This window comes from Pinus tabuliformis, chromosome Q, assembly GCF_031772625.1.
Source record: "Pinus tabuliformis cultivar Carrire ecotype Pingquan chromosome Q, CPIR1, whole genome shotgun sequence".
In the NCBI taxonomy this organism is placed as follows: Eukaryota; Viridiplantae; Streptophyta; class Pinopsida; order Pinales; family Pinaceae; genus Pinus; species Pinus tabuliformis.
In genome coordinates, this window is record NC_142296.1 from 326060266 (window position 1) to 326204444 (window position 144179).

The 144179-nt window shown below is 36.8% G+C and overlaps 2 protein-coding genes across 2 annotated transcripts; both read right to left on the reverse strand.

Moving 5' to 3' along the window:
* Positions 1-71027: 71027 nt before the first annotated feature.
* LOC149219493 (WAT1-related protein At5g07050-like) lies at positions 71028-88728 on the reverse strand. The gene is made up of 8 exons (XM_089386834.1): positions 88577-88728; positions 88385-88447; positions 88081-88197; positions 87788-87991; positions 73529-73722; positions 73059-73163; positions 71602-71789; positions 71028-71111 (listed from the first exon to the last, which is right to left on the reverse strand). Exons 1-8 carry the CDS (start codon positions 88726-88728, stop codon positions 71028-71030), a joined length of 1107 nt encoding a protein of 368 aa, XP_089242960.1.
* A 7056-nt stretch (positions 88729-95784) lies between these two features.
* Positions 95785-96708, reverse strand: LOC149219494 (uncharacterized). The gene has a single exon (XM_089386835.1). It carries the CDS (start codon positions 96706-96708, stop codon positions 95785-95787), a length of 924 nt encoding a protein of 307 aa, XP_089242961.1.
* Positions 96709-144179: the final 47471 nt, after the last annotated feature.

Sequence of the window (144179 nt, forward strand, 5' to 3'; positions counted from 1 at the left end):
AACCCTCTATTCAAAACCCTCATAGATCTGGGCCCTCTTGCTCTTAGATCTGAAGCCTCACTAGATATTCCTCTCTGGCTTTGATACCATATTAGAAAAAACATAGAGATGCACAAGAATGAAACCAAATCTCATTGATCAAACTGCTTGGACAACCAATACATTATATAGGCATACATTGACAACCTCTAGGACAATCCAAATCCAAATAATTCAGATCACCAACTCACAACACAAGCTACAAAGACATAACTCATGACAAATAGATTCAAACACTAACTACGAGAACACAACTCATCAACTCTATCTGGACATATCATTTCTACATTATTCCAACATCATGCTCTAGTAGTGGCTAGGTGTTGGGTGTTCTCTCTCCCCGAGTGCTCTGTCCTAACACAATTTCTGGTGCATGTTTTCTGTTTTTGAACTCTATTGGTGGCAAGGTTTTCTTTCTCCTGGATGCTTCCCTTCGTTTGTCGGTTGTCTCCTCGCCCTCTTCTCGACGAGTCTTGGTTTGTACCTCTTTGTTTGTGTGTAAGCTTGGTAGTTCCTTTTTCTATTAATATTTCCTGAAAATAAGTATATCTTTAACAAAAATTGCAGGTGGCCTCAACCTGCCCGCAGGAAACCAGGTCTATTGGCCACCTGTCTGCACCGAATGCTGTCCAAAATTTAAAAAGAGTTTTCATTACCATCCAAGCTAAATTGACAACTTTATCTACTATAAAATCCATATTAAAACAATAAATTCTAACCGTCATATAAACAAAATTCTACTTAAAGACCTGCTTCATTCATCTGATGAGTCCATTGGGGCTGGGGCTTTCACGCTGGAGCTCGGGATTTCACTTCTCTTCATATCCTGTATGCTCTATTCAATCCTGTTTACCGTGAGGTTGTTTCGGTACAGTTTCATTTGGACATATTGTATCTCCCTTTGCAGATCCTTCATGCTTGGCTCAGCTGGTCTGGCATCCTCTGGTTCCTCTCTTTCCTTCTATGTTGTCATTTCTCGGGCCAGGATATTCTTCATGACCCAGTATAGTTAAATTGTTTAACGGAACAACGTTTGACATCCTCTGGTATTCCCGAGGTCTTTAACCATTGTTTCCCATTCCTCTGCCTCGATCTCTTGATTTTATATATTGTCATTTAGCTCTCTCTCCCATTCAAAAATTATTGCTTTCACCTCCGGCGGTGTTCCTACCATGTATGCATTGATCAGGTTCTCCATACTCTCCTTCCCGGTCTTCCTTCCTCTTTTACTTGGTCCTCTGCTGGAAGTTGCTTCCAATCCTTTTATATTTCTTCCGACCTTGCCCATTCCTATGTTTCCTCTCTTTCCCACTTCATGACCTTCCTTTGCCATCCCACTCTCCTTTCGGCTTACTTCCTCCTTTTCTGGACGACACACCTATTCTTGGGCTGGAGCACGGGATGAGGTCTGAGACTCTGGAATTCTCTGCAGTCTGCTTGTTATATTACCAGTTCTTACAGATGAAAATTTGTTGCATCTCGACGTCCTCCAGCCCACCACTTCCACCACCTTTAGCAGCATGTCCTGACTTCTTACTCTGCATGCAAATGCCTCCTAGCCTAACTATCTTACCTTTTAGTTTCCTTGGCCAGCTATCTCACCTACCGTCTAAAGGACTCTCCACGTGCCTTCATCCTCCTTCTGCCGCCCATTCCCTCGTTTGATTTTCTCAAGATGGTGTTTCCCTAACATCTCCATAATTTCCCTTCATAACTCCTCTCTTACCGCCGGCTGCTCCTGCCGTGAGCTTGCTCCGTCCACATTTACACTTGCCAATTTCCATTGCCTGCCCTCTATCACACTTGACATCTAGTCTCCTTCTCTTCCCTCGGCCCTCATCCACATCTGCCTCTGACCTGTACTTCCTGCTACCCCACTGCCCTTCACCTGCTCTCGTGGCCTCATGTTGTCCGCTTCTCCCTCTGCCCTTTGAGCCAGTTGGGTGACTGATCCCCTCTTGGCCCCCCATGTCCTTTGTTCCAACTCACCTTCCTTTACTGCATCGTACCTTTCGCACCCTGATTGGGGGTTTTCTCCCTTCTCCTTGTCAGTTCTTAGGATTTCCTCTAAAATTCCCATGCCTTCCATTTGGCTTAACTCCTCCTCCCTTATATCAAGGCTGTTGCCTTCCTGCCCGCATCCCCAGTTGGCTAGGTTGTCTGTTGCCATGTTACCTAATCTACAGACATGCATCGGAACAATGTAGTCTATCCTTCGAATTAGATTTCCTATTTCTTGGACTAGCCATGCCATCCTCCAACTTTGGCTTATCTTCTCCCATGTAGTTCCTTGCTGAAGTTTTTTCACCACTTCTATTACCAGCTTTGAGTCTTCCTCCACCTCAAGTCTTTGAAAGCTTTCCCTCTTTGCGATTTCCAATCCTCGCTTCAGCGCATAAAGCTCAGCTTCGTTATTGCTCGTAGTGCCACAATCCATAGCAAACTGACGGATAATGTTGCCTTTGTCATCTCTGAACACGCCTCCAGATCCTGCCGCCCCTAGGTTCCCTTTCGTAGCTCCTTCAAAGTTGAGTTTAATGAAGTATTTCTGAGGCTGCATGAAAATTATTGGAGACTCACAGTGAGGGGATTTCTGTTTCCACGAGTTAGGATTCAACATGCTGGGTTTTAGGCTTAGTCCACCATTATTCGTCCTTCCTGGGGATTGATTTCCTAGTCCTCTATGTACCAGTTCTCGGCTAAGATCGTTTCTCTTATGTTCTGGACTATCTTTCCCCATAATTCTACTACTATTCTCTTTTCCCCTTTGAAGATTCTTTTTTTTTCTTTCCTTCCAGACTGCCCAGAGTAAGAATCCTAATGATAGCTGCCAAGTGCGATTCAGAATGGGGTTCTGATAAGGCTTTCTTCTCCATTTGTCCATTGTTGCTTTCATGCTTGTTTGATCCCTGTCACTAACATTGAAGATTTGTTCATGGTTTTTCTAGAGGATTTCACTGTAGCTACAGGCACTTGTTAGATGTTCCATTGATTCTGAGTGTCCTCCACAGGTACTATAGGCCGATGGTCCCTGCACACCTTTTATCTGGAGTTGATCCTAAGTCAGTGCTCTACCATGCTGAGTTATACACAGGAAGAAAGCAATTTTCATCCATGATTTATCTTGCAAGATTCTAGCCCATATAGGTGGCCCTTGTTGCGGGTGGTGCGCTACTTGTAGGTGGTAGCCTTCTTGAATGGTGAACATCCCTTTGATTTTGTACCCCACCTTATTATATCTAGACCTTCCGAGACAACAATTTTCTAGGTTTCCATCTCTTTCACATATGTTTCCCACTGGGTGGATTTAGGAGCACCCAACCAGTCTTGTTTCTGCTTCCATTTTCTCCAATGTTCCCTCATGATTGGGCTCTGAAATTTTTTCATTGTCTGTTTTGCAGGGTTATTGGTGAATTGACATATTGCCCCCAGATCAGGTCTATTGTGTAGTTTTTCTCTCTGATGCCATGCCTCATTCCAGAAATTTGCTTTCTCTCCTTCCCTTATTTCCAAGAAGCTATGAGTTCTTATAATTTCTCTATTTTATGATGCTAAATTCCATATGGCCGAACCCTTGATGTTTTCCTGGACTCTTAGCTTCCTTCAATCGATCTTGGCATTCCATATTTCCTCCCCCATATTTCCTTCCATAGACATGTTCCTCCATGAACCCATCACCACCATAGCTTGGCCCCCATGACCTGGTTGAGAATATAGGGGTCTCTAAGGCCCAACCCTCCTTCTTTTAATGGCTTGCTGAGCCAGTTCCATGAAAGCAGGGCCCATTTTTTTCTCTGTTTTTGGCCCTTGCCATAAAAATTTCTTAAAGATGTCGATCATCCCTTGACACACCGTTTTGGGGACAGCTTGACTAGATAGTTGGCAGATCAGAATTGATTGAAGCACAACTTTCAACAATATAACACGGCTTGGCATATTCAATGATCTGAAGGTCTAGTTCTGCATTCTCCCTTGAATTTTTGCCGACAGAGTCTTCTAGTTCACCACTCTAGTTTGGTGGACACTTAGCAGAATTCCTAAATATTTTGAAGAAAGATTTCCAATGCGGAATCCCATAATTCTTGCTAGGAAGGCTTGAGATGGGGTTGTAGTATTAAATAAAAAGATGTCCGACTTATCCTTATTGATCTCCGCCCTAGAGGCGCTCGTGAAGTTTTTCAGGATTTCCATCAGGCCTCTGTCTTCCTTGAGGGTTACTTGCCCAAACATCATTATGTCATCAACAAAATTTTGATGTGTTAATGGAAAATCATTGCCCCACATTCTGAGACCTATAAATTGATCACCTTGCACTTTTTCTTTTACATACCTTCCTAATCCTTCAAAAACCAATATAAACAGAAATGGGGACATTGGATCACCTTGTCTAAGTCCCCTGGTTGGATTGAATGCCTCAGTAGGAGACTTGTTAAGGAGGATTGAGAATAACGGGGTCAAGGTCATCGACGTTATCCAAATTATTCATCTTGAATCAAAGCCAAACACCTTTAGGATACCTTGTAAGTACTTCCAGCTCAGACGGTCATAAGATTTCGATAAGTCTAGTTTTACCAACATCCCTTTAGTTTTTTGGCTCTTCAGGGAGTGTATTTCCTCTTGAGCTGTAATAATTCCATCCACTATTTGTCTCCCTTTGACAAAGCCTGTCTGTTCTTGAGAGATTAAGCCAGGTAGGATAGGTTTGAGGCATTTCACCATGATTGTGGAAATGATTTTATATATTACATTACAGAGAGCTATTGGTCTAAAACCTTGCGGTTCTTCCGAGTGGTTGGTTTTGGGGATGAGGGAAAGGAAGGTGGAATTCAGGGCCGGATGCATTCTTTTATTGCGTCGGGACTCCTCCATGATTTCCACAATATTGTCTCCCATGAACAGCCATGTAGCCTGAAAGAACTCGACTGTGAACCCACTGGGCCTAGTGCTTTATTTTTCGTAAGGCCTTTGATTACTTCTTCCACCTCGGATTTGGGGATTTCCCTTAGGAGGGCCAGGTTATGATCCCTGCTCACTAATTGGGGAATATGTTGAGTTAGTCTAGATATATTCTCCATCCTATCTATGTTGGGTTATGTCAGCAAGTTTTGAAAATGGTGAACTAGCAAGTTCTCCATATATTCCTTTTGGATAAGGAAATTTCCTTCTTGGTCAACTAGCGAGAAGATCCTGTTATGCTTCCTGTACTAAATCATTGCTTTGTGAAAAAATCTAGAATTCTTTTCACCTTCCTTCAACCATTGGATTCTTGATTTCTGTTTCCACAAGATCTCTTCTTGTTGCCTCCTTTCCTCTAATTTATTTAGCAGATGTCCTTTTTCCTCTACTAGGGTTTCATATCTTCCCTCATTAATTATCTATTGTTGCACTTTCCTCATCTTAGCTTGAATCAATTCCTGTTCCTATCGTATGTTACCAAACTCTTCCCTATTCCATTCTTTTATTTCACCTTTAAGATCTTTGAGCCGGAGTTGGAAAGTATGCATTAGTTTTCTACCTTCTTTCTAACTTTCTGTCCACCATTCCTTCAGTTTTGAAAGGAAGTTCGGGTATCTTAACCAAAAGGCTTCAAACCTAAAGGGTCTCTTTGTTTTCCCTCATTCCATATCCACTTCTAATCTAATTGGCCAGTGATCCGAGCCCAAGCATGGTAGGATGGATGCCTCATAGTAAATATCTTTGCTGACGAGGTTTTCTATTGCAAAAAATATGTCTAGGCGAGACGCAATTTTCCTATTTCCTCCTCATCTATTGTTCAACGTATGCCTTCCATTAATTGTTGGGATGTCCACCAGGTGAAGCTCTTCTTGGATATCCCTAAATTGTTCCATTTCTGGATCCTCCCTTCTAATTCCTTTTTTTTTCTCCTATAATGATGTTATTAGGTTTAAGTCACCTGCTATCAGCCATAACTTTTCGTCATGCATTTGGTTTATGGGCTTTATACTTTGTAGGAAGTTTTCCTTTTCAATTGGGATGTGTAGGCCCTAAACTGCTGAGAGCATGAACCAATCTTTGGTTCCTATGAGGTGGAACCGACCTGTAAGGATGCATTGCATGCCTATTCAATAGTCTGCTTTTACTTTTGTTGGGTTCTACAAAATTGCTATCCCTCCTACACTTCCTTTTGCATCTATTGCCACTACCTCATACCTTGGTTTCATGTTGCTCACGATCTCTTCTAGTTTTTCTCTTGTGATCTTAGTTTCTTGGACAAACATGATTTGTGGCTTTTCTTTTTTCAATCACTCCATTAAGTATCTCTGTTTTCCTCGGCTGTTTAGGCCTCTTATGTTCCAAGATATTACTATCATTGGGAAACTTTATTAAGCTGTTGGTATACCGCTGATAGCGGTACCACCTTGATGAGCACCAGTATTGTAGCAAGAATGCTTCAACTCCTGGAGCTACTAGCTTTACTTTATCAACCCGAGGTTCGTACAAACTTGGAGGTGACAATGTTGTATACACAAGTAAAAGTGATGGTTCTACCTTTTGTCACTGTTCATCTGGCGAGAGACCACTAGGGTTTTCAAGATAGACCTCTATGGATTCAGAAGAAGCTTGATTGCTGATGAAAGAAAGAGAAATCTACTCTAGGAGAAAGCTTGTCTACTGCAATAAGGAAAATGACTGAAATCCTATGCTAAAAACACACCATTCTCTAACTAACTGCTGAGAAACTATGCTTTACAAGAATGCCAAGCTAACATGTATGAAATGCTACTGTCTAAAGCATGGAAGTTCAAGACATCAAACATCACTACTGTGCATGTAAAGGATTGAAATAAATCTGTTTTGTTCTTTTTATTCTTTTTATGGAAAATCAAGTGTAAACCCTAATCTCTTTTGGTGATGTGGTAGGTGGCTTAGTGATGCTAGTGGATGGTTGGGAGGTTTAGGAGATGGTTGGAAGGTTTGGGAGACCCTTGGGTGACCTGGTGTGGCTTCTTAGAGGTTTTCCCTCAATTCGGCCTCAAAATAGGCCACTACAAGAAAACCTACAGGATGTAGTAGAAACCTACAAGATTCCCTATATTTCTACAGGATACAGCTGAGAGAAAAACGATGGTTTTTGGAGGTGATGGAAGGCTTAGGGAAGGTGGTGGATGGGTGGAATGGAGTGAGAAAATTCCTAGGATCACTCAGAACTCAAAACCAAGGTTAGGAGATGGTTGGATTTGCTCAACATGCTTGGAGGAATTTCTATGTAAAATGATGAGATTGATGAAGGTCTTGGTGAAAGCAAGGAATGATTATAGATGAATGAAGTTGGAAGGTGGTTTCTTGCTATGAGATCTTGTTATACTTCTGAATCACCTACTCTGCATCAAACATTTATAATTTCCAAAAAGTCATGTAGACAAGAAGAATTCTAACAAGCTAGAAAAGCAGAATTTAATGAGCTAGTTGTCTACTTCATGCATGAGGGAAATTGCTGAATAAAATGGAATCATGGATGAGATCTACTATAAGATTGAATATGGAAAATATGGTAATTAAATCCTACACTTGCAAAACTAATCAAATGCTAGTTCAGGTACAGTAAACTCTAAATCTTATGAGAAAATGGAAATATGTCTTTTTGGGGCTGCATAAGGGTCTTTTCCTCAAATCATGGTCCTTGAGGGAAGAGGTGAGGCCAAGACACCTAATGAAAGCTTTGTGGTGCTCCTTTTATCCCTTATAACCTGCTACTGAAGTAAAGCACAAATGGAAGCAAACTAATAAACAACTAATCAAATCTAGATTACTTGCAATGAAATAATTCTAAAGAAAATTTAACCATGAATCTATGAAACTAAGCCAAGAATACAGATACAAGAAAAGGAGCCTTTGCTGCTAGGGTTGGTCCCTAAGCTAAGAGCTTTAACCCTCTGAGTTAAATTAGTACTGGATCAAGATAAAGCTCATTTTCATTATCAAAACAAAAAATTACATCAATGTCTTCCACAAGTCTGGAGCTCGAAAATAACTAGATTTTTTACAACACAAATTTGAATCCTAATGAGGCATTAGGCCTCTCTACTTATGTAACTGAAGTCCCCAACAACTTCCTTAAATCTAGGGAGGCTCGGCTCCCAAAATCAAGTTGAAATAACTCTTTTTCTATCACTTACTCGGTTTCCTTTTCATCTTTATGACGTGGCTGATTGCACTCTGAGATGGTGTGATTAATGGAGGAATATTTGAATGGGGGAGGAGTAAATGAGGAGGATTTACCTCCTACAACCTCTCTCCCTTGTCCCATTCGAGTTTCAAACCCTAGTCTTGCCAAAATTCCTTGATTTTCTCTTCCAAACCTGCATTCAATGCATATTAGTCCACTAGGCATAATATCTCACTTTAACTCATCTCATTAAACAAAATATAATCAAAACATGTAATAAATTGTGAGAAGAGTTGATTTGACTAGCTAGGAGGTGAATTAAGGCCCATATAATTACCCAATGATGAGGCTCATCATCACCCCCCTACTGAAAGTGTTGCTCATCCTCTGAGCAACTTAATCAATATCCATGTCTTTCATAGCTCTAGTGGCCTCTCTGACATCCCATGCTTCTGCTATGGTTTCCTCTTCTTGTGCATAGAATCCTGCCTTCTTTTCTACCTCCTCCCACTGCTTCCTTTCTTCTAACATCCCCAAGAGAAGTGGTGGACTGAGTCTCAAGCCAATCCAATTGAATTTGAGCCTTTGGATGGATTACTTGTACATGGGTGTCCTGTTCAGTGCTTCTCTCATCCTTTAAGGAGAGTGGTACTCTCTGATCTTCAAACTGTATGGCAAAGTATTCCATCTCCTTAGGAAATATTGCATTCTCTCATCCCCTAACAACCTGAACATGTCCTAAAAATGTGTAATTTCTTGCTCTTGGGCAGCAAGATACCTGGGTTCAAGTTGAGGATCATTTGTAATTAAATTATGTGTAATGATGAGAGCCATTGGACTGGACTGCTAAGATCTAATCATAAGAGGCTCTATTTGTTCCCTTGCCAATATCCTCTTCATTTCTACAACCCTTTCTTCCTCATGGTTCATCCATGATGCCAAAACCATCAGCTGTAAATCCCCTAGCTTTGCATTAGGGTCCCATAAATTCATATCTGTCAAAGCCATGTTATGCAAGTAGAACTCAGACATCTTAGCCCTATCCTCTATTGTACTTTAATCACATAGATCAATGAACTATCTATAATACTGGAATGGCATGGTGCCTCTCTGTGCTAGGGTCTTGATTTGGAACTGCAACCATTGTTCCTTAAGGTATAGTGCATAGGACTTAGCTGGCATCCTGCACTAGATTACTTCCAAAGATAGACTGGCCATGGATTCCAATTGATTCTCTATTTCTTGTAGTTGTCCTTTCAACCATGCATTTTCTGCCTCCAACTGATTTTTCATTATGGCCTCTCTGTCCCTCAAGCTACTTAGCTTTCTTCCCATCTCTTTGAGCTTCTCCTCCATGTGACTAATGTCATCCACTCCCTTGGACTTGGCAATCTGCATCCATCTATGATTTTTGGATCTTTCTTTCTCAAGCTCAGAGAATAATGGAATGGCAATTTTTTGTGGAATGACCCTGCCCCCCTCAATAAATCTGTAGTAGGAGTCAAGGTTAGGTTGAGGACTAGGTTCCCTTAGCTCTGGATCTTCTCTTTTTGTTTCTGGCTACTTACTTCCTTCCTCATCAAATTTTTGAGTTTTCTGTAGGTTTAGCAGAGTTTCCTGTAGGACTTCCTCTACTTCCTGTAGGTCCTGCTGTGTATCCTGTAGGATGTCTTTTCCTTTGGACGAGGTAGATCTGGTTACAGGCCTTCTCACATAGGTGATAGGAGACTTAGGGGAGGTTTGTGTTGAGGATCCTTCTTCTTGAGTTTTTATAAGAGAAGCCATCTTCTCCTACTATTTAGGTGAGTCCTCAATAATAATGGGAAACTTGGTTGGAGTTTCGGGTTTTCCCTGCCTTATCCTTGTACTTTTCCTTGTTTTGAAGTATAAGGGGGTTTGCCTCTATCTTTTTCCTTTTTGTTTGATAGGGGTGCTAAGGGTAGTGAGGGAAGTTGTTGCCTCTCTCTCAGTGGGTTCTGGAGACACCCTAGGTAACTACTCCTTGTTTTCTGCCTCTTCTTTTCCATTTCCCTTTTCACCTTTGTCTTTCCCCTCTTCTTCTCCCTCTAGATCCTCATTTTGTTTACGAGTGTCCTCCTTGATATCTTCCTCTGTTTCTTCATCACCTTCTTTCTCTTTCTCTTCCTCTTCATCCTCATCTATCTCCTCTTCATCCCTCTCTTCTTCTTCTCCATCCATTTCAGTCTCTTCTTCATCTTTTTCACTGAAGTAGGGCTAATATCATATGTGAGGGCTTTGACATCCTCATCTGTCTACATGTCTCTGAAAATTTCCCATTGGATAGAAATTCTGAGGTTTTGGAGGGCATCTTCTATGATGATTCTAATTAACCCATGGTGGGCTAACTGTTGGTAGTTTCCTTCCTGCACCTTGATGCTTGTATCTATCAGTGATTGCAGAAGGAAGTATGGTAAGCTGAGCCTATGGTGAGGAGGTGTTTTTGCTCCAAACCTCAATTCTTCAAGGAGCCTAAAGTGATAACCATAAACCACACTATACATGACATGTATTTTATAAGGTGGTAGCTTACCTCATTCCAAGGGTATGGTAGGATTGTTCTCCTTAATCCATTCTTGTCCTCAATGGGCTCCTCTCCATCTAAAAAGAATTTCTTCTTGGCAGTCTCGCTATCTCCCTTGTATTCCTTTCTCTAAGGCACTCCTAGGGGAAGTGTGGTAATTCTGCTTATGAGTTCAGGGGTGAGCTCTATGGGGAGGCCTCTCACCACAACAGTGGCATGGGTTTTGGTTAGTGGAATGAGGGAGAGAGAAAAATCTTAGGCCACTTCATCATCATACCCCCTCAATTTCTCAAAATACCCCATCCAATTATGCCTTGTGAAGATTTGTAACACAAGAGGGTGTTGGTGAATCCTCACAGTGTTAATGGGCTCCCTTCTATTAAATCCCCTTGTCATTTTTCTGGTGAATTTTTGAGGAGCAGAGATGGTTGATACAAATTTTAATGCAGGAGGAAATGGGATTGAAATACTTGAGGAGACAATTCCCTTACACATCTATCAAATTCACTCAAAATAGGATATTTTTCTGTTCTATTCACTTGGAAAAATGGAAGGAAATACAGAGCCTACCTGCTCATGGTGTTTGTTGTAGCCAACCCTTGTGTTTCCTTCTTTGAAATTTCTCTCTGCCAATATTGCAGACTGCCTAACTGTATCCTGTAGGTTTCCTGTGTGATCCTGTAGGTTTCCTGTGTGATCCTGTAGGTTTCCCTGTGTGATCCTGTAGGAAGTCCCGCGCAGGAGAAATATGTAATTTTTATCTTTTGTAGGTTTCTTGGGTACGAGAGCGATTTTGCTAGAGTGAGCCTCGAGGAGATGAATGCATGAGTGCATGGGGATCGACGTTTATTTCCTCTTATGGTCGAGTTGAGTGAGGTGGTGTGCTAGCAGCCGAGGTACGATTTTTCTATTTTTGGACCATTGGTCCCCACTACCACCTCATCATTCCCCTCTCCTCGTAATAAACTCCCACTTTGGGCATCCGTAGTCTCAACTGCTTCTGATCTCATTCTCATTTTCTTTGACTTGACTGCTGCCATGTGTGTGGGGACTAACTGTTTTATCCTCGCTGACTGAATGAAGGTGGCCAAGTTAACTGGCCACCTTTCGCTTATAAACCAACTAGCTCAAAGCCTTTACATATTTTGAATGCATTATGAAAATGAGAGAGTGAAGCGAGATACTTACCTATGGTGATAATACCTTGTTGCAGTTTGTTGAAGACATGAGGTGCTTGTTGTGTGTTGGCTGCATGTTATTTTTCCTTCCTTTTTTATTGCCCTCTGATGATTCCCTTGATGTGCAGGTACCTGGTGTTGAAGATGATGGTGCTACTGCTACTCTGGAGCTTCTTCTGCCCTTGGATCTTCATGCTGGAAGCTTGCTGCAACTCATGATTTTTATTCTGTGGGATAGGCTACTACAGGATTTCCTACAGGATGTCCTGTAGCTGCTTCTCCCTCAGAATTTTTAATCATTTCTTCTGCTGGGACTTTGAGGATGATGACATGGATAGAGAGGAGGTCTAGGAGTGTGAATAATGAGAAGTACACTCAAGTGTTGTTCCCTTCTGCTCTCTGTTTCATCTTTTCTTTGTGTTTTCTCTTGAAGACTGCGAATTTTTTGAAATTTTTTTTTGTTTTTTTTTTTGTTTTGTTTTGTTTTGTTTTGTTTTTTTATATGATGGATGTAGTGGTGATCATGGTGGAGAGAGGTATGGTAATGAAGTTGTGATGTAGGGTTTTTTATTTTTTTGACATGGGCATGTCATTTCCTTGCCCTAGGGTTACTCACTTTAGGATTCCGAAGTCACTGTAATTCCTACAAGATCATCCTGTAGGTTTTCAAGGGATCTTGTAGGTTTACAGGGAATCCTGTAGAAAACATAGTACCCTTGCAAACTAAGGACAATGAGTGAAAAAAATGAAAGAAATGGTGGAGTGATGAATGATAATGGATGGGGAGATAAAAATATGCGTGGAATAGGTCCCTTTTTGATTCTCCTTTTCTCTTTGATCGTCCTCCTGTTGACCTGCAAACAATTTTTCATGATTTTTCTTTTCTCTTTTTTTTTTCTTGAAAACAACTAGCCTGCCTCCAAGAGGTTTTCATTCTAGCTACTTGCCCTGGGCGCCTCAAGAGAGGTTTTCACCCAGAGATCTTTTTATTTCTCTTTTTTCTTTTTTTTGACACCATTGGGCCACCCCAAGAGGTTTTCATCCCAATAGTGGGACTCAGGCGCCTCATGGAGGTTTTCACCTGAGTCCTTATTTTTTTTATTTTCTCAGTGACTTGATGAGGTATGAGCTGAAAATTGCTCCACCACCATCACTGTTTTATTGATACCATCAATGAACTCTTGCTTCAACGATCGTCTTTTGTAAACTTTCGGTCTATGCCTATTAACAAGTAAAGGAATGGCCTTTGCATATATGGTTTTGATCTACACTGAACCATTATCATGACATCTTTCTATAACATAAGGCCCTAACCATCTTGTCCTTAAATTTCCCTTAAAGTCTTTATATTTGGAATCATATAACAAGGCCCAATCACCTTCTTGAAATTGCTTATCCTTGATGTTCTTATCATACCAGATCTTCCTCTGAATTTGAGTTACCTCTGTGTGTAGGAGGGCCTACCTTTTGAACTCATCTAAACCATTCAATTGGAGCCTTTCTCTCTTTGTGCACTGCTGAGATCTAGATCTATTTGGGCTACCATCCTCAATGTATTATACTCAAATTTAGTGGACAATAGGGCCTTTTTCCCATAGACCAGCTCATAGGTGTGAATCTAGTGGTGGTCTTCTAGGTGTTATTATAGGCCCAGGTGGCTTCAACTAGTCTATTTTCCCAATCTTTCCTACTGCTGCTAACCAATTTGGTTAGGATGCCCTCCAATGCTCCATTGGTCACCTCCACTTGCCCATTAGCTTATGGGTGATAGGGAGTGGAGGTCCTATGCTTGATCTTATGTTGGCTGAGAAAGTCTTCAATCATGTTGGAGGTAAACTGGCTGCCTTGATCAGTGACCAGTTCTCTAGGGTACCCAAATTTGTAAAATACATTCTCCCTTAAGAACTCAACCACCTTCTCCTCTGTTGCTGCCTTAATTGCTTTGGTTTCAGCCCACTTACTCAGATAGTCACTGCACAATGATATACTACTTTTTCTTGGAAGGAGGGTCAATAGGTCCAATGAAGTCCATGCCCCACTTGTCAAATGGCTCAAAACTCACTTGAGGCTGTAGAGGCATTTCATCTCTTGGAGTAGGCTTTCCCATCCTTTGGAACTGATCACATTGACTAGTATATCTTTTCACATCTTCATGAAGAGTGGGCCAATAATACCCAACGTGTAACACTTTAAATGTTGTCCTCCTTGCTACAAAGTGACCTCCACAAGGCCCATCATGATAGGTCAGAAGGATGTCAAAGAATTCCTCCTACTTGACACACCTTCTCAGAATTTGATCTTGGCCTAGTTTGAAGAGGTTGCCCCTAATCCAAGTGAAGGGGGCACTCTTCCTCACAATCTTTCTTTTCTCCTTGGAGGACAAATTCGGTGGGAACTGTGCAGATACTAAATAGTTTTCTATGTCAGCAAACCATGGAGAGAGAACTGAAATGGCGAATAAGTGCTCATCTGGTAACTGATCATCAACCATTCCCTCTCCACCTATAGGCAAAGTTAATCTGGACAAAAACACTGCAACAACATTTTCCTTACCAATCTTATCAACACTAGTTAGATCAAACTATTATAGTAAAAGTAACCATCTAATTATCCGGGCATTCACGTCAGGTTTATTAATTATATATTTAATTGCAGCATGGTCAGTATGTACAAATGTTTGTTAGCTTGTAATGTAATGCATAAATTTTTTCAATGAATGCACAACAACCTGGAGCTCCTTTTCGATCACTTTGTAGTTCAGTTCGGCCTTTGACAGATTCTTACTGATAAAGTAAATGGCATAAGGCAATTTTTCATCTATTTGGCCTAGGGCTACTCCTATGGATTTGTGTGAGGCATCAGCATGAATATGAAAAGGAAGGGCCCAATTTGGGCCCCGTAGAATTGGTGCAATGGTTAACTTGTTCTTTAGGGTGTCTAGGGCCTCTTGACAACTTTTTGACCATAAAAACTTAGAGTCTTTGGCCAACAACCTAAATAAAGGAGAAGCCAACTTGATGAAGTCTTGTATAAACCTTCAGTAGTATCTAGCTAACCCTAGAAAACTTCTGACATCTCTTTGCTTTTGTGGAGGTGGGACCCTTTGGACGACAACTATTTTGTTTGGGTCCAGCTGCAGTCCCTGCTTAGATATTGAATGACCTAGCACAGTCCCTGTAGTCATCAAGAATTCACATTTTTCAAGACTGAGAGACAGGTTCATTTCAATTCATTTGTGCAAAACCTTACCTAAGTTGGACAAAGCCTCCTCGAAATCACCTCCATAAGGTGTAAAATCATCCATATAAATTTCTACCGCATCATGGACTAACTCGACAAAGATACTCAAGGCTGCTCTCTGAAAAGTGGCAGGAGCATTGCATAGGCCAAAAGGAAGGACCCTATAGGCAAAATTACCCCAAGGAAAAGTGAAGGTGGTTTTATCCTGGTCTTCGAGGCTGATTTGGATTTGATTTTACCCATTGAATCCATCCAGGAAAGAGAAAAACTTTTTCCCTGCCAGGCCATCTAGCACTTGGTCGATGAAAGGTAGAGGGAAATGGTCCTTCTTTGTGGCTTTGTTCAACTCCCTGTAATCGACACAAATACTCCACTTACCATTTTTCTTTGGAACCAACACCAAAGGAGAGACCCACTCACTATCTGAGATAGGGCAAATGAATCTTGCATCTAGCAGTTTTTGCAGTTCTTCTTTGACTATATCTTTAAGAGTTGGATTCATCCTCCTTTGGGGTTGCCGGAATGGCTTGCAACCTTCTTTGATATAAATGTGGTGAGTACACACCAAGGGGTGCACTCCCTTCATTTCTTTGTAACTCCAAGTGAAGGCATCCAAATGTTCCTTTAGCATGGTGCACAAATTTTCTTCTTGGAGAACAAAAAGAGATGGATTGATTTTCAAGGCTCTCTCAGGGCCAAATTCTATGGTTTTGACACAAATAGGGTTGGAATCGGCTAAGCATAGATCAATTTGATGGTTGTTTTGGGTTTCCTTTACTACTTCCTCTAAGGACAATGTACTGGGAGTTGGACTTTGGAGTATGTGCTCGATCAAGTCATCTTCATCCTGTTGTCCCCCTCCCATGGTTGTTTCTAAAGGATAGAGTTGGGCAGAATAAACTTCATCTTCCTCCTGCTCTTCCAGCCACAAAGGTAAGTCATGTTCTAGAGATGGCTGAGTAGTAGGGTATAGGACTAACTTCTTGGACATATGCCCATTTTTGATGGTCATATTTCTAGCTCTGCAGCTAATGTGAGCATCGACAGTGTCTAATCGAGGCTTCCCAAGGATGAGAGGGTAACCAATAAGCTTAGCCTTAGGCTGTAGAACTAGGAAATCTATAGGGTATTCCCAAGAATCAATGCAGACCATCGCATCCTCCACAATCCCCTCAGGGGTCACTGTGGAGTGGTCTACAAGTTGCAGGACTGTTTTGGTCTTCTCAATGAACCTTGGAGGTTGAGCTTGAGCATGGTGTCCTTGGTCATCATATTAATGGTAGCCCTAAGATCGATCAAAGTGTGTGGGATGATGGTGCCATTGATGTGCACATCTACTACAGGGCTTCCAGGGTCCAAATACTTTGGACAGATTACCTACCCCAACATTAAGTCGGACAGCTGTCTAATGACATTAATGGTAGGGGCATCTCTTCTTCGCCTCCCTGGATTCTTGAAGAACTTCTCCTTAATCAACTTGTTGTAAATAGGTACATCTTTAATAGCTTGGATAACTGGAATTTTGACACATAGATTTTTCAATTCTCCTAGAAGTTTAGTCTCTTCTGGGGTAGGCTAGAGTGGTTGGGTTAATCTCTCATGAAAGGGTGGTGGATTTACTTTAAGCATGCTTTCCTCTCTTTCTTCCTCAACCTCCCAATGTGGAGGTAGAGGTTGGTTTTCTGGGAGTACTCTCCCAAATCTCAGGTTGATTTCTTGAATCTCCACAACATAAGATGGATATGATGTCTCTCCACTGTATACTTGTTGTGCCTGTCTGTTCTTCGAGTTCGGATTTGGCTGGGCAGACATCTGGGGTTTTTTAGGTGGAGTAGAGTGTAAAAGTTGTGGTTGGGTAGGTGGTGAAGGCAATAAAGCTGGAAAATTGTTGTATGGGGGCCTCCACCCCTGGGGCAATGCATTCCACTGAGGTTGTGGCAGAGCATATGGTTGAAATGGCTGGCTGGGAATGATATTGAGGTGCAAAGAACCAAGGAGGAGGTGTAGACCAGGAAGGATGAGAAGGGACCCCACAAGAAGGTATGGATGTGGTTTGGTTGGGGCTATAATATGCATGGGATGACCCTTGCATGCCCTGCTGGTATGGCCTAGGCCCATGAGGTCTTCTTTGGTTTATGTTGCAAAGCTGCTCAATGACCCCTTTGACTCCTTGATATACAACTTTGAGTCCAGGTAAAGAGGCCCACTTGTCTGTGGAGTGGTTTTCTTCATAGACTGAGCAAATTTTAATAGAATTCAATGGAGATTCATTCCTAGGGTGACTCCTGGTGCATTTAGGACATAAAATGGCCAAGGATCTCTATGTTTCCTCCTTCTTTCTCTTAATGTGCATAGTGTCCATCTGTATAGCAAGGGTTTGCAGCATCTCACTTTTGAAATCCTCCAGCATATTTCCAATTTCACCCTTGATGGATGAATTGGAAGAGGATGGACTGACCATAGGTTGACTACTCCTACCCTTTTTCCTAGCTGCCCTAGAATGGTTTCTAAAGATAGTCTTGATATCCTCATAGGGTAACTGGTAGATATCCCCTCCTACTAACAAGTGTAGGGTATCCAAAAGATCTTCCCTTACTCCTCTAAGCAGGACCAGCTTCAGTGACTCAGGGTCAAGTGTGCACCTAGCCCTTTTGTAGCTAAGCTGGAATCTTTCTTCATAATCCTCTAGGGATTCATCATTGCCTAAGGTCATCCTAAAAATCTCCTCTTTAGTGTCTCTAGACCTACATTAGTCTCGATACTTGTTGTTGAAGGCTTGTTGCATCTGAGCCCATGTTGTGATGCTATCTCCAGGTAAACCCATGAACCAGCGCAAAGATGGATCCCTGAGAGTGGATGGAAATAGTTTCAACTTCTACTCATCATTTGTATAGTCATAGGTTTGACATATGAAAACAAACTCAAATAAGAAAGTGTCTAGGTCTTCTGTGGTTAGGCCATGGAAATGAGGAAGGGCAGAAGGGATTATATTTTTCATCTTAGTATCCCCATTGGTTTCCCTGATGGGGAAGGCACCCTCAACTCTTTCTTTATTTCCTCTGTCATTTATATTTTCAGCCATAGGTTCAGTAGGAATGGGTTCTCCTTCTTCTTCTTCCCCTGTAGGTTCTTCAAATATGTCTAGTTTCTCACCTAAGGGTTCCTCCAGTTCACAGCCATCGAAGAAGAGGGAAGGTTGGTTGTTTGATGCAATGGGGGTATTTGGCAAAAATTTCCCTAAGTTATCCCTATTCCTATGAGGCATGAAAAGAAATTTTTTTGTTTTGTTTTGTTTTTTTTCAAACTGGGAAAGTATTTGTAGAATTGAAATTGCAGACTGAATGAAAACTACTGACTGAATGAAAAACTAATTACTTGATTGAAATCCTACTTGCAGAATGGAAAGGAAAGCAAAGAATGCAAAATGAAAAAGGAAGCAAACTAAATTACTTTTGCAGAAATGAAACTAAGAGCAGAATATTAGAAATAAGAAATAGAAGAAAGAAAGTAGTAATCACATATTACTCAGACACCTCCCCGACAATGGCACCAAAATGTGATGAGCACCAGTATTGCAGCAAGAATGCTGCAACTCCTGGAGCTACTAGCTTTACTTTATCAACCCGGGGTTTGTACAAACTTGGAGGTGACAGTGTTGTATACACAAGTAAAAGTGATGGTTCTACCTTTTGTCACTGTTCAGCTAGCGAGAGACCACTAGGGTTTTCAAGCTAGATCTCTATGGATTCAGAAGAAGCTTGATTGCTGATGAAAGAAAGAGAAATCTACTCTAGGAGAAAGCTTGTCTACTGCAATAAGGAAAATGATTGAAATCCTATGCTAAAAACACACCATTCTCTAACTAACTACTGAGAAACTATGCTTTACAAGAATTCCAAGCTAACATGTATGAAATGCTACTGCCTAAAGCATGGAAGTTCAAGACATCAAACATCACTACTATGCATGTAAAGGACTGAAATAAATCTGTTTTGTTCTTTTTATTATTTTTATGGAAAATCAAGTGTAAACCCTAATCTCTTTTGGTGATGTGGCAGGTGGCTTAGTGATGTTGGTGGATGGTTGGGAGGTTTAGGAGATGGTTGGAAGGTTTGGGAGACCCTTGGGTGACTTGGTGTGGCTTCCTAGAGGTTTTCCCTCAATTCAGCCTCAAAACAGGCCACTACAGGAAAACCTACAGGATGTACTAGAAACCTATAGGATTCCCTATATTTCTATAGGATACAACCGAGAGAAAAACGATGGTTTTTGGAGGTGATGGAAGGCTTAGGGAAGGTGGATGGGTGGAATGGAGTGAGAAAATACCTAGGATCACTCAGAACTCAAAACCAAGGTTAGGAGATGGTTGGATTTTCTCAACATGCTTGGAGGAATTTCTATGCAAAATGATGAGATTGGTGAAGGTCTTGGTGAAAGCAAGGAATGATTATGGATGGATGAATTTGGAAGGTGGTTGCCTGCTATGAGATCTCTTTATACTTCTGAAGCACCTACTTTACATCAAACATTTATAATTGCCAAAAAGTCATGTAAACAAGAAGAATTCTAACAAGCTAGAAAAATAGAATTTAATGAGCTAGCTGTCTACTTCATGCACGAGGGAAATTGTTGAATAAAATGGAATCATGGATGAGATCTACTGTAAGAATGAAGATGGAAAAGATGGTAATTAAATCCTACACTTGCAAAGCTGATCAAATGCTGGTTCAGGTACAGTAAACTCTAAATCTTTTGAGAAAATGGAAATCTGTCTTTTTGGGGCTGCATAAGGGTGTTTTCCTCAAATCATGATCCCTGAGGGAAGAGGTGAGGCCAAGACACCTACTGGCAGCTTTGTGATTCTCCTTTTATCCCTTCTAACCTGCTACTGAAGTAAAGCACAAATGGAAGCAAACTAATAAACAACTAATCAAATCTACATTACTTGCAATGAAATACTTCTAAAGACAATTTAACCATGAATCTATGAAGCTAAGCCAAGCATACATACAAGAAGATGAGCCTTTGCTGCTAGGGTTGGGCCCTAACCCAAGAGCTTCAGCCCTCTGAGTTAACTTAGTACTGGGTCAAGAAAAAGCTCATTTTCATTATCAAAACAAAAAATTACATCAATGTCTTCCACAAGTCTGGAGCTCGAAAATAACTAGAGTTTTTACAACAAAAATTTGAATCCTAATGAGGCTCTAGGCCTCTCTACTTATACAAATGAAGTCCCCAACGACTTCCTTAAATATAGGGAGGCTCAGCTCCCAAACTCGAGATGAACTAACTCTTTGTCCATCACTTGCTCGACTGCCTTTTGATCTTCATGACTTGGCTGATTGCACTCCGAGCTGGTGTGATTAATGGCAGAACATTTGAATGGGGGAGGAGTAAATGAGGAGGATTTACCTCCTACAATCTCTCTCCCTTTTCCCATTTGAGTTTCAAACCTTAGTCTTGCCAAAATTCCTTGATTTTCTCTTCTAAAACTGCTTTCAATGCATATTTGTCCACTGGGCGTAATATCTCACTTTAACTCATCTCATTAAAGAAAATATAATCAAAACATGTAATAAATTGTGACAAGAGTTGATTTGACTAGCTAGGAGATGAATTAAGGCCCATATAATTACCCAATGATGAGGCTCATTACACCCTACTTGTGTTCACCAACATTTCCCCCATTATCTGTATTGATTCCTGTAAGTTTCTCCTGCCTCTTTTCTTCCCACATTTTGCTTTGTTTTGGTACTCTTGGGGGTTTTCCTGGTGCATTCCTAGTTTTTCTGTGATCTCGACCTGTCCCTATCCTTGCTTAGCTTGATATTGTTGAAAAGTCTCTTTGTATAGTTTCTTTTTGTCTTTCGGAATGAATCTTTCATCTAAGTGTCTCCATTCATTCAGCAATTTCTTAAGGACTTCTTCTTCAATACTGAGCTCCTCCCCCTTACTTGGGTTGATTTCCATTATAGTGGTTTCCATCCCTACCTGTTCATCTTTTATGTGAGGTCTCTTTGAGTTTTCCACTTAGGTGTTGTTTTTGCTTGACTGGAACTACTCTCTTTTCCTTTTTCCTGGCAATCCATGGGTTGGATCTCATTTTCTGCTTGTTCTTCCACTTGTAGTACTTTATATTTGTTTTTACTAGTTGACTGAGCTTGGTTTTCTTTTTATGGGTTATGGAGTCCCTTTGGTGGCCTCCTCTTGTTTTTAACTTCTTGGAACCTTTCATTTCCATCCTGTGGGGTCTTCAGCTGTTTATCATTGTTCTCCATCTCTTCCTGGTTTAGTGGGAATTCCTTGAATAAATGGCCATATTCATGACACCTTCAGCATCTGAATAGAATATGCTCATAGTCTAGGGTTTGCTTCCATACATCCTCACGGTATTTTAGCTCTACTAATTCGGGTATGGGTTCTGCTATGTTCATATACACACAAATTCTTGCATAGGATGTATAACGACCTCTTTTTGTGGTTTCTGCTATTTTGACAAATTTTCCTATCATGTTCCCGATTCCCTCTAATATTTTTGGATCCCAGAAGTCCATTGGGAGTCCAAATAGTCTTACCCATACCGAGGCTACCAGGAATTTCTCTTTGTCGGGGTCATAGCATTCCTCCCAATATTGCATGAACAGACCAGGATTATAATGGAAATAGCAGCCATTTTCAAATACTCTTTCTTTATCGTACAGGTTTGAGAAGATTACTGTAAAGAAGCCTCTGGCTCCCAGCTTGAGTTTGATATGGCCTTTAGGTTTCCATTTCTGTTGTATACACTTGATGAGATATTTCTCCATCGGCCACACTCCTATGAACTTGTAGATCATCATGTGGTCCTTCATGAAGCTTCTATATCTTTCCAATTTGTTCATCGGGATAACAAATCTTAGTTTCTCTGCTACACATGGGAGGCATTTTTCCCTACTACGAGTTTGCCAACGCGCCCCGAGGATAGGGCCATTTGTCTGGTTCGTTTCTTGGGCTTGTTGTTGAGTGTTTGATTTGTGGTGTGAGTCTCCTGCCGCAACATCCCGGTAGGAGGGAATCTCTCCCCCCTGACTTCTTCTGTCATCCCAGCCTGTCTAATGACCCACAGGCTGGCAGAGATACTAGAGTAGTCAGGAAATCAGGTTCCCGGCTTAGGTTTAGGGCATGGTAGAGGCTTAGGTCTGTTAAGGTTGCAGAGCACTCCAGACTCCAGTTAGAGTAACAAATAACTTTCCTTGGTTTGTACCTCTTTAATGGGGTTTCTCTTCTGAATTCTCTGCCACTTTTTCTTTCATGCTCACTTGTATTTTCTATTATGTTTCGAATAAATTTTTAATTATTATTGTGAGGGAAGTTGGTATATCAAACACTCAGGTTTGTGAGACAAAAGATCCAATTATTTAATTAAGTGTATGGATATGTTCTATCTTTTTAAATTTAACTCGATTTTTCTTCTTCTTATTAATTAAAAAATTGAAAATATATAAATTAATTTCAATTTTCATTATAATTGTAATTTTAATAATCTATTAAGCATTTTAAGTGGGTAAAATTGCTCGGCTGAAAAATTATTTATGAGATAGGACAAACAATCCCTTTATCCGAAGTTTAAAAATTGAAAATATTTGATAGATTTTTATTTTTAAAGCTGATATAAAATGCTTTCAATTAAATATAAAAGGGTTTTACATTGAGAGCATATGATAATAAAAAAGACTAATTTAAGAGTATGAACTATCAACTAGATTTTCACATAAAACATCAAGTGATCAAAATCAAAACCTAAATTTATCAGTTTTTTCAAGTCATCAAAATCAAAACCTTAATTTATCATCTTTTCATTATTATTTTAGACGAATATTAATATGTTGTAAAATCACAGAACTAAAAACTTCAGTAGCAAAAACAACATAACAAAAAGAGTGATTAACAACATGAGTGGTTTCCTTTTTTCTATTGGCATCCAATTGCACTGAGAACCATCCACATACTTTGAGAGGTAAAGCCACCAATGTTATGCATTTATTGAGAACCATTGCATGCCAGAGGAAAATCGTTATGCATTTACTAAGAACCATTGCATACTGGAGGAAAAGTAGCTAAAAAGGTCATTGCGAGTGACTACCTACAATGACCTTTAAATTTTAATATTTTAAATAAACAACTTTATAAAATATATAAAATAATGCTTTTATAAAATTAAATTTTATTTAAAAAATTAAAAGTTATTATTTAATGAATCTTGGTTTTGTAAACTTGATTTTGATAAGTCTCTCACAACTCCTATGTGCTCAATATTGAATAAGTCAATAAATAGATAGCCTAATGAATGTGGTAAACTTTCGCTTATCAAAGTGTGAGAAATAAAAATGTTTTAAAGCCTGACAAATTTTCCAATTTCAAGAGATGCTAATCTAATTCATAATTTCCATTAACATGCATCCCAAAACATTCATTACAAAACTCTAAGAAAGTTGGTAAATTACTCGGAAAACTTAAAACAAATTGTGGAATATTTTGCCAAAAAATGTTACAACACATTGTAATAAGAAATATTTGGTGCGAGTACATGTCCAATAGGGATGGATCAGAGGCAATGTTGCTCCGAGGAGTCTATTCTACATCACTGTTGCCATCACACTCAAATTTATCATTGTTAGAGAAACCATAATTGTCTTTGGTCGTGCTTTGGTACGAGGTTTGGTCTTCTCCGGTGAAGGCTCGAGTGACAATTATAAGTCCATGAAGACCTCCTTTATACGGGTGTTCTTGCGCCTATTATGCCAGGTCCTTGAAATATTTCTTTCAATCTATTTTTCCTTCACTTTACATTGTGAATTATGCTTAGGCTAATTGACTTGTTCTTGTTTTGCAGGTTTGAACAAGGGTTAAATTCCAAGGGTTTTAACTCCTCTTTCTCTCTAAATTCAAGTTTCAATTCCTCATAATGGAGTTTGAAATTTTTAGCCATGCTCTTGGTGACGTAGAATGGTGTAATTTCAAGATTTACAACATCATTATTTTCAGAATAATTTAATCGCTCTGCATGAAATGACTCATTGAGATCATTCTCAACATGAGAATAAGAAAAAACTGGGTTTGTAGGAGGAGGACTAGACGAAATCCTAGCTGTAAGACCTGGCTACTTAGCACATTCGGGTTTCTCAAACCCGTTTTGACTGAGGCACATATTCTAGACATGACCATTTTTAGTCAAATAATGCTTCACCAAAATACAAATAAAGTTGTGATGAAATAAGGACCTGTCAGGGCTTTTATTCTAGACCTGATAAGATTTGGTCATTTTGGCCAAACCTTTATATAGAAAATATGGCAGATTCAGTTTATACCTTAGAAAAACCATGAGGAGACATATAAGATAAATAAATAATAAGAAAAAACACCCCTCACATGTTATATAATGGTGGAGGAAAAACATGAGATCTTTCCACTTAGGTTTTAAGAAAGTGGCATGCATACCTTTGGCATCATATGAGCAATTATTGTCTGTGAGGAACTTTTACCTTGGAATTTGAGGTACTGGGAAATTCTTCAACCATTTTTCTCCCTTTGTGGGAAGGTTTGTCACTTCGGTGATAAAACTAACATCCATAGGAATCTCCAGGTTGTCCACTTTTATTCTTTTACGATAAAAGGCAGAAGCAAAGGATCTAAACACTCCTTCATTGAAACCTTGAAATTTTTGAATGAAATTTCACCATGAAATTTCACCACCTGACTTGTTGATATAATGGAAAATAATGATCATAAGTCTTAATGAGGTTTGCTCTGACTGGATTAGTTCTATTTAACATTTTGGAATCCTGGTGAAATTTTGATAGAAATTTGGTTGGGAAAGGTGACAAAGCATCCATAGGTTATGAAACTCTCATAGTCCGTAGAGTTCAATGGGAAGGTCGAATGAAAAAAAATTAAATGAATTGGATGGGAAACAAAACCCTAGGAGATGAATTGGAAGAACGTAGGACCATGGAAAGTCATTGAGTAAAACCAAAGGTCGTTCTGCCAATTCATGGAAAGTCTTGGAAAGTCTCGAGATTTTTGTCATAAGTGAAATTTTGTTATTGAACACAATGACCATCAAACTATAGCTACAGGGCAACAGATTATTCAAGAGGTTTGATAATAATCAATAGTATGACAAGGTTTCAAATATAAACATATAGACCCTTTTCCAAAACAAACATACCCATATTAGCCTGAGATGTGATTTCAATAAAGTTTATGAAACCAAAATATCAATACCATTAGACTTGGGATGAAACCTTCCGCATATCATAAATAGACCAATCTTATAATAAGGGTAGAGACCCATGTAATTCATATTATCCATTGAAATATAAAAAAGACTATAATAATAAAGTTTATGAAACTAAAATGAAAATATGAACCATAATGGAGACTTTCATATTTATAGGTTGGCTAGGTTTTTAAGTTCATGGCGACATAAGGTGGTTTAAGAAACATGGGTTATAGAATTAAGATAAGTAACTTTACCTAACTAAATGCCCAATAACCAAAGTCAAAAAATTATAAGTATTCCACTTGATTAGAAAACATGTCAATCATAAACATAAAGTAATATTTAGAATCTGAATTAAAATCTATACTTCAAATTAATATTAATAATATTAATAATTGAGTTCAAAACTAATTACATAAAACAAAAGAAAACACAAATTAAAAGAGGGACCATATCATTTTTAAAATTAAAGAGGTCTCCGCTAAGTAGCTAACTGAACTAGAATACTCTTTGACAACAAAAGTATGGCTATGGTGATAATTAATCATTGCGACCTGATTTACAAAAACTGTTATTTATGTCACCTCGTGAAGGTTTCAGAAACTGAGAAATAGTGGTGAGCCTCCGTTTAGTCTCAATTTCCACTAAATAGTAACAGTAGGTTGCCATAGTAATCTCAACCATTTTACTAACATTTATTTTCCACATTATTATGGTTTGGCATCCCATCACGTATTATGTGAGACTGTTGATGCCTATGGTCTCCATCATCAATTTATGCACTGATTCTATTGGAGCTTGTACGTTGCAATGTCTTACACATATATGCCTACACGTCCTTCCTCTTTGCCCAAAGCATTGTATAAAGACCTGTCACAAGCGAAAATCCTCCCATGACATTGCAGTAATCTTTACTAGTTTAATATATATAGTTAATGTTTTATAAATTTTGCAAATATGTTAAATAATATATTGGTCCAAACACTCACATTCCCAAATGAAGGTGTTTGGAGAAAATGAAAAATGACAAAATGGATACCTGTGTTAGCCACACAAGGGTGAACATGGCTAGAAAAATTAGCCCTTTTTTGCTCATGCACCATATCAACATGTACTACACACCGCCTGAGATCATAACTCCCTCCATGTTATAAAAATATAAACTCTAAGTTTAAATGGATTGTTTAGTACGAAAATATGATAAACATCCTCGATTGTTTAGCTTGAAAATTTCATAAACATGAAAGATATGGGATAAGTCAAACCATTGATTGAGTTTATATTCATTAAATTTCTTAATATTTCAAAATGACAATTGACATAAATAAAGAGGGCCAATCAAAATGGATATTAAATTCACTTTGAAAAATAATTAATGAATAGGAATAAAATGTATACACGTACTCCATAGACAACACTTAATAGTTATTTTTTACACTCTAGGGTCTACCAAGCAACATTTCCTTCAAAAGTGAAAGCTATCACAACTGATGAAAGCGTGCCTAAAAATCACATTAGATGTGTCATAGACAATCAAGCTAGGTATAACTTTACAATGATATCCTCCAAATAAAACAAGAAATGACATCTTCTAAAATAAAATTAAAATGGGAATAAGAAGTCTTTTTTTCTTTCAATTGAAGAAATTGTGTCTAGAGAAACTCTCAAACATGCATAGTCCTCTTTAGGATTAGATTGCTGGACTTGTTGGGACCAAACATCCACCAAACATCTACACGTAAACGTATGTTGGACCATAGTCAACCTCACAACATAAATAAGAAGTCTTTATATCATGAATTAGTAAATATTTTAAATTCAACAAAAAAAAATAAAAATGGAGGAGCATACATGTGCACAAATTCACTCACAAATTAATTCATATTCTTCATTTCAAAGCCAAATTACAAGCCACATAAATAGTGCTCATGAGATCCAACAAATTCCAAAAAGGGAGAATATTGTTGAGAAAATCTCTCAACAAAACACCAACAACCAACAACCCAATCCTACCTATATACTAATGTAAGCATTATTTCCAAGTCCCCCCTTGAATAATTACGTTTACATCATTACAAAGATTAATACAAAAAATGACAAATTACAATTCACATGTCACATCTCTTTGACTAGTCTTCTTCAACACTTATCCCCATCCCTACTCTGAAGTCTCTTGAAAAACGATCTTTTCACCACCATAATTTTATGATCTTCCCATTCAACTCATTTAAGACATAATTGCCTCTAACCATCTTTGAGAAACTTTACATAATTGATGCTTCTCGATCTCCTGAACGACAATCTCGATATTGGATTGTATCCAACAGTCAATTATGCATCTGATCTCTTTACACACATGGATCTCATAACATAACCTATAACCGATGCCCTTGAAGCCTGAAGCACAACAAGATCCATCAACGAATAACAAATTGACACAATCAAATTAGCGATACGTTCTCTCACGTTGAGAATCACTAGTTTAATTATGTTCCTCCATTCATTAATTGATTCTGCACTTTACAGACAAAACTAAAATCAATAAAAAAACAAAACCAATAACTACTGTCCTCTGTGTAGAAATGAATCACCTCATTAATATGATCTATTGCCTAATTAAATAAAACTAATTGCCTAAAGCAACACTTAATTAGAACACACACTTGTGCGTATGCTTGACAGTCGCACTTGAACTCACCCAAATTTATGATAATTACAATGCAAATAATATTACTGTCTATTGAGTCTAGCTGTGCCGAGCTACACACTAATACATCTACTACAATATTAACATAGTCACACACCACAAATTAAAACAACCAAATTCCAATGCATGCATATGCTACGCTGGAGTGGAATATTAGTAGGTTTGAAGGACGAGGAATGCTTTCTATGGAGATATATTAGAAAAGGAATTGGAATGGGAGCCTTTGAATAGCTGGTCAAATCACGCATGCTGCCATATGTTCGATCAGAAACACCAATAAAAGGTGACTCAACGTCTCCAATGAATGACATTCCAACTATCTCCTCAAAGAAATCAATTTCCTAGCACTTATTATAGTTATTCGTTGTATCATATATATGGACAAAATAAGTCGACTCAACCATGGCCATGAACTGCTCCTCTGATGAGAACCTTATAGAACGCATGGCACCTAAGTGGCCCATGAGAACTTCAAGAGAGGTTTTAGTGTTTCTCACATCCTACAACCTGCATGTGGAGTATTAGTTCCTAGTAAAAAATATTCAACCATCTAGGTTCCATGCAAAAGCAAAGGAGTAATCTGAATGACCTTCAAAAGTTGCAATAGTCCTTTTTGTCTCACATTCTAAAAGAAAACCCTCGACATTGTCTAATTCTAGGGGGCATCAAGCTACCCCTTTTTCCCTTCTCTAGGATAGACCATGACACCTTTGTGGAGCCCTCGCACTATCCACTGCTGCAACCTCTCGTCGAACGCCTACAGCCATAGGCATCAACATGTTGAGCTAGTTAGAATTTTTTTTACAGGGGTAAAGGAGAGGAGTCTCACTCAAAATTTGGTTGCGGTAAGGTAAGTCTTATGAGAATTCAACTGTGTTGAGGCAAGTCTTATGTTGTGGCATGGAAATCACAACTACACAGAGACTTAAATAATAGACAGGAAATAACTCATGAAAAAACTGAGTAAAAGCAAAAAGGGTTATGGTAAATTTACTCATGAATGTTTAAGACCACATCGGAACATAACATACTTTGTATTATATTTCAAAACATAGGAAAATACATTCAGGTGATAAATAGAGGTTGTAGCTCCAAGCAAAAACACAAAAGACTTAATGCAATTTACGCATCACTGGGTTGTGGAGTAAATGTATTTTTGACGGTGCTGGACCTGCCAACATGTCCAGGGGATCTACATGGTAAGAAGTCCCAGTTAAACCTCAGACCATTTGGTGTAGGAGTCCCAACAGTCAGTCGTAAGGTAATGCCTTGACCGTGATGTTGAACAGAGGCAAGATAACTTTGTCAATAGCAAGCGTGTGACTGATGCAGTGAGTCAAAGAAGGTGTATGAGATGTTCTAACACATAAATGGGAGATGAGGGTGAAGGTGAGTTCCAGGTTGAAAGGGATCAGTCCCAACTCGGCTAGGAACACACAACAAAAAAAGACATGCATAACTTCTGGCGAAGTATTCCACTCGGATGCGACAATCACAACATACAAGGTAAGATAATACGTACAACGCTCATGGATCAGTTTGAGATAAGTGAAACTATTCTGTTGATGGTGCTAGACCCGCCAACATGTCAAGGGGATATCCCCGGTAAGAAGTACCAATTAGACCTCAGACCGTTTGGTGTAGGAGTCCCAACAGTGGGTCGTAAGGTAATGCCTTGACCGCGATGTCACACAAAGGCAGGTAAGATAACTCTGTCAGTAGCAAGGGAGTGAATGATGCAGAGAGTCAAGGAATGTGTATGAGAGGTTCCAACACTTCAAAGGGAGAGGAAGGTGAAGGTGAGTTCCAGGTTGAAAGGGATCAGTCCCAAATTGGTTAGGAATGCACCACACAAAGGACATGCACAGCTTCCAGCGGAGCAGTCCACTCAGATGCAACAGCCACAACAACAAGGTAAGATAACACGAACAACACTCATAGATCAATTCGAGACGAGTGTTACGGTTGATATAGAAAGGTTCATGAGAAAGGTCTGTCTTATGTTCGACAGAGCAGTCGACACAGACAGTGATAGCATTAACAACATATGCAACACATTAACAACAAGATTCATATAATTGCATACAAATCAGTTCATATACAAGTATGTAAGTTAAACAACATATATCATTAAGGTAACCTGAACAGTCCAACTACAATAACAACATATGCATGAAAATGTGTTGGCTCTTATTATTAGAGAAGTGTAAGTCACAATCATACAAAATACCATGTAAACCTGCTAGCCCCAACAGTGGAACGTTACAACCATATCTGCCTACTCCTCCAAAGAGATGTACTAGCTTTATGCAGTGGAGAAGCCAAGGCGTGTTACAATACTGTCCAAGCCTTCTTCAAGATAGTCTCAGTAGAAGCTTGGCTGACCAAAAGCCCATACAATGAGTTATGAGGGACTATTTATAGAAAATGGTGGGGTGACCCTTGACATTCCCCTTTGTGACAATTCAACTACCCTCATGACTCTTCACCTACTCTATGACTGTTACATCCAACTGTTGACACTTGACTTACACTTGACATGACTCAACATTACAATGCACATGTGCTCATGTGAGACAACATGGCTTGAGAAAGCCTTGCAAGACATCATTGACACTCAGTCTGTTGTGGTGAGACCAACTCTTTGACATGCTTGTGATGGTGAAGGTGGTGAGCTGATGCCAAGCTTGGTCATCCGTGATGGTGTGCATGCACCTCATGGTGACATCTTGCTAAAGAGAACTCTTGCTTTTGTTGCAAGCCGTGCATTGGTTCGACCCCTTCATCGAACTCTTCTGCTAACATGTGCATGGTCTTCTTGGGTGCGACTAAATCCATAGCACACTGATGCATAGTGTCTGTGTTGATATTAAAGTGTATGTTGGTGGTCATGTGCATCAAATTTCCGAATTACTCGTTCGGCTCCAGTTGGACTTGTTTCTTGTCTTCGCCTTGGTGAGTGTGTTGAATGGGTTGGATTGCATGCATGCGCACAATGACATGCATGATACTGAATCCCTTGCATGGGATCAACCACACTGCTCACCATGTCTGCTCCGTGTTAGCTGCTAGGATAGATCTTTAACTTGTCTCGGCACAGTTTCATATGTGAGTGCACGTTGTGCCCACTGCTATTCCTGATCCTGCTGCAACTCATTCGTTTGTCTGCGCAGCTTCATGTTCTTCTAGAGTTGCTGCTTCAACACATGAAACTCCTCCTTTGTTACATCTTTTGCCTTCGCGCAATCTTCATGTTACGCCATCACTCCATAGCTAGAGTGTCCAAAGTTTCTTTCATCATCAATGGACCTGCTTGAGCTTGCAACCTTATTTTGTCTCTGTGTTGTCAACAACCCTCCTCTTGCATTTGTTTCATTTGGTATGTTGTCTTTAGTTGCTATTCATGACGCTGCTCGTTGTGATGTTGTTGCTTGATGTCATTGCCTATGAACATCTTGATGTCTTCATGAGTAGGCAAGCTCATAGACACTTGATCGACTGCATCCCCAAGCGTGCTCTAAACGGTCTCCTTGTCTCTGCTCTCCTAGAAACGATTGTACCTATACTACTGAGAAGCAAATGAACACCTGTGAAACCTAGAGACATGGAAACACTCCTAGCAAGCAATCTATCAGTCGAAAACAAAAATGAACATGAGAACTAACTTGCAACATACCTGGGTGAATTATCATGAATGTTGCGCAATTTCGGCCGGGAGGTTGGGAGACTGACTACCAGGACTACTCAAGGCACAGTTTCGGCAGTTGGGAGACTGGCTGACTGCTAGAACTGTGCAATGCACAGTCCAGTCTGGTTGCTAACTACTAGGATTGCGCAATGCGCAATTCCATGTGGGAACGACTGCTGGCATAGGGAGAAATCTGTGCAATTTCTTGGGCCAAGCAACCACTTTCCTCCAGAAATGCATAAAACAATCCTGGAGGCTAGTGCCAGGCAAGAATGCACAAATCTGGAGAGGAAGGTGAGCCTTCCTTTCCAAAATTGCTCAATGCAGCCTTGGTGAAGGCAGAGCCCGGGCCAAGGTTGGCTCGAATTGTTAACGTGCGACTGAAAGAAAGTAAGTCAGTGAATGCATGGCGACACTAAGTGATAGTAGAAGTGATTGAAAGTGTAAGAAAAATATGAATGAAATATTCAACAAACAAATCAGCATGCATGTGGGTGAGGCAGTTTGCCGATTGGGCGAACGTCCGTGCAAAACAATCTCATGCATGTGACAACAGTGAGATAGCAACAAAAACTGAAATGGAGCTAGGACGAGCTAGTACATATGGAAATGACAACAAGCATTCAAAGAAACCAAGCAAACAATACTCCTACAAGTGAAAACACAAAAGGTGACAAAAATGCAACACAAGGCATGGGAAGTGGGCTTATCCCAAAACAACTGAGCTGAATGTGCCGATTGATCCTAGATGTGATGTAGGATGTCAGAGATACAAGTTTGATGTGAGGAATGAGCTCTGCAATGTCTAGTTGATGAGTTTTGATAACATCGAGGTTGTGATGCACATGCCACGAATCTAGGGGAAGCAAGAATTTGTGGGAGGTTTCAGAATTTCTCCTTGCATGTAACCTCCAACTGATAAACATAGATCCTTGAAACAAGGGATACCTTTGCATGTTGCCTTGTGAGAAATAGCCCATGCATGCAAGTCTGTTTTGCTTAGTCCCGGAGGGAACTGGTCAACTCAACTGCACATGCAAGAGACTGCTTGACTGCTGGAGAAAAATGCACATTTCTGGCTAGGAGTTGGGCTAGCTGCCTAAGAGATTTGTGCAATTTTTGGGCAAAGCAGGTGACTACTGTCCAGATTTGCGCAAATCCTGGGTTGAACAACCTGCTGCTGGGAAAATTTGCGCAAATCCTGCTGGGAGGGTTGGCTGGCAGGATTGCAGAATCCTGGAGCCCAACAGGCTGTTAGAGAGGATTACGCAATTCTTGGAGGGAAGAATGGCTTCCCTCCAAAAAAGCACAATTTTCAAGGGGAAGCTTCTCAGCCTGCAGCTGGGCCAAGTCTGGGTGAGCAGCCTAGGAGGGGAACGGATCAACTGTGATCGATAAGTTGTCTTTGTGTGAGAAAAACACTTGAAGCTTGAGTACTTGATGAAGCAAGAGAAAGTGTTGTGTAAGGTTAGTACAGAGGCTCCAAAATAGGCTAAGGCAAAATTTTGGAGGGTGGTTGTAGCTGCTACAACAAGTTGTTACATAAAGGTTCATGTGAAAGGTCTGTCTGGTGTCCGGTAGAGAGGTCGACACAGACGAGACAACATTAACAACATATACAACACATTAGCGACAAGATTCATATAATTGCATACAAATAAGTTCATACACAAATACGTAAGTTAAACAACATATATCATTAAGGCAACTAGAGCAGTCCAACTATAATAACAACATATGCATGAAAATGTGTTGGCTCTTATTATATAAAGAAGTGTAAGTCACAATCATACAATACATCCATTTAAACATGCTAGCCCTAATTGTGGAACGTTACAGCCACATCCGCCCGCTCCTCCAAAGAGATGAACTAGCTCCGTGCAGTAGAGAAGCCAAGGTGCGTTACAATACTATCCAAGCTTTATCTAATATAGTCTTATCAGAAGTTTGGCTGACCAACCAAGGTGCGTTACAATATTGTCGAAGCTTTATCTAAGATAGTCTTATCATAAGTTTGGCTGACCAAAAGTCTCTACAATGAGTTATGAGGGACTATTTATAGCAAAGGGTGGGGTGACCCTTGACATTCCCCTTTGTGACAGTTCAACTACCCTCATGACTCTTCACCTACTCTATGACTATTACATCCAACCATTGACACTTGACTTATACTTGACATGACTCAACATTACAATGCACATGTACTCATGTGAGACAACATGGCTTGAGCAAGCCTTGCAAGACATCACTGACACTCGGTCCATTGTGATGAGACCAACTCTTTGACATGCTTGTGATGGTGAAGGTGGTGAGCTGATGCCAAGCTTGGTCATCTATGATGGTGTGCATGCACCTCATGGTGGCATATTGCTAAAGTGAACTCTTGCCTTCATCGCAACAGTGCATTGGTTTGGCCCCTTCATCCAACTTGTCTGCTAACATGTGCATGGTCTTATTGGGTACAGTTGAACTAGAAACACAATGATGCATAGTGTCTGTGCTGATCTTCAGGTGTGTGCTGGTGGTCATGCACATCAACTTGCTGAAGTACATGTTCAACCCAGTTGGACTTGCTTCTTGTCTTCACCTTGGTGGGTGTGTTGAATGGGTTGGATTGCAAGCATGTGCTCAATGACATGGATGCGGCTGAATTCCTTGCATTTAATCAACAACACTGCTCACCATGTCTGATCTATGTCAACTGCTAGGATGGATCCTTAACTTGTACGGGCGTAGTTTCATCCATGAGTGCATGTTGGATCCACAATTGTTCCTATTCCTGTTGCAACTCATTCGTCTATCTCTGTAGCTTCATGCTCTTCCTAAGTTGATGCTTCAGCACATGCAACTCCTTCTTTGTTCCATCTTCTGCCTTCGCATGATCTTCATGTCGCGCCGTCACTTCATAGCCAGAGTCTCCAAAGTTTCTTTCATCATCAATGGACCTGCTTGAGCTTGCAACCTTGTTCTACCTCCGTGTTTTCAACAATCCTCCTCTTGCATTTGTTGCATTTGGTATGTTGTCTTCAACTGCTATTCATGATGATGCTTGTTGTGATGTTGCTACTTTCATATCTTGATGTCCTTGTCTATGAACAACTTGATGTATTTGTTAGTAGGCAAGTCCATGGACACTTGATTGACTTCATCCCCAAGTGTGCTCTTAACGGTGTCTTCGTCTCTGCTCTCCTGGAAACCATTGTACATGTATTGCTGAGAGACAGATGAACACCTGGGATACCTGGAGGCATGGCAACACTCATGGCAAGCAGTCGGTCAGTTGAAAACCAAAATGAACATGAGAAATTACTTGCAACATACCTGGGTGCTTGATCATGAAGGTTGCACAATTTTGGCTGGGAGGTCGGGAGACCGACTGCCAAGGCTACACAAGGAACAATCTAGGCTATTGGGATACTGGCTGACTACTGGAACTGCATAATGCACAGTCTAGTTTGGTTGCTAGTTACGAGATTGCGCAATGTACAATTCCAACTCAGAAGGACTGCTGGCCTAGGGACCAATTTCTTGGGCCAAGCAACCACTGTCCTCCAGAAATGCGCAAAACAGTCCTGGAGGCCAGTGCTAGGCAAGAATGTGAAAATCTAGAGAGGAAGGTGAGCCTTCCTTCCCCAAATTGTGCAATGCAGCCTTGGTGAAGGCAGAGCCCGGGCCAAAGTTGGCTCGACTCGATGACAGGCAACTGAAAGCAACTAAGACAATAAATGCATGGCGACGATAAGTGATAGCAGAAGTGATTAAGAGTGCATGCAAAACATGAATGTAATATTCAACAAACAAATCAACATGCATGTGGGTGAGGCAATTCGCCTGTTGGGCGAACGTCCGTGCAAAACAGTTTCATGCATATGACAATAGTGAGATAGCAATGAAAACTGAAACAAAGCTAGGAAAAGCTAGTGTAAATGTAAACCACAACAAGCTTTCAAAGAAATCAAGCAAACAATACTCCCACAAGCAAAAACACAAAAAGAGACAGAAATGCAGCACAAAGCATGGGAAGTGGGCTTACCCCCAAAAAACTGAGATGAACGTGCCAACTACTCCTAGATGTGATGTGGGATGTTAGAGCTATAAGGTTGATGTGAGGAATGAGCTCTGCAATGTCTGGTTGATGAGTTTTGATAACATCGAGGTTGTGACACGCATGCCACGAATCTAGGGGAAGAGACACTTGGTGGGAGGTTTCCAAATTTCTCCTCGCATGTAACCTCCAACTGCTAAACATAGATCCCTAAAACAAGGGATGCCTTTGCATGATGCTTGGGAGAAGGAGCTCATGCATGCATGTCTGTTTGGCTCAGTCTCGGAGGGAATTGGTCAACTCAACTGCACATGCAAGAGACTGCTTGACTGCTAGAGAAAAATGCGCATTTCTGGCTGGGAGTTGGGCTGGCTCCCCAGGAGATTTGCGCAATTTCTAGGCAGAGAAATTGACTTCTACCTAGATTTTTGCAAATTCTAGGCTGAGCAGCCTTGCTAGGGAAATTTGCACAAATCTTGTTGGGAGTGTTGGCAGGTAGGATTGCACAATCCTGGAGCCCAGTAGGCTTCTAGAGAGGATTGCAAAATTTATGGAGGGAAGGCTAGTTTCCCTCCAAAAATGTGCATTTTTCAAGGGGAAGCTACTCAGCCTACAACTGGACCAAGTCTGGGTGAACAACTTGTGAGGGGAATGGATCAAGCTGTGAACGATAGGCTACATTTGTGCAAAAAAGAAACTAAAGCTTCTGAACTTGACGAAACAAGGAATTTGATGTGAAGGTTTCGAGGGAGGCTCCAAAACAAGGGTAAGGCAAAATTTTGGAGGGTGGTTGTAGCCGCTACAACACTTGGCAACACACTAGTAGAACTCTAGCTCTCTGAATGGATGTTGTTCATGAAAAGCAAGTCTAACACCTCTGGAAGTATTGTTAAGTTTTTAGCTCATCTTGGTTTCACACTAACTTGATTGTAAGATGTAGCATCTGCTAAACCCTTGGTCGATTGACACACATTCCAAGCCGTGGAAACACAATTTTTTCGATTGAGGTTGAGGTATAGGTGCACAAGCAGTATAGTCGTTAGAGTCTTAGTTTCATCTCTGGTGTTGCTTTACTGCTAGCAGGCTTGGACAATACCTTGGTGGAGTCACATAGGAACAAAAACATGGCTCCGCTACCAGCGAGCCTGGTTAGTACCCGTCGGAGTTACTTGCATCACCTCCCTATGCAAGAAGCCTTTCTCTTCTTTTTCCTTACTCACTTTTCATTTTGAATTTTTGACTTCTCATTTTTTCATTTTTCACTATGCATAACACTTAATATTTTTAGAGGTGGAAGAGGGATCCTGACTTATTGAGAGAACAAGAGGTTGTTCCATCAAAGAAGTAGTTTATTGTATCTCTGACATGCCTGTTAATGTTTTCCCCCTTACCTTACTCAACTGATTTGACAAGGGTTAACCCAAAAACAATCGACTAGACAAGGTGACACTAGTTAGCACACAAACGTTGTGTTTACACCAAGGTTCACTTCGAACAGTACGTATTTTCCTTCGACATATCATGGACTAAAAGTAACAAGCTCATCATATAGAGGTAAGATGACAAATAACCAAGTAGTGATAGTTGTACAAGCCCTCTTGTACTTTACCCAACTCGCTTCAAGAGTCATACATGGTTTCATGAAAAATTAACCTAACAAGCGAACAAACTAACAATCAACAAAGATTAGAAAGAAAAGAAGCAAAAATGAAAGCGAAGCAATTAAACAAACAAGAAAGAAAACAAAGAAGCAAACAAAGCACGTAAGGAAACAAGCATGTAAGCAAAAAAATTAAAGCAAACAATAATCCTACTCCTACACTAACGGTACATGCGTCTGATCATGTGAAGTGATACTTCCAATGCAGCCACCGGCGCACTGGTATACCCATGTTGGTGAAGGATTGGTCTGCGAGCAACCCAGTTGTGCGACCTAGTAAACAAGAAAGATATAATAATGAAGACAACCACACTTCGTGATTCAAAGTACCCATGGGACATAAGTGAGTACATGTGCATGAAAGGCAGTCTGCAGACTTATCATGGTGTTGTGTGACACTACGTGCAACTTTGAACCATAAGCACACTCCTGACTATGACATGCAAGCAAACTAAAGAAACGAAAATAACTTGCATCACGCACGAGTGCTTGCAATGTAAGACTCCTCCAATGCATGAGAAATGGGATCCTGTAGTTGGAGTGGAGGAAGTAAAATTTCAGTGTAAGATTTATCTTGAGTGCATACAGATGAGTGATCAGGAGCCTTGAGTGTTTGAACAATTTCCTGATTGGAAGCGAAACCAACCTCAAGAGAGTAAGGGCCTGACATAACCATTAGTTCAGGTTGGAGTGCCTTAATGGTCTGTGGGGTTTTGACTTCGTTGACATATGGATATTTGTAGACCAGTGGCTTAAACAAACTAACAATGAGTGAATCAACATCATGATCAGATGATGAGGTGAAGAGATCACGACAACCAAGATCAAAAAATTCAAGATGTTGGTCGGCATCCTCATGGTTTGATGAATCACACAGAGAGGTAGATGAGAAGGAAGGATGTTCACCCTATACGTTTCTGGAAAAGGCAGATGAAATATCAAGTGGATTTCCAATGAATGATTGGTACTCTCTGTTGTTGGATGATTGGCTAACATACGGTGTGTCTTGAAAAAGATCAACAATGGGTGCATCCGTGGATGAAGACACACATGTGAAATCATGGATGGCAGGTTCACCAACAATGTTAGGAAAGAATAGAGGGGGCTCGGATGGAAGGGTGTCATCCTTTGCCGAGTGTTAATGCTCAAGCTCCCACTCATACTCTTCATGAATGACAATGAATGTTGGGTTCTACAACACCAACTCCATCAGTGGGTTGTTCCTCATTCACAACAAGTGAAGATTCCGGAATGGATGAACACAAGACAACATCATCTGGAGGAATAGTTGGGTGAGAAGACGAAGGTCGTAGAAAATAATGCATATGAGAACTCGAAGGACTCACCACCAAATCTACGTGAAAATTGAGAGAAGTGATGTTGGGAGAGTTGGAAGGATGAACAGGTGTTTGAGTATGCTCTTCACCATCACTTGGCAGTGGTGGAGCTATTGAATGAGAGGAAGGCAGACAATCAGTCGAGACAGTGCCTGCATCCACATGCAATTGCGCAACTCCATCAATGAGGAATGTTGAGCGAGGCTTGATCTCAAGCTTTCTCTTGGGACAGGCATATTTCTTAAGGCAATACTCGAACCGGTCCTAAAGATAAGCAAACTTCATCTGGCTCCTCAGAGCTTGAAACTGCAAGTCATGGAAGCACTGCCAAAAATCAATAACTGATTCATGCGGAGCCCTCCGTTGTTGTAAAAATTTCCAGTCAAGACAGTCTGGATCAAAATGATAGAACAAGTCTTCAATGAGATCACATAGGTGCTCAAATGAGTCCACGGTGTCAGTTGATAGGCTGAGCACCCAATGAAATGGCGGTTCTCGAAGTGTGTATTCAAGTAGCAAACCAACCTGTTTGTCAGAAAACTAACCTTCCTCATGAATCATGGAAAGAAAGTTATGTAAGTGCTTAGGCCAGGCCACTTCACCTTCACCATCATACGTGTCAAATGGACAAGAGATTGAAAAGCTTCCGTGTGATGGAGACATCTTCATGATTCAAAAAACACCGCGGGGGAAGAAGAGTGCAAGACTCCATGACAGATCTGCAAAGGTTCAAAACTGGATGAGAGGACACAGCTTGTCATGAGGCCCTCCTTCTAGCACCAGAAATGTTGACTGTGTTGGACCCGCCAACATGTCAAGGGGATCTCCCTGGTAAGAAGTCCAAAGACATCAAATCGTTTGGTGGAGGAGTGCTAGCAGTGGGTTGTAAGGTATTGCCTTGACCACGATGTCACACAGAGGCAAGTAAGATAACTCTGTCAGTAGCAAGGGTTTGACTGATGCAGTGAGTCAAAGAAGGTGTATTAGAGGTTCTAACACATAAAGGGGAGATGAGGGTGAAGGTGAGTTCCAGGTTGAAAGGGATCAGTCCCAACTCAGCTAGGAACACAAAAGGACAAGTGCAACTTCTGGCAGAGCAGTCCACTCGGATGTAGCAGTCACAACATATAAGGTAAGATAACACATACAACACTCACTGATCAATCCGAGATGAGTGCAACGGTTGTTACAACAAGGTTCATGTGAAAGGTCTATCTCGTGTCCAGTAGAGCAGTCGACACAGACGAGACAACATTAACAACATATACAACACATTAGCAACAAGATTCATACAATTGCATACAAATTAGTTCATACACAAATACGTAAGTTAAACAACATATATCATTAATGCAACTGAAGCAGTCCAACTATAATAACAACATATGCATGAAAATGTGTTGGCTCTTATTCTATAAAGAAGTGTAAGTCACAATCATACAATACATCCATATAAACCTACTAGCCCCAATAGTGGAACGTTATAGCCACATCTGCTTGCTCCTCCAAAGAGATGAACTAGCTTCGTGCAGTGAGGAAGGCAAGGTGCGTTACAATATTGTCCAAGCTTTATCCAAGATAGTCTTATCAGAAGCCTGGATGACCAAAAGCCTCTATAATGAGTTATGAGGGACTATTTATAGCAAAGGGTGGGGTGACCCTTGACATTCCCCTTTGTGACAATTCAACTACCCTCATGACCCTTCACCTACTTTATGACTGTTACATCCAACTTGGTTACATCCAACTCATTTTCTAACATGCACATGGTCTTCTTGGGTACGGTTGAACCCACAACACACTGATGCATAGTGTCTGTGCTGATCTTCAAGTGTGTGTTGGTGGTCATGCACATCAACTTGTCGAAGTACATATTCAGCCCCAATGGACTTGCTTCTTGTCTTCGCCTTGGTGAATGTGTTGAATGGTTTTGATTGCATGCGTGCGCTCAATGACATGCATGTTGTTGAATCCCTTGCATGCGATCAACAACACTGCTCACCATGTCTGATCTGTGTCAGCTACTGGGATGGATCCTTAACTTTTACGGGCACAATTTCATCCATGAATGCATGTTGCGCCCACTGTTTTTCCTGTTCCTGCTGCAACTCATTCATCTTTCTATGCAGCTTCATGTTATTCCTCAGTTGCTGCTTCAACACATGCAACTCCTTCTTTGTTCCATATTTTGCCTTCGCGCGATCTTCATGTCACTGTCACTTCATAGTCGGAGTCTCCAAAGTTTCTTTCATCATCAATGGACTTGCTTGAGCTTGCAACCTTGTTCCACCTCTGTGTTGTCAACGACCCTCCTCTTGCATTTGATGCGTTTGGTATGTTGTCTTCAGCTGCTATTCATGATGTTTCTCACTATGATATTGTTGCTGTCATATCTTAATGTCCTTGTTTACAAACAACTTGATGTCTTCGTGGGTAGGCAATTCCATGGATACTTGATCGACTGCATCCCCAAGTGTGATATGAATGTCTTCATCTCTGCTCACTTGGAAACCATTATACTTGTACTGCTGAGAGACAGATGAACACCTGGGATACCTAGAGACATGGCAATACTCATGGAAAGCAATCTGTCAGTCAAAAACCAAATGAACATGAGAATTGACATGCAACATACTTGGGTGCATGATCATGATGGTTGCGCAATTTCAGCCGCAAGGTCGGGAGATCGACTGCCAAGACTGCACGAGGCAAAGTCTAGGCTATTGGGAGACTGGTTGACTACTAGAACTACACAATGCATAGTACAATCTGGCTGCTGATTGCTGGCCTATGGACCAATTTGTGCAATATCTTGGGTCAAGTAGCCACTCTCCTCTAGAAATGCACAAAATAGTCATCGAGGTCAGTGTTGGGCAGGAATGTGCAAATCTAGAGAGGAAGGTGAGCCTTCATTCCCCAGATTGTGCAATGCAGCCTTGGTGAAGGCAAAGTTCGGGCCAAGGTTGGATCGACTCGCCGACGGGCAACTGAAAGAAACTAAGACAGTAAATGCATGGAGACACTAAGTGATAGTAGAAGTGATTGATAGTGCATGCAAAACATGAATGAAAGATTGAACAAACATATGAACATGCATGTGGGTGAGGCAATTCGCCGGTAGGGTGAATGTCCGTGCAAAAGAGTTTCATGCATGTGACAATAGTGAGATAGCAATGAAAACTGAAACAGATATAGGACAAGCTAGTATATATGTAAATGACAACAGGTGTTCAAAGAAATCAAGAAAACAATACTCCTACAAGTGAAAACACAAAAAGCGACATAAATGCAGCACAAGGCATGGGAAGCGGGCTTACCCCAAAACAGCTAAGCTGAACATGCCGACTACTCCTAGATGTGATGTGGGATGTCAGAGCTCTAAGGTTAATGCGAGGAATGAGCTATGCAGCATCCAATTGATGAGTTTTGATAACATCGAGGTTGTGACGTGCATGCCACGAATCTAGGGGAAGAAACACTTGGTGGGAGGTTTCAAAATTGTTCCTTGCATGTTACCTGAAACTGCTAAACATAGATCCCTGAAGCAAGGGATGCCTTTGCATGCTGCCTTGGGAGAAGCAACCCATGCATGCAAGTCTATTTGGTTCAGTCCCAGAGGGAAAGGGTCAACTCAGCTGCACATGCAAGAGACTGCTCAACTGTTGGAGAAAAATGTGCATTACTAGCTGGGAGCTGGGTTGGATGCCCATAAGATTTGCACAATTTTTGGGTAGAGCAGCTAACTGTTGCCTATATTTTTGCAAATTCTGGGCTAAGCAACCTTGCTATGGAAATTTGTGCAAATCTTGTTGGGAGTGTTGGCAGTAAGATTGCGCAATCCTGGGCCTAGCAGGCTGCCATAGAGGATTATGTAATTTATGGAGGGAAGGCTGGTTTCCCTCTAGAAATGCACAATTTTCAAGGGGAAGCTGCTCAACCTGCAACTCGACCAAGTATGTGTGAACAACCTATGAGGGGAATGGATCAAGCTGTGACCGACATGCTACCTTTGTGCAAGAAAGACACTGAAGCTTGTGAACTTGACGAAGCAAGGCAAGCTGCTATGAAGGTTGGAAGGGATGCTCCAAAACAAGGCTAAGGCAAAATTTTGGAGGGTGGTTGTAGCCACTACAACATGTCTGTAAAACTCCATAAAATGGGTTTTCACGCGCCCACTAATATTTCCTCCATGATTTTCTCCTCACTACCTCACGGACTCTCACTCTCTAACTTTCCAAATTATGCAAATGAATTTTACATTCATATTTATCTCAACATACAAATTTGACATTAATACATGACAGAGAAAATAAATGATATGCAACATGGGCGATTTTACATAGTAATTGGTTTTTTGAACTTGCAGGTGTTATGGAGTGTGGGAAACAGTTGAAGAGTGAATGCTTTCCCATATTTATTTACCAACTTCATTAAGTGCCTTAACTTCTCTGTTGTGTTGTGGAATGGTCAGTGCTATACTTCTGTTCTGACTTCAGTCCTTTCGCCTACAAACAAAATCGCAACCGTGCAGTAGTTGAATGGGCAAGCATGGTGTTTGTCAGTGTGTTTAAGGTGGTGGTTGGGATTATTATTTCCAACACTCCCCCTTAATCACAACTTCTGCCATTGAAAATTCCCAAATGCTCTCTGAGATAAACAAAACTTTCATGTGCCAATGGCTTTGTGAAAATATCAGCAAATTGTTCCTGTGACCTGCAGTGCTGCAACACAATTTCATCATTGTTAATCAACTCTTTGATAAAATGATATTTAGCATCAATATGCTTGGTCCTCTTGTGAAAACATAATTATTTGATAATGCAATTGATGATGTGTTGTCGCAGAAAATAGTTATCGTTCCCTCTTGGTCGTGGTGAAGATCCCTCAACATCCTTCCCATCCAAACTTCCTGATATGCTACTACTATTGCGACAACATATTCAACTTCTGTTGTTGACACTGACACTATTGGTTTCTTCTTGGAGGCCCATGAAATGGCTCTGGAACCCAAATGAAAAACATATCCTCGCGCACTCTTTCTATCATCGACACTTCTTGCCCAATCACTATCGGTGTAACCAACTAGCCTGAAATCACTTGTTGTGGTGTACAAAACGCCATATTGTTTTGTCCCATTGACATACCTTAGAATTATTTTCACTGCTTGCTAATGTGTCTCCTTGGGTGTCTCCATGAACCTTGACACCAAACTCACTGCGTACATTATATCTAGCCTAGTGGTGGTCAAATATATCAAGCTGCCTATCATGATTTTGTATAATGTCGGATTGACATTGTTGCTACAATCTTCTTTGCTCGACTTCAAACCCATGACAGTTGGAGTTGGTGTGGGCTTGCTATTCTGCATATTAAACCTCTCCAAAAAGTCTGCTATATACCCTTCTTGAGAAATGAAAATGCCTTTTTCTGTTTGCTTTACTTCTATGCCCAAAAAATATCTTAAAAACCACAAGTCACTCATTTCAGATTCATTCTTCATGACTGTTTGAAATCAATGATGAGGAAATCATCACTACCTATAAAAATCAAATCATCTACATATAAGACAACAATGAGAATCTTACCATCACTCTCTTTGATGTAGAGGGTAGGCTCTCCGTCACATTTGTCAAAACCATTGTCCAACAAGTAGGCATCTATCTTGCTGTACCATGCACGCGGTGCTTGCTTCAGCCCATAAAGAGCTTTCCTCAACTGATACACTTTGTCATCTTTGCCTTCTACCTCATAACCAGGCAGTTGCACAACATATACTTCCTCTTTCTGCACTCCATTTGAGAACATTTATATTACGTCCATTTGATACACTTTCCATTTATGTTGCATGACAATCACCACAACTCTACGCACTATCTCCATCCTTGCAACTGGTGCGAATGTCTCCGCATAATCGCTTCCATGTTACTGCTTGTATCCTGTGACAACTAGCCTTGCTTTGTGCCTTTCAATCTTACCGTCGACATTTCTCTTGGTATTATAGACCCACTTCACTCCAATGACTTGTTTTCCTTGCGACAAGTCCACTAACTCCCATGTGTCATTATTTTCTATTGCTTCTATTTCTTCCTCCATTGCCACAACCCATTTTTCTTCTTTGACTGCATCTTCAAAGTGGATTGGGTCATCTACATGAAAAAACAAAGAAAATAATAAATTCAGACCAGCACTGCTATCAACTTCATCTTGCTCATAAATTTCATTTAAATTTCTGAATTTTGGTCTTCTTGTGCTTGCTGAAGATGGGCTTGACACGTCACTTGGTGTTGCACTTTGCAGCATGCTTGGAGAAGAAATTGCTTGACTTCATGATGCTGTCCTATTATTTGTTGATGGTGTTCCTTGTTGCCTACTTTGTTGCACTTGAATAGGTGTAAAGGGAGTCATTTTTGAGGAATTAGATGTTGCTGTCAATTCCTCTTTGTCCTCATGTGGTATATATTCTTTGACATTTACTGTATTCTCTAAACTTCCATCCCATGCTTCTTCTTCTATGAACTACACATCTCTGCTGATTATGACCTTCTTGGTTAATGGATTGCAGAGTTTGTATGCCTTGGATTCATCACTGTATCCAACAAATATTCATTTCTCCCCCTTTCTGTCCAAATTCTTCCTCAACTCATCTGGGACATGTGCATATGCCACACACCCAAAAACTCTCATGTGAGTGACACTATGCTTTCTTCCACTCCATGCCTCTTCAGGAACTACATTCTGGATGCTTTTGGTTGGACATCTATTCAAGATATATATGCTGCACATGTGACAAATTCAGCCCAATAATCATTTGGCAAATGCTTTGCCTTTAACATACTCCTTGTCATTTCAATAATGGTCCTATTCTTCCTTTTCGCCACACCATTTTGCTGAGGTGTATATCTTGTTGTAAATTTCTTGTGAATTCCATGCTCCCTGCAAAATCGAAGAAAGTCATTTGAGATGTATTCACCACCTCTGTCAGTACTGAGGACTTTGATGTAGTGTCCACTTTTCTTCTCAACGAGAGCCTTGTATTGGCGAAAGTGCTCAAACACTTCACTTTTCTGTTTTAGGAGATAGACCCATGTCTTCCTTGTGTATTCATCTATGAAGATCAATAGATAGTGGCTACCCCCAATTGATGGTTTTTGCATTGGTCCACATAAATATGAGTGGACAATCTCCAAAGGTGCCTTTTCCCTTAGTGAATTTCCTGCTAAAAATGTCTCTCTATGTTGCTTTCCCAAGATACATCGTTCACATAGGCTGTCCAGTTTTGCTAAAAGAGGTAATCCCTTCACCATGCCTTTCCTATGCAGCAAATTCAAACCTCCAAAGTTGATATGCCCAAATCTCAAATGCCATAACCAATTTTCATCTTTGACCTCTGCTTGATAGTTCACTTGTGTGACAACTACCTCTTTTCTTCCATCCTCTTATGAGTTCATTGATAGTTGTGTTTGTGCACCTTCTTCTTTCAAATATGATCTTATCTTTAGGGGAAACATTCTATTTTTTGTCATCTGAACCTTTGCAATCAGATGTCTGCTTGGAGGCCTATCCAAAATTGTGCACACATCATTTTTGAAAAAGACATTATAGCCATTTCCATGAAAGAGACATTGCTATCAGTCCCTAATGTCACTTCAGATTTCACACTTTCATCTAGATTGGAAAACATTTCTATGTTCCCTGACATGTGGTTGCTACACCCTAAATCTAGATACCATATATCACTTTGTTTTTCTTATACTACATTACAAGCGAAAAACATGCTATAATGGTTCTGATTTTCTTTTGTGAAATTTACACTTGGCTTGTTACTAATGTCATATTTCTTCTTTCTACATTCATTTGCATAATGACCATACTTCTTATAGTAATGACATTGAACTTGATATTTAAATACCTCTGACCTTGTGCTTGATTTTTGCTTGGGCCTTGACGTGAATTTTGATTTCTGCCCCTCCCACTTGAGCTTGAAGGGTTGTTTCTTCCACCTCTGTGTGGGCTTCTTCCTCTTACTCTAGCATATGATCTTCCTCTGCATCGACTTTGACCAAATGAAACTTGTGTATTGAAGGCATACTCCAATGAGGAGCTTGTTGCTCTATTCAGTCTATGTTCATGAGAAATCAGTGATGCATGAAGCTCATCCACTGAGAACTGTGAGAGATCATTTGTCTCTTCTATGGCCACAACAATGGCATCAAACCTTATTGGCAAACTTCTCAAAACTTTCTGAACTATTCTCCTTTCCTCAAGTATCTCACCATGAGATCTGATTTGAGTAACCAACCCAATTACATGTGTAAAAAATGAGTCTACATTCTCAGACTCTTTCATACAAAGTGTTTGAAAATCTCTTCTCAACATCTGCAGTTTTATTTTCTTGACTTTTGCCATGCCTTGGTAGGCTGTCTGGAGGGTGTCCCATGCTTGCTTAGACTTCGTTGTTGCTACAACCCTGGGGAAAACACTTTCATGAACTAATTGGAAAATATAGAATAGGGCTTTTGAATCCTTCTTCCTGTTGTCCCTCAACAAATTCCTTTCTACTTGAGACAAGGCATTGTGTGCTGCTACATCTGTTGGTTCCTGAAAACCATTCTTCACCAAATCCCAAATGTCTTGAGACGAAAACAAGGCCTTCATTGTAATATCCCAATAGTCATAATTTTTTCCATTAAACTGAGGTATTTGAGGATTAGTCATGCTTGTGCTTGATGTTACCATTTTTGAGTGAGAAAAAAAACTTTCTACTTGTTGCTAAATATGCTAAAAAACAATCTGCCCTCAAAACAATTTTAAATGCTAGTGAAAACACTTGTTTTTACATTAACAAAGTTTTACCCACTCTGATACCATGTTAGAATTTTTTTTATGGGGACAGAGGAGAGGAGTCTCACTCAAAATTTGGTTGCGGCATGGTAAATCTTATGATAATTCAGTTGCATCGAGGCAAGTCTTATGTTGCAGCATGGAAATCACAACTATATAGAGACTTAGATAATACACAGGAAATAAGTCACGAAAAAACAGTCTAAAAGTAAAAAAGGTTGTGGTAAATTTACTCATGAATGTTTAAGACCACATCACAACATAACATTCTCTGTATTATATTTCAAAACATAGGAAAACACATTCACATGATAAATAGAGGCTGCAGCTCCAAGTGAAAATACAAAAGACTTACTGTGATTTATGCATCACTAGGTTGCGGAGTAAATGTCTGTAAAACTTCGTAAAACTGGTTTTCACATGCCCACCAATATTTCCTCCACAATTTTCTCCTCACTACCTCACAAAATCTCGCTCGCTAAATTTCCCAACTATGAAAATGACTTTTACATTCATATTTATCTCAACATACAAATTTTCCCAACTATGAAAATGACTCTTACATTCATATTTATCTCAACATACAAATTTGACATTAATACATGACCAAGAAAATAATTAATACGCCACATGGGTGGTTTTACATAGTAATTGGTTTTCTGAACTTGCAGGTGTTGTGGAGTGTGGGCAACAGTTGTGGAGTGAATTCTTTCCCATATTTATTTACCAACTTAATTAAGTGCATTAACTTCTTTTTTTGTGTTGCGGAATGGTCAACGCTATACTTCAGGTCTGACTTCACTCCTTTTGCCTGCAAACAAAATCACAACCATGCAGTAGTTGACCAGGAAATCATGGTGTTAGTTAGTGTGTTTGAGGTGGTGGTTGGGATTATTATTTCCAACAGATCTATCTTCTCCCATATTAATGCAATTGAATATGCAACACCCACTTTTCAGAGACATTTCCTTGTGAATTTTGGCTCTCCCTCACGCCATCTATGAATTTCCACAGGTCTCTTTCATGATTCATATGACTATCATGAACCATTTCACATTTGAGAGTCTTAATCTGAAAGTCTCCAACACGATTCGTGCGAAGCGAATTGCAAAGGGTGTAGAGGTGTGTGATATTAAAAGGATGAAGTGTCTTCGAGTATTTTGATTTGTGGATTGCTCGAAAATATTACCAGATGGTCAATCCAAACTAACACTTGAAGGAAACCTCGCTTCTATAGCAAACATAATTTTGTCAAAGATAAGTATCAATCTCGGTCGCAAGGCATTACGAACATCATGTCGAACGCTAATCTCAAAAACTAAAATCGCATATAATAAATCTCACACAAACACTAAACACTTTGACACACTGTCCTATTTATGTACAAAGAACCAAAAAATATTAGACCTCTTCCATCTTCCTGGTCCCTCCCATGAGGGGGTCAAGTCCATACAAGCTCTGATACCAAGAAGAAAAATGAAGGAACATACATGTGCACAAATTCACTTACATATGAATTCGTATTCTTCATTTCAAATCCAAATTACAAGCCATAGAGATAGCGCTCAAGATATCCAATGGATTCCAAACACGGAGAATATTGTTGAGAAAATCTCTCAAGAAAACCCCAAGAACCAACAACCCAATCCTACCTATATACTAATGTTAGCATTATTTCCAATTAAAAGTTATTGAAAATATATGCGAAGGTTTTAGTAAAAAGGAGATCCAATTAATAATTACTAATATGTGAAGAAATATCTCACATTTTGACCTAAACTGAATTGAAATTGACATGCAAGCAATATTAAAGTGTCATATTTATTTTTACAAAGAAAGATTTTAACAATATCGTTTTTAGCCCGAGGTAGTGAAAATTTGATACCCTTGAACTAGGGAACATCTTTGTTGTTAAATGTTGGGTAAATCTATGGGACTTTACCAATGTATAGTGAAAAAGTTTAGTCTTAAATCCCCAATTAGCAATAACTATGAATTAAGTCATGTGATATGTAATTATTATATACTAAAAATATTAAAACAAAATATATAACTAGTTACAAATAAATGATGAGAGAATCATGGGGCTATGTTTCACATAAATTTATTGATGGCTCTATGTATTGGTCAAATACTATTACATGTAAATACATGTAGTGTTATCTCAAGATATGAAAACTATCTTGGACAGAATCACTTGGTTGAGAGAATATCTCATCAACACACCAATATAAGAAGTATCTAGATCTAGACATATCCTAAAGAATAGAAACACACTCCTTACTTAGAAATATATTTCTAATTCTCCCCCTTAATGACTACTTGCCTTGATCTCGATTAACAAAGTCTCATTGTGGTCCATCTTGGAGTTCACAAACATTCTCAAAAAAATATGTAGACCTCCTTATAAAGGAATAACCATCCATCAGAATGCATGGGTGTCTAATTGCTGCAACCACCAGTCTACTAGGATCTCTTTAGTGTACATGGTTCAATGAACCATTATATTTGCACAGCTATACCAGTACCCCTCCATTGTTCTCAACCTAGGTTTTCTTGAATTACCTATAACCATGCCCAGAGTTTTCTCAACTGACACTAAACCATGCTACAAGTATCCTTGTTCACTTCACTCTCACAAGTGGTTTTTGACTTACCACAGACCTACACTACAAAGTGATTTTTGGCTCACCACAAACCCACAATTACAATGTGGTTTTAAGATAATTATGAACTTTATGGGGTAGGCTTACATCACCACTAACTCAAATACATACTATTACAAATTTTTCAAGGACCACTAAAAACATCATTACAATGTGTGACTCACACAATAATATGGTAATGACTATGTTATCTACATACTAGACAATCTTTTCCACCATCATTTAATATTTATTTCTGCACCAATGACTATCCTGCCTGCTTCATTGCTTCTCTATCCTGGTCATGTATTCATCATACCTAGTAGTCAATTAATCATACAGATAAAATTGATAAAATTGGTTTACTGTTTGGAATGGCTAATAAAATTGGTTTACTGTTTGGGATGGTTAGTTCCAATACAAAATACAAACTCAAATTCCTGAGAATAGTTGACTAAACTAAATGTCACTCCATTAAAAACCTCTTTTCTTTCATCCAGATTGTATTTCAATAACCTGACATTGGAGTTTTAAATTGACTCCACCATCACTTAGATTTCAAATGGTTCATTTGGACACCACTAAACAACTATCCCTTATAGACATATGATAGAAACAATGAGTCTCCATGCACAGTCATATAGTTCGTGAATTCGAAGCGTTTAACGCTATAATCAGAGCTTGCAGAAAATGTAACTTCAATGGTGAACAATATAAAAAGGAACAAATTAAACGATCTTGCATTGGCATCTGAACTCATCCTGCAAAACTGCTGGAGAAGACTGTGGATAGAACATGGACAGGCCACCTCTGTATTCCTGAAAGTCTAAGCGGAGAGTATGAAACCAAAAACATTCTCTAACTCTTATATGCTCTGTGGCTGTCCACATTATATAGGAAGCGACTATCAACCTTAGCTGGAACTACTTTTTGAGGGTTGGTAGGGGTTGGTTGGTCCGAAGAACGTTTCTGACTGAAAAAATTTGACTTTTGAAGTATTATGAAAAGACCTTTTTATTCATCTTGGCTGTCTTAATTTCACGTTTCCTCAAGTGTGAAAGGTATGAAATTCAATATGGCAGCGGAAATCTCAACCACCTATGGGATGAGTTTGTAGAAGATCAGGCAACCTTACCATCTAATCGAAGCCCGTTGGCCAGACAGTCGAGCTTAAGCGCCTAACTGAAGCTACAATCTAGTGAATTTACTAAAGCCGAAGCCCATTGCTCAGGCGCTCAGACTGTATTTCATTATTCAATGCGATGGCAGTGACAGAGCCTACAGAAGCCTATGATACGGTGAAGGAAGAGATCATGGTGAAGGAATTCTTGAACAACCCAGTTCAGATATGCAGTAGCTTTAGGTATCCAATTGCGTCTGCAATCCGCCCTAATCAATGGATTTGTATTCCGGTAATGAGTCTCTTTAAGATATTGGTGTCCATCTATATTATTGACGTAATTACATGACATATATCAGCAACATTCACAACAAAATATATATTCTTCCTATGCCCATGGACCGCGTGAGGGAGTTGGGCTAAGTAGGCTCCCATACTAACACAAATTTATTGATTACTCTATGTAATGATTAAATAATATTACATATAAATACATATAGCATATTTACATATAAATACATATAGCATATTTATATAGCTTTGTTAGACAAATTATTTTGGACATAAAATTATTTCGTTGAGAGAATATCTCAACACACCAATTTACTAAAACATTTAGATGTAAACAAGTTTATCAAAACATTTAGATCTAAACAATTCCTAAAAAATAGGAACAAATTTCTTTACTTACAAAGCATCACACCTTATACAAGTAAGAATCATATTTTCTAAGTATTTTTTCTTTTGTAAAATGTTGAGGATATTCCACAAAAACAATATTGCATAAAATATCCTGTAATATTTTGAAATATTAGATTGTGTAGATTTATTTCCTTAAATTATAGATTAACATAATCTAAGATTTCAAAATATCATAGGATTTGCTATAATATTTTGGAATTTTAGATTATGTAGATTTATTTCCTTAAATTATAGATTAATTAATTACTAGCTTTGTTTGAATATATAAAAAAATTGAAATAAGAAATGGAATGAATAGGCACATAAAAACCTATCTATACAAATGAATAAAATATCATGGAAAACAAAGCATGGGAGAAAACCTAGTTAGAAGGTGAAGACAATTCTTTTCCTTATTTATTTCAATTATAAAATTGTACATACAAAAGATTAATGGTCACTCTTATGGAATTACCTTTGACATTGTGGTCTGAATAGTTGCTACAAAATCATACTCCTTTTTAAATATGCATCATTTTGACATTGTAGTCTGAATAGTTGCTACAAAATCATCCTCCTTTTAAAATATGCATCATTAACATCACTCTTAGATATTTTGTTGGAATGTGAAAAAATGAATGAAACTATAAAATAAATACAAAATCATCGTCCTTTTAAAATATGCATCATTAACATCACTCCTAGATATTTTGTTGAAATGTGAAAAAATGAATGTAACTGTAAAATATATAAAAAAACTCATGCTTAAAATTAGGTAGATAAAATATTGATTTAATTATATTTTAGTTTTTACACTATTTCATCATTAAATTTATCATTTTTAAACATTAATATTTTAATTTTAATGGTAATTAGGTGAAATTTTAAAAATAAATTATTAAGTTAATTTTAGAGCAACAAAATTTACATTGTCTCAATAGTTTTTAAAGATATTAAACTTTAAATAATCTAATATTGTTATCCCATCAAAACTACATCTTTAAAAGAATGAACAAAATGGTCTAAGTGGACTTTTTTATTCAATATGCATGGAATGTTCACTATGAGTAGACTTCACTCCCAAATATTTAAGTTGATAGGGGTCCCTCCTATTGGAATTGACCACTTTAATACATTTTCTAATTAATCATATTGATCGAAGAGTCTAAGTTGAAATATGCTCGTATATTCGTTGCCACTCTATCAATGAATGAAATTAAAAACGATAACTTCCTTGCATATCTAAATCAAGTGTTTAAGCCCCATTTAAAATACTTTTTTACCAAATTTCTATTAATTTTTTTACTTACCTCTTGTTTATGACCACATATAGTGATTAAAGAACTTAAATTTAAAATAATTAAAATTTTCTCTGACGGATGTCGATTTACATTCTTAAACACATGGTTGTTGAATCATAAAAAAATAATGATAATCTAAATAAATAAAAAACCTCTAAGAGGAGAAAAACTCTTAACAGAAATGATGGATGGAAGTTAAACAACTCGTGGGTCCTTTCTCTCTGTTCTCTCCCTTGTTAGTTTTTTTTTTTTTTAATCTATCATTTTATTTATTTGACATATATAAATATATTTCTATATCTTCATTTTTTTTTTTTCATATCTTATTTATTTATTTACCTTTTTTTTAATTGAAATTTTTTAATAACAAAAATTAGAATCTAGAATTTATTAATATTAATATTAATATTAATATATATATATATATATATAAATTATAGTATAAAATTTGTTAGAATCTATTTTTAAATTTAAAAATCTAAAATAAAATAGACTAGAATAAAATTAAAAATTAAATAATTTGATTTTGATCCTATAACATTCACATGTTTTATTTAGCTGTTGGGAATTCGTCGTTTCATCTCTGAGATCTATAAATTTCAGTCAATTAATCTTTCCTCTCATCCTAGTCCTAATGACGAATCTCTTTCCCCTCATCCTAATCCTAACGATGAACCTAGATTTGGATTCGGAACGTGTCGACCCTCTATTCTGAACATTAAAATAACATTAAAATTTCTTGGCCGATCATCCTCATAAACCTAGTATTATTATGCAACGATTGTTCGTTCATATTCTCTTTGCTTGTACATGCGAAGTGGAACTTATGCCTATTGGAATATATAGGGACAAAAGGAAACTTAAAAACACCTATTATTAATATTAATCCCTGGCCTATTAACTACAGAGTTGGCATTTATTTATTCATATTTATTTAATTATTTATTAGTCTAACTTTTTGTAAAACTGTTTATAATTAGGTTTAATAAACCATTATAAATATTAATAATACTACAAACCTTTACAAATATTACATGTTTCAATATTGCAATTGTTTCAATATTACGAATTGTTTTAATATCGCAGGTTTTCAATATTAAAATTTATAATGTTGGGTAATATTGAATTTAATTTATAATTATCTATATTCATTTTAACATTAAAATTTAAATCAATAATTAATAATAACAATAAAAATTTAATTATAATATAAATTTGATAATAAAAAAATAATAATTTTATAAAATTATTGTTTATAAGTTAATATGATCACCATGGATGGAAAGGATATGCCATCTCTGTGAGAATATGAATATCGAGGATCAAAACCACTTCTTCTTAGAGTGCACTAGGTACAGCCACATTAGATCTCACTTTCATAATTTTTGTTGCAATACTGACCTCCCTAGCCTTTTACGATGTCAAAATTATAGTGACCTTGGGAGGCTTCTCTCCAAGCTTTTTGAGCATAGGAACAAAATCTTAAATCAAACTAAATAATTTGTTTCTTTAGGTCTCATAGACAAAAGTTTGGTCTCATTAGACATTAACCACCACCACCACAATCATCAATAATAGTTTGTTTATTAATATAATACTGCATAAATAATTAATATTTAAGTATGGTATTAATATAATATTAAGAAATATATAACATTAATAACATTTAAAACTAAATATTAATTTTAATTTTAATATAAATGGTTAATATTCATGTGAATATTCTATAATAATAATAATAATAATAATAATAATTATTATTATTATTATTATTATTATTATTATTATTATGAATATGACTATTATTTTTAGAGTTGTCTTTAGTATGACTTTTTGGAAGCTTTTAAGGTAGGTTTTTCTAGTTAAATTTCTCTAAAATCTTGCAGGAATTGATTGAAATCACAAGCTTGATGGGTAATCCTATGCAATCGAAGTGCCCTAGAGGTTTTATAGGGTGCTAAATCCATATATACAATAAAAAATACTAGTTCAAATAACACAAATCAAGATTTCACCTCAAATTTTTCCACCGGATTCTGGCACCGGAAAGTCCAAAAAGTCGCACTAAAATCAACTCCATTATTTTTAATATTTATAAATATTAATTTTAATGTTAATTATTGATATTAATAACATTTAATTAATAATATTAATATTATTAATGACATTCAAATTACTGTTATAAATAATATTAACATTAATATTGATGAATAATATTACTACTAAGAATAGTATTAGTAAATTTTAATTTACAATATTCTTTATTATTATAATTTTATGCATTTTAGTATTAATATCATTAACGTAAATAACATTATATATTAATGAAATTTTAATATCAAGTTTTAATCTTAATTTGATAATTATTAATAATTTGATGATGATGATGATGATGATGATGATGAACGTTCGCTGTATAAAATTATAGATTATAACATGTAACATAAATTTATTTTTTATTTATTTAATGTGGTAATCTTATTTTATTTTTAAGTGCATTTTAGTATTAATATCATTAACGTAAATAACATTAAATATTAATGAAATTTTAATATCAAGTTTTAATATTAATTTGAATATTATTAAGATGATGATGATGATGATGATGATGATGATGATGATGATGATGATGATGATGATGATGATGATGATGATGATGATGATGATGATGATGATGATGATGATGATGATGATGATGATGATGATGATGATGATGATGATGATGATGATGATGATGATGATGATGATGATGATGATGATGATGAACGTTCGCTGTATAAAATTATAGATTATAACATGTAACATAAATTTATTTTTTATTTATTTAATGTGGTAATCTTATTTTAGTTTTAAGTTATTTTAATTTATTAATATTAATAAATAATTTTTTTATCAATATCATTAATATTAATATTATTAAATATTTATAAATTTTTAATATTAATATTTATAATATTAATATTTATAATATTATAGAATTATTTTTTACGATAATTTTATAACATTATTATTTTTAATAATATTAATATAATAAATAATTGTAATATAGTTCATTTAAATATTAATTAATACATTAATATATTATTTAAAAACACTAATTTTAAAATGGTTTTTTATTACGATAATAATTAATAATTAATTAATACTTAATATATTATTAATATTTAAGAATGGTATTAATATAATATTAAAGAATATATAACATTAATAACATTTAAATCTAATTATTAATAATAGTAATTAAATTTTAATCTTAATGTTAATTATTAATATTAATAGTATTTAATTAATAATATTAATATTATTAATAACATTAATGTTATAATTATAAATAATATTAACATTATAACTATAAATAATATTAACATTAATATATATAAATAATATTAACATCTCTGGTATTAAAAACAATATTAATAAATTTTGATATTAATTTTAATTTTAGTATAAATGGTTAATATTCATTTGAATATTCATAATTAATAATAATACTAATTAATATGAATATGACTATTTTTAAAATATTTTTAATATTTGTAAATATTAATTTTCATGTTAGTATTAATATCATTAACATAAATAACATTAAATATAAATAAAATTTTAATATTAATTTTTAATATTATTTGCTAATGTTGGGATTTTATGGAGAAATCACATAAAGAAGAAAGGGTCGATGTGTTTCAAACCTAGATCTAGGTTCATCATCAGGACCACGATGAAGAGCAAGATCAACTGACCAAAAATATATAAATCTCAGAGATGCAAAGGTAAATTCCCAACAATTTTTTTTTTTTAAATGAACGTTAAAGGATCAAAGTCGGATTAGTTAATTTTGAATTTTAATTTATTTTATTTTGAGTTTTTTTTTAAATAAATTCTAATATTTTGTTATTAATAAATTTTGTATTATATTTTTTTTGAAAGATTCTAATATTTTGTTATAAAGAAATTTTATATTATAATTTATTTATTATGTTTTTAAGATATAACTATATTATCAAAAAAAAATTGAAAGTTGTTGGTGTTGTTGTTGTTGTTTATATATATATATATATATATATATATATATATAAGATACAAAAAAGAATGATATTATATAAAAAAAAAACTAAAGGGGGAAAGAACAAAGAGAAGGGACCCATGTGCTACTTAACTTCCATCCATCATTCCTATTAAGAGTTTTACTCCTCATTGCAATTTCAATGGCTTCTCTTAATCTTCGATGATGTAATTGATCAACCCTCGTGAGGACCTTAGAATCCTCTGAGCAAATATGGTGCTTCATTAATACAGCATGTTCATCTAGAGCAAAGGATCGGGTCCTACAGTGCCTAAGGTCCGCTACGTGCTCTTGAATCCTTTGGGAAATGGAACGACCGGTCTCACCAATGTAGGGGGTTCCAAAAGAACACAGAATTAAATAAACACTAATGTAGGGGGTTCCACAAGAACACAGAATTAAATAAACAACTTTCATGCATTTGGGATCAATAGGGTCTTTGACAGATCTTAAAGAGCTACGAATGGTTTTAAAAGGTCTAAAGGTGGAGCCAATATTTTGCTTCTTAATAATTCTAGCAATCTTGTGAGTTGTCCCTTGGATAAAGGGAAGCTGGATATTAGAGGCCACCCCAACCTCTTTTTTAGTTTTAGGTCCCCGACTAGCTTTTAAAAAGGCTCTGAAACCTTGCAACTTACTATAACCATTCTTCTTGAAGACATTAAAGAGATGGTTTTTCTCATCCATCAGATGGTCTTCATCCAAAACTCGAATAGCCCTACTAGCCAGAGTATTGAGAACACCTAGTTTCTGGGCTGGAAAGTGATGAGATTTAACATGAAGATACTACTTACTATGGGTTTTCTTACAAAAGATATGGTGGGAGAACGAACCATCATCTTTCCTTGAGATGAGAACATCAAGAAAGGGTAAGCTTCCATTAACCTCACATTCATTAACTCTTTGTTCTTCCCCTTTAGTTTTATTCTTTTGTCTTTAATTTTTTTTTTTTCTTAATATCATTCTTTTTGGTATCTTAAAAATATAATAAATAAATTATAATATAAAGTTTTCAATAACAAAATATATTCATTTTTTTTATAATATAGTTATATCTTAAAAACATAATAAATAAATTATAATATAAAATTTCTTAATAGCAAAATATTAGAATCTTTTAGAAACAATAAAAATAAAAAAAATAAAAAAATTATAATAAAAAAATTGTTAATAACAAAATATTAGAATTTATTAAAAAAATTTAGAATTAAAATTCAAAATAAAATAAATTAAAATTCAAAATTAACTAATTTGACTTTGGTCCTTTGACATTCATTAAAAAAAAAAATTAACTTTTGGGAATTTACTTTTGCATCTCTGAGATTTATATATTTTTGGTCAGTTGATCTTGCTCTTCATCCTAGTCGAGATGATGAACCTAGATCTAGGTTTGAAACATGTCAACCCTTTGTTCTCTATGTCATTTCTCCAGAAAATCTGAATATTATATCATGAATCATAAAAAGCATAAAATATGAAATTATTTACCAATATTAATTTTAATTTGAATATTAGTGATAATTTGAATATTAATAGTAATTTGAAAATTCATTATAGATTATATCATATAATATAAATTTAAGTTGTTTTAATTTTTATTTATTTAATGTGGTAACCTTATTTTAGTTTAAAGTTATTTTAATTTATTAAAATTATTAATATTAATAAATAAATTTTTTTATCAATATCATTAACATTAAATATTTATAAATTTTTAATATAAAATATAATTTTAATATTAATAATAATATTAATTTGAATATTAATTATTAATATTAAGTAATATGAATGCTAATATTAATATTACTTTTAATATTATTAATATTTATAAATATTAATTTGAACATTAATTAATAATATTAAACAATATTATTATGGTCAATTAATAATCATAGTTATATTGTGACAAAGATTGTCTTTTAGTCCAACGTCACATTATGACAACCATGGATATCCATGGTCAACCATGGGCCAATGTCACATTGTGAGAAAGATTGTCTCAATATGAAAGTCAACCATGGTCTAGCATTGCATTATGACAAATATTGCTTCAAAATGAAAACCAATCATGGTCCAATGTCAAATTATGACAAAGATTGTGTCAATATGAAAATCAACCTTGGTTAATTATGGCCAACCATGTTTATTTTAGGGTTTATAATATACATTCAAACATCATATGTGACAAATATTGTCTCAATATGAAAGTCAATCATGGTCAACCATGGACAATCATGGTCAATATGAAAATCAACCATGGTCAACCACAGTCTAACGTCAGATTGTGACAATATGAAAATAAACCATGGTCAAGCATCGTCGACCATGGTCAACCCTACTCAACCGTTATCGACCATGGTCAACCATCATCGACCATGGTCAATCATGGTCAACCATGGTCCAATGCCGCATTGTGAAAAAGATTGTATCAAAATGAAAATCAACTGTGATGAATCATGGTCAAACATGGTCAATAATCATGGTCACATTATAACGAAGATTGTCTCTTGGTCCAACGTCACAATATGACAACCATGGTAATCCATGGTCAACCATGGTCGAACGTCACATTGTGACAAAAATTGCCTCAATATGAAAATCAACCATTGTTAACCATTATAAACCATGGTCCAATGTCACATTGTGACAAAGATTTTCTCAATATCAAAATCAACCATAGTAAATCATGGTCAAAGATGATCAATAACAATGCTCACATTGTGACAAATATTGTCTCATAGTACAACGTCACATTCTCACAACCATGGTCATTGATGGCCAACTATGGTCAACCATGGTCAAACGTCACATTGTGACAAGGATTGTCGATATGAAAATCGACCTTGGTCGACCATGCTCCAACGTCACATTATGACAAATATTCTCTTAATATGAAAAAAAATCATGGTCAACCATGGTCCAACGTCACATTCTGACAACTATTGTCTCAATATGAAAATCAATCATGGCCAACCACGTTTGTTTTAGGGTTTATGATATTCATCTTAGGGTTTATAGACCTTCAGTTTACAATATTAATCCTTTGGGTTTTTTAGGTTTTTAGTATTAATTCCTTGTTTTTATTAGTACTTTTGGTTTATGATATCAATCCCTTAGGTTTATGAATCTAAGGGTTCATATTCCTAGGGTATAATATTATTGATAGGGTTTATAATATTAATCATAGGTTTTAATATAGATCCCTTGGATTTATAATATAAATTCCTTGGGTTTATGATATTAATCATAGGGTTAATGTTCCTAGGCTTTAATATTAAGCCTAGTGCTTACAATATTAATCCCTTGGATTTATTAATTTTAGGGTTTATATTCCTATGGTTTAATATTCATCCTAGGGTTTAATGTTATTCCCTTGGGTTTATAATCCCTTTGGTTTTTAATATTAAACCACTATCAATCTTGATAAATCATGGTCAACCATGGTAAACCATGGTTAACCATGTTTGTTTTAGGTTTTATAATATTTATCTTAGGTTTTATATACCTTGGGTTTATACTATTAATCCTTTTAGTTTTTTAGGTTTTTAGTATTAATCCCTTGTTGTTATTAGTGCCTTGGATTTATAATATCAATCCCTTGGGAATATTAATCTAAGGTTTCATATTCATAGGGTATAATATTATTGATAGGGTTTATATTTTTAACCATAGGGTTTAATATAGATTCCTTTGGTTTATAATCCATTTGGTTTATGATATAAATTCCTCGGGTTTATAATATTAATTATAGAGTTTATTATTAGTTCTAGTGTTTACAATATTAATCTGTTGGGTTTATTAATCATAGAGTTTTTATATTCCTAGGGTTTAATATTCACATTGTTACATTACAAAACTTGGGTTTAATACAAGGTTTATAATATTAGGACCTTTTAGTATTCACCTTATAATACTAAATTTCAATATTGGCTTATATAATTTGTAGTATTAGGGTTAATATTAATCTTATGGTTTAATATCATTCCTTTGGGTTTATCAATCCCTTGGATTTTAATATTAATGCTTTGGGTTTATTAATCCCTTGGGTTTAAAAATATTCCACTTGGTTTATAATCCATTGATTTTATAATATTAATCCTTTATGTTTATTAATTCCTTGGATTTACAATATTAATCTTTTGGGTTTATAATATAAATCCTAAGGTTTATAATATTAATATTAGATTTTATATTCCTCGGGTTTAATATTAATCATAGGGTTTAATGTTATTCCCTTCAGTTTATAATCCCTCAATATTTTAATATTAATCCAATGGGTTTAGTAATCCCTTAGGTTTATAATATTGTTCCTAGGGTTTCTAATATTAATCATAGGGTCTATATTCGTAGGGTTCAATATTAGGTTTATAATATTAATCTTAGGGTTCAATATTAATCCTTTTAGCTTATAATCCCTTGGGTTTATAATATTAACCCCTTGGGATTATTAATCTTAGGGTTCATTATCAATCCCTTTAGCTTATAATCCCTTGGGTTTATAATATTAACCCCTTGGGATTATTAATCTTAGGGTTTATATTCCTAGGATTTAATATTAATCCTAAGGTTTAATGTTTTTCCCTTGGGTTTTAATACTAATCCCTTTGGTTTATCAATCATATAGGTTTATAATGTTGATCCTAAGGTTTATAATATTAATATTAAGGCTTAATATTTATTTTAGGGTTTATAATATTTATCTTAGGGTTTATATCCCTTGGGTTTATAATATCCTTTATGTTTATAATATCCCTTATATTTAATATTATTCACATGGGTTTATAATCCTGTGGGTTTATTAGTCTTTTTCTTTTATGATATCAATCTGTTGCATTTATTAATATAAGGGTTCATATTCTAAGTGCATAATATCATTCATAAGGTTTATAATTAGATTTATAGTATTAATCTCTTGGGTTTATAATATTAATCCTAAGGTTCATAATATTAATATCAGGGTTTATATTCCTAGGGTTTAATATTAATCTTCAGGTTTAATTTTATTCCCTTTGGTTTGTAATCCCTCGATATTTTAAAATTGATCTAATGGGTTTAGTAATCGCTTGGGTTTATAAAATTGTTCCTAGGGTTTTTAATATTAATCATAGGGTCTATATTCCTAGGGTTGAATATTAAGCCTATGGTTTATAATATTAATCTTAGGATTCAATATTAGTCCTTTTAACTTATAACCCCTTGGGTTTATAATATTAACCCGTTGGTCTTATTAATCTTAGGGTTTATATTCTTAGGATTTAATATTAATCCTAAGGTTTAAGGTTTAAGGTTTAATTTTATTAACCATATAGGTTTATAGTGTTGATCCTAAGGTTTATAACATTAATCTTAAGGATTAATATTTATTTTAGGGTTTATAATATTTATCTTATGGTTTATACCCATTGGGTTTATAATATTAACCCCTTGTGTTTAAGATTATTCCCATGGATTTATAATCCCCTCGGTTTATTAGTCTCTTTCTTTTATGATATCAATCCCTTGGATTTATTAATATAAGGGTTCATATTTTAAGTGTATCATTCATAAAGTTTATAATATTAATCCTAGGGTTTAATTTAAATCCTTTGGGTTTATAATCTATTGGGTTTATAATACAAATTCCTTTAAGTTTATTAATCCCTTGGTTTAGAATATTAATATCTTGGGTTTAATATTAATGTTAATCTCTTGGATTTATTTTTAGTTTAATATTATTATGTTGGATTTATAATTTGTAATATTATGACTTATAATATTAATCCTCGAGGTTTATAATACTTGTGTATTGGGTTTACAGATCCCTTGGGTTTATAGTGTTAATTTGTCGGGTTTATTAATCCATTCTATTTATAATATTAATTGGGTTCATTAATCCCTAGGGTTTTAAAGGTCTTGGAATTATAATATTAATAATTAGTTGGGTTCATTAATCATAGGGTTTATAATATTAATCCTTGGGTTTATAGTCCATTGGGTTTATAATATAAATTCGAGGGTTTAATATTTTTCCCTTCAGTGTATTTTGCCTTGGGTCTATAATATTAATCCCTTGGGTTTATTTTCGCTAGAGTTTATAATATTATTCCTTTGGATTTATAATATTGAGATTTATAATATTGGTTTTATAATATCACACTTAATATAAAGATTTGAAATGTCTAGTTTATAGTATTGGGTTTTATAATTTTAGTGTTTATAATATTAATTTTAATCCTTTATCTTTGTTAATCCTAAGAGTTTATAATATTTATCCATTGGATTGATAATATTTATAATCCCCTGGGTTTATAATATTAATCCATTGGGTCTATTATTCCTAAGGGTTTATAAAATTAATCACTTTGGTTTATATCATTAATATTTTGGGTTTATTATTAGAGTTTATAATACTAATCTTACTCTTTGGTTTATATCATTAATACCTTGGGTTTATTATTAGAGTTTATGATACTAATCTTTAGGGTTTGTAATATTAATATTAGGGCTTATAATATTGAGTTTGATGGTGTTAGGATTTATAGTATTCATTTTAATATTAAAGTTTAATATCATGATGTATCACATTGTTCTTCTTAATAATGTAACATTTTAATCCCGGGATTTAGTTTTTTTCCCTTGGGTTTATAATATTAATCCCTTGGGTTTATTTTTATTAATATTAGGGTTTAATGTTTTTCCCTTGGGTTTATTTTGAGTTAGGTTTGTAATATTAATTCCTAGGATTTATTTTTCCTTAGGTTTATTAATCCTTTGGGTTTATTATTCTTAATCATAGGGTTTAATATTTTCCCTTTGTGTTTATTTTCCCTTGGGTTTATAATACTAAATCATTGAGTTTATTTCCCCTTGGGTTTACAATATTTGTCCATTGGATTTTTCATATTACAATTTTTAATTTTGGATTTATAATATTGCATACTATGAAAATCAATCATGGTCAACCATAGTCAACCATGTTTGTTTTAGGGTTTATGAGATTTATCTTGGGGTTTATATACCTTGGGTTTACAATATTAATCCTTTGGGTTTTTTAAGTTTTTAGTGTTAATCCCTTGTTTTTATTAGTTCCTTGGGTTTATAATATTAATCCTAGGGTTTAATATAGATCCCTTGGGTTTATAATCCATTAGGTTTATAATATAGATTCCTTGGGTTGATCATATTAATCATAGGGTTTATGTTCCTAGGGTTTAATATTAAGCCTAGTGTTTACAATAGTAATCCCTTGGGTTTATTATTTTTAGGGTTTATATTCCTATGGTTTAATATTCATCCTAGGGTTTAATATTATTCCCTTGGGTTTATTATCCTTTTGGTTTTTAATATTAGGTTTATAATATAGATTCCTTGGGTTGATCATATTAATCATAGGGTTTATGTTCCTAGGGTTTAATATTAAGCCTAGTGTTTACAATAGTAATCCCTTGGGTTTATTATTTTTAGGGTTTATATTCCTGTGGTTTAATATTCATCCTAGGGTTTAATATTATTCCCTTGGGTTTATTATCACTTGGGTTTTTAATATTAAACCATGGTCAACCATGATAAATCATGGTCAACGATCGTAAACCATGGTCAACCATCTTTGTTTTACGGTTTATAATATTTATCTTACGGTTTATATACCTTGGGTTTATATCCTTTGGGTTTTTTAGATTTTTAGTATTAATCCCTTGTTTTTATTAGTGCCTTGAGTTTATAATACCAATCCCTTGGGTTTATTAATATAAGTGTTCATATTACTAGGGTATAATATCATTGATAGGCTTTATAATATTAGCCCTAGGGTTTAACATAGATTCATTCGGTTTATAATCCATTAGGTTTATGATATAAATTCCTTTGTTTTATAATATATAGGGTTTATATTCATAGGGTTTAATCCTAGTGTTTATAGTGTTAATCCCTTGGGTTTATTAATGATAGCATTTATATTCCTAGGGTTTAATATTCACATTGTTACATTACAAAATTTGGGTTTAACACAAGATTAAAGTTTAGTATTGGCTTTATGGTTTGTAGTATTAGGGTTTATAATCTTCATCTTGGGGTTTAATATCAATCCCTTGGATTTTTAATATTAATCCTTTGGGAGTATTAATCCCTTAGGTTTATAATATTAGTCCCTTGGATTTAAAATTATTCCTCTCCATTTATAATCCATTGAGTTTATAATATTAATATTTTATGTTTATTAATTCCTTGGATTTATAGCATTAATCTCTTGGGTTTATAATATTAATCCTAAGGTTTATAAATTTAATATTAGGGTTTATATTCTTAGGGTTTAATGTTAATCCTAGGGTCTAATGTTATTCCCTTCGGTTTATAATCCCTCAAGATTTTAATATTAAACCAATGGGTTTTGTAATCCTTTGGGTTTATAATATTGTTCCTAGGGTTTCTAATATTAATCATAGAGTTCATATCTGTAGGGTTTAATATTAAGCCTATCAATTATAATATTAATGTTAGGGTTCAATATTAATCCCTTTAGTTTATAATCCATTGGGTTTATAATATTAATCCCTTCATCTTATTAATCCTAAGGTTTAATGTTATTCTATTCGGTTTTTAATATTAATCCCATTGGTTTATTAATCACATAGATTTATAATGTTGATCCTAAGGTTTATAATATTAATCTTAAGGTTTAATGTTTATTTTAGGGTTTCCAATATTTACCGTAGGGTTTATATCCCTTGGGTTTCTAATATTAATTCATTGTGTTTAATAGTATTCCCATGGGTTTATAATCCCTTGGGTTTATTAGTCTCTTTCTTTTATGATATCAATCCCTTGGGTTTATTAATATAAGGGTTCATATTCTTAGTGTATAATATCATTCATAAAGTTTATAGTATTAATCCTAGGGTTTAATTTAAATCTGTTGGGTTTGTAATCCATTAGACTTATAATACAAATTCCTTGGGTTTATTAATCCTTTGGTTTAGAATATCAATATCTTGGGTTTAATATTAATATTAATCTCTTGGGTTTAATATTAATATTAATCTCTTGGATTTACTTTTAGTTTAATACTAATACCTTGGTTTTATAATTTGTAATATATTGGTTTTATAGTGTAATGGTTAGGTTCATTAATCCCTTGGGTTTATAGTATCAATCCATTTGGTTTATAATATAACAATAATCAGTAATTATTAAAGATTAAATATTAAAAATGATTAATATTTATATTTATTGATAATTAATATTTAATCATTTATAATTATTAATAATTATTAACTATTAATTAATAATATTTTTTAATAATATTTTGTAATAATTAGTAATTAGTAATTAATAATTAATAATTAATAATATTAATAATATTATAATTAATATTTTCTAATATTAATATTTATATCAATTTTAACTACTAATTATAGATATTTATGTTTATGTTTATACTTGTGTGATTAACAGGAATATTACATTACTGTATTTATAAAATTATTTCTTTCGATTTATAATATTAAGGTATATAATCGTAGGGTTTATAATACTATAATACTAATTTTAAGGTTTTTCATCTTTTGGTTTATAATCTCTTGAGTTTACAATATAAATTCGAGAGTTTAATATTTTTCCCTTAGTTTTATTTTCTCTTGGGTCTATAATACTAATCTCTTGGGTTTATTTTAGTTGAAGTTTATAATATTAATCCTTTGGGTTTATAATATTGAGATTTCTAATATTGGTTTCATAATATCACATTTAATATAAGGGTTTGAAATGTTCAATTTATAATATTAGGTTTTATAATTTTAAGGTTTATAATATTAATATTAATATTATTCCTAAGAGTTTATAATATTTATAATCCCCTTGCCTTATAATATTAACCTGTTAAGTCTATTATTCCTAAAGATTTATAAAATTAATCACTTTGGTTTATAATGGTTTATAATATTAATTTTAGGTATTTTATAATGTTGGATTTTATAATATTAGGGCTTATAATAATTGATTTAATATTAGAGTCTAATATTGTTATGTTGAAATGGTTCATAAATATATCATTATGTATAAAACATATTAATAATTATATCAATTTGTTAATAAAGGTATATTAATCGTTAAGATAATGGTGAGGGATAAATAAATATTATTAGTAATAAGCCTATACTATTATTATATTTTATTAATTTTTTTACTGTTAAATATATCAATTTATATGGTTGTTATCATTTACCTAGTTATTAATAAGTACAAATAATCTATCTCTAAGAGCTGCATTAACACTATATATCTAATAATTATTAATGTGATTTATAAATTCCTATAGACACCACATTTACTAATGTGGTTGTATATGCGTTTCATATACGCTTATCAACCACATTGGTAAATATGGTTGTGCTAGTATTAACAATATCATCACTAACTGTAAAAATCTACACTAAAATAATTAGAGATTTAAAAAAATTATTCACAAAAATGAACAAAACCATACATAATATATGCTAACCATATATAATATATGCTAAATTATGAAAGAAACAGTACAAAACAAGAAATCCATAAACTGTAGCTACAACTGCCAAGTTAAACTCACAAATAAGAAAGTTGAGATTGGGATGTCCTGCACTGGTTAGCATATGTATTTATACAAAATTGTAGTCGGCTACATCAATTAGAATATTGTTTTTTGCGAGGTAGTGGTGTACTTTCAATTCTAAAAAGTTAAGGCGGTGACAGTTGGAGGCAAGGTTGACTAATGTCTACAAATGGATCTTCTCATCTACGTAACTCCAAAAAACATTCTTTTCAGTTATTATTTTTTGTTTGAATGGGTTTTCATCTAGTGAGGATTTTGTAAATGTCTACAAATTGATTTTCTAATCTACATAACTCTGAAAAACATTATTTTTGGTTATTATTTTCTTTTTGAGCTTTTTTCAAAGTGGACATTTTTCTTTACTCTCTTGTACCTGCATACAATTGATTATTGATATCTATATAAAAAGAAATCCATCTCTCTTGTACCTACATACAATTGATTATTGATGTCTATATAAAAAGAAATCCATCTCTCTTGTACCTGCATACAATTGATTATTGATGCCTATATAAAAAGAAATCCATCTACTGAGGTACATTGGTACTATCCTCTTTACTAGCTAGTTCTCTACGAATCGTTTTCAATTACATGGTGGCTTACATTTTGACTCCATCTCACATTTGAACTTCTTCGATTACACATCAAGGGGAGATACCAATACACCTATCACCCTCATATATAGGCTAGTGGTTAATTCCACAACATTTAAACTTCTTTGATTACATATCAAGCTTCGATAAGAGTACACCTACCACCCTGGTGTCTACCTAATAGTTACTTCCACAACTTGATCTCACATCCTCTCTCTACCAAAAAGGGATAAACATTACATTCTTAATTCAATAATTACACATCAAACTTAGATACAAATACACCATCTTATCTATCTAATGGTTAATTCCACAACGTAATGTCACATTCTCTCTACCTAAAAAAGATATTCCACAAAGTAATGTCACATTCTCTTTACCTAAAAAAGATAAAGACTACTTGACTACTTCTGACTCAACAAAACTTCCTAACTTTAAACTGTCAGATGGATATTCACCCCCTTATAACAAAATACCTCATTACAACAATCTCAAACAAAACAAAATACCTCATTACAACAATCTCAAATAAGATACAACAAATACAAAACAAAAATAAATTATCTTCCCATGTATTTAAATAAGCCCATTTACATTTCATCACAATGCATTACACTTGGAAATCCTCATCATAATTTTACATCAAAACTGCAAAAACGATCCACACCACAGGAAATGTTCTTCTCGCTAACTGCTCAGACGCTGACGGCTCCACAGGGAATCTATTCCATGCAACGTTATATGCACCTTCGTGCTCCATCTCCTGTGCTGGCAAAACTTGACGCTGGCGGCTTCTCACACTTTCTTGGCCCCTCCAGCTCCACACACACTTTCACATGGCAAGGGCTGAAGAATGCAGCTAGTCTTGAACGCTGTCACCGAACAAACTCAATAAATAGAAGGAACATAGCTTCTATAAACTTTATGACAGGGACAATTCTTCAGCAACCTAAAGTAGTTCTGATCGTTGTACTCTATATCACCATACACGGCTGGACTCGGCACATTATCAACAACAATCCTCATAAAATTCCTCGTTTCAATACTAGCCGTACAAACATCATGCACACAGTCCAACGCTCAATGTTCTGCATGCACAATCTTCACACGTCAAACTTTCTCCGGGCCACGCGCTTCTAGCTCCAACTTCCGTTGGCACAGCTCCAAACTGAGCTTACAACTCACACTTTCTTTGCACAAACCACTAATAGAAAGACACCAAGCCACAACAGGGGTTGCTGCATTTCCTATCAGGTATGTAGCACATGGAGTCATGGCACAAAGATTACCTGCTTGACCCCTTCGGTCCATTGCTGGCTATCAAAGCCAGAGAGACACAACTTCAAATAATGGGCAAATGATACTTGCCACAGCCACAAGGGCTCTTAGCCCTCTTTATCAAAAAAACAACCCGATTATCTCTACTAGGGGCGGCTCTCCAACAAACAACCGTTAAACCCATGCGAACACAGATTTTCTACGCTTCAGACTTAAAGCCTTATCCACTTATACGCTTCAGACTAAACGCCTTATCCACTTAGCAGGCCCACACTGCATAAGTCCAAGCAACAGACTACAAACTACTCTACTCACCTCGTCCTAGGCCCTCCCGTGAGGGATTAGGCCCAGGGCCTGCTCTGATACCACTTGAAAGAAACAGTACAAAACAAGAAGTCGGTAAACTACAGCTGCCAAGTTAAACACACAAATAAGCAAGTTGAGAATGGGATGTCCTGCCTCTGGCTAGACATCTGTATTTATACAAAATTGTAGTCGGTTACATCAATTAGAATATTATTTTTCTTAGGTGGTGCTGCCCTTTCAATTCTGAAAAATTAACTCGGTGGGACTGTTGGAGGCAAAGTTGACTCTTCGAAACTAAATAAGTTAAAGCAGTGCTGACTGTGGTAGGAAGTGAAATAATTATCTCCAACAAATTCAACGTTACAAGTTGGCTTCAAGCGCCTATGACAGCAGGCAGATGGTATTATCATATATGAACCACTACCATTAAACCAAATGAAAGCCACCACACCAATGGACGCCCCAGCAAGAATTTTGTATCCGCAAATGCTTTCATGAGATTTACATAGAAAAAAAAAAACAAAAAACTGTGAACCGTAATACCATTGGACAGCAAACTATGGTTATGGTGATAATTAATCATTGTGACCTGATTTACAAACACTGCTATTTATGTCACTTCCCTTAAGGTTTCAGAAACCGAGAAATAGTAATGAGCCTCCGCTAAGTTTCAATTTCCACTAAATAGTAAAATAAGGTTGCCATAGTAATCTCAGCCATTTTACTAACACCCATTTTCCACGATATTATGTCAGACCGTCGATGCCTCTGGTCTCCATTTTATTGGAGCTTCTAAGTTGCAACGTCGTCTTACTCATATCTGCCTACACGTCCTTCCTCTGGGCCCAAAGCATTGTATAAAGACTTGTCACAAGCAAAATTCCTCCCACGGCACTGCAGGAATCGTTACTAGTTTAATACATATGGTTAATGTTTTATAAATTTTGCAAATTTGTTAAATAAGATATTGGCGCAAACGCTCACATTCCCAAATGAAGGTGCTCGGAGAAAATGAAAAATGACAACATGGAGACCGATATTAGCGACACAAGAGTGAACATGGCTAGAAAAACTAGCCCATTTTTTCTCATACACCATATCAGCATGTAGTACACAGCGCCTGAAATCATAACTCCCTGCATGTTATAAAAATATTAGATCTAAATTTAAATGGATTGTTTAGTATGAAAATATGATAAACACGATAGATAGTTTAGCTTGAAAATTTCATAAACATGAAAGAGATTGGCAAATTCAAACCATTGATTTAGTTCATATTCATCAAATTTCATAAATATTTGAAAATTTAAGATGGCAACCCAAATGGAAATTAAATTATTTTTGAATAATAATGAATGAATAGGAATAAAATGTATAGACATACTCCATAGACAACGCTCAACAGTTGGTTGTCCCACGCGAGGGTCCACCATGCAGCATTTCCTTCAAAAGCGAAGGCTGTCACAGCTGATTGCAGCGTGCCTAAAAAGCACATTAGGGTTGTCACTGACAGTGCAGCTGGGTATAGCTTTACAACGATATCCTGCAAACCAAATACGAAACGAGAGTGTTCTGAATAAAAACAAAAAAAATTGGAATAAGAAATCTTTATCTGATCAATTATTAAATATTTGAAATTCAGTGAAAAGTTATGGAGAACATATGCGAAAATTTTAGTAAGTTGGGGGCTCAATTAATAATTACTGATACTTCAAATATTTCATATTTTAGATATTAAACTATCATTTATTTTTACCAAGAAATATTTTAATAATATTTTAATATTAAGTATTTAAACACTGTAACAAATAAATATATTATACATAGATTTATTTCCTATAAAAGAATGTTGACAGTGCCCATTTAAGATTTTAAACTTTGATGATGGAATAGTATTTGCTATAAAAGAATGTCGGCACTGACCATTTAAGATTTTAACTTTTGATGATGGAGTAGTGTAAGAATTTGTAATTTTTTTGATGTAGTTTTGAAATTATTTTAGAAGATTTTAAGTATATTTTGATTGTGTATAATAATTAATATATATATTTTTAGGTGTTAAGTTTTTCTTCATTTATTAAAGTAAAAGTAAGTTACAAATATGTAAAAGACATTTAGGTGCTTAACATTTTTTTTATGGGAAACCAAGTTTGTTGGCTATCGAAACATATTATTGCCATCCAAAATCTGAAAGTTTTATGTCTGTCTATCAAGGCTCTATATGCCTGTAAGTCTCACCAACAATTTCTAATAATATATCTACGGAATTCTATAGTAGCTCACATATATCACTATTAAAAACTATCAAAATTCCACCACAACTAAACATAAAAACATCAACTAATTAGAAGACTCCATTGGAGTTGGGTCTCGTGCACTCGAACCCGACAACTCTATCTGAGGGAGGCACTGAGTGTGCTCCTCAATGCGGCCTAGGCGCTTGTTTTGATGCTGAATCTGAACCTAGATCAACTGTATATTTCTTATAATTTTTTGGAGTCCCAGATTTGGCTCCCTGGCATGCCCCTAAGGGGTCATTATGGCTCTGGCCACTAGGCTTTTGATAATCTAGTAAAGGTGCAGTGTGTGCTTGTACTGTGTGAGACAACCACGGTGTTGTCTGGGTTGGGGACAAGATCCTTCCATTCCTTCACCTTGACTTCCATGACTGGCCAATGGTTAAGATCAGTTTCTCAGGTTTTAATCAAATGTTTGATATTCGTAGGCGTGCCTGAATAGTAGGCCTACATTGCCTCCTGAAGTGTCTGAGCGTCGGTGCATCGATCGATCCTTCTCGACATTCTGACTGAGGGTGATGCATTCTCCCTCGTCTTCCTGTACCTGCTACCATTTCCATGGCCTCTAACCCCCATCGTTTTGTAACCTGGACCATCCTATACCGCACATTGTCACGTTGAGCACAACTAGGCCGGTCCAAAAGCCCCACTGCCAGCCCAAGCCAAGAAATATTCATGGAATCACAAAACACACAAATATCACAGAGACCTACTATACAATCATTATAGAGCATCACAAGACATTCAAGTTCCGATTCATGCCACGAAAACAATGTTCAATTCATCTCATATGGGCCGCTGCATCGTATATCAACTCGGTGAAGCACCCAGTGAACCAAAAGGCCATAGAACATCCTTTATGTATGCAACAACAACCTTTAACATGATCACCACTAAGGATTTCCTCGTCATACTGAGGCCTCAACCAAACCATGCCAGAAGACACAAACAACCATAATAGACCCTTGCCCAACCAAACTTGTAGTGAAATCCATGGCTTGAAAATCCTACTACCTTTTTGAGGCCGCATGGAACCTGACCTGCCCTGACACCCCAAAACAGAGAGAAACATGCCCATGCGGGAGAGAATAGTGCCGAACATAACTGAGATAGGGATCGAAACAACGTACTTGATATATATAAATTCACACCACGACACCCCATATAGATGACTACCATACCGAACTAGACCAGGCCATCCCATAACCCTGACATTTTCACAACTACACCACACATTCTTCAAGCCTAGAGGCAAGGTAAGAAAAAAAACATACCCACAAGGACTTTCCATTCTTTCTGGTTGGAGTGACATTTTCGATGAGAAACACCTTCACCACGAACTCACCAGCGCAGAACACCAACATCACAGAACAATCCAATTGAATCTTCCTGAGGGAGAAATGCCTAGCGATTGAGGTGTTGTCCACCAAAACAGCTTGGCAGGGTACCACTTCCCTCGTGGGACCTTTCTGATCACACACCATGTGTCCTTCGTCTTAACTCCACACCATTCTTGCATGCATGTAATGACGATTACGTGCCTCCTGGCCTTATCTCCTAATGTTACTGCCATCACCCAGATTCCAAAGAGGATTTCCCTCCCTTCTCTCACCCCGATTGGGTGGGGGCGGGCTCAGTTGCCCTCTGCCTCTAAATTCTGGGTCTGATGATGGTCATGATCCAAAAGGAGTCGAAGGGACTCCATGTCTGCTCGATACTAAATACTCCTCCATTTGGAGTCAATAGATTCACCCTTATGTTGGCATCCCCAATTGGCCAAAAAGTTTGCTTTTTTATTTCCTGATTTGAGGACATGAGATGGACTGATGTAATTAAAGTAGGGTAGGATTTCGCTGATCTCTTGAACAAGACGGGGTTTCCTCCAACTTTTACTGATGTTATCCCATCAGGTTCCATGGTTCAACTGCTTTATAACTTTAATTACCATTCTGGAGTCCCCCTCAATTTCCAAATTTTTAATTTTGTCTCTTCGGGCTATGAGAAGACCATGCTTGATTGCATTAAGTCCAACTTCATTATTCGTAGCATATCCACAATCTTATGCGTAATGATGGTGAGTATGGCTCTATGAGTCTCTAAGCAACCCATTGAACGTTGCTTCCCCTAGGTTCACTTTAGATGAACGATTGAAATTCAACTTGAGGAAGCTCTCATGAGGGGGAAGAAATCTGGATGGCGAAGTACAAGGTGGGGCTAGGGGTTTCCATGACTCTGGAGCCAACATTTGAGGGGATAAGTTCAAAGTAGCTAGAATCTGGGCTTCCTACAGTGCTACCTCCCAATCATCAGGGTGCCACCTCTCAGCTAGAATAATTTCCCTTATATTTTGGATGATTCTTTTCCATATCTCCTCCTAAGGGATTCTTTTATCTTTAAACACTCATTTGTTTCTCTCTTTCCAAATTGCCCACAGAAGAAAACCCAGGGCTAGATTCCATGCCCTATTTAGAACTGGGCTAGAGAACATACCTTTCCTCCATACTTCAATGGGTATTTTGACGTTGGCTCCGTCGCAGTCAAAACGTTTGAAAAGTTTCCCTATGTTTCTCCACATCTGCTCTGCTAGTGGACACGAGTTAAGGAGGTGTTCCATGTCTTTTGCATTCACATCACACATATAACATTTTTCAGGGCCTTGAACACCCCTTTTTTGAAGTTTATCCCAAGTTAAGATACATTTTCAACACACCAACCATAAGAAATATGTAACTTTCGGCCAAAACATACCCATCCATATTTTCTTCCAGATCGATTTTTCCTATTCCTAATGTTCCTTCGTAGCCAACCTATAGGCTTCCTTGATCAAGAACATCTCCTGAGGTGTATACCCCCATCTTAAAATATATGGTCCTCCCATGGTAGCTATTTTTCTCGAGTCTAGCTCCTTTTTGAACACTTCCCATTGGATTGATTCAAGGGCATCTCACCAGTCCTGTATTCCTTCCACTGACGCCATGATGTGTGTTGGTCTGTCTTCTAAAATTGCGCGACGACCAAGTAGTTTGGGTGTTGGTAAATAGGAAAATGTCTGATAGATCTTGTTGTCTAAATAGTTTAGCACGTTGCTGGCAAGAATCTTGCCAAGAGGGTGCCCTTCTTCCATCCTTGATTTCCCAAAAGGTATGTGACCGAATAAGGTCTTTGGACATCATTGCAAGGTTCTAGATTGATGACCCTTTTAGTATGTTTGGAATCCTTAAGATGTTTGTTGCAGAAGATGCAATTCGATACTTTCTCATCCATATAGTCTTCCAGAGGTTGGATCCCCCTTGAATCCATATCCACCATAGTTTTTCCCCCATTTTCTAATTGAGGATGAAGGGGTATCTGAGACCCAGACCTCCCGAGAGCTTTGGTTTGGTGATGATGTCGCAAGCCACCAAGGTCCATTTTTTTGCTTCCTGAGCGCCTATCTATAGAAACTTTTTGAAAATGTCCACCATGATAGAACATGAGGCTTTCAGGGCCGCAAGGCGTGACAGCTTGTAAATCAACATCGATTCGAGAACAACCTTAAGAAGGACCACGTGTCCTACTATGTTTAGCGCTTGGAAGAATCATTAATGTAATATGGCTTGGACACAATCTAGAAGGTCTTTCCAACAGGAGGTTTGAAGGGAGTTAAGGACAAGAGGCATCCCGAGGTATTTCGAGGGAAAATACCCAATGGAGAACCCTAGGGTTTTGGCTAAAAAGGTCTGGGTAGGGGCAAGGGTATTAAATAAGAAAATTTTAGATTTATCGTTATTGATCACGATTCCATAGACTTGCATGAAGTCTTGAAGAATACCTTTTAGGGCCTTGGCTTCATGAAGGGATACTTGGCAGAACAACATGATGTAATCAAAAAATTGTTGGTGAGTGAGCGGAAGATCATTTCCCCAGAGATGGATCCCTTTTGTAATTCGCATTTGAATAACTGCCTTTATGTAACTCCCTAACCACTCCACTGTTAGGATGAACAAGAAGGGGGAGAGATGATCTCCCTGGCAAATCACCCTGGAGGGATTAAAGGACCTCGAAGGGGAGCCATTAAGGAGAATAGATATCACCGATGAGGAGATCATAGATGAGATCCAATCAATCCATCTAGAGTTGAAGCCAAAAGATTTCAAAATTTCAAGAATAAAGGGCCAACTGAGACGATCATAGGCTTTAGACAGATCCAGTTTTATCATCATTCCTTTCATTTTCATCTGCTTAAGGGAGTGAATAGCTTCCTGAGTGGTTATGATTCCATCAAGGATTTGACGCCCTTGAAAAAAACCAATTTTCTCAGGAGAGATCAAGTTTGGAAGCATGGGTTTAAGTCTCTTGACCATCACAATATAAATAATTTTATAGATGAAATTACATAGGGAAATAGGCTTGAAGCCTTGGGGGTCTTTAGAATGCGCCATTTTTGGAATTAAAGTATAAAGGACAAGTTGAGGGCTTGATTTACCTTTTGAGATCTTTGAGACTCCTCTATGACGTCGAGAATGTCTTGCCCCATGAAGTGCCTAGTCACCTGAAAGAATTCTGCCTTGAATCCATCTGGGCTAGGTGCTTTGTTCCTATGTGGGATATGCCTAGCGATTCTCTGAATAGCCTATGTTCTATCTTGGTATGGCTTCGAGAGAATGTTATGGAAATGATTTACCAAGAGGGTTTCCATCTCTTCATGATTGACTAGTCTGTTTCTGGTGGAATCCTTTAGAGAGAAGATATGGTAGTTCTGGCGACGTTGAATCATGGCCTTATGAAAGAACCTAGTATTCTTTTCCCCTTCTCGTAGCCACTGGACTCGATATTTTTGTTTCCAGAGGATTTCCTCTTGTTTCCTCCTTTCCTCAAGTTGCATGAGAACCCTTCCTTCTTCGATTTCTAGAGTGTTAGATCGACCTTCCATGATCATTCTTTGTTGGATGGATTGCATTTTCTTTTGAAGATTAAGTTTCTCTTTCATAATGTGACCAAACTCCAACTTATTCCATTTTTTGATTTTCTTCTTGAGCTCTTTTAGCCAAAGATGAAATGTATGCATGCAGTTCCTACCATGTGCTTTACTATTCTTCCATCAATTTTCTAATTTACCCAAAAAATCCGACTTGCGAGGCCAAAAAGATTCAAAATGGAATGGACGGTTTCTTGGCACTAGCTTCAGATCCATTTCTAAACGGATTGGCCAATGGTCTGATCCCATGTAGGGGAGGATAGTCACTTCAAAGAAGATATCTCTAGATATGAGTCCCTCTGACACAAGAAAATGGTCTAAGTGACTTGCAACTTGGTTATGGCCCCCTCTTCTGTTGTTCCACGTATATATTCCGTTATGAGTGGGAATGTCAACTAATTTTAGATCTGCGATAAGACCTTTGGATCTTGTCTCCTCTTGCCTCCTTTTTTCTCTTTCAACGACATAATGATATTGAAGTCGCCCCCAAAAATCCATAACTCTTCATGAAAAATTTGCTTAAGCCTTCTGATCATCTGGAGGAAGGCATATTTCTCTCCTGGAATGTTAGGGCCATAGACAATAGAGATGATAACCCAGTCTCTAGTTCCTATATGCCGGAATCTCCCCGATATGATGTGGGGCATACTCATCCTTGATCAAAGATTATCTCTGATGGGTTCCAAATAATCACAACCCCACCTACACTACCTCGCACATCCAGGGCCATCACTTCATACATCGGCTTCATCTTACTAGTTATCTCCTTAAGCCTCACCTCAGATACTTTGGTTTCCTGAAACAAGCCTATACTGGGCTTTTCTTGCTTTAATCTTTCTCTTAGGTACCTCTATTTTCCTCTGTTGTTGAGGCCTCTTATATTCCACACGAGCACAATAATTGATAAGACTTATGAAGATGGTGGAATACCACTGATAGCGGTACCATCGTGGCAAAATTCACTAGCGTCTCCCCCACAATTTGTATGGATTCTTGTAGGTTCTTTCTGCCTCTTTTTTTCCCTCGTTTACCTGGTCCACTTTGGTTGACTACATTGTTCATCTAGGATCCCATCGGATGTGGTGGATTTGGGGGTTTCTGACTTTATTTGGCCTGGTATTGCTGAAAGGTCTCCATGTATATCTTCTTTTTGTCCTTGGGGATAAATCGTTCATCCACGTTTTTCCATTCATTCAGTAATCTCTTCAGAACCTATTCTTCTATCCACAGGTCTTATTTTTCTCTATTGATTTCCATATTGTTCTTACTTTCATTTGTCTCCGCCAGTTACTCTTGCGCCTTTCGTTTGGGTATAGGGTTTATTTTAAGAAAAACCCTAGCTGATGGATCTGCTCACTTCCCTTTCTATGCCATCTTCGAAGTTTTCCATTGATCTTGTAGTAAACTGAATCGATTTTGGGGATCTATATTCTGCTTCTCCTGCTGCATTGCATTAGACCGGGGTTGCTTTGATGATGATTTTTTCTTATAGGGTACTTCTTGGAATCCCTCATTATCCACCCAAGATTGTCCTCCAGCTGCTACAGGTTGAGGTTCTTTTGTCCCGATCTGATTAAGAGGGCACACTTTATACAAATGGCCATATTCATGGGAATATTTGCAGTGGAATGGGATATGCTCATAATCCAAGGGTTGTTACAACACTTCATCTTTGTACTGCAACTCTACAAATTCTGCTAATGGGCTTGTTATATTCATATATATGCAGATGCAACCAAAGGATGTGTATCTTCCCCGATGGGTGGCATTTGCAACTTTTCCAAAACATCCTATGGAATTTCCAATACTTTCTAGGATCTCCGGGTCCCATAATTCACTAGGTAAAGCAAAGAGCCTCACCCAAATGGTTGCTTCCATGAACTACTCTTCATCTGGGTTATAACATTCCTCCCAGAATCGAATCAAGCCATGGTATTTCATATATTTTCTATAGTTTTCCTGCTTATTGGCTGGAATCATGAAATGTGACTTCTTGGTGGTTTTGGGCAAACATTTCCCCCGTAATCTTGCTTGCCACTGTACTCCAATGACCGGGCTGCCATTAAGGCCGGCGCTAACGTTTGGAGATGTGGCTATGCCATATTTCTTTCTCGTTTCTCCTTCGGCCACATTCTTATAGGAGGGGATCTCTACCCCCTGCCAGGACAGTCATGTCGCCTATGAAAATCTTCGACTTGTGAAAGCGTCAGCAAAAGGCTTCAGAGATGACTTCGTGTAGGCTTAGATTAAAACCCTAGAAGAGATCATCTCGATCTTACGAGTATAGTTGTTAATATTAATAATATGTGTTTTGTCAATAAAGTTATGGGTTCAAATTTCAACTTTAGTAGTCAATTTTATTTTAGTAAAAACAAATTTCTTATATCACAAACAAAAAAAGTATTATATAACTAATTTAAATTTGGTTTAGTAACTAATTTAAAATAGATTGTTATTTTCCAATAATTTAAATACTTCAAAATTTTAGCTACATTAAATTTATTTATAAGATACTCTTATTATACTTGCGTGTTGATCTCTATTAATCTCAGTTGAACTATTCTTATCAATGCAATTTAACCAAAGTTCTAAACAGCTTTATATTTCAATAATATTTTAAAATAATTTGTGAGTGTTTTGATTGGGTATCACATTAGAGCTCTTATTGTAGAGGGAGAGACAATATTCTAAGTTTTTTAGGCAAGCGATATAAACAAGTTAAACATGAATCGAATTCTCAAAATTAGAACTAATGCGAGTTCTCAAAATGTAACATTAATTCATGACATTTGATGTTACACAAATAGTTTGAAAAAATGTTTTGCACATTTGTATTGATTTATTAATTACTCCTAAAATTATAGTTGCTATTCCCAAAATTACAGTTGCTACCACCATTTCTTACACCTTCCACCATCGCTCTCCAACACGTTAACACCCTCTGCCACATCTATGAAGATGTGTTCTTAACCCTCTGCCCTCGATGGTTGCAGCCTTTGTAGACTTCATAGCTCCCATGTTATGCCATGGTTTGACATTCTTCTCCAGATAAGTTCTGGACCCTCGCTAGTTGTAGCCTTCTCACCCTTCATAGCTCCAATGCTACTCTACCCTGCCCTGGTGCTCCAATGCTTTGCCCTGGATCGACATTCTTCTCAGCTCCAATGCTCTGCTATGGTGCGACATTCTTCTCCAAGCTGACAATTAAATGAACATATGGTAGTAGAAGTGCTCTCGTTTACATTTGAAAAATTAGGCAACATTCACACACATGTATGCTTGCTGGGATATTGTTCTCTTATTCCAAATTCTCCTGGAGAAGATGAAAATTAGCATTGAAACTCTCTCTTCTGTTTGCTGACATTGAAAATCTCTCTTCCATCTGCTGGGATATTGTTCTGAATAAATGCCCCTGGAGGAAGAGGTACATAAAACTCCTTTCTACCTCTGCTTCTGTTCCCTTATAAAATTGTTTACATTTATATGAATTGGAGGAAGAAGAGGTACATAAAACTCCTTTCTGGCTCTACTTCTGTTCCCGTATAAAATTGTTTACATTTATATGAATTAGCTCGGCTCAAGGTTTTGGTACTGACTCCACCTCATGTTGCTATATATAACTATTCTCATTTCTCTAAATTAACTCACTGCAAGCTCTGGTATTGACTTTGCTTCATGTTCCCATATATAGTTGTTTTGATATATAATTATTTTCATTTCTCTTCATTCCCTTGATTTCCATCCTAGGTAACCTGGTCCCATTCATGTATTGAGAGCAAGCTTTGCATATTTCCAGATTTATACGTTCAGAGTACATATTAATATTCAAATAAATATATGCCACACCGTCTGAGAAAGAGATGGGATTGCAATTAGCTTTTGCAGAAAACTATGGTATAGTGTACAAAATTCAAACCTATAAAAAGTGACCTCCCTAAACATTTGAACTGAACTTTCAAAGCATTAGGGCATCTTAGAGAATGTGTTTCCCAGCATCTCGTCTAAATTGATTATACCTTGATCATCTCATCCAAATTGATTATAGTTGGTAATGGATGTACTTTATTGAAAATGTGATTGATTATACCTCGATCAATTGGCAATGGATGTGCTTCATTGAAAATGTTTGCGATGGACACTGGCTTTTCGCTCTATATATTTATATTGAAAACTGCTATAACGATGCACTTGTATTTCCTCATTTAAATATTATACAAAAATACAATAAAAAACTGAAAACTTATCCTGAATTCTTTAGTTCTTAATTTGGATCCATTACGTAAAAACCATACAACACATTTTTTTTCCTTTTTATTGTGGCAATGATTTGGTTCTTAATTTTGATCCTTCGCCTTCGCTTATTACTTCAATCGAAGTTAATATACAAGATTTTATTGGGAAGGTATGCCGGGTGCAACGTGAACTTGTTTGAATTACATATTCTCAGAATATCCTAAAATTAATTTGACCAGTGCCTTCATTATAAAAATCCAAAATGTTCCATCACTCTACGGTGGAAACAAGTTAAGCACTAAGAAATAAGTTATGGTTTTCTAATTTCCTGGATTTCCCTACTATTTATATCTATGGGATTCAAAAATTATAATTGATTAATTAATGGGCAATGCAAACATCACCAACCCATTATTACAGGGCTGGCTGGAAAGAATTAAGCTACTATGGAATCAACCTAGGAACTCCACTATCAAGCATATTGGCAGGGAACATAATATGGATGCAGATGAACTATCGAAGAAGGACTTGAATGATAACACTGAAAGAATGCACTTAGAAATTATCCTGGAACAACAAGTCATTGACATTGGAAAGGAATAGAATATGGATGCGGATGAACTATGGAAGAAGGGCTTCAATGATAACATTGAAAGAATGCACTTAGACATTATCTTGGAACAACAAGTCATTGACATGAGAGACTTCCCATTGCCTAGCTAGTTACTACATCCCCTCCTTTTTTTTATAATTTTTGTAACTCTACTTGTCTCAAAACTATTTATGCTTTTTTCACTGGCAAGAATGGACATACTGTTATTTCATGCTATACAGCCAGCCAAAGGAAGTAGTTTTATTTTACTTTTAATACTGAACTGCATACTAGTTTATTACTCTGAATCTGTATAAGGACATGGACTATTTATTACTCCCTTTATATTTGTATTGGGCTGTATTTGAATAGATTGCTATAATGACATCTCCACTCATAAAATTTTTATAATGTAAGACTTTCTTAATATCATTGTAAATTCCTATTTTTGAGCCATTAATATATAATCTTACTTTTTTCGTACAAAAATGAATTAAGCACTATTTATACCATAAATATATAATTTAAATAAAAAACCGTCCTCAGAATACGTTCAGTAAATCCAACATCTTCCAATATAACTTACACATTGCACGCCTTCTAATATAACTTCAAAAAACACATTGCACCCTAATCGAATCTTCTAATATAACTTCAAGAAATTAATTGTGCCCTAATCGAATAGGAGGTTAGAGTTTGGAAACCTGCTGAACAAGCCATGCAGACCAGACGATAATAGTAATCACTATAAGTAGACAGGCCTTGATCCATTACTTTGTTGAAATATTAATAATTTCAACTGCGCATTTATTGCAGTGTTGTTTAGCAAAACCACCAGTTTTATACCGCACCACCTTTTGCCAAAAGTGGTATTTTTGGAGGGGGCTCCGATCACTCTGACTAGCTGACACGTGGCCGTAGTACGTTTTCAAAACCGCCCATCCCCCGGAACGTAAAGTTCGTGCAAGTGGAGCCTCCGGGGAATTGATGACAGCCATTCGATTAAATCAATGGTTGCGTACAGGCCTGAAATTGGAGATTGCGTAAAGTTCTTTTGACTGCCAGTAAATTAATTTTGAAGTACCTTCGATCAGAAATTTAATATATATCGCCATGCTGAGAATTTAATGTGGTTCGTAGATATAGGTGAAGTTATTAAGTTTATTATTTTTTTGTATTCACGAATGTAATTTTTGTTTTTACGGGACATGTAAAAACGTATGTATGTTTTTGTTTTTGTGTGGTTCTTTGCATATGAAACCTAAGGGAAGCAAGCAACGTTTTTCTTTGTTGACTTTGCACTGTAATGCAAGGATGAAAAACGCATAGCAGTGCGAAATGAAACAAGAACAGAGCATGAGCATATGATGATTTTTTTTTTACTTTACAGCAGTAAATCTATGTAAGAATTTTTTTATTTACAGTAGTAAATGTAAATGAAAAATTTACACACAACAGTGTAAATCTTTTCAAATGGAGGCAGAGTAATTTTGTTTTTGTTGAAATGTTCTTGGTGTAATCCCTCAGGCAAAGGAAGAATATATTTGTATCAGCTGTTGTTTGATTAATGAATACAAGTTTATTTTGGTTGAGAAACTCTACTCTACTCAGAATTTTTTTTTCCTTCCCTGTGTAAAGATCATGTGGAGAAAATAGAGCATTTTCTCTGTTCAGTCTTTTGTGTTTGAAATTACCAGAAATTTCCAACATGGTATCTGAGCAGATCCAGGCTCTTTCAAGGTGTCAAAGAAGCTGAAGAAGGAGTTTTTTTTGTTGCAACAACTTCTCCAGCAGAGTGAAGTCTCAGGCAAAAGAATCCAAGGTATTTCTCAAAGTTTTTTTTGTGTAGCTGTTGAAAACAGTCAGTGTTTGTTTTAAATACACAATCAAATATTTGAAGCATAGCTGAGAGTGCAAGGAATGGCCAGCACCAGCACTAGCATGGGTATGTTTAATACTCAGCTCCCACAGTTTAATGGGAAAAACTATGACTATTGGGCAATAACCATGAGAGCCCTGTTTGCCTCACAAGATTTATGGGAACTTGTTGAATATGGGTTTGAAGAACCAGGAGATGAAGAAGAGTTTAATAACTTGACACAGGCAGAGAAAGATCTGTTGAAGAGCAATAAGAAGAAGGATTCAAAAGCCCTCGTATTTTTGTATCAAGCAGTGCATGAGAGTGTGTTTCCAAGGATAGCAGCAGCCAAGACATCCAAAGAAGCATGGAAAACTCTCAAGACAGCCTATCAAGGCATGGAGAAAGTGAAGACAGCAAAACTACAGTTGCTGAGGAGAGATTTTGAGAATCTATGTATGAAGGAGTCAGACAATATTGACTCATTCTTCACACAAGTGATTGGTCTGGTCACACAGATAAGGTCTCATGGAGAAACTCTTGAAGAAAGAAGGATTGTGGAGAAAATATTGAGGGTCCTACCCTCAAAGTTCGATGTGATTTTCACCACCATACAAGAGACAAAGTATCTCACAAACTTTTCAGTTGAAGAGCTTCATGCATCACTGATAACACATGAGCAGAGGTTGAGTAGAAATGAAAACTCATCTCTAGAGCAAGCCTTCAAGACCCAGATGTCCTTTGGAAGAGGAAGAGGTCAAGGCAGAGGAAACAAGAGAGGAAGAGGCAGAAACCAAAACAGAAGTGGAAGGAACAGTGCAGCAAATGCTCAAGGAAGAGGCAGCAATCCAAATCAGAACCAAAGCCAAGGCAGCAGTCAACAAAGTGGACGACATCATGCTCAAGGACAAAGGTATGAAAAATCCAATGTCCAATGTTATTATTGTAAAAAATATGGGCATTATGCAAATGAATGTAGGAAGAAGCGGCATGATATGAGTAATAGATCTAGTGCAAATATCACTAGAGAAAATATCAGCCAAGATAATGTGCTTTTAGCTTGTAACATGGCTGAAATAAACAGTGATGATATATGGTTTCTAGATTCCGGTTGTAGTAACCATATGATAGGAAACATAGCCCTGTTTTCTGCTATAGATCAAAATGTGAAATCACAAGTCACACTTGGGACTGATAGTAAAATTTCTATTATGGGAAAAGGAGAAGTAAAGATATTTACAAAGAAAGGTGAAAAGAAAACCATAGTAGATGTCTATTATGTTCCTGGAATGAAGTGTAACCTCTTAAGTATTGGATAACTTGTTCGAAAGGGTTACAATGTTTTCTTGAGAATGATGTATGCACCATCATGGATAGAGCACCCAACAAAAGATGTATTAGTGAAGTGAAGATGACCAGGAATAGGATGTTGCCTCTCAGAATAAGGGCAGATTTGAAAAATAAAGAAGAAATTGCAGCAGTTACACAAGAGGCTTTCCAAAGTGTGCCGCAGGATGAAAATTGGTTGTGGCACGTGACATTTGGACATCTCAACTTTGGAGGTCTTAGTCTATTCATTAGAAAAGGAATGGTAAAAGGATTACCATTGATAGAGAAACTAGACAGCCTTTGTGAAGGTTGTATCTTGGGGAAACAACACAAAGAAAGTTTTCCATCAGGGAAAAGCATAAGGGCAAAAACACCCTTAGAGATTGTCCACTCAGACTTATGTGGACCAATGCAAACCCCGTCATTAGCAGGCAGCCAATATTTTCTAATATTCATTGATGATTTCACCAGAAAGACTTGGGTTTATTTTCTGAAGAACAAAAGTGAAGTGTTTGAAAAATTTCGAAATTTCAAAGCACTTGTGGAAAACCAAAGCGGGCTGCATATCAAAGTTCTGAGAACTAATAGAGGAGGTGAGTATATCTCCAAGGAATTTCTACGGTTTTGTAGAGAAAATGGAATTCATAAGCAGTTTACAGCGAGGTACACCCCGCAGCAAAATGGAGTTGCTGAGAGGAAGAATAGGACCATCATGGATATGGCGAGGAGTATGCTAAAGGCAAAGCATTTGCCAAATGATTATTAGGCTAAAGCTGTACACTGTGCAGTATCTATTTTGAATAGGTGTCCTACAAAAGCATTCATGAACAAAGTGTCGGAAGAAGCATGGAGTGGGAGAAAGCAAGGAGTCACCCACATGAAAGTTTTTGGTTGTGTGGCTTATGCACACATTCCAGATTAGCTAAGGAGGAAGTTGGACAACAAAGGGGAGAAATGTGTTTTCATTGGATACAGTGAGGAATCCGAAGCTTACAGGTTGTATATCCCATCTACCAAGAAGTTTTTTGTGAGCAGAGATGTTCAGTTCATTGAGGAGGAAGCTTGGGATGGAAGCATAGAGAAAAAAATGAATGTTAAAAATTGTTTGTCTCATGATGAAAATGATGAGGAGATGGCTGAAATACATCCCCAAACAACAGCGCCAACACAGGGATAGAAAGTGACACCCTTGAGGAGAAATGAAACTGCCTCACCAAGCACACCACAAGGAGGAAATTCAAGTGCTTCTTCAAGTACTTGCACACCAAATGAAAGAGGTAAGAAATTCAGAAACTTAAGTGACATTTATGATGAATGTATGAACTCTTTGTTTGCATTATATTGTCATGTTGATGACCCTATTCATTTCGAAGATGCAATTAAGGATAAGAAATGGATAGAAGCTATGGATGAGGAGATTAATGCCATAGAAAGAAACAAGACATGGGATTTAGTTGAGCTACCAAAAGGTAAAGAAGTCATTGGAGTTAAGTGGGTCTATAAGACCAAGAGTAATGCTGAAGGAAAAATAGAAAGACATAAGGCAAGACTTGTAGTCAAAGGATACAAGCAGTAGTATGGGAGAGACTATGAGGAAACTTTCGCACTGGTTGCTAGAATGGAAACTGTGAGAGCAGTGCTGTCCATAGCAGCACAAAATAAGTGGAAATTCTACCAAATGGACGTGAAGTCAGCATTCCTAAATGGAGTGTTAATGGAAGAGGTTTACATTGAACAACCTCTAGGCTATGAAAAGAAAGGCCAAGAGCACAAAGTCTGCAGATTGAATAAAGCTCTTTATGGGCTGAAGCAAGCACCAAGAGCATGGTATAGTAGGATAGATTCTTATCTACTGGAAAATGGTTTTGAAAAATGTGAGGGAGAACCCATTGTCTACATAAAAAAAAAGGATGGTTAAATTCTAATTGTTGTGCTGTATGTTGATGATGTTATTTTTATAGGTAATGATGACTACCTCATTGAAAATTTCAAAACAGTCATGAAAGAAGAATTTGAAATGACTCACATGGGTTTGTTGAGATACTTCTTAGGAATAAAAGTTCTTGGTGTAATCAATGAGGCAGAGGAAGAATATATAGTTTTGTTTTTGTTGAAATGTTCTTGGTGTAATCCATGAGGGAGAGGAAGAATATATTTGTATCAGCTATTGTTTGATTAATTGATTAATGAATACAAGTTTATTTTGGTTGAGAAACTGTGCTCTCCTCAGAATTTTTTTTTGCTTCCCATCTTTTGGAGAAAACAGAGCATTTTCTCTGTTCAGTCTTTTGTGTTTGAAATTACCAGAAATTTCCAACATCCTTGTTGTTGATATCAGCGGTGCCGACTGAAATGATATTAGCTTTTTGGACATGTCCCCGAGGAGACCAAGGTATTGGTATAACAGGACCCTTGTACAGGCTGGCAATCACCACTCCGCCTATGTAAACTGCTGTACCAAACGCTTTGACTTGGCCTGGCAAACTTTTAACGCTAAATTTCTCCATTCTGAACTCATTCCACAGAATTGAAAATTTACATCGCCATGTTATAATATGTATAAATGCAGACCGGAAAAATCAGAAAGCTGACCGTACCTGAACATGACGGTGATTATGAAGATTATCGCAGGTATCACATTTCCCAAAGCGCTCGCCAATGTTGCAGATGTATAATTAAGCCCCGCAAAGTGCAAGTTTTGGCAGATTGTTATCCTTCAATATTTGTTTCAAGCTTGTAAACAATGTGTTAAAATCGAGGTGAACTAATTCTATGGTAGACTTTAGGGAATATTTTGTAATCAAATCGATTCAAAAGAGTTTAACTTCATTTCTTTTCATCAAGGTAATTAGGAAATTGTTAATACAAACCAATTCCATTACAAAGTAAACTTCAACATACCCACACAAAGCAAGAATGAAAATCCTGCAGAAGATGTCAAACGTTAGAGATGGCCGCCCATTCCTGCAATATGGTAATAAACAGAGATCAATCTGCAATTCTAAGCCGACGATGATGTAATCAGACTTAATATTTCTTGAAAATACTAGAATTGTCAAGTGCTGCAAGATTTTGGGGGATTTATGTAATTACCTTTCAAGGAAATAAGCGATAGGGCTTAAGAAAACTACAGTGATTAGATTCCTGTAAACCACGAAAACAAAGTGGCTCATGCCATTGCTAAGGGCAGCTTTTGAAATTATATTCAAGACAGCATATCCGAACTGGATACCAAAAGCCACCATGAAAGGTTTGTGTTTGCTCATCTATGCAACAAAATTACAGGCTTTCGTCTAACAACCACACATACACGGAACGCAACGCAACCTACTCATTCTCTCTCTCTCATATATATATATATATATAACAGTATTGTAATATATCAGATCTCCCCTCTCACATATATATATATATAAAACAGTATTGTAATATATCAGATCTCCATTACAGTACTGTTAAGTATAACTCAGGGGGATCCAACGAAAAATATAAACTATTTATTGTCCTTGTCCTTCCTGATTTTCCTCATGCTTCGCGAGCTCTTTAGTTGTGTCACTATTATCCTACACAGTGATAATGATATTCTGTGAATTGTATATACCTGGCAAACAATGCTGCATGCGTTCGAATGAAATCATGGATTACAGAGTCGCATGACGTTGGATACCATGATCAGAACATTTTTAATTGGTTTCTACTTCACTTTATAAGATAATATTAATGTCCCTTCAACCATTTTTAATGGGTTTCGACTTCACTTTATAAAATTATATTAATGTCCCTTCAACCATTTTTAATGGGTTTCTACTTCACTTTATAAAATTATATTAATGTTAATTATCATATGTTGTCCAGTCTTTTTAGAGTTAGGCCAAAACATAGAATACCAGCTGTATCTATATTCTCAGTGGTTCGAAAAAGAGTTTGTTTTTCCTTCGCCTACGATCAATTGCAATAATGACAGATGTTGGGCCTAAAAACATACGTTATTTCCCATAAATATGAGAAGAAGTGTAATTTTTTTTCTTTTAATCTTCAATTCTTTTAAGGACAATAAAGATTACAAAACCTCGTGAGGCATGACATTTTAGAAATTGGCTAATGCCTTGTTTCATAGGCCACCTTAAATAATATATAGAAAGAAAGATATATCTTATTCCAATTTAAGTGTTTTTCTCATCTTAATATGAGGAAATGAGCAAACATAAAATTGACATTGATTTATTTATCAAGCATGAATTGTTCAGTCTACGCTGATAGCCATTGTATAGTATAATTTTTAAAACATTCTGGAAATTTACGAGGCATGCCTCCCTTCTAACATTTCTAATGTTTTTCTACTTCACTTTATAAACTTATATTAATGTGAATCATCGTATGTTGGCAAATTGCTGTAGTATATAGTCTCAGTGGTTCGAAAATGTTTTGTTTTTCCTTCACCTTCGATCAGTTCCAGTAAAGATACAGGTTGGCCTTAAAAATACAAGTCCTTTTGAATAAATATGTTTAAAATTGAGAAGAAATGTAAATGTATTATTATTTTATTTTCAATATTTTTGGAGGCATAACATTTTAAGAATGGGTTAATGATCTAATATTTTATTAATAAGAAAATTTTGAGAAAAAATTATATTGAAAATATTTGATCTAAGTTTTTGGAACCAATCAGTGTGATTCATTTTCAGGATAAGATAAAAAGACAGGTATCAAAAAAGTCTAAATAATCTAATACTCTATGTAAAAACACTTAAATATTATATAAAAAAATATATCTTATTATTTTCTTATAAGTAATTGATTAATTAGCTAATAGGTTATTTCGAAGCCCACCTTAAACAATATAAAAGAGATATATTTTATTCCATACATATATATAATTCCCTTTCAAATTTTCTTTGGTTGGCTGACCATGGATGCGAGCTGCAGACTGCCCTTGTCACTTACCACAAAAATATCATAACTTTTATTTTTTTACCCTCAATCTGGTGATGTATGATTTTTTTATTACTCAAGTTTATAATATAATATTGTTTCACATCCCTTTTTATTGTAACAGAGATTTACCTCTCAATAAATTTGACTCAAGACTTGAGAGGAAGCAGATCTTTTTTCATTGTAGTAAAAATTTACCTCTCAATAAATTTTGACATAAAATTTGCTAGATTCACATTTTAAGATAGATCTAACCTTGTTTTAATTCAATATTAATATTATATATATAGATATAGTTAAATTTCACATTTGTGTAGTTAAAAAAAATAAGAAACATAATTTTTTTTTATGCTTAAACAAAATTGGCAAATGACATTCAAAAAATTAAGATATTAATTATAAATTAATGTAAATCAGCAATACTAAACATTTATAACCTGAGACCTTCATCCTCTTAATTTATGATAAAGCTAAAAGCCAAAGAAATCTATAACTTGTGAAGTTCATCATCCTAATTTATGATAAAGCTAAAAGCCAAAGAAATCTATACTAATTAGATGTATAAAATAATTAATATATATAAAATAACAATAATACACTATTAAATCTAGCACATCATTTGTGAAAAGATTTATGGATTCTAATGAGTGTGTTTTAAAATGGAAGTAGAAATTAAAACAATTTTCCACACTGAGAACAAAAGATTGTTAAATCTATCAAGAGCACACATATGAAAACATAAACAAAACTAATGAACAAAAATAAGTCTCAATCCATGAGCTGAACTCTCATTGGAATTTCATATCTCCATAGGAGCAATGAATACATTATTTTTGTTTTCTCCGTAAGACTGCACTAATTTATATTACAAAAAACCAAAATTTACATCCAATTTTACAAAAAGGGCCGAAGCCTTGTTTCTCCGAAGAGAATTTCCCATGACTATCCATTTAGAATACCTGGCAAAAAGGAACCAGTTTCTTTCAACCTACATAACCAACATGTAATCGACACAACAGGCTTTTGAGCCAACACAACGGACATATAACTTGACACGATGGACCCATTACTTGACATAATCGACACGTAAAAAGACATGGACGACACATAAGCTTTCGCGGTGGACATTGACCCTTTGACAGACATACAAACTGAGTAAAAAAGAAAGAGATGGACCAAGAGTAGCATTCCTGGCCGTGAGAACAGTGAGGCTTCTGAGCTAGTCCTCATCAGTGAGGTAAGGCTCATCTTCCATCGCTAACCCCTTTAGCTTCTTATCTTCCTCCACATCCAGGCGCATCCCTTTCTGAGCGGGCTCGCTGGGACCGGCTTCGACTTCGTCAGCTTGAGTGGGTCGCCTTAAGTCCACCCTGGGGACCTGCATATCCACTCTTGGCACAGTCAGGTTGTCCTGTGGCCTCCGGAGGTCGCTGCAGTGCTCAACATTAACTGAAACTATGAGCGTGTTGTTCTCCAATGTGCAAGGGATGCGGTATTTAACTGCTGGATGTTCCTGGTGACCACACTCCATGAGTGCTCCCCTGTCTCGCTCAATTCGGTGGCCAACTGTTCGACGCGGACTGCTGCTGCTGCCCGGTTCTGGAGGAATATCAACAGAGGAGGAGGGTGAAGTGGTGGGCCTTTGTGTTGCAGGACGGCCCCTCGAACCAATTCTTCTGCTGCTCATCCTTTGCCTCTCAGGCATTCTACACCTACCTCTCTTGACAGAAATCCTCGGTGAAACCCTGCACCTAGACAGAGTGTGCTCTGTCACCTTCAAAATTTGCTCAGGTCTCGTTGAGAAATGCGGGAATGCCACATTGTGATCGCTCTTATGGATTGCCATAATCCTTGTACCAGTCTGCGCATTGAATGTCACCTTAAACCAATTTAACTTCCCAAGGTTAATCCCTATCGCCATGAATTGTTCTGGAGCCGAACTGGTCCTTCCGCTGTCTAATTCCTCCTTCGCATTCATTGCTTGGGCGTGTTGGTTTATGGCGGCTCGTCCGGGCTGGCAGCTGCCCATGTGACGAGCCACCTGCCGCTCATCCTTCGCATGCACCCGCATCCGGGGAGGGGAGGTCTTTTTGCACCAAAGAGATGCAGTCCTTTTTGAGTTGAGCATCTTCAACTGTATCTAGGGAGCCTGAAAAGAAAGGTATCGACTGTGACACCCCTTGATTTGCTAGCCGATCTGCTACCTGGTTGGCCGTTCTCCTTACATGATGGAAGGATAAATTGTGGGAGGTGTTTAGCTTTTCCTCCAAGGCTTCCAGATGGCTTAGCAGTCTCCAGCTTTTTGCTACCTTGACTGCCTTAGCTCCAGCTTGTATTCTCTTAGCTATTGCTATGAGTATAAGAGAGTCGCCTTCAACCTCCAGAGGGGAGAGGTGATTCTGTTCAGCTATACATATTCCCTTCCAAAGACCCTCTAACTCCGCTGCATTGTTAGTATCTGTACCCATTGTGCCATAGTATACTTGTATTGCCTCTCCGTTGTGTCTACGAATAACTCCTCCGTAGCCTGCTGGGCCAGGGTTGCCTTTGGCAGCGCCGTCGAAGTTCAGCTTGTATGAGTTGGGTTCAGGAGGGGACCAAGAAGATGGAGAAGCAGATCTGGTGGAAGGTTTGGTGGTGGTCGTAACTTGGGACTTGAGTTCAAGATTCCACTCTTTCAGAATGCAGCGTTCCTGAGGACTTTCTGGCATATCACTATCATTCCATACTCTGATGGCCAGAGTTTCTTGTATATTTTTTTTGAGAAGAAGCCAGAGGTCATCTATGGATCTGGAAGTGCTATTGAAGATTCTATGGTTGCGTTCCTTCCATAGGGTCCAGTACAGAAAGCCAGGTATGATGCGCCACACGGAGTTGAGGATCTTGCTTTTAAACGGAGTTTTGTCCCAGGTCCTTATGTTTGCTGTTATGTCCTCCATCCTGGGGTGTGCCTTCATATTGCAGTGTTCGACTTTCTCCCAGATTTGTTTTTCTAATGGGCATTCTTCCATTAGATGATTGATGGTTTCACAATTTATGTTACAATTAGGGCATCTGGATGGCCCTATAAATCCCCTTTTTATCAGATTGTCCCAAGTGAGAATGCGTTTTTTGCTGAGTAGCCAAAGAAAGGTGGAGATTTTGGGCCATAACCCAGCTTGCCAAACTTTTTCCCAGAGTTGATCTTTGTCCGCCTGTACGTTGGAATAGCGCAAGTGATGAGCTTCTTTGGTGGTAAAAGTACCTTTGGTTGTGTAGACCCATCTGAGTTTATCCTGCTGAGAGGAGAGGCAGATTTTCCTATTGTTGAGTTCCTGATCGATGTCTGTATATGCTTCTCCCTGCCAATCTATTTGCCATAGTCGTGCCGGTTTCCACGTTTGAAAGTCGTGGGTTAGAGAGGGCTGCCAGAACTGATGTACCAGTGGGATGCTTCCTTGATTCATTTGGGCCTGCCATAGGGGTTTGTGGATTAAATTGGCTAGCTTGGGAAGTTGCTGCCATGAGTCTTCCCAGAATCTGGCGATTTTGCCTGAATGAATTTCCCTGAAGCTATGATCTTGAATGAAGCGACTTTGTGTTTTTGCATTGTTCCAAATGAGTGATCCCTGCGAAGTTGGGTTGATTCGGATGAGGTCATTCCTTTGACTGCCTCTAGCATATTTGGCTTGCCATAGTTGTGCCCAGGGGGTGTTTGGCTTGGAGACCCAGTTCCACCAGATCTTAGCTCCCATGGTGTTGTTGCTTTGCAGCGGATCCCGAAGGCCTAGCCCACCTTCTGACTTGTTTTTGCATACTTCTGTCCACTTGACCAGAGCCCATTTCCTGTTTAGGCTTGTGGATCCCCAGAGAAAGTTTCTCTGAAGATTGCGAATAGCTTTCAGAACCCCTTTTGGAGCTGCTAATATGGAAAAGAGATAGAGCAGCATGGCTTGTAAAACTGATTTGATGAGAACGAGCCTGCCTGCCAGATTTAGAGCCCTGAAAGTCCAGGAAGAGAGCTTGGATTCTAATTTGTCCAATAGCGATCTCCAGGATGCTTGCTTGATTGCTGAATCGGAAAGGGGAGCGCCCAGGTATTTAGAGGGCAGGTGGGATATTGTGAATCCCAGAACTCGGGCTATGTTCCTTTGCGTGGAGGGGGGAGTGTTGAAGAAAAAGAGTTGGGATTTTGCAGCGTTAATAGATGTACCAGAGGCTTCAGAGAAGAGAGATAGAAGCGATTTGAAAGCAGAGGCTTCTTTTACTGAAGGGTGCCCAAAGAGCATAGTGTCATCAACGAATTGCTGATGCGTTTAAGGAGCACGACCGTGGAGGGAAATACCTTTGAGAGCATGGGAGGAAACAACCGATTTGAGGAGCCTGCTAAGGCCTTCAGCCATTAGAACGAAGAGGAACGGAGATAAGGGGTCACCCTGCCTGATGCCGCGAGTGGGGTGAAAAGGAGGTGAGGGGGATCCATTCAGAAGGACTGAGAAACTGGGAGTGGTTATGAGGTTCATGATCCATCTGGTCCAGGTGGCATTAAAGCCAAAAGCCAACAACATTTTGTGAATATAATTCCAGCTAAGCTTGTCGAAGTCTTTGGAAAGGTCTAGTTTGAGAAGCATACCTGGTTTCTTGAGCATCTTTAATGAGTGTATGACTTCATTTGATAAGATAATTCCGTCCATGATCTATCGGCCTTCAACGTACCCCGTCTGTTCTGGAGATATAAGCAAGGGTAATAGCGGTTTGAGGCGATTTGCAATGACTTTTGAGATGAGTTTGTAAATCACATTACAAAGCGCTATTGGCCTGTACTTCTCAGGTTTGTTTGATGCCACTTCTTTGGGCACCAAGGCAATGAAGGTTGAATTTAAGGCCGGGAGGACCCAGTGCATGCTACGAGATTCTTCCACCAGCTCCCATACTTCAGTTTTAATGAGTTCCCAAAATTCGTGAAAGAAATTGGCTGTGAATCCGTCTCGCCCGAGCGCTTTGCCATCTTTGAGCTGAGCCATGGCCTCTTCTACTTCCTTTATTGAAACTGGCTAGAGCAATTGAGTATTGTGATCCTCATTGATAATTTTGGGAATATGCTGTGTGATGTCCCGGATTGCCTCATCCCTATTACCGCTGGGTTCCTTTAGAATGTCCTTGAAGTATCCTGTGAACTCTTTCTCCATATCCTCGTGAGCCTCTACTCTTTCACCTTGCTGATTGTCGACAAAAATGATTTTATTGTGCATGCGCCTCTGGATGGTGGATTTGTGGAAAATTTTTGTATTTTTCTCACCCTCTTTGAGCCAGTTTATTCGAGACTTTTGCCGCCATATAATTTCCTCTTGTTTTTGACGTTCCTCAATTTGATTCCAGAGGACCTGCTCCTATAGAATTTGCTCTTCTGTGCGTCCTTCCAAAATGAAAGTTTGTTGCAGTGCTTTCATTTGCTGTTCCAGTTTCTGTCTGCTTTCCTGTATGTTGCCAAAATGATTCCGATTCCATATTTTTAGAGTTTGCTTCAGATGTTTCAGCTTTTGTTGGAACTGGTACATCTTAGCTCCTGCCGGCGGGATGAAGGATTTCCAGGCTTGATTTACCACTTCGTTGAATTTGGTGTTTAAGAGCGAAAAGGCCTCGAATCTGAAGGGTCTATTGCTGCAGTTGCTAGGTCTTGACCAGTGGAGTAGAATGGGCCAATGGTCCGAGCCTCCTTGTGGGATGATTGCTGCACTGAAGTCGCCTCCAAGGTGGATAGCGTTATCTGAAATTAAAAACCGGTCTAGTCGTGAGGCGATATAGTGGGCTCCTTTTCTTTTGTTCGACCAGGTGTAGATGCCGTTGGAGGTTGAAACATCCATAATCTGATTGTTTTGAATGAAATTATTGAAGCCGCTGCTATCACTGTCGAGTCTGGTGCGCCCCCCTTGTTTCTCTTCCATGGATTTTATTATGTTGAAGTCGCCCCCCCCTATCCATAAAGGGAAGCGTCTGTTTTCATTAAGGAGGGAGATCGTTTCCAAGAGGTCTAATTTTTGCTGAATTATTTGCGGGAAGTAAACATTGGTGAGATGCCCATGGATCTTGGTTCCGATGAGGTGGAATGTTGCCTGTATGAGATGCAGAGTAGCGTGAAAATTATCAAGAGACACAATCTGCGGGTTCCATAGAATGGCTAGACCTCCAGAAGCCCCTGAGGCATCTAATGAGATTGAACTGCTGCCTGCCCAAGCTTTATTGCTGAGACTATCTATTGTCGTGCTGCTGCATTTTGTTTCCTGAAGAAAGACTATTGCTGGTTTTTCTTGCATTATCAAGTTTTTTATCATTCTGTGTTTAGAGGGACTGTTGAGTCCTCTTACATTCCATGAGATGAGCTTCATGGAGATTGAGCTTTGGGTTTGTAAAACTTGGTCAACTTGGGGAATTGCCCCGAATCCATAAGTAGTTCTCCAACTACTATTGTTCTCTGTAGATCTGTTTTTCTTCCCCTTTTCTTTGTTTCTTTAAGGATTTTCCTTCCATCCCAGTGACTGCCTCCTTGGATGCCCAAACTTTTATGATGCTGAACCCTTGTTAGGACTCCTTCGATTTTGTCTATTTGCCAAGGAGGGATTGAGGTATACTCTTTTTGCTGGCACGCTGTCTCCAGTTTGGAGATGTCAAGCTTGGAAATGTTGAACTCTTCTAGATCTACATCATCTCGATCTTCATCCATATTGTTAGAGGCAATGAGGGTCTCCCCCACTTCACTTTCATGAAGACTCAGGGCTAGCGCTGCATCAAGATCCATTTCTGAAGCCTGTGGATGCTCATTCAGCAAGGTTTTCCCCTTGGAAAGGTTTGGGAGTCCGAGCTCTGAAACAGAGATTGATTTTTCTGTAGAGAGAGGGTCAACATGTTCGGAGGAGGCTGGAGCGGAGGAAGATGGGGGGGTAGAGCGGTTGAGGTTGGGCGAGGTCGGGAGCAGCTGATCTGGGTCATCTGCATTGGGGCTGGTTTGTGGATCGTATGTGGCAAGAGCAGCGAAGCAGTTTTGGGGGTTCGCCTTAGAGGCTTGAGGCGGATTTGCTTGGTTTTTCCTTGCATGTCGTCTGCGTTTGGGGATTTTTGTAAAGCCACCTGGGTCTGTGTTGGTTTCATTCGCAGGAGCCTTGGGCTGCACATTTAATGGGCAATCACGGAAGAGGTGGCCATGTTCATGGCATTTCCTACAACGAAAAGGGATGTGCTCATAATCTAAAGTTTGTTTCCATTCAAACTCATCGTGAAAGAGACTTACCGTATCTGCTAGGGTCTTGGTTAGGTGCATCTTGACGCAGATTCTGGCATATGAGGTGTATTTGCGCGTTTTGGTTTCAGTTGCAATTTTAATGAAGGTCCCCAACTTGTTGCCTATGTCTGCCAGTGTTTCTTCTCACCAGTATTCCACAGGGAGGGAATACATTCTGATCCAGACAGGGGCCCAGCTAAAGTCCTCTTTATCAGGGTTGAATCTGGGCTTCCATTCCGTTAGATACAAACCTGAAGAGTTGAAGAAGTACGGTCCTCCTTCGAATATTCTTGTTTTGTCTTCTAGACAGTTGAAAATGGCTGTGAAGAAGCCCTTTGGGCCAAGCTGTAGAGTCACTTGTCCTTTGGGCTTCCATTTTGAGGCGATCCATCCTTGCAAGGCTTTTTCGGTGGGCCAGAATCCCAAGAACTTTCCAATGAGTGCATAGTCCTGCATATATTGGATTTCCCCATTGATGCGGTGGCTTGGCAGTTCGACCTTGATCGATTCTGCTGCTTTTGGAATACAGGTTGCAGAAGTAACTTTAGTCTGAGCTTCTCTCTTCGTATTGTGCCTACTATTGCTGGCGTCGTCCTCTATGTTTCGATCTGAGTCTGTTTGTTCTTCTTGCGTCCTTGGCTTGTCTTTTGCCGTTTCTGGGTCTGCGTTTGCAGAGTGCATATTCTCTGTCGATAGCTTCTTGTCAGTTGTGGGCTTGTCCAGTGGAGGGGAGGCAGAGCTCTCCCCTCCTGCAGCTGATGCCATAGGACTGTCAGTGGCTGCACCTACAGTGGCTTACGCAGGTTCGAGCGGTGGCGCCTAGGGTTTCGTGCTTTGTTTTGCTGTGTAATCGCTTCAGAGCCGACATTCCTCAATACCAATAAGGATCAAGCAATGAATACATTATTATATAGCCGACATATTTATAATTTGATTATCCTCTACGTGATTAATCTAGTGTCCCTAATAATTTGCTGAATGATAACTGACTACATCTATTAATTTCGTGTCCTAATTTTGATAACTTAGAACACAAAATTTGCTGGCTAATTTGTCAGCAATTACATAACTCGTTTTAAGCATTATCCTCAACACTCCCCCTTAATGAGGTGATTCCAAGCATATCCCTCATGTATTCAAACTTCCCTTTAGGTAGTGCTTTGGTAAATATATCTGCTAGCTGTTCATTTATTGTAAAAAACTTTATTTCAATTTCTCCTTTTGCCACATAGTTTCTTATGAAATGATATTTGATATCAATGTGTTTGGTGCGATTATGAAACACTGGATTTTTAGTTATGGCAATGGTAGACAAGTTATCACAGTAAATATTTGTGGCATATTTTGGTTCTTGTTTTAGATTTAACAATACTTACTTCAACCAAATTGCTTCACATGTTGCTGTTGTTGCTGCAATATACTCTGCCTTTGTAGAAGACAATGAAATAATTGATTTATTCTTTGAACACCATAATACTGCACCTAATCCAAGGCTAAACACATAACCTGAAGTGTTTTTTCTATCACCAAAAGATCTAGCCCAATCACTATCTGTATAACCAACCAACCCAAAACTATTTGATGAAGTATATCAAATTCCATAATTTCTTGTTCCACAGACATACCTCAAAATTCCTTTTGTTGCTCCAAAATGAATCTTACTTGGACTTTGCATGAATATGGAAATCAAGCCTACTACATGCATAATATCAAGCCTAGTGGTAGTGAAATACAAAAGGCTTCCTACTGGACTCCTATAGAATTGAGCATCTACCTTTCTAGCTCCATATTCTATAGAAAAATTTTTGTCTGTATTCATAGGTGTGCTCATGGGTTTACAATTTCCCATTTTTCATTTTTTAAGAAGATTTGAAACATATTTTTCTTGTGGAAAAAAGATTCCATCATTCATCTGTTTCACTTTTATGCCAAGAAAATAATGAAGCAAACCCAAATCAGTCATTTCAAATTCAGTCATCATAGCCTCGAACTATTCCACTAATAAATTACTTGAAGATGTGTATATCAAGTCATCTACATATAAGCACACAATTATTATATCATTACCATTTGACTTGATATATAATGTGTGTTCATTTTCACTTCTATTAAACCCATTTTTCAAAAAATAAGTGTCAATTCTACTGTACCATGCTCTTGGAGCTTGTTTAAGCCCATAAAGAGCCTTTTTCAGTTTGTAGACTTTGTGTTCATTTCCTGCTTCTTCATATCCTTGGGGCTAGTGAACATATACATCTTCTTTCAACTCACCATTTATAAAGGTTGATTTAACATCAAATTGATAAACTGACCATTTATATTGTGCTGCCAATGCCAAAACAGTTCTAATTGTATCAAATCTTGCAACAGGAGCATATGTTTCATTGTAGTCAATACCTGGTTGTTGAGCATATCCATTTGCTACTAACCTTGCTTTTTGCCTTTGTATTGATCCATCAGCTGCATACTTGGTTTTATATAACCATTTCACCCCAATGACTTCTTTTTCAGTAGGAGGATCTAGAAGCTCCCATGTTTCATTCTATTTAATTGCTGCCATCTCTTCATCCATTTCTTTGCACCAAACTAACTCTTTTACTGCATATTCAAAACATCTTGGCTCTGCTTCAATCTGAGACATCAAAAGAAAAATTAGTATAACCATAAATTTCATTTAAAGATTTTGTCTTTTTTGGAGGAGGACTTGGACTTGAAACATGACTTGAAGTAGCAAAAGATGATGGAGTGGATGTGGCCTTTGAAGTGTTTTGATTACTAGATGGATTTGTAGAAACAAAAGATTCATATTCTTGTACAACAATACTTGGAGTTTGTTATTGCACATCATGATTCCACTGCCATTCTTCTTTCTTATCAAAGAACACATCACGACTAATCATTAATTTTTCAGTTTCTAGATTGTACAATCTATAACCTTTGGTTTCCTCACAATATCCAATAAAAATGCATTTCACACTTTTATCATCAAGATTTCTTCTATTTTCAGTAGGAACATGAGCATAGGAAATGCAACCGAAGACTCTTAAATGAGAAATATTGGGTTTTCTTCCACCCCATGCTTCATAAGGGGTAATATTTTGAACACTTCTTGTTGGGCATCTATTAAGAAAATAAACATATGTAGCTACAACTTTAGCCCAAAATATGTTTGGAAGGATTTTACCTTTCGTCATGCTCCTAGCCATCTCAACAATTGTTCTATTCTTACGTTCAACAATGTCATTCTATTGGGGAGTATAACTAGCTGTCAATTGCCTTTGAATGCCATTCATTTTACAATAAGAACCAAACTTATTAGAAGTGAATTCTCCCCCTCTATCTGTGCTTGATGTTTTTAGAAGATAACCACTTTCCTTTTCCACAAGAGCTTTAAATTGTTGAAATTCGACAAATGCATCAGATTTTTCTTTAATGAAATATACCCATGTTCTTCTACTAAAATCATCTACAAAAATAATGAAATAATTATTTTTGTTGAGAGACAAGGTTTGCATAGGACCACATATATCTGCATGCACTAGTTCTAATGGTTTACTTGTTCTCCATGATTTTCCTACTAGAAATGAATCTCTATGTTGCTTACCAAGAATACACCCTTCACAAACTTTATCAGTAAAACCAAGAAGTGGTAACCCTTTGACCATTCACTTTTTATATAACAATTTCAATCCTTTCATATTCAAATGTCCATACCTTATGTGCTATAGCTAGGAACTATCATCATAAGAAATATTTAATGTTGTACTTGCTTCACAAGGGAGATTGAAAGCAAAAATTCTGTTTTGCAGCATATTAGTCTTAGAAATAATTTTACTATGATAATCTTTATCACATATTATGCATTGCCTGTCCTTGAAAACAATTAAATATCCCTTTTCAAGGAGCTGCCCCACACTCAACAAATTATGTGCTAGATCAGGAACATATAAAACATCATTAATGTGCCTTGGTTTTTCTTGCTTTGTCTTCAAAACAATTGTTCCCTTACCTTTAGCTTCAACTAGCTTGTCATCTCCCAATAGTACATCAGATTTCATAGATTCATCTATCTCTACAAAGCCATCTTTGTTTCCTGTCATGTGATTGCTCCAATCACTATCCATAAGCCACACCTCTTTGGAAACATTATTAGTTGAATCAGAAGCCAAGAATAAAGTGCCAACCTCTTCTTTTTCTTTAGAAAAATTAGCTCGTTGTTTTTGTTTTTTTCCAACAATTTCTTTCATAATGGCCAAATCTTTTACAATAAAAACATTGAACTTGAGATTTATTAAATCTTTTACCTCCATCACTGCCATCACTGCCTCTTCCTTTGTTGTATACATAAAAAAATCTTCCTCGACCTCTGCCTCCTCTGTATGTTTTTGCTCTTCCTCTTCCAAAAGTGTTATGGCTTTCCTCATGAGAGGAACCACTTTTGTCTTTCAAAATATTTCCTCTTGTTTGAAAAGATTGCTCAATAGATTTTTTGGAAGATCTATTGATTCTTTGCTCATGAGATTGAAGAGACACCATTAGTTCATTCACAGACAACTGAGTTAGATACTTAGACTCCTCAACAACAACAACAACCCCATCCAATTTTGCAAGCAAAAGTTTTAAAATTTTCTCAACAATTTTTTGATATTTTGAATCTTCTCCATAAGACGTAATTTCATTCACTATACCCATAACTCTAGTGAGAAAATCTTGAATAGATTCGAAGTTTTGCATGAACAAGGTTTCATATTTTCTTCTTAATGACTGCAACTTAACAATTTTTACCTTATTAGTTCCTTGATATTCTTGCTGCAAAGCATCCCATGTCTCCTCTGATTTCGTTACTCAAACTAGTATTGGAAAAATAGAATCATGCACTAGCTGAAGAGAGCCTTTGAATATTTCTTACGATTTTCCTTTAGCTGCGTTCTTTGGTCTTGAGTGCAGTGGGCAAGTGCTTGAGCATCTGGTTCTATATAGCCATTCTCTACGAAATCCCACAAATCTTGTGATAGAAATAATGTTTTCATCTTAATGTTCCAAAAACCAAAGTTCCCACCTTTAAACATTGGTATTTGTGGCTGAGAAATATTCATATTGTTGGCCATTGCTGCTAACTACTCAGTACTCCCACCAATAACTTGAATATGCACACGCTTCAAAAAATTATGAAAACTCTTGCTAATGGCTTTCACAAACTTTTGAAACCTCCTGCCAACAACACACACTTTACATATAAATCATTTCTCTTAACCTATCTTTGATACCATGTTAAATCTATCAAGAGCATACATATGAAAACATAAACAAAACTAATGAACAAAAATAAGAGAAGTCTTATTCTCAATCCATGAGCTGAACTCTCATTGGAATCTCATATCTCCATAGGAACAATGAATACATTATTAAATAGCGGAAATATTTCTAATTTGATTATCCATTATTTGACTAATCTACTGTCCCTAATAATTTATTGAATGATAACTGACTAAATCTATTAATTAGCTGTTTTAATTCTCATAACTCAAAACACAAAATTTGATGACTAATTTGTTAGCAATTACATAACTCACCTTAATCATTATCCCTCAAGAAAGCTTCGATTTTTTTCAAATTCTATGGAAAATTGATCAAAACAATTCACAACTAATCATTACTTTACACCATAAATATATTTTGGAGGAAGCTGATAGAGATTGAGTTATGCACAATAAATTCAAAAACCGAACTAACCGATTTTTTTCATATCATTCTTATTATTGGACAAACCATACTTTTCATAACAACAAAACATCAAATTGAAAATAGAAATATCCATGTAATAGAGATCATGTTTCTCAAATTCTAGCCGTGTCATGTTTGTGGGTGGAGGGGCACGACGGGGAAGTCAGTTGGCTGTCCCTCTCCATAGAACCTTTAGGTCTTCATGCATGTGGGATTAAACTTGTCCTCCATGGACAAGTCTAATAATATAACAAAATTACAAACTTTCCAAGACGAAATTAACCAACTGAATTTGAATATTACCGAGCAAGACGAAATAAGCCAAACACAATGATAATTTTGTGTAAATACTGTGTAAGAAAACAAACTTTATACAGTACTCAAATATTGGATTCAAATTTGGCAAAATTCAGCATAATGACAAAGCGAAACATGAGCTAGGGTTAGGGTGTAATGGCATGGCAATTCCATTAGCATTTTATTTAATCAATGAACTGGAATCCATCGTGGTGTATTCTTTATCAAAATTTCTATTTGAAAATTAGTTACAGCGACGTCATTCTTCGGAGTTCCGGCTATGCAATCCCAGAGTATCTGTACTAATTTATTCCAAAATATCAGTCTGTAAAATGAATTTCTTATTCAACGTTGAGTACAACGTTAGTTTCGCTGAGACACAATGGAGCGATTTCGCTGGCATCAAGTCGATGACAGGGAGCAACTTTCTCTGGATAGAATTACAATCGGTAGCTGGAGAAACTCAGTACGAACATAAATAAGAATTTTTAAAGCAAGAGAACATATTGAAAGTATCATTGAAGTTCCAGATAACCATTGAAAAGTGATGTACCATCCTCCATGTGCCCATTTCTCGTCTAACAAATGGCACACATAACATTAAGGATCATCTTGGGCCATTTTACGGATATTCCAATCTAGTTATTTATGATATTAATTTTGATATTGATATTAATTTTAGTCTAGTTGATTTCTTGTTATGTTTTAATTTTTTTATAATCCGATACATAAATAGACCTCACACTTAAAAATGTGAGGTCTATTTATCAAATCTACACATTTCCCCTCTATTACGCTGTCAAATGTCTCCGGAACAATTTTTCTCGTTTACATTTTTTGAAGTCACAAATTTTAGTACTAGTCCTTCCTATCTAAAAATAGATACAATTTTTTTTGTTAGTCTTTTATATACAAATTTTTAAAAGAAGTAGTAGTTTTTTTTGTGATACAATGATCCTCGGTTACTTTCCAAGTATTTGAACTTGAATCTCATACCTGACACAAAGTTGATTGACATGATTACCACAATACCTTTGGACCTACAATCTCTCTAAATTTGAACTTGGATTTCTTAGTTTAAGCAATACGTCATATCACACAAATCACCTACTAAAATACATTCTAGGAACAACACAATAAATATTTTATAATAAATATATTTTAAAAATTAATATAAAATACAAAAATATCATTTTATAATAAAAATATTTTAAAAATTAAAATGAAATATAAAAATATTATTGCTTATTTAATTCTTTTAATTAGTATATTAAAAATGACATTTTTTATAAAATGACAATATAACTCAACATCATTTTAATATCAATAATATATATTTAAAATGCCCACGGGGCTTTGGATTAATGGTGAATGGGTGCGCTCACTCCTTGCGATAGGTCACCGGTTCAAATCCCCCGTGGGTACTTAGGTTAGTAAACTAGAAGAAAAAAAACAATATATATTTAAAATAAAAAAAATTCTTATGATTAAATATTAACTTTTTACACATAATTATCTTACAATTTATTGCCTCGAAAGGTGTAGTTCAATATAGGGGAGATTTGTAGGCATAATCTAACAAGGGTAATAGTCCTAATGAAACATAGTCCCTGTGACTACTACTAATTAATTGATTAAAGGTTGTGCAAAGTGTGGAGAAAACTCCGCACAATGAAATCTCTCTGACCAAAACTCTTCGCATAATGAAACTTCTCTGCACAAAACTCTTTGCACAATGAAAGCTCTCCGCACAAACATTTTTTAATAACAAATACATGTTTTTGTTGTGATAGTATGTGCTTCCACACACATTCTCTTTCCTCATAGTTCTTCCACATCATTATTATTAAGTATTATTGATAATATTTTAATACTAAATAATCTATATCTTTGTATTCCAAATATTGCTAATTAATTGATTAAAACTCTACACAATGAAATATCTCTACATAAAATTCTTCACTTAATGAAATTTCTTCGCACAATGAAAGCTCTCCACACAAAGCTCTCTGCACAAAACTCTCCACAATGAATTTTCCAACATTAGATTATTTTTTTTAATAATAGATACAAATATACTGCTATGTTCCGCACTTCCGCATACATTCATTGTCCGCACAGTTCTCCTACATAATAATTATTATATGATATTGGTAATATTTTAATACTAGATAATTTGTATCTTCTTATTCCGAATTGTTTTTCTCCAATGTCCAGTACTTTCACATGCATTCTCCCTCTGTAGAGTTTTTCTGCACACCTTTTATTCTAGTTTTTAAATGATTATAATGCTCTTGACATTATAAAATGCAGAAAATATAGTGTATTATTAAGACTATGTCTCTTTATTAATCGAAGAATTAGTGCAAAAGCAAATATTACGAGTAAACATTAGCGTTTATAACATTTATATTACGAAATCATTCTAATGATAAGAGGTAATGTACAAAATCCACATCAAAGTGGTCAAGGCCTATTATAAGCACACAATTTTTTTTAACAAATCAATCATTAAAGTGGCCAAGGCACAATGAAAGATTTTTGCAAAAACATATGTTAATATCATGTACAAGTGTGCCGCGATGTTTCGCACTTCTGTATGCATTCTTTCTTTGCACAATTCTTTCGCATAATTCTTATTAAATATTATTGGTAATATTTTGATACTAAATAATCCATATCTTTGTATTTCAAATATCACTAATTAAATGATCAAAGGTTTTGCAGAGTGCTAAGAAAACTCCGCACATTGAAAACTCTCTGCACAATGAAATCTCTTCACATAATGAAAGCTCTCCATACAAATCTTTCCACATAATGAAAGCTCCGCGCACAAATCTATTCACACAATGAAAGCTCCCCGCACATAACTCTCTGCACAATGAATTTCTTAACATTAGATGAATTTTTTTAATAACAAATACAAGTGTGCGACGATGTTAGACACTTATGAATGCATTCTCTATTTGTACAGTTCTGCAGCATCATTATTATTATATAATATTGGTCATATTTTAATACTAAATAATTTGTATCTCTGTATTTCGAATTGTTGTATCACAATGTTCTGTACTTTTGCACGCATTCTCTCTCCACACAGTTTTCCCACACACATTCCATACTAGTTTTTAAACGATTATAAGGTTTTTAACATTATGAAATGCACAAAATATAGTGTTATTAAGGCTATGTCTCTTTATTAATTGAAAAATTAGTGTGGAACCGAGGATTACCAGTAAACATTATTGTTTATAACATATTATATTACTTAATCATTCTAATGATAACATGTAATGTAAAAATTGTTGAAAACATTTAGTACTAGAGCATGGGAGGAAGGCCACGTATGTAACACATCCATATATGAAAAAAACTATGTCAAGATGAAAATGTTTGCAAAGATGCGGAAACTCAGAGTGACATATACTGCATACATTGTAGATGAGTTCGCACTTAGCATTGAAGAAATAATTAATTCTTAGTAGTGTTATTAATATCTATTCAACAAATCGATACACAATCACATTATCACTCAAATGCTTAATAGCATTTACTTTGATGCATTGTGTAATGATTGTTGGTTGCAAACATATCAATAAAATCATTGTTATTGATGTTATAAAATACTCTTTTTGGGAATTTATTTGGTGAATTCAAGTATATGCACACATTTTTGCAGCGAGTATGCCACATAGCAAACTGAAACGATGTGAAGATCTCCTTCGTACACTTCTATTTGCATATTCATTTTTCACAATGAAAGCTTACTCTGCATCTTCACAGTCCACACATGTATAATGATTATTGGTCGTAAACATATCAAGAAGAATGTATTTATCAATATTATAAATAGTTTTTCGTCATTTATTCACTGAATTGACACACAATGAGATATTATAAAATAGTCTTTTTGTCATTTATTCGATGAATCGATACGTAATTAGGACATTGTAAAAACCTAATTAAGATTTAATTATATGATTAACATATATATTTTTAGATATTAATGGAAGGTACTATTGAGATCATAAGCATTTGCAGCAGAGTAATCGTAAAATCATTATATGTTTATAGATTATGTGAGTTCAAGTCGAGTAAGAAGAAATTGTAACAGATACCTCTAGTCAAAATCACATGCCTAGAAAATGTAACCATGCCTAGACAAAAACAAATTGAATATAATAAAGAATCTACTGTTATTTGTCTAAGCTGCATGAATTATGGACTTTGTTCTTATTGCATATATTCTTGTTACTATTTTTTTTTATTAATGACAGAATACGAACTATGCAATGCTTTCATGTGAGGCATAATGATTTCATTATTGTCCTTAATTAACATTTTAATTAAGAGTAATCCATGCTGTAGAAAGTTGATATGTATGGGTAACTTATGCAAAAGTGTAAAAAATAATGAATGAAGGTTTTGCCACACATACTTCATTCTGCACATCCTTCTACTCTGCCAAAATAGAAACTGGTTATGGAGCAATGTTTATGCATGCATTTGTTGAATAAACTTCGAAAATACTATTTTATAATATTGAATGATTTGTTAAAAATAAATAATCATTATGCAATGTCGATTGAGCGAATAAATGTTTACATTAACTAGAAAGGGAAATAGAAAAACATGCAAGTTAAGTTACAAAAATATTTTGAAATTAGGGAAATATTTCTTGGTTTGCGAAAATATTGGAAAAATAAGATTTTGCAGTGTAAGCAAAGAAATGGTTAAATCAATGACGATTTAAATTGACATAGGGTATATCCAATGAATTAAATAGAGAAATATAAATAAATGTCACTCATGGAAATTAATTCTGTTATTTTTGAATTTGATAATGAACTAAGGTGAAATTCTTCTATGCTCTGGTTTCAGTATTTTCTCCTTTTCTTAGTTGTTCTTATGTAACCTTTTTTTTTTTGCAGTTTGTGACTATTGATTTAAATAGGTTGTTTTGCAACTAGGTTCATTGAAATGAAAGTATAAGTGGGTTTTCTCTATTATTAGCTGACACAATATTTTGTTTAATGTAAAATCTTTTGTTAGTTTACATCATTCATAGCCTTATTATATTAAAGTCTCTTCTATTTTATGGTAAAATACAAGATGTCGTGTGAATGAGGTAGAGTGAGATGCAGAGTTGGTGAGTGAGGAGAGTCAAGTCAATGTCACCTAGAAAGCATTGGTTAGGGGGAGGCTATGGATCATAACCTTGTCAATAGATCTATTTTTAATGATTATGCATTTGATCAACGCAACATTGGTAATGAGCTTACATATCTCAAAATACTTGTGGAACAACTCCTGAGAAAATTACATGATGACTGCAATACTATTATCTCATTTATGAATGATCTCCAATGCATCCAGTGGAAGATGCAAGAAAAAATAGCGAATTTGAAAAGGGGTCAAGAGCATTTACAAGAACAACTAAATCACTTTGAAGGAAGATTGACTCATATGGAGAAGCATGTACAATGTGAGTTTCATCTTCCACCTTCAACAAGCTTAACAACAAAGAATCATATTCCATAACTACCCCTCATAGTTAGTAGCTTTTGGGTATGTAATGATCCTATTGTCATTGCGACAAATACCCTCTAGAATTTTTCTTACATCCACATTTTAGAGCCTTCTTATGGCCATGGAAATTTTCATTTCAAGACATTAAGGTTGTTCTCGGTTAAGTTGTTCAGGTGTTCAAGTCTTCCTATAAGAATTATAAGTGTTGAACTACATGCTTTCACATGACTAGCTCTTGAAGTTTTCACAAGAAGCCTTCTTCTAAGCAAGCCTAATAGTCAATATTTATCCTTGGAAGTCAAGCACTATGAATTACCTAATGAGAATGACTGCATAGTTCCTAATGATAGTGATTGTGTAGTTCCTAATGATATTGACTACGCAATCCCTAGAGATGGTTACTACACAATCCTTATGGACAATGCTTCCACGGTCCTTGATGCTAGTCCTTGTGAAGCTCCTAAAGACAGAGACTACAAAATCCTTATGGATAGTGATAGTATAAGGGAATCCTCTGTAGGTAGTGATTGCACACTCTTTGCTGAGAGTGGGAGTTTACTTCAAGTCAATTCACTCTAGTTTCTCGACATGCACTAAGCATACTCTTCACCAATATTAACCCTAATTGCATGTCTACTATCCTATATAAAGAGTCCACTCTAGAGCTGATCTTTCTATTCATCTTTCGATTTTGAGCTCGATGCACTATTGGAATATCAGGAGCATTCTCTCACTTGTGGTTGCAAAAGCCTCATCTTCTTGGTGAGTTTCTCGACTGTCGCTTTTGCTTTCTTTTTTCATTGCATGTGTCATTTTTTCTTGCTTTATCTTTCAAAATTATCATTTTTACTTTCTTTCATTCTTGCATGTATCGCTTGTGTTTTCTTTGTGTTTGCATTGTTTAATTTTACTCTTATATGTGTCATTTTCTCTTGTTTTCACAAATCTTAAAGGCACCATGGCACACCTTGTGGATGCATCTCTAGTGCACTCTCTTACACCAGCTGACGGTATTTATCATTAGAACATGTGCTAGATATATTCTTATGGAATAACACACCTTTTGGTTGCAATCGACACTTGTGTTGTAAAGTTACATCTTAAGTGTCACAATTGGAGATAAGTGTCATTTTACTGTTGTTTCACTGTACGCTTGTTGATTTTAGGTACGGTGTGTCTTATTGTCATATTATTTGGTATATATGTGTGTGTGATCATGTTTGATACCTATTATATTATCTTAATCTCTTGTCTCATTGATCTCACACTTAGTTAATTTTGGATTCTTTCCCTGTCCTCACATCTTGCATAAGTCATGAGCACACTCAACCTTTCTAGTCAAGTGATGAATGTATTAAATACTCCTAAGCCTCAGTGATGAGACCCTTACGTCCTAGACCTATGCATTGTTCCCATCTTGAGGGAAGTCTCCTTCAACTGTGTGTTAACACCCAGGTTGTTCCCTTTGACTCCCAAGGGAATACGGCCGGGGTAACCACTAACCAATCTTTGGATTACATCTCCTAGCCAAACTGTAATCAGAGAGGGCTCTCTCTTTATAATTTGTCTATGTTTTGATAGTATTTTAGGCTAGCTATTAGGTTCAGGGTGTTGTTTTATGTTTTGGTTGAGGGATGTCTTCTGCATCTAAAGTGTAATTTTTCAGGCAGTATTAGTCCATTGGGCAATGGAGTCTGTGGCTACAGGTTGACTGAATATTGAGTTGAGCTACTGAAATTACAGGGCCATTTAAATATCTCATGGAACAAATCTGAAATTGTGATTATGAGGTGTGTTCAACCAGTGAAAGGCAACTAAGAATTTTCCACTAAGCTGTGTGTGAGAAAGAGATATGTTGCACAGGAGAAAACTTGAATTCCTTAACAACAATCACTGTGAAAGTATACAGTTTGAAAGTGCAGCAATTAAGAATTACGCCTTTATAACTGTAACTAAAGGAAACATTTGTAATAGCATAGATTGAGTCTAGAGTAATCTGTGATTAAATCCTAGAACTATTCTTTTTCTTTGCCATTAACTGTGCAACATAGAACATGAATGAGCTATGAGGAAATGACAAAACACATAACTAAGAGTTTGAAGAAAACTTATTGATTCATGAAATACGCAGGAATCCTGTAACATTCAGCAAAACACCACAATGACTCAGATAACGCAGAGCTTTGGAAATTCCATCAGCCTTTGTATTAATAGTCTGGAAAATTTACAGCATAAGAAACTCTTGAAGAGAGATCAACAACAACCCCTGCAAGATTATGCGAGGGGGGAATATATACAAGCGGTCATACAAAATATCTGAGGCGTTGAGTCATCTGAGAAATAAATACATTCACCAACTTGTACAGAAAGTATATGAGAAGTTATTACATCATTGACTACACCATAAGTGCTCTTTATGTTTGTCAGAAGATATTTTGGCCTTTGGAGGCCACTGAGTCGGTCTGAACGTTCTGCTTTAACTCTGGAAAAATGTGCCTTTATGGCTGTCGTGCTGTAGTTCTTTGGCCCTATCACCTGTCGCTGTCTTTGCTGCTTTGGTGGCCGAAATAGCTTCGCTGAGTTGGCTCAGCCCATTCTTCTCCATGCATGCTGATCTGATCAAAATTTTCCTGTGCATGCTCACTTATGAATTTAAATGAAAATTTGATTTACAGGCTCTGGTTTATAATATCATCTGTATTGCCTTAGTCCACCATTCCTGTGTGGGCAATTGATGTCTAAGAATTGCATCCAAAGTCTCATCAGCTTCTGTGTATTTGTAGAAGTTTGGAGGCACTTCAAAGAGATGTTTAATTTCATTCATTATAAAGAATAAATTCTCTACCCTGTTGTAGAGACTTTGTCCTGTAGCTGGCCCTGTTTCCTCTAAGGTGCTGGGCCTTTCAGTGGTCTGATTTGTGGCGAATGTGTTCACCATCTTGGCATACTGCTCATGTGTAAGTAGTCCTCCTGCGCTGTTCAGTAAGCCAGGGAGACCTCTGTTTTGCAATGCCACAAATTTGTCCATGAATCTGTTGACCTCTGTCTGCATGTCTTGGGTCCTTCTTTCTAATGTCTGCACTAGGTTTCTTAGTGTTAGGACCCTCTTTACTAACAAAATAGTCTCAGTCCTGTTGGAGATTCCCATAGTTTCTAACTGAGCACTCATTCTATTACTAAGCACATTGATCATCCTGTTGGCAACTTCAGGCATATTGCCTAGAGAGGCCCTTGATCTCTGAATTGCCTTCTGTGCTTTTGCAATGAGCTCCAACTACTCATGAATTGTCTCAATATATTGCCATTGATCAGTGATGGATTGGCCAATATTGGCCCACAACACTGTCTTGAGCTCAGCCACTATTTTATCCAGTTTGAGCTCCTTCTCTAGCTCCTTTATCCTGTCTTTGAGGGCCTTTATTTCCCTGCCCTTTTCTACCACAATCTGCTTGGATTTATCATATCTTTCATTTACCTTGGTTAAATTCTCCCTGGCCTCATTTAATTCTGTCATTTGAGCTTCCAGGGCCTGAATCTCATTTCTCAGCTTTTGCATGTCCAGGCTTGGGGCCTGCTCTGTTGTTGGTGGTGGTGCTGAGGTAGAAGGTGCTGCCTGATCTATTTGTTGAGTGAGGGGAGCAGTCGTTGGAGGAGCTTCCTCAAGGTTAATTATTTCTGGAGGATGATATGTTTGACCTGCCTCCTTTTGTTGTAATGATGCTTGCAATGCTGTTATAGACAATTTTGTGCCTTACAGCAACAAGCATGAATTGTCAATAATCCAAGGGATCCAAAGTCCCTAAACATGATGTTCCTACCCCTAGAGGAACAAGGTCAGCAAACCAACAGCTCTCAGATCAGTTCTCCACCTGAAAACACTCAAAAACAAGCAATCCTGAAATCAAAGCAGGTGCTCCACTAGGTTTCTGCGCTGAAACTCAGTTGCTCCATGGTGTACCTACGTTGCAAAGCAAGTGGGACAAAGGCCACCTACGCTGAGCGAGATGGGACAAGTGGCACAATGAGTCATTGCTTTGGAATCTTCCAAAAATGACACTTGGATCAGGGATTTCGCCTTGTGATGAGTCAGAGGCTTTGTTTCTCCAAGTGGAAGCAAGGTTCACCAAGTGGACTCAAGAACTGAAGATCAACCAAAGATTAACTGAAGAGAGAGAGGACACAAGGCAGCTACACATCAGTTGCAAGCTGACTCATCCTTTCTCAATTCATCTATATATTGAGCTCTCTCCTATGAGCTCAGGGGGCTGGAATTTTGTGCAAAGTAATGATATGTTGTTGGTTTCACTATAGAACTATTGGGTGATTGTTTGAGAGAGGTGAAGAGGAGAAATTATTTCTACTGGGAGGTGTTGCTGGGTTGGAGCCTTCAATGGTTGTAATACTCTCAGAACCTTTACTTCTTCATTAATAAAAGCTATTGAGGTTCTTCTATGTGCTCTTGTTTCAATGATATATTGTGATAACTGCATGTTTGGTTTACACTAATCCATGAACCAGTTATGATTGCATGCCTCTTGTAGTTTCCTTCTTTGTTATTTTGCAGGATCTCACTGTAGCTGGGCAAGCAAAAGAACAAGGAGCTAGGAGCAAGCGGCCAAAGAGAAGAGTTTGGATTCGACATTAAGCGCAAGGCAACGGTTAGTGCTTTTCTCCATTCTCTATTGCTTTCATAAAGAAGTAAACCTTGAATAGTTTGTTTTACAGTTGTTGCTAAGGAACTATCACCCTTAGAGTGGGATAGGGTCATCCGAGTCGGATACTTTTCCCTACAACAAACTGGCGACTCCGCTGGGGATCATATCCGTTTGATTGTGTTTGTAGTATCTTGCTATTCATTTCTTGAACAAAAGAGTACCAAATCGAAAAGCTTTTGACTATATCAAAAGCGAAGTAGAAGGCAGCTACTCTAGCTCATTTATGAGCAAGTTCATGATTTGAAGAGCTGATCTACAAGGATCCTTGTAAGCTCTTAGTGATAGCTTTTCACCTTCCTAATCATCCCTTTGAGTGTGCTTGACTGATTGCTTCTGATTTGAGCAAAAACTGTGCATTTTTGAGAAAATTGTGACCCGGAAACTGAGAAAACGCGACTTTCGTTTTCCAAAGCCGGTAGTACACAGGCTACCTGCTTTGCAATGCAGGTCCCGAAGGGGCTACCTACGCTGAGAGCCAGACTGGCTGTGCAGCACCTGCGTTAGCCCAATTTTGCCTAGTGCAGTTGGGGTTTCCTCCCTTTTCTTGCCTGTTTTCACTATTGATTTGGCTGCCAGTTACCAGTCTTGCACCTGTTCTGAAACCAATATTACTTGCCATCATTCCGCCTCTATTATATAATGAAATTGTACTTGTTCTTTGTATTTCTTACTCATTTACAATTTCCCATAACGAAAGTAAACTAGTCTTGCTTTTGGCCTCTTAGATCTGAACCTGTGTTAGGCATTTTGCTGGTCTAAAGAGTTAGCTTGTCTGCTGTCCATAGCTGATTAGCCATTTTACTTTCGTTAGTATGGTTTGATTTCATGTATTTCCAGTGATTAAGCAAGTGAATCTTAAGGTGTCTTTTGATTTTGGACAAACTTGTTTGTTTTCGCTCTAAATCGAAATCAAAGTTATATAACCACTTTCTTTTTGTTATCCATCCACATTAAGAAAGGGAAAAGAAAATACATGCATTGTGCATTTTGCATTTGAAAAAGTTTGCATGATGATTTAGGAGAAAGTGCATTAGTTTGTGCTGTATGAACTGTGTGAAAAGATTTGCCTTTCTTCTCCCTCAGTAGTTAAGATTTTCATCAGTCAAAAAGATTTGAAAAAGCTTGATTCTCATCTTAGGCTGCATTTAGGAATTGTTCATATACATCTCGTGGTGAACCTTGAAAGGCAAAATTTAAAAAGATCAACTTAAAATATACTGAATGAACCTAAGAACGCATTTGAAACATAACGCAAACATCTAGAGGTCTAGGTAGAGATGCGTTCCGGCGTCGTTAAACATAGTGACTGTCGATCTCTACGAAGGTGGGTGATTCCTCCTGAGAGTCGGTGGCACTAATACGGACTTGTGCTCCCACGTACCGTCGCGTATATATTGGGAGACCCCTATAGGCAATTATCCTTTATCCATAGGAAGCCGTGTCGGCTGCCCTACTGATCGCGATGCAGTGAACACAGCATTCACGAAGATCGACCACCCGTACCGTAAAACGTATTCTGTGGTTTCGCGAAAGGTTTGGCACACCCTCTGCCTAGATCTCCAGAGCAGTTTCTTTTGGCCCTTTTCAAACTCTATAACTGAAAAGGTCCAACCGAGCATTTGTCACTTCGGGCTCGTTAATACATCGAAGGAGACTAGAGTCATCTTTAGCTTTTTCTCGACTCTTAAAACATGAAAAAGCAAAGTTATGTTTAAAAGCGTCTAATAAAATTCATTCAAATCGGAAACACAAATTTTCCCCTTTATATTTTAGTTGATCGAGTAATCCGCAATCGTGGAAGAAAGTCAATTGAATATCCGTCGTTCTCGGAGGCTTGCGAGTCAACCATCTTTGTCTCCAGAATCGAAAACAATCCGGGCAAAGCGAACTCGTCGAACCAGTTCAAAATCTCCTTTAAAAGTTAGAACAAGTGTTCCAACAACATCTGAGATTCTGGTCACTCCAAACATTTCCGGAAACCCTGCCTCCATAGAAGAAGTTCAACCGCCACAGAGGGACAGTAATACTGATCCTAGTCTGAGGGCAAATACTTGTATGACTGAACCAGTTCCATCTGTAACTGGTCTAGAGAGTTTTGTGCCTCAAACATCTGTCGCTTTTGATACAACCCCTTCTTCGGCACCGGAAATCTTTTACGGACCTGACGGTCTTCCTCTTCCACCTGGTCTGATTGCGATAGAGGAACCGCAAGTATCCACCCCAATTCATTTTGGAGTAGGGGTCACTCTATTTCCTGCTACAACAGAAGTTTGTCCATCACCAGTGGAAGTTCCTGTAGAATCACTAGGCAATCAATTGGATAGACTCAAAATGTCTGAACAACCGTCGACATCTAGGACTGTGTCGAATGACACGGCGACAGCAGAAGTACCTGCTACGAATCCAACAATGTTCGCCGGCATACCATCTGTCCCAACTAGCTCTCAATCGCTAGAAGGAGTCCACCAAGGGACTATCTCGATAGTATGGTCTGTTCCTGTTTGTTCTGGAGTAATGTCTGGTAACTCTTATGGTGAGACTCATCAAATTGACCCTTTTGGGAATCTAATTAGCCCATCCAGTCCTCCAGGACAATCAATTGCCTTGAGTTCTGGATTGCTACTGTATGGGGGGCAGTACGCCCTTTCATTACCCCCTCCGGGAGGGTACCCATACGGGAGTTCTCAACCTTATTCAAGTTATGGCGGAATTGCAACGAGTAGTTGGGTACCTATGCTATCCCAGCCACCGAGAGTTGTATATTCTATGCAACAGTGTGTACATGTGACGAACATCCCAACTACACCGGCTATTGTGACCGTGTCGCAAGTTCAAACAATGCCTATTGTATGTCAACCTCAGATTTCTCAGGTTCTCATGCAACAGCCCCTTGACCCTGCAACCCAACCACAATCGCCTACTGGTGGGGCAACACAAGTACAGTCGGGTACAACTACCCCACATCTTGGTCCAATGGTTAGTGTAGCGCAACAACCCATGGTGTCGCAACCGTGGATAGTGCAATACCAACAGCCGCAATTCCAACAAGTGTACCAAGGTTCTGAACAGCAAATATTTGCGAATACTGGACAACCATATATCCAAAATGGTCAAAATCAACCACTTTATAGTGGTCAAGTCCATCAACCGTATTCATCATACCAACATCAACTCCATTATGCTGGTATGCAAAGACCGACTGTTCAGGCGATTCCATCGTATCCTGGTTACGCTTCACCTAACTTGAACCAGCAGTTACCATTCGTGGCGACTTTAGAGTTGCCTGATTTACATTGGTTAACCAACGACCCAATTGCTTACGCCCCTTGGTGTCCAGTGATTCCACACAAACTTCCATCCGACATTCCTAAATTCAATGGAAATCCAGGTGAAGACCCGTCGAATCATGTGATGATGTTTCATCTATGGTGTTCGTCGAACACTTTAAATGACGATTCGATAAGGCTTCACCTCTTTCAGAGGACATTGACAGGTCCAGCGGCAAAATGGTATATAGAATTGCCTAGAGCTTCGTTCGACAATTTTGGCTCCCTTGCCACGAAATTCTTGACCCACTTTCAATTACCAATAAGGTATGAAACGGGAACAGAGATATTGACCAACTTCAAACAGACAACCGCAACTCATATATCGGATCATATACATGAGTGGCGACGTCGACGAAGAATGGTTAAAACATACGTTCCAGATCAGCTTTTAGCTGAGTGGTTTATAAAGTCGTTACTTCCGGCCATAACGGAAGATGTAGCAAAGGGAGGAGTCGTAACAGAAGAGCAAGTTATCGCTCGTGCACAATACTTGGATTTAGTATATACTCAGTCTGGCACGCTCTATGACAAAATACCAGACGCCCCTAGACTAGAATTTTCAATCCCTCCTCCTCCTAAATCAAACAGTGACTCTCATGCCGATGATGGCGTGATTGGCACGGCAAACACGAATCTGAAAAAGACCCATCAAAAGAAGGCCCGTAAGGATTCGAATCAAAATGCGCATGAAGAAGTTCTTGCTTCGGAAGTAAATGCCGTATCGACAGATAAGGGCAAAGAAACCAATCAACCAGGAAGCAAGAAAAATCAAAACAAAGGGAAGAAGAAGAAACAAGGAGAGTCATCTCCTCAACAAAATTCTTCAAGCCCTCCTCGAGATAAGAAACCACGTTATGGGTGTCAGATATGTGATGAGGATCACAGGACGAGAGAATGTCCATACAAAGCTGATCTAAAAAGATTCTTAAAGAGTTCGCAGACTCCAGCTGTGTTAACTGATCCGTTTCCCGATCGAGGAAAAAATCTGGTTGGTAGTGGAAATGCTTCACCGTCGCAAGTGCTTATGTTATCGATATCGAAGCAACAGAATGATGCTTTGATTTTGACAAGGAACAAAGATTACGGGAATCCACAGGTGTCGAACGATAAAGGCAAAGATCAACCTAGCAGTTCGACAACAACTTCGGCAGAAGTTGTACCCCCCATCACACATGAATTAACAATAAAACCGCCAAAGGGAGTAGTACACAAGTCGACATTTAATCCTCGTGCCAGAGCGGCACAGCATTATAATATAGTGGAAGATTTGGCGCAATCGCCGTCTGCTATGTCGACTCTTGAAGTACTACAAAATTTCCCATCCCAAAGGCAGGCATTGTTATCAGCAATTGGTGGGGTGGATCCTAAAGATTCCAATCTTGTATCCTTTGATCACAAAGGATATGATCCTCAGTTACCAGCTCAACTAGCTTTCCTCGTCCAAGTGAAAGCCCTCAACAAAACTGTTCATCGAACAATTATTGATGAGGGGGCATCGACATGTATTATGTCGATGAGTTGCTGGAAAACTTTAGGATCTCCAACCTTGTCGTGATCATCGACAACATTAAAAGCATTCGACGGAAGGACATATACCCCTTACGGTATCCTTAATAACTTGAAAGTTGAACTAGGGGGCAAAATAGTAGAAATAGATGTTGAAGTCATCGATGGCAATCTTGACTATAACATCGTACTGGGAAGACCATGGATTTATGCCATGGAAGCTGTTGTGTCGACCTATTTTAGGAAAATCGCATTCCCCTTTCAAAGACGGATTACGATCATTGACCAACAAAATTTCCTCCCTAATGGTTCACAAGTTACAGGAAGCGTTCCTCTGATCCATGGAAGCGACCATTCGTTTCAAAATATCGGAGTAGGCCTACTAAAAGATCCTACATTAATGGGAACTTTCACCCTTCCGCCAACGTTCATTGTGGGAGAAGTGGCGATAGTAGGAACCTGCAATATGATATCTTCCACACAAAAGATGTCAGAAAACGATATCAGCATGGATCATGCAAAGGTTTTGTCCCCAAGCCCAATGGAAATATTGTAGCAATCAATTTTCTTGGCCTGGGGGGGAACCCCAAATCAACGCTCATCAAGCGTTTGGATAGATAGGTCTAGAGAATATGGCACCCCTTTAAGTCCTTGGTCGCGAGTGCATGGAACCGACAAAGGAATAGTCCAATCAATGGTAATTGATAGGGCACCATGGAATGATTTCCACCATCGTTCCCTTCTCCCGGGTTGTGGGGAAGATACTCAAAATAACCTTTATCATCCTTCAGTTTTCGATTTTCTATCGAATACTGTAAATACAGTGGGCAATGAGGATAGTTCTTTTACTATGTCAACCTCATTAAAAAATGAAACGATCCCCTTTCCAGATCTCAATGGTAAACCTTCATTCCAACCAACAAAGTTGAATGCAATGAGGCTTGGGGGGCATGCACCTCGATTTGCGTTATTATGTTGGGGGCATGCAAACATATCATCGAGCAGTTTTAGCACATAGTTCATGCTCGTTAAAAAATAAACGCAAGATCCGAGCAGTTTTAGCACATAGTTCATGCTCGTTAAAAAATAAACATAAGTTGTGAGCAATCTTCCCCTAGAGTTCAAGCTCACCCAGAAAAAATGAACCGGTAAATAACCTTGGTAAATGTAACCTTTGACAGCCATATTAAAGCCCTTTGGTCGTGTTCTTGCAGTCTCACCTCCATCCGTTCATTTGGCCAATCGTTCATCTCCATATGTTTGTTTACCCATTTCGAGGAACAGCTGCGAAGAGTGATCTCACTAAGCCATCCTTGTGACACTGCCGTGATTGGAATATTCCAACCTGTACCTGGAATCTACTGCTGCCCTGTTAATCACTCGTTCCTCAAAAGACGAGTCTTCTTTGAGCTCTTTTCACTGACTCGTAAAATATGAAAAGTTTGCCGAGTTTTGGCCTTCCAGCTCGTTAAAGCGACCGGAAGAGCTATCCCTCCTCTAGATTTTAATCTTTTTGGACCTGAGGGATTATTGCACAAAAAGATCGAGCGCTTGTTTTGTTCGGCTCGTTAAAGCAATCGAAAATTCATCCCTTCTGTATTGTTTTATAATTTTTCGGACTTAAGGGATTAGAAGACGAAAAAGGAATTTTGGAGTTAACTTTCCGTACCTTTTCAGACTCTCTAAAAATGAAAAGGACCGAGTTTTCCTTGTCGTTAGACTCGTTAAAATGATTAAATAGTGACAAACTTGTCTTTAGACGAGAACGAGTTTCCCTATCGCTAGGCTCGTTAAAACATAGCGATGGGCTTGCCCGAAGGGCAGGTTATAGAACAAGCATATGTTATCCTCCTCAAGCTTGAAAAAAATAAAGAGGTACTGGTCAGCAATGACTGGGGAAAAATTGGGAGAACCTCACAGCATTAATGGTAGCAAGTCGCTCTTGAACATGACACTTTGTCCTCCGTATCACATCGGGTTGGGTTGTTTCATTCACTGGTCTCATAACCATGGTCCTCGCCACACCATCCACAATTGGGGTAATGCTACCGATCCATCACATTAGTGTCGTTATATGTTCAAGAGATGTGGTTCTGCAAAGAGTCAACTGTGTCCCACCCACTGCCATACATTATCCTTCATCCACTTCATGACCGCCACCCTGAATCATACATCACAGTTTGTTTTCACCTCATCACAATCACTAGCTCCGTTCCGTGTCACTGATGTGGGATTCATTTAGGCCCTCCTTTGACGGATCGCTCTTTGTCGACATCAGCTCATTATCCAAGGAGTTGATCTAGGAACAACCCCTTCAGTACTTTGAAGCTTGCATGCCTCAATGGCAAGTTTCTCACTTCCGACGACAGGTATACATCAATGACCTTCGACCAGAGGATTTTGCATGGTGGTCGACGCCAAGTCCTTTATTCCCACCATGTGAATTGTACTGCTGTACCTTGAGGGTCATCATCCTTATCGGTGATTCCTCTCGCGCTTGTTAACGGTTTACATCATTGGCCGGTAATCAAGCGATTTCTTTCCATGTTCGACTTCAAGAAATTCTCACATGGATCGACTTGTACATCGAGTGAAGATCGGAAGAGATTGAAGACCCCGGATCTAGTTTCATCCATCCGGGTTGCAATATATATTTAGGATATAAAGACATTTGATATGTACATCATTGCAGCAGATGATCATCCTTCTCAAAGGATGATAATTTCAGCAGAGAATTATCAGTCTACAATCAGACGATCGTCTGTTCTATGTACCAAAATGTATTTATAAAGTTGAGCATGGGAATGCCCGCCTCAGCTAGATCATGAAAATGTATGAAAAATAATGTATCATATTGTATCTTATTACAGGACACTTCTCAGCAGATTGAATGAACTTCGGATCCTCTCAATAAAGCATTTCACCAGATAAATGACCTCATACTTTAGGGGGCATCTGTTATAGACAATTTTGTGCCTTACAGCAACAAGCATGAATTGTCAATAATCCAAGGGATCCAAAGTCCCTAAACATGATGTTCCTACCCCTAGAGGAACAAGGTCAGCAAACCAACAGCTCTCAGATCAGTTCTCCACCTGAAAACACTAAAAAACAAGCAATCCTGAAATCAAAGCAGGTGCTCCACTAGGTTTCTGCGCTGAAACTCAGTTGCTCCATGGTGTACCTACGTCGCAAAGCAAGTGGGACAAAGGCCACCTGCGCTGAGCGAGATGGGACAAGTGGCACAATGAGTCATTGCTTTGGAATCTTCCAAAAATGACACTTGGATCAGGGATTTCGCCTTGTGATGAGTCAGAGGCTTTGTTTCTCCAAGTGGAAGCAAGGTTCACCAAGTGGACTCAAGAACTGAAGATCAACCAAAGATTAAATAAAGAGAGAGAGGACACAAGGAAGCTACACATCAGTTGCAAGCTGACTCATCCTTTCTCAATTCATCTATATATTGAGCTCTCTCCTATGAGCTCAGGGGGCTGGAATTTTGTGCAAAGTAATGATATGCTGTTGGTTTCACTATAGAACAATTGGGTGATTGTTTGAGAGAGGTGAAGAGGAGAAATTCTTTCTGCTGGGAGGTGTTGCTGGGTTGGAGCCTTCAATGGTTGTAATACTCTCAGAACCTTTACTTCTTCATTAATAAAAGCTATTGAGGTTCTTCTATGTGCTCTTGTTTCAATGATATATTGTGATAACTGCATGTTTGGTTTACACTAATCCATGAACCAATTATGATTGCATGCCTCTTGTAGTTTCCTTCTTTGTTATTTTGCAGGATCTCACTGTAGCTGGGCAAGCAAAAGAACAAGGAGCTAGGAGCAAGCGGCCAAAGAGAAGAGTTTGGATTCGACATTAAGCGCAAGGCAACGGTTAGTGCTTTTCTCCATTCTCTATTGCTTTCATAAAGAAGTAAACCTTGAATAGTTTGTTTTACAGTTGTTGCTAAGGAACTATCACCCTTAAAGTGGGATAGGGTCATCCGAGTCTGATACTTTTCCCTACAACAAATGCTGCCTATGCAGCCTCTGATTCTCCCAGCTTTTCTTGAGTCTAGATCAGCTGTTTGTATAAAGACACCAGCAAAGCTGTGGCATCTTGATCATGTCTCAGTTGGGCAACTTCATCCGTTTGAGGGTGAATTGTTGCTGGGATTTTGATCTTTTTCCTCAAAGCTGCCATGTCTGCATCCCTCAATTTCAATATTTCTTGTATGCCCTTGATGTCCTTGGGATCATGCCCAATCTCTATGATTATATCTTCTAAGGACCTGATCCTGTTGTCCTTTGATTGTGAGGATGCTCTCTCCAACTCAAGTTGGGCAGCTATATTATTTAGGCTATTTTCTAGCCTGTAGTTATCCAATGTCTTATCTGCCAAGGAGGCATACACCATCTCACCCGTTTGCTTATGAAATTCGATTTTGTCCATTGGGTGGATGTCCTTGGCAAGGACCTCAAGATTGGTCCTCAAGTAGTTTGAAGTGGACTGTGGCTGCAATGCAGTTGGCATGAAGTGACTCATGATCATTTTGCCTTCATTAACATCATATGCGGACATCAGTCTTTGCTGATTAGTGGGAGTCATTTTCAGCAAATGATTATATAGTTGTATTTTTATTGGCTCATTCCTCCTTTTTATGTCAATGAACTGCTGTTTGATGCTCAGTTCACCTTCTCTCTGGTGGCTTGAGGAGCTGACTTCTCCTCCCACTATCCTCTCTTGTTCCTGCTGGAAGGAACTTGCTGAGGCCTCCAAACTTGGTGGGCCCATGCCCAAAGATTGCCCCATAGGCATTTCTTCCTCTGAGAAGGGATTCATTCTATGTCTTTTCTCCCCTTGAGTTGTTGTTTTTGTGAGGGGAGTCTCTCTGTCCCTCTTTCTACTTATATCCTCCTTTTATGGGGTTTGGAGGATTGAGGCTTCAGCTGTTGTTTCCGGCCTAGGAGGCACAATTTGTGGTGGCTGTTGCTTAGTTAAATTTGGGGCCTTAGCTGCATTTTCTTGTTGCAGTGGCTGCTCTTTCTCTTGCTGCCCCTCTTGTGGCTGTTGTACCTATTGTTTTTGTTGTTGTACCTCCTCATGAGGTGGCTATTCTAGTTCCATTTCCTTTTCCTTGCCTTTGGTAGAGGTTGGCTTAGTTGCTTTAGCTGCTTGCTGATTTGCTGTGGAGGAAGATGCAGCTGTTCCCACTTGAGTGCTTGGAAGAGTAGACACCTGTGAACAAAGCTCTAGGTCAGCCACCTTTTTCAGATTTCTTAGTGCTCTTTGATTTAACTCTTCTTGTGTAATAGGCTCCTCTAAGGTTCCCCTCCTCCATTTTACTTGATTTGCATATTTTTCTATGTGAGGCAACCTTACATGGTCATAACCAGACAGCCTATACTTGACCCTTCTTAAAGTTATGAAGTGATTAGGGTCATAAGGTTTCCAAAGGAAACTGGTTTGCAAGCCAAGGGATTCCAACATTCTATCCGCCTCTTTCCAACCTTCCTCCCTTTTGTTGTAGATAAAGTGGCCTAATTGGTTCCTGACCTTGAGCTGTGCTTTCTTGCCTCTGCCTGAAAAGTGTAGCACATCAGCATTCCCAAATTGCCTGAAGTATTCCAGGGCAAACAATATCATGGGCACATATTTGGGCAATCTGTATGGGGGCAACTCACACCCATATATCCTTATAACTGTGTGGTTCTGGTAGAAGTACCAGTCCCCAATCTTGTAAGATTTTGACAACTGAAGTACCCTTTGCATCTCATCAGTTAGTCTTGGAGGGGGTGAGCTCATCATCAGAGACATGGCTGGGTGGATGAAGAGATCTATGAACTCACAGTAGGTATATGGAGAGTCAGGTTTGCAGTGGAAGACAGAGGACCACTAGACCACTGACCTTGGATTGCCTTGGGCATCCAGTCTTTTCACAACAAAAGAAAACTTTTCATGTTGATAATGTAGGATTAGGTGGTAGATGTAAGAGGTGTATCTGAACACCTTTTCTCTTGCCAAGTTCATCAACTGCTCATGTATCTTATCAGAGATGTAGGTGGCATAGTCATAGCAAATTGGAGACTTGCCAGGAGTGAACATGAGCATGATCACTAGCACAGTTTCATCAACAAATTCAATTGAATTATAGCCCAAAATGGGACTAATCATGTCTGCAAGATCTCTGCCCAATTGGTTGAGGTATACTTGGTTAATAGGAGGATACTTCACAGAGTCAGAGCCAATGTACAGCTGGTTGAGTTTGGTGACTTGAGCATCTGTCAATCTAGCTCCTTGATTTATCAAATCTATTAGTGATAAAGGAACTAACTTCTTCTCAGTCTTGAAGTTCAACATCTCTTTGATAGCTTCAGGGGTGATAAAGAAAACAACTGAGCCTGAAGGGTCAAGCACAGCCCTCTGAGTAGGGTCATAGCATTCGGCACATAGGTGGATTAAATCAGGAAACTGGTTGACCTGAGGGAGCTTGAAGATAGGGAGAAAAGAGTCCCATATGCCCAATACATCTGTTCCATTCTCATGCTTAGCCTTCAATTCATTTAGCAGGTGGATGTGGAACTTGGTCTTCATCAGCATTTCCTCTGCTATTTGATAATCCAGGTCTGCTAGAGGTTGCCAGTCCAATTCTCTCTGAGGGGCATTTAAAGGGGCAACATTCAAGGCTACAGGTGCTACTGGAGGCTCCATGGTCACCTTTAGGATTTCTGTTGTTTATAAACTGGTGTTACTGTGCAGAGCAACACCAAAGAGTTTTCTTTGAACAGAAAGGTAAATTACTGAGGGACAGAGGATAAATGGTCAATTGCAGCAATTGAAATACTGCTTAAAGTATGGATAAGACAAATGTCGGGTCTTAAACTCTTTTTCTCAGCAAATTGGTACAATTTGGGTTACCATTTCGCGATTGTGCGAACAGAATGCAATTATTGGTAAAAACTCGGGTAAACAAAGCTCAATCGGTGAATTTCGACCTTAGAGTGTAAATGGGGACTAGGCACAGGGGATTTGCCGGTGAATTATAAGTTTCTCAGTGTTTTAAGCTTTCTTGGCAATTTACAGACGAAACCAGGTGCAGGAGGGATTCACAAGGATAAATACCTGGTATACAGAGAACAATGGACACGAATGCAAGTGGAAATGGCGCGCCAGCGGTCTCCAGGTCGAGTTCAGCAGGTTGGTGCGCGGTTGGATGTAAAAACCATGCAGAGAAAACAACAGCGTTTTTGGCAAAAAGTGCAAAAAACGCGAAATTTTGGCCAAAATATGGATTTTTTGGAACATTGGCGCCTTTTTTGGATGACGTCAGCATGATGCCATCAAGTGGGGTCAAGGTCGGATGACGTCAGCATGACGTCATCAGGTGACGTGGCGGCATAAGAGAGGTCCACGGGGATGGTGAGGTGGCAGACAGGTGGAGCAATGGCGGACCGGGCGTACCGACGCGGTGCTGACATAGCAGTGATGCTGGCAGTGACGTAGGCAGGGCGAATTAACCGAAACTGGAAGTGGTTAGCGGTTTCATATCGCACCGCCTTCCATACGGAAGCGGAATTGTCAGAGGTACCTCCGATACGATGTGGGGGTGATGCGTGGCAGAGGCCTGACGTCACCCTCTGACAGATATCGGAAGGTATCTTTCAGACGTCGGGGCCGGTCCGATATGCACGAGGGCCGTCGGATGAAAAGGGCCCGATCCGACGGTCGATGGATCGTTGAGCTGGCCGGACGATACGGATGCGGGCAGGATTAAAATAATATTTCTTTTGAAATTTGCGCCTGGCGGGACCTTTGGGAATTTGGCGATTCATATAGTTTTTTCAATGTTTTTACAAAAATGCGCATAGCGCTAAGACTTTGGGTAAATGGGAAAAAGTGGGTTTTTGTATGTTTTTTGCAAATGAAGTGGGTTATGGGTAAAAAGGGGTTTTTTCACAAGGTTTCTTAGCCAATGAAGGGTTTAGTGGGTTAAATGACTTCTGAAGGGGAAAGAGGGGTGAGGCTTAGGGCTCTTAAACTGACCAGATGTCAATTTAATCCCTGATAGTGAATCATATGGTTATAATGCCAAGGGGAGGGATATTTATACAATGCTTGGGGTTTATACACCATAGTGTTATAATAGTAGGGAAAGGGTAACATAGGGGATTTAGATAATAGAAGTTAGGGGTTAATATGGATGGAAAAGGTGAATGAGGAGTGATATCACTAAGTTTATTTGAAAATCACTTAGTTTAGGGAGTAGATCAAAATGAAAAGAATTTTAGACAAGAAATGTGGCTTTTAAAGGAATAAGAACCACCATAAAACCACAAATTCTTCCATGAATCTCAACTGATGAAGGGATGTTAGTAATGAATGGGAAAGGGGAAAATGGGAAGTTAGACATGCTCCTTTGCTTTGCTGCAACCTGATGGAGAAGAAGACCTTCTCAATCCATTGATTTCCCTTTGTGAATAGGTTAGCACACATTCAATTGTAAGGAATGACATTTCTGCAACCCCATCTGCCTACCCATCTACTTGCCTAGCATTTTTTGTTTCTTCTTGGAGGGTGCACTTAGACTTGCAGACCCTTATTCGCCTTTTTTTTTTCTCTTGGATTTTTCTTTTGATTTTCTATCTAGAACTACCCTTATTGCTTCCAAGGTCCCAGATTAAGCAATTGGGAACCTTAATTCTCTACCTAAGCTACTGGTCTGCCAAGATTAAATAGTTTAGACAGACTTCTTTCTCTATTCTACAACAGAAAATTTAAACATGGCATGATCCAGATTAGGTTGTTGGACCATCCATCAAAATTGAGTCCACATCAAGATATATACACACATTTTCTTCTCTTGGAAATATGGGATCTTTGCATCATCAAAGCAGAGCATATTTGGAACTTTCTTTGCCAAACATGAAATATGAAACCTATTGGTATAGGTAGCTAACACTGTGCATTGAGCACCCTCATAATACAAACCCTCAACCTTGCTTCTTACACTTGCCCACTACATAATCCTTGATTCATATTGCCTTTTATTATGCATTATGTAGTCTCAGTGGACAATGGGGTCATCTATGAATCCTTGTAGTTGTCAATTACAAAATCCTAAGAGCTACCTTCTTAGCCCCTGCACACTATGCAGTTACAGTGCCCAAACTTTCCTCTCTTGTCTCTTGCACTTGCCCTTTGTGAAATTCTTTGCACAACCTTGCCCTTACTACACATTGCATAGTCTTAGTGGACGGTAGGGCCATCCTTCATCCATTCCAATGTTCAACTATGTGATACATGGACCCTCTCCATCGAGCACTGTGCAATGTGTAGTCATAATGCCTAAGCTTGCTACCCTTACCTCTTGGACTTTCCCAATGCACAATTCATGTATTTCCTCTCCCTTTCCACTACACATTGTGAAATCATAGTGTTCAAACCTTCACTCCTTTCCTCTTGGATCTGTGCATTGTGCTCAATAAGGCCTTTCCCCTCAACCCCTATGCACTGTCCTATCACAATCAGCTTCACATGAGTAAACAAAGATATAATAGGTGGTTTTGGGGTTGATGTTGTCTTGTCAAGAGTGAAATTAATTTGTATGTGTTATCACCCTATCATGGCATGATGATGCTCAAGAAGGCTAGAAAGAGAAGGTTACAAGAAGGAAAATCATGGAATCAAGACACAAAACATGCCATCATAAAGGAGTAAAGGAATCTTGGACCAAGACAGAGAGATAGAAACTCATGTTGGCTTAGAAGGCTTCAACACTTATCCAACCCTTTGGAGGGTGAATATGAAGTACAATTCAGATCTATTATGGATAGTTCAAGACTTAGCAACAAAGAGAAGAACTTGTCATTGATACATTACAAGGAAGTTCATGTGACAACCGCCAGATTATGACTTCTCAAAGTGTCAACACAAGAGTGTTGTTTTGTCTCATGTATTATTGCCACATTATTAGTGAAATGTAATGTAAATGTGTGGAAACACAAGCGTCGCAAATGTAACATGAAGAGTCACTAGGAAGTCCTAAAGTCATGTAGGATCTCAAAGGCTACATAGAAGCTCAAAAGTCATATGGGAGATAAAGAGTCACGAGGGAGGTCAAGAGTCACATGGGAGTTGAAAGGTCACCTCATTTGTTATAATTAAACCCTTGCACCTCAAGCAAAATGAATTTTCACCTTGGTGTCTCTAGCTTGGCATAGAGAGAAGATAATTATTTGGAGGAGAAAGTGGTGGCTTAATGTTTCACTATTGGGGCTCGTGTTGCATTGTTCTAATTGTGTATCTTGGAAATTTCACTTGATATTTTAAGCTCTTAGAGCCAACACACTTTGATGCATGTATCATGGATGTTGTAAGACTAATTTTAATGTTTGTAGTAGATGTTTGTGTTCATATATACTAAATAAAATGAACTATTTCGTTGGCTTTGGTATAAATATTGTAGAATGTGCTTTGTTACTTTATTTTATTGTCGTTGTTACCTTGTGAACTATTTTGTAGGCTAATCAATGATTCTTTATATTCTCCTTTATGTATATTTTAGGATACTACTATTACTTTTCTTATAGCGGCTCACTCTTTCTTTCCCCTCCGTGAAAGTAGCTTATATACAATATAATTGTATGCCTCACAGTGTCAATTTAATTTCTTGTTTCCAAGGTTATGTACATACTCTATTATATTGTTTATTGTAGCCAAGACAAACCTTTAAGTTATGGCATCAATGAATATTATCTAAATGGGGCTCCTACTCCAAACAATGCGAGGTCTAGTGGGACTTCATACTGAGGAGACCCCATATGTTCGTGGACTTCCAAAACCATCAACCAATCTTGAAAGTTTTTTGGATCAATGTTTATTTTCATTTTTTTGTAGTAAAGCAACTTTTAAGTTATTATCAAAATTGTAATCCTTTTTTTTCATAAACTGATACTTAGTCTCATTTAAAATGCTTCCAACATTGTCAACCATTCGAGCTTTTCCTTTTCTGCCTTATTTGCATATAACTTTATTTAAAATTCAATGAGATGATTGTTTATCTTTGTGTGCTTGAATTCATTTTTAGTCTTTAATATCTTATTATTAATGCTTTATTTTTCTTTAACAATTTCTTAGATGCATTAAAAATATATTCTATATAACATATTGCACAACACCATGATCGAATGTTTAAAATGGAAAAAAGTTTAAAATGAAATCTTCTTACGGATCCGTAGCAATGTCCATCATAATAGGGTCAGAGAAATCAGTAATGAAATAGTTATTCACAAAATTAGGTCAACTTTATGCACACTACGGAGAAAGAAGTGCAAAGCTCCGCACTTAACACGTGAAATCATTAAAACGATGGATATACGGAGATGATAAAGCATTCATTTGAAATATAATTAACTACATATGTAATTTATACATGCATTTTTGAAATCTCTCAGAGGATGTTGTATCATTGTTCCTTCCTTTAATGACTTAGATTATAGAGCTCTCATAATGTCCCATGGGCCTATGCCCTTTTGAAATCATAGAGACACTAACTTTTTGCCACTTGACATTACATAGCATTTTATTTTTTATCTAAAGGGATTTGTGATCCCTTGGAATTTCCTTTAATAGCTGGTCATTGGGCTTCAACCATAATGAACAAGATATGGTTGTTGTTTAAAACAATTTAGGAAATTACATTGACACGCCTTCACAAAAGGGAATCACATTATAGGTGGTATATTTTTAAGTGTAAACCTCATTCATTGGTCGAGAAGGAATCATTATTCCTCGACCTTATTCCTCGTTCGTAGGTGTGCTGAGGTCTTGGTTGTTAGGTCAACCCATGTTACATCCGTCTGTTAAGAGAGAACCCCTCAAGACCTTTGTGTTTCTTATGTCTAGATAGTCGCATGAGCTCACTTATGAAAACCTCATCCCAATCCTGGGCCACCATCAATTGCCAGCAAATTTACAGAGTCATTGGTTTAAACAATATGCATAAGTTTTTTTTATTGGCACTATCTGCAATTGAAGCATGACCTTGAATTAAGTGAAAAATCGCCGCCTTTTGGTCAATTGAAAGCAATTCTCAAATTCATGAATGAATAGATAAATAGATTTAAAAACATGTTTATAACCATTTCATTATTTAAAAAATATAAGCACAATTACAAATGAAAACTGAAAAGATAAAGTAATTGCTAGTTTTATCTTACCAATAAAAGCATTACTGCTGAATGACAAAATATGTGTACCAAACAACATAAAAGTTGACAATTTGCAGTTTGTGAAAATAATTGTATGCAGGAGGAATTTGATTTTATTTTTTGAAACTTTTTATTTATTATGCAAAGCTGTGTGGCCTAATATATTTTATGCATAACTTTTCTGTTTATGATAATATCTTCATCTCTGCACTTAATTTGTATCAAGACTAAAGTTCAAATATTGGTACCAAATATGAAACATGTCGAAATATATATGAACATATGCAACATTGTGAGGTAAAGTGTGTGTTCATTGTTCTACATAACCATTTTTTCGTATGCTTATTTTAGTATAATGAAAAAAGTTGTGCAGATATTGTCGTAACAATTGAATGCGAGAGTGCATTAGAAAGTCTATACAAAGAGTATGTCTGCAAAGAAATGAACATAAATAATTCCACACATGAAACCTTTTCATACTTTGATAAACACACATCAATTACAATGTTAATTATAGTTGCAATGTTCAATTTAAAAAATTTCTAATGTCTAATCCATTCAGAATAGTAAACATTTCGCAATTTGGTTCTTAAACTTTGTTTTTTTTATAGAAGAGCTTCCTTGTTCAAAGCTTTCATTGTGCATAGGAAGATTATAATAGTTTTGGAATGCTAGTTTTTAGATTAATGTAAAAAGGTAGAAACCATGATGAGTCATAAACTGTTACTTAATTGACTTATCCGTACTATGGTCCATATATCCGTTTTCCCGCGCAACACTTCTTTCTCATAAAAATTCGGAAAATAAAGTTCATTTAATATTGGATAATACGAGTTGAATTGACAAATGTGAAATGACTAATTCAAAATTGACTAATAGCAAAACAATTTTACAGAGTAAATGTCCTAAATATGCGATGGTTCATTGAGTAAATGCTAAAACAACTTGAATTTATTGGCACGATAACTTTAGTTAATCAAAATAGAATGTGATTTAGGATATTAATAAAATAATATCTTGATATTGATTTCTAAAGCATGCCAAATGGAGTAATCATGAAATCTAATCGTATCAATTGGACTATCTCGAGTTGGAATTTAAGGAAAGATTATATGTTTTAAAGTAACTGATTCTAGAATAACATTTTCTAATTGAAGATAAAGCAAATTAGTACTAGAAAGATTGATGACGATCACTAGTTAATGAATACCATTAAAATCGATAGTAGTTAAATGTCCTTCCAGAACTTTTACGTCAATTCATGATTTAGATGACTTATTTCCTTTGATGCATTATATGTAGGCCCACTGGATCTGAAATAGTTTCTAATAGATTTTGGAAATAAATTTTCCAATGTTTAGCTTGTTGTATACCCATTAGTACTAAAGTCAACACTAAAAGTTCTAGGCAACCGACTTTCTTTGTTTCTTCTAAAACGAATGTGTTTTCAGGATTGTCTTTATCATTTATTTATTTTTTTTTTATTATTATTATTATTATTTAATTTATTACTAAGAGAAAAAAAAATGGCCCAAAGAAACAATTGTAGAAGCACATGTGAAGAGGTATATGCAGAGAGCCAAGGTATCTTAATGCTTAGCCAAAATATATTAATTATTAGTCTAGAAATTTTAATGCTAATGGTTAAGATATTGGAACTTCAGAAAATTCTTAGGAAACTCGAATATGACCTGGAAACTGTGATAACATTATTGGAAAATCTCTTGCAAAACATGAATAAAGCAGTCATACCTCCATTTTCATAGCATAATCAATGGTAACATTAATCTACAAGAATAATGGTTGATTAATAAATACACCATTACCAGATTTTTCCACTTGCTCAACCAATTTTGAAATTCAATATATGCTGAAGGATATATATTGTAATATTCTTGGCACATTAAAAAAGACATATCGAAATATTGTGGAATACACACACACACACACACACACACACACACACACACATATATATATATATATATTCATATTCTAATTTATGTAGTAGTCTTGCTTATTAGATTTAAAATTTTTTTCAACTCTCTATGATAATAGTTGATTTAGATATTTCTTTAAATTTTGAATGAAAGAGCCTTTTTGATAGAAATATTTTCAATTTTGATAAATCAATATAACAATGTAAGAAATGACATTGGAAAGAAGCACACATGACAATGAAAAACATAGTAAATAATGTTAGTAAGTAGATTAGTAGAAATATCAATAGTCAATAGTGGGGTTGGAGAGCACTATGGTAAGTGTGGTTGAACAATTGCTAGGTGGGTGGGAGAACAAATCTCCCTGCACATAATGTATCAACGTTAACAATTTGGCAAACTATGTAAAAAAAATATTGGAATATTGTCAAATATACACATATGTATACATGAAAAGCATTTTATAGGTGATTCTATATTGTTCCATATATCATTTATTGAAATTAGCATCGATTTACAAATTTGTTAGAGTTTTGTATGATAATGATTCGTTTAGAAATTTGTTTAAATTTTGTTTGATGAACCCTTTTTGATAGAAATTATTTATAATAACAAGTTATTAGAAATATGTTAATGAATTTAAAAAAAAATACATTTTCTAATATCGATTCACTAATTATAGCATTCACAAATCTGATAAATCAATAAAATAATGCAAAAAATCACATCGAAAAAAAATAGACATGACATAAGTCAATCAACTAGTTACACATTAGAATCAAAACATATTAAAAGCCCCAAAAATGTATAACCCACGTTTCAAACACAGTTAAGTGCAACATAAATAACATTGCACATAAGTAGACATGATTATATATTACAATAAAAAAATAGTAAACAAAGAAGCAAACATGACATAGGACAATGAACTTGTTACATATTACAATGAAAACATAGATAAATAATGCTAGTAAATAGCATAGTACAAAAATCAATACTCAAAGGGCGAAGTAGAAAGGGGGAGGGATTGTGTGGAATGAAAAAGAAAAAATAATCGGGTGGGTGGGGGAACAAATCCTCCTCGGCACCTCTACACAATGTATCAACGTTAACAGTTCTAAAAACTATGCAAGCTTCTCGAATACAATCAAGTGCAACATATTGTATACTTTATTTAGACATATTTGTTTTTAAATTTTTCAAAACTGAAAATGAAATAACAATGTAACATTGATAGCTATGATCTTAAGGTGTAAATTTTTGAAACTTTGAGTTAAACTGTAAAGCATGAAAATCATTGTCAAATATTATTAAATGCAACCTTTGCTTTATAGAGATGTCAAACACATATTAAGGATCCATATTCCTTGAATTAATAGTTGCAATAGGGATTGCAATAAAGAGATATGGGTTGGTTTAAGCAAGGCACAAAAATTAAAATTCTATTAGTTGTGGATGTGGATTACATGTTTAAGGAAGAAAATTGTAAGTATGGAAGACACCATTGAAAAAATTGGCAGAGTCGGTAATGGTTTTGTTGCAGCGAGTGGAGTACCTATGTGAAATGCGGAATGCGGAGGGCTCCATATTTCATAAAATATTCCACACTTCCACACACTTCCGCTTACATCATCATACAAAATACAAAGTCATCATTAACTATAGGTAATGTTGTCACGATGGCTCCATTAATTAACTAGAGTGTCACTAAAAAATGATTCATTGATTATCTCGCCTAACCAAGTTGTAATATTGTCTGACTAATTAGATAATTTGCAAATTTGATAAATCAATAAAATAATGTGAGAAATTAGACTATAATAAAGTAGACATGACATAGCATAATGAACTAGCTACACATAACGATCAAAACATAGCAAATAATATTAGTAAACAACATAGTGTAAAATATAGAACTTGAACAAATAAATTTGTTGAAATATATTCTTGTACAATGTATTTCTTTCATGAAGAAAAATTTGTAATTTCATTCAACCGGAAAACCAAGGAACAAAATTACATTTTGCAGATGTTTGAAAGAATTCGATCAGATAAGCCTTTCAACTGATGCACAAAAGGAAAAAAATAAATAAATAAATAATACATGAAATCATGGGGGACAAGTGTGATGATAATCAATAGGTTTCCCTTTTTTTCCTTTCTTTTTTTCCATCTTTTTCCAAACTCATTGATTGGAAGCGATCGATACTATTTCCAGTTGGTTCTCTTCCACCTTTAGGGGAACGTCATTGTCTGAGTCCAAAATCTCAAATGTATGGGTTCACTTTATGCCCCCTACTTCCTTTTGAAAGGGTATAACCTCCTTCTGCTTCTCTGCTACTATGATCTTTGTTGTTTCTATACCATTTCTCTTTTCCTCATGCTGATTACGAGGAGTCTGAAGCACCACTAGGCCAGTGGAATTCTCTGTATGTTTGGCATGGCTCTTATGCTTATCTTACCCCTCCTCTATTTCGGAGCCTTATTGATTAGCTACCTATGGTTGTTTTTGATTCTCATCCATTTCTCATCTTCATTATTAAAATAAGGCAGATCTAGAAATTTCTAACCCTTTGGATTTTTCAATCTCTTCTTTGTCCTTTTTTTTGGTTGTGGGCATGAATTCTGCAAGTTCCTTGTCGCATGGCTGATTTGACACCTGAAAGCATTATTTTCAAAATATAACCATTGTGTATGATTGAAATCTTGGTTGGTCAGAAGGATGAGATCTAGAAGGCCTTTGCTCAAGTCGATCTCCATACATATATGAGAAAAATTAAAGATACCTTTATCCATTCTTTCTCAATCTATCTTTAAGAATCTCCCCAAAGAATTTCTAATGCCTTCTGGGACTTGGTGATGCCAAAGGGGAATGGGAGATTAGGTAACCTTACCCATACTTGCATCTTTGTAACCACCATTTTTGTGGTAACGAAACCAAGAAACCATGGAGTTACAAAGAGACCCACCCTTCCCTAAAATCATGGTTCTTTATTTATGACATATTCTAGGTCTTTCAAATTATCGAATTGAAGCACAAAAAGTCCCTTCGTGCATAGGTACATATCACAAAGTTTAGTCCAATTGAGGTAGATCCATTGATGCATTTTTTCATACTTAGGCTCAAAGCCATTAGATCGACAAATGATGGCTTTGGCTTGGAGAATAGTGGAAATACCACTCAATTCTGGCCGTTTTAATATCAAATCTCGCTCTTTCTCTATCTTCTCAACTAGGTAAGGACCCGAGATTGTTAGATCTAGGGAATTTTAATCCAGTGTGGCCACTTTCCCTCTCAATACATCCTTAAATGATCTTGGACCCTTTGTTGTAGAATTTGATCCAAGAGGAAAGCTCGTTCCAGAGGTTCCACCCCACAACCTCAAATTGATGGTGATGGTAAAAGTATGCTTGATGTCATACTAGTTTAGTTGAATGGAATCTTGCAATAATTTTCCCTCCTAGATTAGGCTATGTATATTAGCCGGTATACCCAATTTTTCATGCACCTTCTTTTTAAGGATTTGGGACTATATCCATTGATCGCACCCCTATAATGAGATTTTTTTGCTTATAGTCTTCAGAAAATTTTGAAATTGAACCCCATGATTGTGATATAAGAACTCATGACTCTGATTTTAGAAAATAAGGTCCCATGATGTAGATATGGGGAAGGTTTGTTCTAAACCCTGTCCAACCAATCCAAAGTCTATCCACAGAAATGATCATATTTCTACCGAGCATTTGATATAAAAATAGATAAATTGACACTAGAAGAAAAGGATGGGATCCAGATCGCATACATATATTGAAGATTGATTGTAAATGTAGGCTTGTAGCCACCCATATTACAAAATCCCACTGTAATGTGATGTGTTGGAAGACCTCACAATCAAACACAACAATCACCAGTCGTAAACCATTGACAATTTTGTACAATGTAATCAGATCACACTTCCCTATTAAAAGTTGTTAACAAATTCTCAAATTATTGAACTAGAAAGTAGAAGAGAATGTTAATATTGGAAGTATGTATATGCAGAAGCACCAAAATGTTCATGGTTCCCTACCCCTCACCAATAGTCAATAGTACATTGCTTGACAATTCAAGCAAAGAGAATAATATATCAACTAATCATAACGTGAAATTAGATCCCAATCATCCAATAAATCGAAAGAGCTATCTGACAATAGTCAAATTCTTCATCTAGAAAGTATAAGGTAATGTTAATATTTCTTTACATTGCAAGTAATGAGAACTGTACCATTACTAGATTACTCAAAAATGTAAACAAAGAAAATCATCTTTGTATATGTCTAATCACATTTTCATGGTTTATTGTAAATGTGCCATGTGTCTAGAAACTACAAAAAAAATCAATAACAACTGACTTGTTAGCACAATATTGCTCATAAGAAACTTTTCATAGTTTAGTAATACCTTTTCCAGTTCCATGCCTCTCAGAACACAATGTATTTTAGTCCTGTTATTGCATGTATGGTACAATTTAACTGATGGAAATAAATGAAGTGACAATCCTCATTGAAAATGGTAAAATAAAGCATATTTTCATTTATAGTTCTAGTAATTATAATTGGAATACTGCATTTTGCACATAAAATCTCAAATAGATTCGTATATGCACTAGTCGTTGTCAGGTGTCCTTGGAAGTGTTGTAAAATTAATATAGAAAACAAAGGGTTAGAAACATGAAATAAAATGTCTTTTTATCCTTTTTTCTTTATCTATATCTATATATGGGTGAAAATATGAAAATTGGAACACATTTTGGTATGTGGAGAGAATTTGCATTATGTTCAAAAAACTCTTGGCTAAGAAAAAAAGTCAAAATATTTTCCTGGCTGAGAGTTTGAAATTTTCTTGGCCGAGAGGTTCAAATTATTTCAGCCAAGAGTTTAGTAGGGTTAATCCCAAGTTTGCCAACTCTCGGTCGAGAGTTTAACAAGTTTTCGACCAAGAGGTTTGGAAAAGAAATTCTTGGGCACAAAATCTTGGCTGAAAGTTTAGATTCTAATTACTACTCTAGGCCTAGAGTTTAGATTCCATTTAAATCTCTCGGCTGAGAATTTTAGATTATAATTTATTCTCTTGCATGGAAGTTTGGGTGAAAATAATTTCTTGAGCACAAACTCTCAACCGAGAGTTTAGATTCTATTTAAAATCTCTCTGTCGAGAGTTTAGATTCCATTTAAAACTCTCAACCGATAGTTGACATTCCATTTAAATCTCTTGCACCAAATGTTGAAAGGAATAAATTGGAAAAAGTAAGGAGTTGGTAGACATTTCTACCCTCGCTCGCGAAAACGTTACAGGAGAGGGAGCCAAAGCATAGTGAACTAGGGTATACAAGGAAATAGTTCCATGAAGTGATATGGATTCACCTGTTATAAGTGTTCTTACAGTTCATAAATTATTTATTTGAGCCTCGCCTTTCAAAGACCGGGATAAATCAGACACTGAATGAATAAACCGGATCACCCATACCCAGAGCTAGCTTTATATGTCGATGAACCAAAACCCATTCACTTTAGTAGTTAGAGTATATATACATAGGTGGCTTCTCAAATGCTAACACTACTACTTCGCTCTGCATTTTATTGATACACTTCTACTTCCCTCTGCATTCCAGTGCTAACACTGCTACTTCTCTTTGCATTATGACGCTAACATTACAACTTCAATCTAAATTTTTGTGGTAAAAAGGAGATGTATGTTTTCCAATCAAAATGGGTTTAATGGGAAAACTTCGAATGAAACTTCTAAGGAAATATCTTTCAGCATACTTGTGCTTGTTTAAGTTTGTATCCATGTTCAATAGGATTTGCATTGTAAATGCATTGAACATTATTTTTTCTAAATGTATTTTTATACTAAATTCCATTCTACATTTTCTTGTGCACCTAAATCCTTATGTGAACCCTTCAAATGAAACATAATTCCACACAGATCTTTTAGAACCTCTCTCTGATATTTTCAACCTATGTTTGCAAGGCATATTTGAGCAAGAGTCCTTGTTTTTCGAATTGAAAGCTTAGAAAAATTCTCTAATTTCATTGCACACAAATTTTATAAGTTGGAAAAAATTCTCCACCTCAATGTTCTCATAGAAACTGAAACAAAATTGTGGTGGTTCTTTCTCAAATATGGTTACTTTAGAATGGATACTTCCGATTTTAGGGGATTCTAATATAAGCCTAAGAATGATTGGATCAAATTAAATTTATTTTCCGTATAGTGGATATTTAAATAAATATAGTTTTTTATCTTCTATACCATGACAAAAACCCTATTCCTACAAAACCCTTTAAAATGTCATACCTATGATTCAACTTTTACTCTCTTCACCATTTATATCTAGCTATATAGACTGATTACTTGTTTGAGTGAATGCTCTATATATTCAAGTATAAGGTGAAACTATTGTGGGTGCTTGTATGACAATGTTTCTCAATTTCGGTGCACCAAGTGCATGCAAGTGAGTGTTTTTAGTGACAATCACACCTTATTAGGTTCGTGAGTAGATTCATTTTCATTTAAGTTTAGCTATTGAAAATTTGAACATTAGGCTTCTAACACGAACTAAAAATTTGCAAGCATTTTTTTAAGACCAATGTGCACACAAGTTTAAAAATAATGAATGTACATATTTCTATGGATAAAAGAACATAGCCATGGGGTCTTATTGTCCCCCCCAATGTGATTTCCCATTCTTTGAATTTTTTCCAACATAGATAAACCACACTTATGATCTTGGTAAAGGTTTCTAACTCTATATGCTTTAGAGGCTCCTTGGTCATTTAGCTTTAGAGGGTAAGTCATCTTTCATTTTTTTTGTATGAAAGAAAAAAAATCAAAATTTTAAAGGAACATTTTTTTAATTTCATGTTTATTATATATTGTTATGGTGGCTAAAAACCTAGAACTAAATAAATAAGCCAATCCCTCAATAGAACCAAAATAAAACAATAAATTAGAATGTATCCAACTATATTTGGGCTCACAACTAACCAAGTTTATCTTTCTCTAATCCAAAGCTTTCCATTTTGCAATCATGGCTAGAAAATATTTGATATTATCACGTATATTGCAAAAATGATCACGATATGAATAAAAAGGATGAGAAAATTTATTGATATGTATCCAATGTGGTCATAGTTATAATATATAAATGAACCATTTATTTCAATACCATGAACTCCTTTCAATCCTACATAGTTGGTCATATCCTATTCCAAGACTTTCCTCTTCCACCAATAAAAATGTTATATATGATCATGCCATTAGGGCTTTCAAAGGCAAATATTTTTTGGTATTATGTATGGTCATCTTGTAAATATTCCAATATAATTTATTTAGGGTGAAGCTATACTTTTACAAATTTAGCCTTCATTTTCAAGAGTGGTTTCCATACACCTTCCTTTGGCCCTATCACTAGTTAACTCACATAGGGATTCATACTAATATATGGCCCTTGTTTTGTAGGAAGTACTCCATATATACTCTTACATATTTAGAACATGCCAAATCTTCTCTTGTAGTTTATATGTTTATATATTACCATAGATAGTGTGCTTTGCACTTATGCCATCATTAGGACTTGCATAAGGAGTTGTATGACTATTTCTATTGTAATATGATATCTTCTAAGCATAGGGTATTCTATTATTGTTTTTATACTTCATGCATGGTGCAATGCCTCTTTTTTAGTAAATATTTTCTACTACATTAGAAGAATACATCAGAATTGAACAAGGTCTACAATAATTCACTCATATTTCTCTAGAGAGATACATAATGATAATTGGCTCATTACTTGTGAAAATTGTTGGGTATATTTCCAAAAATTCTACCTTTCCACTTCCTTAATGTCCTTTAGAAATACAAAACTATATTCTTGTTATTTTGACTTATATAATAACACAAGGAGGGTCATTTTGTTTCATTGAAACATCAAGTTATAATAGAAGGGGTTTTTCTCACAAAGATGACATACAATTGTAATACACAACCTTGAAAGGTCATCTAAAACACCCATATGTTTGCATTGTTAATAGAGGCTCTTATAGCATTCCATACACCTTAGCATAGGAATAAACATAAGTATGCATACGCCTCTCTTTACTCATTGAAATATAGTGAGTTCAATATTCTATGAGCATTTTTTTAAACCATTTGTAAAGCCTTGAGGACCTATTTTCTAAATGAATATGACCCAAAAGCTTGTATTTTATCGAATTTTATTGTTAGTCTTCATAATACTATTTATTAACAATTGTTTTTGTCCTTCGTCATTTATCTTTAGAGCATAAGTCAATTTTCATTTTTCTTTGTATGAAAGAAAAAATTCAAAATTTTAAAGGAAATTTTTTTAATTTCATGTTTATTATATATTGTTATGGTGGCTAAAAATATAGAATTAAATCAAGAAGCCAATCCATAAATAGATCCACAATAAAAAATTAAATTAGAAGCAAATCCGAACCCACAAGCGTATATTATAAAAGATTAAATTAACTAATAATATTGATTGAAGGCATTGGTCATCAAACCCCGTTAGTGATTTGTGAGATGCACCATAACAATGAACTCAAAGAAATCCACATTGACCTCTACCCATATAGGTATTTTGCTAAAACTAAGGCTTTGATAACACAATGTATCATTCACAAGTCCAAGCTAGGTCATCTCATGGTAAATATGTTCTTTGATACTAACTCTTTTCTAACAGTGTTATTCTTTTATATTAAATAATAAAAATATTTAAATACATTTAACTTTAATTGTTGCTGAATGACAATCTTCAAGATTAATATTAATAGCTAGTTGTCTTGTATATATGAACAATGACATCAAACAACCCCTCCAATGACCCCTTGTTAGGAGGAACTGCCTCAAGTTCTGGAAGGCATATTAGACAACATTATGAGGGGTCTCTTGGACGTAGTACAGGTACACATTTGATTTCTAGTAAACATGTTCAATACTAGCTATAAATTTAGTGTTTAACGTGTGAATAATCTTATTTGACACATGTTTAATGTGAAAAAATATTGTTGTTGATAGGTGCAAAAATCTCTCTTGAGGTTGGAGGTAATGACTTGAGTACTCTTCCTTCGAGAATCAACCAATTGTCTGATATAGTTGGTTAAGGTAAAATATAAATATAAATCTTGGAGTGAGATGTTTAATGCACAAAAAATTATTGCTCATGTCTCATACTTGTGATTGACAATTTGATGTAAGTTTTAAAACCCTTGCATATAGATCTATTGATAGGGCTTCAAGAATGAGTAAATGTGATTTTGAGGGGTCTACATCGAATGGTAGAGGTACACGTTTGATTCCTAGTTAACACGTTCAATTCTAGACAATATATAAATTTAACATTTAACATGTGAATACTTTCTTCTTTCACACACATTTAATGTGAAAAAATATCATCATCCATGGGTCAATTCTCTTAGCTTGAGGCTCTCCATGTTGATTCTTAGCAAGTCTTCCAGGATATTTCAGGTGAAAGATGAACATAAATCTTGTTGAAGATTTGTTTAATGTTAAAAGTTATCCCATCTCTCATACTCATGCATGATTTTAAATTTTTTATTTTGCACAGGGCATAATAACTTTGAGTTTGTTTCCTCAGAAGGGGACAATCATCCTCAAAACGATGGCTCAGAGAATGAGAGACTTCATGGAACAAGTACTTTTAAATGTAGAATTTTTTTTAATATGAATTGTCCAAGTGAAATTAATTTATATTTAAATAGTATGTGAATATTTATCATGTTACAGGCTTTGATAGTGCTCCCATGGGACATTGTGTTGGTGGGAGAGGTCATAGGGTGGCACAATATGACCATAATTAAAACTATCAACCTCTTTACCCCCATCCTTGAGATGTTCCCGAGGAGGTGCCTTGGGAAGAAAACATCTCCACTCTTACTCTTGATGAATTCAAGGTGCATTCATCGATATTGTAGAATGAGCTAGAAAATAACAATCTCTCTATCCCTACTAGAGATTGTCTCCAAATAGTTTTAAATAGTTTGGAGAATCTCATAGCAGTGTATTGTGGGGTTGGACTGATGATAGAGGTTTTTTATGACATGATAAGGAGGAGGAGAGAATCAATTATGAATAGAAATTCCTTTGAAGAAGTGAGAGAAAGGGTCACTAAAGAAACAACCTTCTCATTGTTTGAACTATGACATGGAGATAAAGATTGTATGAAGGTCGGAAGATTTAAAGACCTTAATATTTCACAATTTGTTTATCAAAAGTTCCTATATGCATATGGAAAGTTCCTCGGTAATGATGAAGTGCCACAATATTTTGTGAAGATGTTGTGGGATGAGCTTCGAGAGCACATGGATCCCAATTATAAAGATATCAGATTCATATTCTATGGAGCTGGGAAAGGTCATACACATGCATTTCCTGATGCTATGTGAGATGTTGCATTTATGGCTCTAGAACTCATTTAGTACCTCAACCACCTAGATTTGTTGCATTTCGAGATGAGTTAGACTTTACATCTAGCATAAGAGCTCGGGGAAGGGAGAAGATTACAAAGGTTGTTCAGGATTTTTTGCAAGCAGTGTCAGTTGGCTTAGGCAAGAGGAAACGTTTAGAGAGTGAGGATGAAATTACACCATTTGTTAACATTTCTGATGAGGTGCTAAGAGATATGGATATACCAAAACTCGAGAGATATGTAGCATCTTGTAGAGATCATGTACAGTGATATTGGCTTGCAATAGTCGGAGCCTTGCTAAGGCATGTTGTAGGAATCTATTATTAATGAACTATAAAATTACATTTACAAGATTAGCTATAATTCATGTTACATATAAATTTATTATGTTGAACTGTATATACATTTTGTCTCCAAAAATCACTTATATACATTAGGGGAATTTTGAGGTCTAAAATGGGCCTGCTAAGGAAATTATAAAACAATAGTGGAACTAATAAAATAAGACTAGATTACATCATCAAATTTTAGAGGGAAAAAAGAAAAAACTATTTTTTCAACTTATCTCCCTGTGGGTTTACTCAAAGTTTGAGTGATAACACTCGTTGGATGCATAATTTGATTCCTCATCCAATGAGTACCCATGTTGCATACTTTTGATGGACTGTGCTACATGAAAAATGTGATTGCAATCACGTTTTTTCATGTATTTTTTATTTTTCGTGTGGTAGGGTCGATCAAAAGTATGCAACATGGGTACTCATTGGATGAGG

Coding starts and splice junctions, on each gene's coding strand:
- LOC149219494 (XM_089386835.1), bottom strand. CDS start 96,708: ATGCAAGAAAAACCAGCAATAGTCTTTCTTCAGGAAACAAAATGCAGC.
- LOC149219493 (XM_089386834.1), bottom strand. CDS start 88,728: ATGGTGGCTTTTGGTATCCAGTTCGGATATGCTGTCTTGAATATAATT. Junction 88,198..88,384: donor TTCATTCTTGCTTTGTGTGG/GTATGTTGAAGT, acceptor CAAATATTGAAG/GATAACAATCTGCCAAAACT. Junction 71,790..73,058: donor GGCCATGGAAATGGTAGCAG/GTACAGGAAGAC, acceptor GTTTTTATTCAG/AACACTCTCGTTTCGTATTT.